Source organism: Brassica napus, chromosome A9 (genome assembly GCF_020379485.1).
Source record: "Brassica napus cultivar Da-Ae chromosome A9, Da-Ae, whole genome shotgun sequence".
Classification (NCBI taxonomy): Eukaryota; Viridiplantae; Streptophyta; class Magnoliopsida; order Brassicales; family Brassicaceae; genus Brassica; species Brassica napus.
Window position 1 is genome coordinate 7,115,292 of NC_063442.1, and position 118,436 is coordinate 7,233,727.

General features: G+C 32.2%; 21 protein-coding genes and 2 long non-coding RNA genes across 30 annotated transcripts; 13 read left to right on the plus strand and 10 right to left on the minus strand.

Annotated features, from left to right (window-relative positions):
- The first annotated feature begins 12,117 nt into the window (after positions 1–12,117).
- Positions 12,118–14,961, plus strand: LOC106447129 (glucan endo-1,3-beta-glucosidase 8-like). Of its 4 annotated transcripts, XM_022692714.2 has the most exons (7): positions 12,233–12,287; positions 12,370–12,459; positions 12,749–12,840; positions 12,959–13,020; positions 13,151–13,486; positions 13,556–14,055; positions 14,273–14,961. In XM_022692714.2, coding segments are annotated over exons 4-7 (1,437 nt in total). In that variant the 5' UTR covers positions 12,233–12,287; positions 12,370–12,459; positions 12,749–12,840; positions 12,959–13,018; the 3' UTR covers positions 14,872–14,961. The 4 variants fall into 4 exon arrangements, with proteins under 4 accessions (XP_013744447.1, XP_013744444.1, XP_022548435.1 ...); XM_013888993.3 differs by lacking the exon at positions 12,370–12,459 and having other exon boundaries at positions 12,118–12,287; XM_013888990.3 differs by lacking the exon at positions 12,370–12,459 and having other exon boundaries at positions 12,120–12,287; positions 12,953–13,020.
- Positions 14,962–15,473: 512 nt separating this feature from the next.
- Positions 15,474–18,776, plus strand: LOC106447128 (WD-40 repeat-containing protein MSI4-like). The gene is made up of 15 exons (XM_013888989.3): positions 15,474–15,862; positions 15,996–16,059; positions 16,172–16,258; positions 16,349–16,411; positions 16,497–16,562; positions 16,702–16,776; positions 16,916–16,991; positions 17,069–17,264; positions 17,356–17,437; positions 17,524–17,597; positions 17,721–17,832; positions 17,918–17,992; positions 18,105–18,172; positions 18,241–18,340; positions 18,437–18,776. The coding sequence occupies exons 1-15, from the start codon at positions 15,582–15,584 to the stop codon at positions 18,536–18,538; spliced, it is 1,521 nt and encodes a 506-aa protein (XP_013744443.1). The 5' UTR covers positions 15,474–15,581; the 3' UTR covers positions 18,539–18,776.
- A 450-nt stretch (positions 18,777–19,226) lies between these two features.
- LOC106447127 (protein HEAT STRESS TOLERANT DWD 1) lies at positions 19,227–21,985 on the plus strand. 2 transcript variants are annotated; one of them, XM_013888986.3, is made up of 12 exons: positions 19,227–19,369; positions 19,468–19,622; positions 19,749–19,827; positions 19,907–20,092; positions 20,205–20,303; positions 20,384–20,552; positions 20,635–20,738; positions 20,827–20,966; positions 21,046–21,118; positions 21,192–21,307; positions 21,404–21,521; positions 21,611–21,985. In XM_013888986.3, the coding sequence occupies exons 1-12, from the start codon at positions 19,325–19,327 to the stop codon at positions 21,740–21,742; spliced, it is 1,416 nt and encodes a 471-aa protein (XP_013744440.1). In that variant the 5' UTR covers positions 19,227–19,324; the 3' UTR covers positions 21,743–21,985. The 2 variants fall into 2 exon arrangements, with proteins under 2 accessions (XP_013744440.1, XP_013744441.1); XM_013888987.3 differs by having other exon boundaries at positions 19,254–19,369; positions 19,471–19,622.
- Positions 21,986–27,290: 5,305 nt separating this feature from the next.
- LOC106447126 lies at positions 27,291–28,301 on the plus strand. Its single transcript, XM_022692712.2, has 2 exons — positions 27,291–27,664; positions 28,185–28,301. Exons 1-2 carry the CDS (start codon positions 27,390–27,392, stop codon positions 28,237–28,239), a joined length of 330 nt encoding a protein of 109 aa, XP_022548433.1. The 5' UTR covers positions 27,291–27,389; the 3' UTR covers positions 28,240–28,301.
- Positions 28,302–28,440: 139 nt separating this feature from the next.
- Positions 28,441–31,792, minus strand: LOC106447125 (tetraspanin-2-like). The gene is made up of 3 exons (XM_013888985.3): positions 31,491–31,792; positions 31,099–31,405; positions 28,441–28,806 (listed from the first exon to the last, which is right to left on the minus strand). Exons 1-3 carry the CDS (start codon positions 31,682–31,684, stop codon positions 28,513–28,515), a joined length of 795 nt encoding a protein of 264 aa, XP_013744439.2. The 5' UTR covers positions 31,685–31,792; the 3' UTR covers positions 28,441–28,512.
- A 2,956-nt stretch (positions 31,793–34,748) lies between these two features.
- LOC106450131 (F-box/kelch-repeat protein At3g04660-like) lies at positions 34,749–36,515 on the minus strand. The gene has a single exon (XM_013891787.3). It carries the CDS (start codon positions 36,097–36,099, stop codon positions 34,909–34,911), a length of 1,191 nt encoding a protein of 396 aa, XP_013747241.2. The 5' UTR covers positions 36,100–36,515; the 3' UTR covers positions 34,749–34,908.
- Positions 36,516–42,907: 6,392 nt separating this feature from the next.
- On the plus strand, positions 42,908–45,453 carry LOC106447124 (transmembrane 9 superfamily member 11). The gene is made up of 2 exons (XM_013888984.3): positions 42,908–43,076; positions 43,224–45,453. Exon 2 carries the CDS (start codon positions 43,235–43,237, stop codon positions 45,206–45,208), a length of 1,974 nt encoding a protein of 657 aa, XP_013744438.1. The 5' UTR covers positions 42,908–43,076; positions 43,224–43,234; the 3' UTR covers positions 45,209–45,453.
- A 428-nt stretch (positions 45,454–45,881) lies between these two features.
- LOC106447123 (histone-lysine N-methyltransferase ASHR2) lies at positions 45,882–47,288 on the plus strand. Its single transcript, XM_013888983.3, has one exon. The coding sequence runs from the start codon at positions 45,943–45,945 to the stop codon at positions 47,086–47,088; it is 1,146 nt and encodes a 381-aa protein (XP_013744437.1). The 5' UTR covers positions 45,882–45,942; the 3' UTR covers positions 47,089–47,288.
- A 6,609-nt stretch (positions 47,289–53,897) lies between these two features.
- LOC106448808 lies at positions 53,898–54,596 on the minus strand. The gene has a single exon (XM_022691974.1). It carries the CDS (start codon positions 54,594–54,596, stop codon positions 53,898–53,900), a length of 699 nt encoding a protein of 232 aa, XP_022547695.1.
- Positions 54,597–55,761: 1,165 nt separating this feature from the next.
- Positions 55,762–57,603, plus strand: LOC106447121 (phospholipase A2-beta-like). The gene is made up of 4 exons (XM_013888982.3): positions 55,762–56,678; positions 56,832–56,868; positions 56,959–57,078; positions 57,192–57,603. Exons 1-4 carry the CDS (start codon positions 56,595–56,597, stop codon positions 57,389–57,391), a joined length of 441 nt encoding a protein of 146 aa, XP_013744436.1. The 5' UTR covers positions 55,762–56,594; the 3' UTR covers positions 57,392–57,603.
- A 1,016-nt stretch (positions 57,604–58,619) lies between these two features.
- On the plus strand, positions 58,620–59,929 carry LOC106447120 (60S ribosomal protein L28-1-like). Its single transcript, XM_013888981.3, has 4 exons — positions 58,620–58,751; positions 58,905–59,060; positions 59,257–59,420; positions 59,679–59,929. The coding sequence occupies exons 2-4, from the start codon at positions 58,913–58,915 to the stop codon at positions 59,796–59,798; spliced, it is 432 nt and encodes a 143-aa protein (XP_013744435.1). The 5' UTR covers positions 58,620–58,751; positions 58,905–58,912; the 3' UTR covers positions 59,799–59,929.
- A 674-nt stretch (positions 59,930–60,603) lies between these two features.
- LOC106447119 (60S ribosomal protein L31-1) lies at positions 60,604–61,444 on the plus strand. The gene is made up of 2 exons (XM_013888980.3): positions 60,604–60,784; positions 61,054–61,444. The coding sequence occupies exons 1-2, from the start codon at positions 60,705–60,707 to the stop codon at positions 61,331–61,333; spliced, it is 360 nt and encodes a 119-aa protein (XP_013744434.1). The 5' UTR covers positions 60,604–60,704; the 3' UTR covers positions 61,334–61,444.
- A 2,175-nt stretch (positions 61,445–63,619) lies between these two features.
- On the plus strand, positions 63,620–64,696 carry LOC106450130 (40S ribosomal protein S30). The gene is made up of 2 exons (XM_013891786.3): positions 63,620–63,877; positions 64,481–64,696. Exons 1-2 carry the CDS (start codon positions 63,736–63,738, stop codon positions 64,525–64,527), a joined length of 189 nt encoding a protein of 62 aa, XP_013747240.1. The 5' UTR covers positions 63,620–63,735; the 3' UTR covers positions 64,528–64,696.
- A 3,021-nt stretch (positions 64,697–67,717) lies between these two features.
- On the minus strand, positions 67,718–68,851 carry LOC106447116 (profilin-1-like). Its single transcript, XM_013888978.2, has 3 exons — positions 68,650–68,851; positions 68,126–68,263; positions 67,718–68,045 (listed from the first exon to the last, which is right to left on the minus strand). Exons 1-3 carry the CDS (start codon positions 68,770–68,772, stop codon positions 67,911–67,913), a joined length of 396 nt encoding a protein of 131 aa, XP_013744432.1. The 5' UTR covers positions 68,773–68,851; the 3' UTR covers positions 67,718–67,910.
- Positions 68,789–69,629, minus strand: LOC106447115 (glucose 1-dehydrogenase). Its single transcript, XM_048739660.1, has 2 exons — positions 69,392–69,629; positions 68,789–69,307 (listed from the first exon to the last, which is right to left on the minus strand). The coding sequence occupies exons 1-2, from the start codon at positions 69,428–69,430 to the stop codon at positions 68,789–68,791; spliced, it is 558 nt and encodes a 185-aa protein (XP_048595617.1). The 5' UTR covers positions 69,431–69,629.
- Positions 69,630–69,827: 198 nt separating this feature from the next.
- Positions 69,828–71,450, minus strand: LOC106447117 (profilin-5). The gene is made up of 3 exons (XM_013888979.3): positions 71,216–71,450; positions 70,620–70,757; positions 69,828–70,157 (listed from the first exon to the last, which is right to left on the minus strand). Exons 1-3 carry the CDS (start codon positions 71,345–71,347, stop codon positions 70,023–70,025), a joined length of 405 nt encoding a protein of 134 aa, XP_013744433.2. The 5' UTR covers positions 71,348–71,450; the 3' UTR covers positions 69,828–70,022.
- Positions 71,451–74,414: 2,964 nt separating this feature from the next.
- Positions 74,415–76,026, minus strand: LOC106447114 (leucine-rich repeat extensin-like protein 4). Its single transcript, XM_013888974.3, has one exon. The coding sequence runs from the start codon at positions 75,658–75,660 to the stop codon at positions 74,515–74,517; it is 1,146 nt and encodes a 381-aa protein (XP_013744428.2). The 5' UTR covers positions 75,661–76,026; the 3' UTR covers positions 74,415–74,514.
- Positions 76,027–78,721: 2,695 nt separating this feature from the next.
- Positions 78,722–83,649, minus strand: LOC106447113 (S-alkyl-thiohydroximate lyase SUR1-like). The gene is made up of 7 exons (XM_013888973.3): positions 83,220–83,649; positions 82,729–83,068; positions 81,009–81,227; positions 80,865–80,924; positions 79,329–79,484; positions 79,129–79,222; positions 78,722–79,033 (listed from the first exon to the last, which is right to left on the minus strand). Exons 1-7 carry the CDS (start codon positions 83,561–83,563, stop codon positions 78,906–78,908), a joined length of 1,341 nt encoding a protein of 446 aa, XP_013744427.1. The 5' UTR covers positions 83,564–83,649; the 3' UTR covers positions 78,722–78,905.
- Positions 83,650–84,969: 1,320 nt separating this feature from the next.
- Positions 84,970–86,012, plus strand: LOC106450129 (AP-4 complex subunit sigma). The gene is made up of 4 exons (XM_013891785.3): positions 84,970–85,204; positions 85,395–85,481; positions 85,563–85,631; positions 85,717–86,012. Exons 1-4 carry the CDS (start codon positions 85,064–85,066, stop codon positions 85,849–85,851), a joined length of 432 nt encoding a protein of 143 aa, XP_013747239.1. The 5' UTR covers positions 84,970–85,063; the 3' UTR covers positions 85,852–86,012.
- Positions 86,013–86,401: 389 nt separating this feature from the next.
- Positions 86,402–89,564, minus strand: LOC106447112 (inositol oxygenase 2-like). Its single transcript, XM_013888972.3, has 11 exons — positions 89,334–89,564; positions 88,819–88,957; positions 88,632–88,716; positions 88,328–88,532; positions 87,820–87,879; positions 87,544–87,596; positions 87,278–87,400; positions 87,109–87,178; positions 86,936–87,014; positions 86,776–86,857; positions 86,402–86,641 (listed from the first exon to the last, which is right to left on the minus strand). Exons 1-11 carry the CDS (start codon positions 89,362–89,364, stop codon positions 86,615–86,617), a joined length of 954 nt encoding a protein of 317 aa, XP_013744426.1. The 5' UTR covers positions 89,365–89,564; the 3' UTR covers positions 86,402–86,614.
- Positions 89,565–92,159: 2,595 nt separating this feature from the next.
- Positions 92,160–95,690, plus strand: LOC106450127. Of its 3 annotated transcripts, XR_007316184.1 has the most exons (11): positions 92,161–93,134; positions 93,550–93,626; positions 93,823–93,928; positions 94,021–94,062; positions 94,150–94,206; positions 94,308–94,456; positions 94,717–94,871; positions 94,976–95,199; positions 95,269–95,407; positions 95,492–95,552; positions 95,632–95,690. It is a non-coding gene; the product is annotated as an uncharacterized LOC106450127 (long non-coding RNA). The 3 variants fall into 3 exon arrangements; XR_007316183.1 differs by having other exon boundaries at positions 92,160–93,134; positions 94,021–94,206; XR_001289376.3 differs by lacking the exon at positions 94,021–94,062 and having other exon boundaries at positions 92,162–93,134.
- An 80-nt stretch (positions 95,691–95,770) lies between these two features.
- Positions 95,771–97,526, plus strand: LOC125577795. The gene is made up of 4 exons (XR_007316185.1): positions 95,771–95,850; positions 95,948–96,094; positions 96,170–96,898; positions 97,191–97,526. It is a non-coding gene; the product is annotated as an uncharacterized LOC125577795 (long non-coding RNA).
- Positions 97,527–111,737: 14,211 nt separating this feature from the next.
- On the minus strand, positions 111,738–113,363 carry LOC106447110 (vacuolar protein sorting-associated protein 32 homolog 1). 2 transcript variants are annotated; one of them, XM_013888971.3, is made up of 7 exons: positions 113,183–113,363; positions 112,970–113,058; positions 112,742–112,841; positions 112,564–112,649; positions 112,380–112,471; positions 112,181–112,295; positions 111,738–112,100 (listed from the first exon to the last, which is right to left on the minus strand). In XM_013888971.3, exons 2-7 carry the CDS (start codon positions 113,039–113,041, stop codon positions 111,927–111,929), a joined length of 639 nt encoding a protein of 212 aa, XP_013744425.1. In that variant the 5' UTR covers positions 113,042–113,058; positions 113,183–113,363; the 3' UTR covers positions 111,738–111,926. The 2 variants fall into 2 exon arrangements, with proteins under 2 accessions (XP_013744425.1, XP_022548432.1); XM_022692711.2 differs by having other exon boundaries at positions 112,970–113,063; positions 113,183–113,292.
- Between the last annotated feature and the right edge of the window lie 5,073 nt (positions 113,364–118,436).

Consider the following 118,436-nt stretch of genomic DNA (forward strand, 5'->3'; position numbering starts at 1 on the left):
TAAAAAGAACCTATTGATCATATATTCTAAAAGAATGTCTATCTATCAACAAAAACTCTTGTTATCCTACTTTCTAAATTACAATCTAAAATCTACAATATTTCTCTACAAAATGATAAGTTTCTTAAAATAGCAGTTTTTAGAAATTTTATTTAAAAAATACAACCTAATGATAAAAAAATTCTAAAAAAATGCTCATCTATCAACAAAAACTCTTGTAATCCTAATTTCTAAATCAAAATACCAAATCTACAATATTTGTCTACAAAGATGATAACTTTCCAAAAATAGCAGTTTTTTAAAAAATTATTTTTAAAGAAAACCTACAGATCAAATATTCTAAAAGAATGTCCATCTATCAATAAAAACTCTTGTTATCTGAATTTCTAAATTACAATTTCAAATCTTCAATATTTCTTTACAAAAATGATAATTTTTCCAAAATAGCAGTTTTTAGAAAATTTATTTAAAAAATACATTCTAATGATAAATTTTTTTTAAAAAATGCTCATATATTAAAAAAACACTTGTAATCCTAATTTCTAAATCAAAATACCAAATCTACAATATTTGTCTACAAAAATGATAACTTTCCATAAATAGCAGTTTTAAAAAAAAATTATTTTTAAAAAGAACCTATTGATCAAATATTCTAAAAGAATGCTCATCTATCAACAAAAACTCTTGTAATCCTAGTTTCTAAATCAAGATAGCAAATCTACAATATTTGTCTACAAAAATGGTAACTTTGCCAAAATAGCAGTTTTTTGAAAACTAATTTTCAAAACGAACCTATTGATCAAATATTCTAAATAAATGTCTATCTATCGACAAAAACTCTTGTTATCCTACTTCTAAATTACAATCTGAAATCTACAATATTTCTCTACAAAAATGATAACTTTCCTAAAATAGCAGTTTTTAGAAAATTTATTTAAAAAATACATTCTAATGATAAAAAAATTCTAAAAAATGCTCATATATTAAAAAAACACTTGTAATCCTAATTTCTAAATCAAAATACCAAATCTACAATATTTTTCTACAAAAATGATAACTTTCCCAAAATAGCAGTTTTTAAAAAAATTATTTTAAAAAACAACCTATTGATCAAATATTCTAAAAGAATGTTCATCTATCAACAAAAACTCTTGTTATCTGAATTTCTAAATTACAATCCCAAATCTTCAATATTTCTCTACAAAAATGATAACTTTCCTAAAATTGCAGTTTTTAGAAAATTTATTTAAAAAATACATTCTAATGATAAAAAATTCTAAAAAATGCTCATCTATTAAAAAAACTCTTGTAATCATAATTTCTAAATCAAAATACCAAATCTACATCATTTGTCAACAAAAATGATAACTTTCCCAAAATAGCAGTTTTTAAAAAAATTATTTTTAAAAAAGAACCTATTGATCAAATATTCTAAAAGAATGCTCATCTATCAACAAAAATTCTTGTAATCCTAGTTTCTAAATAAAGATACCAAATCTACAATATTTGTCTACAAAAATGATAACTTTCCTAAAATAGCAGTTTTTAGAAAACTAATTTTAAAAATGAACCTATTGATCAAATATTCTAAAAGAATGTCTATCTATCAACAAAAACTCTTGTTATCTTACTTTCTAAATTACAATCTCAAATCTACAATATTTTTCTACAAAATGATAAGTTTCCTAAAATAGCAGTTTTTAGAAAATTTATTTAAAAAATACAACCTAATGATAAAAAATTCTAAAAAAATGCTCATCTATCAACAAAAACTCTTGTAATCCTAATTTCTAAATCAAAATACCAAATCTACAATATTTGTCTACAAAGATGATAACTTTCCCAAAATAGCAGTTTTAAAAAAAAATATTTTTAAAGAGAACCTATTGATCAAATAATCTAAAAGAATGTCCATCTATCAATAAAAACTCTTGTTATCTGAATTTCTAAATTACAATCCCAAATCTTCAATATTTCTTTGCAAAAATGAAAATTTTTCCAAAATAGCAGTTTTTAGAAAATTTATTTAAAAAATACATTCTAATGATAAAAAATTCTAAAAAAATGCTCATATATTAAAAAAACACTTGTAATCCTAATTTCTAAATCAAAATACCAAATCTACAATATTTGTCTACAAAAATGATAACTTTCCCAAAATAGCAGTTTTTAAAAAAATTATTTTTAAAAAGAAACTATTGATCAAATATTCTAAAAGAATGCTCATCTATCAATAAAAACTCTTGTAATCCTAGTTTCTAAATCAAGATAGCAAATCTACAATATTTGTCTACAAAAATGGTAACTTTGCCAAAATAGAAGTTTTTTGAAAACTAATTTTCAAAAAGAACCTATTGATCAAATATTCTAAATAAATGTCTATCTATCTACAAAAACTCTTGTTATCCTACTTCTAAATTACAATCTCAAATCTACAATATTTCTCTACAAAAATGATAACTTTCCTAAAATAGCAGTTTTTAAAAAAATTATTTTAAAAAAGAACCTATTCATCAAATATTCTAAAAGAATGTCCATCTATCAACAAAAACTCTTGTTATCTGAATTTCTAAATTACAATCCCAAATCTTCAATATTTCTCTACAAAAATGATAATATTCCTAACATAGCAGTTTTTATAAAATTTATTTAAAAAATACATTCTAATGATAAAAAATTCTAAAAAATGCTCATCTATTAAAAAAACTCTTGTAATCATAATTTCTAAATCAAAATACCAAATCTACATCATTTGTCTACAAAAATGATAACTTTCCCAAAATAGTAGTTTTAAAAAAAATTATTTTTAAAAAGAACCTATTGATCAAATATTCTAAAATAATGCTCATCTATCAACAAAAACTCTTGTAATCATAGTTTCTAAATCAAGATAGCAAATCTACAATATTTGTCTACAAAAATGATAACTTTTCTAAAATAGCAGTTTTTAGAAAACTAATTTTAAAAAAGAACCTATTGATCAAATATTCTAAAAGAATGTCTATCTACCAACAAAAACTCTTGTTATCCTACTTTCTAAATTACAATCTCAAATCTACAATATTTCTCTACAAAATGGTAAGTTTCCTAAAATAGCAGTTTTTAAAAAATTTATTTAAAAAATACAACCTAATGATAAAAAATTCTAAAAAAATGCTCATGTATCAACAAAAACTCTTATAATCCTAATTTCTAAATCAAAATACCAAATCTACAATATTTGTCTACAAAAATGATAACTTTTATAAAATAGCAGTTTTTAAAAAAAATATTTTAAGAAAGAACCTATTGATCAAATATTCTAAAAAAATATCTATCTATCAACAAAAACTCTTGTTATCTGAATTTCTAAATTACAATCCCAAATCTTCAATAGTTCTCTACAAAAATGATAACTTTCCTAAAATAGCAGTTTTTAGAAAATTTATTTTAAAAAAGAACCTATTGATCAAATATTCTAAAAAAATGTCTATCTATCAACAAAAACTCTTGTTATCTGAAATTCTAAATTACAATCCCAAATCTTCAATATTTCTCTACAAAAATGATAACTTTCCTAAAATTGCAGTTTTTAGAAAATTTATTTAAAAAATACATTCTAATGATAAAAAATTTTAAAAAATGCTCATCTATTAAAAAAACTCTTGTAATCCTAATTTCTAAATCAAAATACCAAATCTACAATATTTGTCTACAAAAATGATAATTTTCCCAAAACAGCAGTTTTTAAAAAAAAATATTTTTAAAAAGAACCTATTGATCAAATATTCTAAAAGAATGCTCATCTATCAACAAAAACTCTTGTAATCCTAGATTCTAAATCAAGATAGCAAATCTACATTATTTGTCTACAAAAATGGTAACTTTGCCAAAATAGCAGTTTTATGCTCAACTAATTTTCAAAAAGAACCTATTGATCAAATATTCTAAATAAATGTCTATCTATCGACAAAAACTCTTGTTATCCTACTTCTAAATTACAATCTCAAATCTATAATATTTCTCTACAAAAATGATAACTTTCCTAAAATTGCAGTTTTTAGAAAATTTATTTAAAAAATACATTCTAATGATAAAAAAATTCTAAAAAATGCTCATATATTAAAAAAACACTTGTAATCCTAATTTCTAAATCAAAATACTAAATCTACAATATTTTTCTACAAAAATGATAACTTTCCCAAAATAGCAGTTTTTAAAACAATTATTTAAAAAAAGAACCTATTGATCAAATATTCTAAAAGAATGTCCATCTATCAACAAATACTCTTGTTATCTGAATTTCTAAATTACAATCTCAAATCTTCAATATTTCTCTACAAAAATGATAACTTTCCTAAAATAGCAGTTTTTAGAAAATTTATTTAAAAAATACATTCTAATGATAAAAAATTCTAAAAAATGCTCATCTATTAAAAAAACTCTTGTAATCATAATTTCTAAATCGAAATACCAAATCTACATCATTTGTCTACAAAAATGATAACTTTCCCAAAATAGCAGTTTTTAAAAAAAATTATTTTTAAAAAGAACCTATTGATCAAATATTCTAAAAGAATGTTCATCTATCAACAAAAATTCTTGTAATCCTAGTTTCTAAATCAAGATAGCAAATCTACAATATTTGTCTACAAAAATGATAACTTTCCGAAAATAGCAGTTTTTAGAAAACTAATTTTAAAAAAGAACCTATTGATCAAATATTCTAAAAGAATGTCTATCTACCAACAAAAACTCCAGTTATCCTACTTTCTAAATTACAATCTCAAATCTACAATATTTCTCTACAAAATGATAAGTTTCCTAAAATAGCAGTTTTTAGAAAATTTATTTAAAAAATACAACCTAATGATACAAAATTCTAAAAAAATGCTCATCTATCAACAAAAACTCTTGTAATCCTAATTTCTAAATCAAAATACCAAATCTACAATATTTGTCTACAAAGATGATAACTTTCACAAAATAGCAGTTTTTAAAAAAAATATTTTTAAAGAGAACCTATTGATCAAATATTCTAAAAGAATGTCCATTTATCAATAAAAACTCTTGTTATCTGAATTTCTAAATTACATTGCCAAATCTTCAATATTTCTTTACAAAAATGATAATTTTTCCAAAATAGCAGTTTTTAGAAAATTTATTTAAAAAATACATTCTAATGATAAAAAATTCTAAAAAAATGCTCATATATTAAAAAAATACTTGTAATCCTAATTTCTAAATCAAAATACCAAATCTACAATATTTGTCTACAAAAATGATAACTTTCCCAAAATAGCAGTTTTTAAAAAAATTATTTTTAAAAAGAACATATTGATCAAATATTCTAAAAGAATGCTCATCTATCAACAAAAACTCTTGTAATCCTAGTTTCTAAATCAAGATAGCAAATCTACAATATTTATCTACAAAAATGGTAACTTTGCCAAAATAGAAGTTTTTTGAAAACTAATTTTCAAAAAGAACCTATTGATCAAATATTCTAAATAAATGTCTATCTATCGACAAAAACTCTTGTTATCCTACTTCTAAATTACAATCTCAAATCTACAATATTTCTCTACAAAAATGATAACTTTCCTAAAATAGCAGGTTTTGAAAAAACTATATTTTAAAAAAGAACCTATTGATCAAATATTCTAAAAGAATGTCCATCTATCAACAAATACTCTTGTTATCTGAATTTCTAAATTACAATCCCAAATCTTCAATATTTCTCTACAAAAATGATAACTTTCCTAAAATAGCAGTTTTTAGACAATTTATTTAAAAAATACATTCTAATGATAAAAAATTCTAAAAAAATGCTCATCTATTAAAAAAACTCTTGTAATCATAATTTCTAAATCAAAATACTAAATCTACATCATTTGTCTACAAAAATGATAATTTTCCCAAAACAGCAGTTTTTAAAAAAATTATTTTTAAAAATAACCTATTGATCAAATATTCTAAAAGAATGCTCATCTATCAACAAAAACTCTTGTAATCCTAGATTCTAAATCAAGATAGCAAATCTACAATATTTGTCTACAAAAATGGTAACTTTGCCAAAATAGCAGTTTTTTGAAAACTAATTTTAAAAAAGAACCTATTGATCAAATATTCTAAAAGAATGTCTATCTATCAACAAAAATTCTTGTTATCCTACTTTCTAAATTACAATCTCAAATCTACAATATTTCTCTACAAAAATGATAATTTTCCTAAAATAGCAGTTTTTAGAAAATTTATTTAAAAAATACATTCTAATGATAAAAAATTCTAAAAAATTCTCATATATTAAAAAAACACTTGGAATCCTAATTTCCGAATCAAAATACCAAATCTACAATATTTGTCAACAAAGATGATAACTTTCCCAAAATAGCAGTTTTTTAAAAAATTATTTTAAAAAAGAACCTATTGATCAAATATTCTAAAAGAATGTCCATCAATCTACAAAAAAATCTTGTTATCTGAATTTCTAAATTACAATCTCAAATCTTCAATATTTCTCTACAAAAATGATAACTTTTCTATAATAGCAATTTTTAGAAAATTTATTTAAAAAATACATTCTAATGATAAAAAATTCTAAAAAATGCTCATCTATTAAAAAACTCTTGTAGTCCTAATTTCTAAATCAAAATACCAAATCTACAATATTTGTCTACAAAGATGATAACTTTCCCAAAATAGCAGTTTTTTAAAAAATTATTTTAAAAGAGATTTTATTGATCAAATATTCTAAAAGAATGTCCATCTATCAATAAAAACTCTTGTTATCTGAATTTCTAAATTACAATCCTAAATCTTCAATATTTCTCTACAAAAATGATAATTTTTCCAAAATAGCAGTTTTTAGGAAATTTATTTAAAAAATACATTCTAATGATAAAAAATTCTAAAAAATGCTCATCTATTAAAAAAACTCTTGTAATCCTAATTTCTAAATCAAAATACCAAATCTATAATATTTGTCTACAAAAATGATAACTTTCCCAAAATATCAGTTTTTAAAAAAATTATTTTTAAAAAGAACCTATTGATCAAATATCCTAAAAGAATGATCATCTATCAACAAAAATTCTTGTAATCATAGTTTCTAAATCAAGATACCAAATCTACAATATTTCTCTACAAAAATGATAACTTTCCTAAAATAGCAGTTTTTAGAAAACTAATTTTAAAAAAGAACCTATTGATCAAATATTCTAAAAGAATGTCTATCTATCAACAAAAATTCTTGTTATCCTACTTTCTAAATTACAATCTCAAATCTACAATATTTCTCTACAAAAATGATAACTTTCTTAAAATAACAATTTTTAGAAAATTGATTTAAAAAATACTCATCTATCAACAAAAACTTTTGTAATCCTAGTTTATTAATCAAATATTCTAAAAGAATACTCATCTATCAACAAAAATTTATTAATCAAATATTCTAAAAGAATGCTCATCTATCAACAAAAACTCTTGTAATCCTAGTTTCTAAATCAAGATAGCAAATCTACAATATTTGTCTACAAAAATGGTAACTTTTCCAAAATAGCAGTTTTTGAAAACTAATTTTAATAAAGAACCTATTGATCAAATATTCTAAAAGAATGTCTATCTATCAACAAAAACTCTTGTTATCTACTTTCTAAATTACAATCTCAAATCTACATTATTTCTCTACAAAAAGGATAACTTTCCTAAAATAGCAGTTTTTAGAAAATTTATTTAAAAAATACATTCTAATGATAAAAAATTCTAAAAAATGCTCATATATTAAAAAAAACACTTGTAATCCTAGTTTCTAAATCAAAATACCAAATCTACAATATTTCTCTACAAAAATGATAAGTTTCCTCAAATAGCAGTTTTTAGAAAATTTATTTAAAAAATACAACCTAATGATAAAAAATTCTAAAAAAATGCTTATCTATCAACAAAAACTCTTGGAATACTAATTTCTAAATCAAAATACCAAATCTACAATATTTGTCTACAAAAATGATAACTTTTCCAAAATAGCAGTTTTTTAAAAAATTATTTTAAAAAAGAACCTATTGATCAAATATTCTAAAAAAATGTCTGTCTATCAACAAAAACTCTTGTTATCTGAATTTCTAAATTACAATCCCAAATCTTCAATATTTCTCTACAAAAATGTTAACTTTCCTAAAATTGCAGTTTTTAGAAAATTTATTTAAAAAATACATTCTAATGATAAAAAATTCTAAAAAATGCTCATCTATTAAAAAAACTCTTGTAATCCTAATTTCTAAATCAAAATACCAAATCTACAATATTTGTCTACAAAAATGATAACTTTCCCAAAATAGCAGTTTTTAAAAAAAATATTTTAAAAAAGAACCTATTGATCAAATATTCTAAAAGAAAGTCCATCTATCAACCAAAACTCTTGTTATCTGAATTTATAAATTACAATCTCAAATCTTCAATATTTCTCTACAAAAATGATAACTTTCCAAAGATAGCAATTTTTAGAAACTTTATTTAAAAAATACATTCTAATGATTTAAAATTCTAAAAAATGCTCATCTATTAAAAAAACTCTTGTAATCCTAATTTCTAAATCAAAATACCAAATCTAAAATATATGTCTACAAAAATGATAACTTTCCTAAAATAGCAGTTTTTTGAAAACTAATTTTAAAAAAGAACCTAATGATCAAATATTCTAAAAGAATGTCTATCTTTCAACAAAAACTCTTGTTATCCTACTTTCTAAATTACAATCTCAAATCTACATATTTCTCTACAAAAATGATAACTTTCCTAAAATAACAGTTTTAGAAAATATATTTAAAAAAATACATTATAATGATAAAAAATTCTAAAAAAAAATGCTCATATATTAACAAAAACTCTTGTAATCCTAATTTCTAAATCAAAATACCAAATCTACAATATTTGTCTACAAAAATGATAACTTTCCCAAAATAGCAGTTTTTTTAAAAATTATTTTTAAAAAGAACCTATTGATCAAATATTCTAAAAGAAAGTCCATCTATCAACAAAAACTCTTGTTATCTGAATTTCTAAATTACAATCCCAAATCTTCAATATTTCTCTACAAAAATGATAACTTTCCAAAAATAGCAGTTTTTAGAAACTTTATTTAAAAAATACATTCTAATGATTTAAAATTCTAAAAAATGCTCATCTATTAAAAAAACTCTTGTAATCCTAATTTCTAAATCAAAATACCAAATCTAAAATATTTGTCTACAAAAATGATAACTTTCCCAAAATAGCAGTTTTTTGAAATCTAATTTTAAAAAAGAACCTTTTGATCAAATATTCTAAAAGAATGTCTATCTATCAACAAAAACTCTTGTTATCCTACTTTCTAAATTACAATCTCAAATCTACATATTTCTCTACAAAAATGATAACTTTCCTAAAATAACAGTTTTTAGAAAATTATTTAAAAAAATACATTCTAATGATAAAAATTCTAAAACATGCTCATATATTAAAAAAACACTTGTAATCCTAATTCCTAAATCAAAATACCAAATCTACAATATTTGTCTACAAAAATGATAACTTTCGCAAAATAGCAGTTTTTTAAAAAATTATTTTGAAAAAGAACCTATTGATCAAATATTCTAAAGGAATGTCCATCTATCAACAAAAACTCTTGTTATCTGAATTTCTAAATTACAATCCCAAATCTTCAATATTTCTCTACAAAAATGATAACTTTCCTAAAATAGCAGTTTTTAGAAAATTTATTTAAAAAATACATTCTAATGATAAAAAATTCTAAAATGCTCATCTATTAAAAAAAACTCTTGTAATCCTAATTTCTAAATCAAAATACCAAATCTACAATATTTGTCTACAAAAATGATAACTTTCCCAAAATAACAGTTTTTAAAAAAATTATTTTTTAAAAGAACCTATTGATCAAATATTCTAAAAGAATGCTCATCTATCAACAAAAACTCATGTAATCCTAGTTTCTAAATCAAGATACCAAATCTACAATATTTGTCTACAAAAATGGTAACTTTCCCAAAATAGCAGTTTTAGAAAAATTTATTTTAAAAAAGAACCTATTGATCAAATATTCCAAAGAATGTCTATCTATCAACAAAAACACTTGTTATCCTACTTTCTATATTATAATCTCAAATCTACAATATTTCTCTGCAAAATGATAACTTTCACAAAATAGCAGTTTTTAGAAAATTTATTTAAAAAATACAACCTAATGATAAAAAATTCTAAAAAAATGCTCATCTATCAACAAAAACTCTTGTAATCCTAATTTCTAAATCAAAATACCAAATCTACAATATTTGTCTACAAAAATGATAAATTTCCTAAAATAGCAGTTTTTAGAAAACTAATTTTAAAAAAGAACCTATTGATCAAATATTCTAAAAGAATGTCTATCTATCAATAAAAACTCTTGTTATCATACTTTCTAAATTACAATCTCAAATCTACAATATTTCTCTACATAAATGATAACTTTCCTAAAATAGCAGTTTTTAGAAAATTTATTTAAAAAATACATTCTAATGATAAAAAATTCTAAAAAATGCTCATATATTAAAAAAACACTTGTAATCCTAATTCTAAATCAAAATACCAAATCTACAATATTTGTCTACAAAGATGATAACTTTCCCAAAATAGCAAAAGTTTAAAAAAATATTTTTAAAAAGAACCTATTGATCAAATATTCTAAAAGAATATCCATCTATCAACAAAAATTCTTGTTATCTGAATTTCTAAATTACAATCCCAAATCTTCAATATTTCTCTACAAAAATGATAACTTTCTTAAAATAGCAGTTTTTAGAAAATTTATTTAAAAAATACATTCTAATGATAAAAAATTCTTAAAAATGCTCATCTATTAAAAAAACTCTTGTAATCCTAATTTCTAAATCAAAATACCAAATCTACAATATTTGTCTACAAAAATGATAACTTTCCCAAAATAGCAGTTTTTAAAAAAATTATTTTTAAAAAGAACCTATTGATCAAATATTCTAAAAAAATGCTCATCTATCAACAAAAACTCTTGTAATCCTTGTTTCTAAATCAAGATACCAAATCTACAATATTTGTCTACAAAAATGGTAACTTTCCCAAAATAGCAGTTTTTAGAAAATTTATTTTAAAAAAGAACCTATTGATCAAATATTCTAAAGAAAGTATATCTATCAACAAAAACTCTTGTTATCCTAATTTCTAAATTACAATCCTAAATCTACAATATTTCTCTACAAAATGATAACTTTCACAAAATAGAAGTTTTATGAAAACTTATTTAAAAAATGCAACCTATTGATCAAATATTTTAAAAGAATGTCCATCTATCAACAAAAACTCTTGTAATCCTAATTTCTAAATTACAATCTCAAATCTACAATATTTCTCTACAAAATGATGACTTTCCTAAAATAGTTGTTTTTAGAAAATTTATTCTAAAAATGCATCCCGTTGAAAATATGCACATTAACACTCTACATTGTATTTGTCCACTTTCTCAAACAATACCTGTCTAGCGTGAAAATAATTTATATATTTGTTTGTATTTGTCCACTTTCTCAAACAAATAGTTTAGTAATATGCACATTAACACTCTACATTATTTAAACACTAAAGGTGAACTAAAAACTCAATATCTGTCCAACCTGAAAAGTTTCTATAATTTTCATAAGACAATACCATTTCACTTTTAAAAATAGTAGCATCCACACAAATTGCTACATCACTTGAATATCAAATTAAACAACAATACCCAAAAAAAAATCATATCTAAATAACACAGAAACCAAACAACCTGCGTAGCTTGGACATACACTAATTATACACATATATATATATATATATACTATGCAATTAGAGGAAAAGCATTAATTGCACATTTTTAGACTAGTAGTTAGATTTGATCCATGGAAAAAGACTAGTAGTTAGATATGTAAATCACTCTTAGATATTTGTCAATAAAAATCTGAATTTGTTTTTTTTTTTTCAAAACAGATTCCATTACTAAAGGTGTTCTGGTAGACCCATGACTGAGTCATTTATTGCTTCCAATCATCCGTTATGTTTTGAACGTTTTAAATTTTTTTATTCAATTGTAATAAAATATCAGTTTCACACTCTGTTCAAAAACGCGGCGTCACTTTTAGGTTTATTTCACCGCTCAGCGACAAAAGTCTCTTTGATTTTGAAAAGAAGAGAGCCTCCTCCTCCTCCTCCTCCTCCTCTCCATTCTCTGCTTCTGCCCATCACTATCTCTCTCCATCTCTCTTTATCAGGTTACCAAAGTCGATTTCCGTTTGAAAAGCTTTCAACTTTTTTATTTTGATGTTTTGATTTAATTTGCATTTCCATTTTTAGATTTGTGGGTTTGAAGTTAGGGTTTGGTGTCTTCAAGCCTTGTTGTGTTTATGTCTCTAAAGTTTTGGGCTTTATAGATATTTATCATTGGTAAGCCTTTGATCAACACAGAGGGGTTTGATAACCGCTTTAGTGTTTCATTCTGTTACTTTGTTGGTTTCAGATGTTTATCTGGATTCTTATTTGATAATGTCATTAGTTCTTATGCTAAGAGTTACCAATTATTGAAATGTTGGTTTTGGGTTTAATAGATAAGGATCCACAGCTTGAACAATTATGTATATATTTATGTTTTGTTTTAGAAAGTTGTCTCATGTTCTCTAAATTTCGTGAATTTATAACATATCGCTTTTGTATTTTTATTGGTTGTGTTCACCAGATTGATGTCAGCGTGCTCTATACTCGAATCATAGCGATTTGTGAAGTTGTTAAGCCAAGGGGTCTCTGGGACAGAGCACATATCTCACTCAGGTATATGTACTTTGTTTATTTTGTTTACAATGCACATATCTCATTTCATGAATTTACCTTTTGATGATAGCAAAACGCTGTTTTTGGATGTGTACTGATTAACAATTTACAGTTGCAGCAAGTTAACAAAGTCAGGACACTCCCAGAAAATAGGAAGACACATACATATACAGTCCTGATGTAAGCGTGTTACTGTTTCTATTATTGTTATGATTCATTACAGCCTGGAATACATTGGTTTCATTTCTCCATATTTGGCTGTTTTTTTTCTTTTTTTGAACTATCTCAAGCCCCTTTCCATCATTCTCAGGATGGTGAATCCGTTGGCTCTTCTCGTCGGATTGACAATCCTTTTAGATCCTCTGAGTATAATGGTAGATGGGCTGGGAGTTAACTGGGGGACAATGGCCACACACAAGCTCCCACCAAAGACAGTGGTTCAGATGCTCAAGGACAATAACATCAACAAGGTTAAGCTTTTCGACGCTGACGAGACCACCATGGGTGCGCTCGCCGGCTCGGGTCTCGAAGTGATGGTTGCTATCCCCAATGATCAGCTTAAGGTCATGGGAAGCTATGACCGAGCCAAGGATTGGGTTCGCAAGAACGTCACTCGTTATAACTTCAATGGTGGTGTCAATATCACGTTAGTTTCCCTCTCCCTCTCTTCTTCCTTAGTTTGTTTCTTAGCTAACCTCTTGATGATGTGTTTCAGGTTTGTAGCAGTTGGGAACGAGCCGTTCCTCAAATCATACAACGGAACATTCATAAACCTCACGTTCCCTGCACTTCAAAACATCCAAAACGCTTTAAACGAAGCTGGACTAGGAAACACGGTCAAAGCAACGGTCCCTCTAAACGCAGATGTCTACGACTCACCAGTAAGCGACCCCGTCCCATCTGCTGGGAGATTCCGTCCTGATATCCTCGGTCAAATGACTCAGATCGTTGACTTTCTCGGCAAGAACAACGCACCCATCACAATCAACATCTACCCTTTCTTGAGTCTCTACGGGAACGATGACTTCCCAATCAACTACGCCTTCTTCGACGGTGCTCAACCAATAGATGACCACGGTGTTAGTTACACAAACGTTTTCGACGCCAACTTCGACACTTTGGTGTCGTCTTTGAAAGCTGTTGGCCATGGAGATATGCCGATCATCGTGGGAGAAGTCGGCTGGCCTACAGAGGGCGACAAACACGCAAACAACGGTAACATATATCTCTTATTCCTTTACAGGACCGGTCCTGGGCAAAGCCAAATGAAACATTCCGGCTCCCAAATTATTTCGAAGAAAATTAAATAGTTATAAATCCCTAAATTTGTAAAAAAAAAAGAAAATTTATTAATTTTTTTACTAAATCACCTACAGCCCCAAACATATCACTAGATGCAATGTTTGGTTTTGAAGAATGGTTTTATTTGCAGGCGAAGCTTATAGGTTCTACAACGGGCTATTACCAAGGCTTGGAACAAACAAAGGAACTCCACTGAGACCAACCTACATTGAGGTCTACTTGTTCGGATTACTAGATGAAGACGCTAAAAGCATAGCACCAGGAGCGTTTGAGCGCCACTGGGGACTATTCAGATTCGACGGGCAGCCAAAGTTTCCTCTAGACCTCTCGGGACAAGGACAGAACAAGTTGCTGATTGGCGCGCGGAACGTGACGTATCTACCAAACAAGTGGTGTATGTTTAATCCAAATGCCAAGGACTTGACGAAGCTCGCTCAGAACATAGACTTCGCTTGCACTTTCTCGGATTGTACCGCGCTTGGCTACGGGTCTTCTTGCAATGGTCTTGACGCGAACGGGAACGCTTCGTATGCGTTTAACATGTATTTTCAAGTGAAGAACCAAGATGAGGAGGCTTGCATCTTCCAAGGTTTGGCTACCGTTACTACGCAGAATATATCTCAGGGCCAATGTGATTTCCCTGTTCAGATTGTTGCTTCTTCCTCTTCTTATGTGTCTTGTTCTTTGGTCTGGTTGGTCGCTGGAGTTTTGTTTGTCTTGATGTTTTGAGGTTTAGATTGTTTGAGGTTCTGTGACAGAAAAAAAAGAAAAGATTGTTTGAGGTCCTTATTGATTATATATATTTCCTTATATCGTCCATGATTTTTTTTTTAATTTGAAGAGTAACCATCATTTTTTAGATTTTCAAAAGTTACATGTTCTTTTATTCAGTTTAAATTACTTGTCGAATTGAGTTATAGAATTAGCTTTGGGTTAATAATCATCGTACAAGAAACAAAGAAGAAGAAAAATATTGTTGATATTATCTTATCTAAGAAGTATAGCATATAATTCGGTTAACTTCATAAGACTTGGTTTGTTCAGTTAAGTTGGTTATCTCTGAACCAGAATCACTTGGTTATAATTGGTTAATTATATAGGAAGCTATTGTTAATTCTCAGTTAAGGTTAAACCGATCGTTTCGTATATGCTGAATCGATTGAATTTTCTAATCTTGCCGGTTGGTTCGTAAGTACAGCATTTTTTGAAACCGAAAACAGAGAATAACGGTTCGGTCCGTTCGGTTCACTTCGGTTAGTTGATAATAGTTTCCATCCAATATTTAATAAATGATTATTTTAAGCAAGGAAAAAAAGACAAAACGGTGGCGGTTTTGTTAGTAAAGCAGTGTAGGTAGAGAGGAGAGAGATACGGATACGGTCTTGTCTCTCACCGAATCAAATAAAACGACAAGAAAAGGAAGAGAGAGAGAGAGGAAAATGGAGAGCGACGAAGCATCAGCAGCAGCAGCAGCAGCGTCTCCTCAAGCGAGCGGAGGAACCGTAACACCGGCGCCGAAGAAACGAGGCCGGAAACCTAAGAGCAAAGACGAATCTCAGGAGCAGATAAGCGGTGGGAAGATGAAGGAGAGCGGGAAGAAGACGAAGCAGCAGGAGGAGCAGAGTGTGGACGATAAGTACTCTCAGTGGAAAGGTCTCGTCCCCATTCTCTACGACTGGCTCGCCAACCACAACCTCGTCTGGCCTTCTCTCTCTTGCAGGTCGCTCCTTTCTCTCTCTACTCCTAGGGTTTCAGTTAATTTTGTCTTAGGTTAGATCTCGCGTTGAACGTTCTGATGCACACACATAGTTGTTTTTGTCTGAGGTTGAATTTGGTGTTTGGGGTTTTCACAGATGGGGTCCACAACTCGACCAAGCTACCTACAAGAACCGCCAGCGTCTTTACCTCTCTGAACAAGTAGGCTTTTTTACTTTCTACTGTATGTTTCTCGATCTAGCGTTTCAGACATTTGTGTCTCAAGATCTCAGAATATTTGTATATGTCTCATCATTTTTTTGTGTGTCACTAGACTGATGGCAGTGTACCCAACACTCTAGTCATAGCGAATTGCGAAGTTGTTAAGCCACGGGTTGCTGCGGCAGAGCACATTTCTCAGGTAGCTACTGTTTTTGCCTTTAATCTTGTCGTGTGGCTTTTTTATTATCATGATCCTCGTTACAATGGATTTGCAAATGTGTGTGTTCAGTTCAATGAAGAAGCACGTTCTCCATTTGTGAAGAAGTACAAGACCATCATTCACCCTGGAGAGGTTGTATCTTTACTTGTTTGGTACTTTGAGTAAAGTAAAAAAAACTCTATTTTGATGTGTATTCATGACTAATTCGCATGTGCAGGTTAACAGAATCAGGGAACTCCCACAAAACAGTAAGATTGTTGCTACTCATACTGATAGTCCTGATGTAAGTAGCTGCTTCTTCTCTTTTGTTATGGTCACAGCAACTTTATATATGTCGTTTTTATTTGGCAATCATAGAGCATCCTTTGTTTTGGACTAACTTCTTGTTTCAGTTATCTGAATACTCTATATGTTGATTCCAGGTTCTCATTTGGGATGTTGAAACCCAGCCAAACCGTCATGCTGTGCTTGGTGCTGCAAGTTCCCGTCCGGATTTGGTATGTCCACTTCTGAGAACATTTCTTGCGCTCTATTCTTGTTTGTCTTAACCTCATCATTGGAAGTGATATATCTCTTTGATATCTTCTTAAAAAAATTGCTACTTGTTTGCATCATCTGAACCATTTTTTCTTGCAGATACTAACTGGACACCAAGACAATGCTGAATTTGCTCTTGCAATGTGCCCAACCGAACCCTTTGTCCTCTCTGGAGGTCTGTGTTTCTGTCATTTTTTTAATGTCTGATCATGTGGTTTTACCAGTTTCTCATACAAAGGTTATTCTCTTAAGGCAAGGACAAGATGGTTGTTTTGTGGAGTATCCAGGACCACATCACAACGGTTGGTACAGATTCCAAATCATCTGGATCCATCATCAAACAGACTGGTGAAGGTGGTGATAAGACCGAGAGTCCTTCTGTTGGCCCGAGAGGTGTATATCAAGGCCATGACGATACGGTTGAAGATGTCGCATTCAGCCCGACCAGGTAACTTCTTATAACAGTTTTTTTCATGCGAATTGAGATTATTTCATGACATCTGATGATGCTTCTGGTAAATTTTCACTTTGTGAACTAGTGCACAAGAATTCTGCAGTGTTGGTGACGACTCTTGCCTTATACTGTGGGATGCAAGAACTGGCACTAGCCCTGTCACGAAGGTACTGTATCTTCTTGATCTTAACAAAATTTCAAAGTTTTTAGTTTCTGTTATCTTTATCTTGTTTTTTTTTTTTGTGTTTACCAGGTTGAAAAGGCGCATGATGCTGATCTTCATTGTGTCGATTGGAATCCTCATGACGACAATCTCATCCTGACAGGGTATGGGGAAATAGATATATGCATGTGCCACAGACAGTTGATTAAGGCACCCTTAGCATCTACTTAATAAAACTTTTAGAATATGCATACATGTACTCATTAGATATAGTTTGAATGTTTCAGGTCTGCAGACAACACTGTCCGGTTGTATGATCGTAGGAACCTTACCTCCAATGGAGTTGGTACGCCTATTTACAAATTCGAGGGCCACAAAGCTGCTGTTCTTTGCGTTCAGGTTTCAACAACAGCTCTTATATTTTATTATTCATATTACATGTATGTAATGAACTCACTGATAACAATCTTGTTAATCAATTCAGTGGTCTCCTGATAAGGCATCTGTTTTTGGGAGTTCCGCAGAAGATGGTCTCTTGAACATCTGGGATTATGACAGGGTATGTATACAATTCACTCAGATATGTCTGAAATTAATCTTTTGTTCGTTATCATCACTTAAAGCTATTCATCGTACTCATGTTTGGTTTGGTTTGCTTAACTAACCATCAGGTCAGTAAGAAGTCTGATCGTGCAGCTAAGAACCCTGCAGGGCTCTTCTTCCAGCATGCCGGTCACAGGTTCGTAAAAGACTTGATCCTAATTTACTTGCTTCTAATTAAGTTCTTTTATTTATATACTTTCTCAGGGACAAAGTTGTCGACTTCCACTGGAACGCTGCGGACCCTTGGACTATAGTCAGTGTTTCTGATGACTGTGAGACTACTGGTGGAGGTGGAACATTGCAGGTAAACCATTAAACGCTTTCTTGGTACTTTGACGAGCAATTTTTGTGAGATAAAACTGAAATGTGTCGTGCTTATACTTATATTCTTCATTGGCAGATATGGCGGATGAGTGACTTGATTTACAGACCGGAAGAGGAAGTTCTGACAGAATTGGAGAAGTTCAAGTCGCATGTCATGACATGTGCGTCCAAGCCTTGATTGAGTGCAAAGAAATAAAAAGACCATTTGTCTATCGCCTATATGATGCGGTTTAGTTGTCGGTTTAGCGAGTAATCTTTGGTGTTTATCAAAACGCTGGGTTGTCTTTTGAGATATTAGTAGTTTTTAGGACCTTTCCAAATCTTGGTTCTCGATCCGATTTCGTCAAGACTCTTGAAAGTGCTATTTTGTTCAACTTAGATCTTAACCGAATCAAAATAACTGTGTGTTGGTTTGAGTTTGCATTGAACGTATGCCTAAACGAAATTAATATCCATCTCAAACTGAACCCTGTCACAAGACTAGTGTACTTCGTTTTTTTTAGGTACACTAATTGCCTTTACTATATCGATTATGTTGACTCTAATCAACAAACAGATGTAGAAAATCTCTAATAAAACATGTCAGTTTTGAAAAGATTTAGGAATTTAGATTAATTTTCAATAAACAGAGGGTATCTATGCAAAAGAGGTAAATTTATTTGTGATTAGGTGTAAAATTGCTTAAACCCTAGAGAAAATGACAAACCTTGCCTCATATTTGATTTTATTGACTATCTCTAATCAACTAACAGCTTGAATGTGATCACTTAACGAACTTTTGGGTGATATTTGAAAATTGTAAGAGGTTTAGGAACTTGAGACTATTTTAAATAAAATAAAGGGTATATATGCAAAAGAGGTAAAATATTTGCTTAAACCCTAAAAGAAAATGACGAGCCTTTAGCTGCTGAACTCTAACATCAACAACTTATTCACAAAAGTAGAGAAGAAGAAGAATCACAAGATGGGTCGCAGCATAAACCCTAAGAAGGCAAAGAGGAAGAACAAGGTTAGAATCTTCGAATCCCCAAACTTCAATCTGATTTTGTCTCTCAAATCAAATCAGTAACCTAAAACGCGTGAATTTGAATGTTGAAATTTTGATAGAAGAAGGGAGAAGCGTCTTCCTCCTCGGTGCCATCGATGCCAACAAGGGTTTGGCAGCCAGGTGTGGATAAGCTCGAAGAAGGAGAAGAGCTTCAGTGCGACCCTTCTGCTTATAATTCCCTTCATGGCTTCCATGTTGGTTGGCCCTGTTTGAGGTAAGCTAAAAAGCCTCACACTTTAGGGTTTATTAAAGAGATTGTGTATGCACAGGCCGTTTAAATCATAAAGTTAAAGTCTTTTGAATGGTTAAGTGACTTTGATTGTTCTCTTTTCTTTTTCAGTTTTGACATTTTAGGTGATAAGTTGGGTTTGAACCGAACTGAGTTTCCTCACACCTTGTATATGGTGGCTGGGACTCAGGTGAGTCTTGTACCTTTATATATCTTTGATCGTGATCGTGGTAAGTTGTGAATATAGTTAACTATTCTCTCCCTTTTAGGCGGAGAAAGCACCTTTGAACTCCATTGGATTATTTAAAATTAGCAACGTGTCTGGGAAGAGACGTGATGTAGTTCCCAAGACGGTTAATGGTGATGATGCTATGGAGGATGAGGATGATGAAGATGAGGACAGTGATAGCGATGAGGAAAGTGAAGATGGAGCTTCCACTACTCCGATTATTCAGGTAGTTTTTGATTCTCTCTAACCATTATGTTATTCACTTATTCGTCTCTCAATTCGAGAGAGTCATCATCATCATGGTTAATAATTTTATCTCCAATGTTTTTGATAAACAGGTCCGCAGAGTTGCTCACCATGGATGTGTTAACCGCATTCGTGCAATGCCACAGAATCCTCATATATGTGTCTCTTGGGCAGATTCTGGTCATGTACAGGTAAGATATTAGATAAGACATGAAGATATGTTTATCTGTGTCTCTTTGAAACTGGTTTGTGTATTTGTATTTGTGGGCAGGTGTGGGACATGAGCTCTCATCTTAATGCTTTGGCAGAGTCAGAAACAGAAGGTAAAGATGGAACTTCACCGGCTCTAAACCAAGCACCCTTAGTTAACTTTTCTGGCCACAAAGATGAAGGCTATGCTATAGATTGGAGTCCTGCAACAGCTGGAAGACTTCTTTCCGGTAAAATTTGTCACCAATACACAGACAGTTACATGCTTTCCAACATAGTCAGTGTATTTATTTATTTTTCTACACCGGTTAGGGGACTGCATGAGTATGATTCATCTGTGGGAACCAGCTTCTGGTTCATGGACTGTTGATCCTATTCCGTTAACAGGACACACCGCAAGTGTTGAAGATTTACAAGTAAGACTGTTGCTCTTTGCAGCTAAATTGTTTGTGTTAACGGTTTCTCTCTCCTTTTGGGCGTAATATTCCTTTCCTCTGTTGCCAGTGGAGTCCAGCTGAAGCCAACGTGTTTGCATCCTGTTCTGTGGATGGGACTATTGCACTATGGGATGTCCGAGTTGGGAAGACGCCTGCATTATCTTTCAAAGCACATAACGCAGATGTGAATGTTATCTCATGGAACAGGTTCTCTTTGCCACTTTGATGTGAAACTTAAACTTTTTTTATCATTAGCTAATTCGTTTATTTTTCCTCTTTCATGAAGGCTGGCTAGTTGCATGTTGGCTTCAGGAAGTGACGATGGAGCATTCTCTATCCATGATCTTAGAGTTATCAAGGTAGGTTTTATAATTTCCGTATCAATATCTTAACGAGATTCTGATGTGATAAGCCTTTAAAAACTTGAACTAGGAGGGAGATGCTAAGGTAGCACATTTTGAGTATCATAAGCATCCTATCACGTCGATTGAGTGGAGCGCTCATGAATCCTCAACACTTGCAGTCTCTTCCGGCGACAACCAGCTCACGTAAGCCACATAAGCTTATACAGAAAACACAGATTACCAGCAAAAAAACACTGAGAAACTGTGTAATGATTCTTGGCTTATCTATTGAATCTGCAGGATATGGGATTTATCCTTAGAGAAGGATGAAGAAGAGGAAGCAGAGTTCAAAGCACAGACCAAGGAACATGTTAACACACCTCAAGATTTGCCTCCTCAGCTTCTTTTCGTTCACCAGGTAACATCTTACTTCAACCTCTTTAGTACCGGTTATATTTCATTGATGTCTGTTTGTCTGAAAACTTTTTTTCTATTCCGTAAAACCAGGGACAAAAGGACTTGAAGGAACTCCACTGGCACAACCAGATTCCAGGGATGATCATCTCAACTGCTGAAGATGGGTTCAACATCTTGATGCCTTACAACATTCAGAACACACTTCCTGATCTCGCTGCCTGAAAAGCTTGAGCCTTTTTTCCTGAAAAACTTTTCTAGTCTCTTGAGATTTTTTTTTATTGTCCTCCCTGTTTTCAAGAACTTTACTCTTTCATAACTTGATGTTTCATAACCGTCGGTTGGTTTCATTTTGTGACAAAATGTCAAATTGACAAAATGTCAAAGTATGTTTTTTAAAAGCATTCTCTCACTATGGTGTATTATTATTATTTCACAACTTTCAAGCGTTCATCATTGGTCGATTGATTTCAACTGCTACAAAATGTTGAAGGAGCAAAAGCCAACAATTCCTGAAACATATATACTGTAAAAAAATCTGGATGTTCTAATCACTTTCCGATCATTCCTTATGACATAAAATCTATTAGACTATCAAAAAAGAAAAGTTAAAACAGTGTTTCTTAATACAACAATAAGGACGGTTATTCTATGAGCCAACAGGCTTGCCGTTTAGTTTAGGGAAAGGATATTGTTTGCTTAGAACTACCATTTTGCTTTTGTGTGCCAAATAACCTTTTACAAGGTTTTTGTATATCAAGATCGTCATTATACATTCCACCTGCAATTTATTTTTATCAGAAATACCTATGAGTTTAAAGAATGCATTCTAGTAATCTACAGAGACAAATGGGATGAAAACATAAGACAAATGTGATCCATGTCTATTTCTAGCCATCTAAGTGCTTTGGCAAATTACTTCAAGGTTCAGCTGGTGAGCTCTTGCAGTCTTGCTGGATCACTCAGCTTCTGAATGAGATAAACTATAACATTTGATAAAAAAAAAAAGTTATTAAGCAACTGTAATCTTAGTATGTTCAGTGGAACGATAGAGTGTGTTAAATAAAGACTTCTTACATTTTCTTCATGAGTCTCTCTGATACTATTTCCAAGACAAGATACACAAAGGACCTCAGGGACCTGAACGACATTAAGTTTTTTTTTTTTTGAACGACATTAAGTTGTTCAATGATATTATCCAAACTGATAAACCTCTTTATTCAGTTCACCAAAGAACTAGCAGGCTAATTGCATCTTCATTGGAGGCAATCTGATTACTTGGAAAAGCAAGAAGCAAAAAATGGTATCATGTTCAAGTGCTAAGGCAGAATATAGAGCAATGAGGAAGTTTACTAGTGAGCTTATCTGGATCAGAAACTTGCTAAGAGACTTGGACATAGAGAGTACAACACCAATAACATCAATCACAATGCACTGTGATAATCAGGCGGCCATCTATATTGCTTCAAACTCAGTGTTTCATGAAAAAACAAAGCACATTGAAGTGGACTGTCACAAAGTGAGACAAGCTGTGGAGCAGAAGATTATCTTACCTTGCTACACTAGAAGTGAAGACCAGTTAGCCGATATCTTCACCAAAGGAGCAAACACCAAAGTTCGTGAGTTCATCCATCCAAAGTTAGGACTCATAGACCTGTCTAGATCATGATCCTCTTTGCCATGAAGCATCTACTCTTTTTTCTTAGTGTGTTTTTGTCCCATTGGGTTTTTCACACTAAGGTTTTAATGAGGGATGTGTTCATGGCTTCCAAACTTGACCATACCTTATGTTCAAACTTGAGGGAGAGTATTGAGAAGAAGAAGAAACATGGATTCCATCTGCAGAAACCCATCTACAAAAATTCATCTGCAGAAACCCATCCATAGGAATTCATCCACAGAAACTCATCTGCAGAAATCCATCCACTGGAACTTATCCAACACCACTTTGGAGGCAAAAAAAACCATTTGAATTTTGAATCAAAAGAGCTGTTGGAGACTTGTTACATCAGACTCAATTGTTAGATTCTGTTTCTGTAAAATCTCTCTATATGTACTTAGTTGTAGACACAAGAAAAATTTAAGGGAATAAGATTTTCCTTCTTTACTCTTTCTCTCTCTCTCTTCTTTACTTTCTGATTAAACTCCTCTCTCCTTCTCTTGTTCTTCACTCTGTTCTTCAATTTCTTACAGACAACATTAAACTAGGTCAAATATATGGTTTAATGAATTGAATTAATGAACTTACCTATAGGAAGGGCTTACTTTTGATGATGAAAATCAAAGATCGAGGGACGAAAAGAGCTTTGTTCCTTTAACTTATGATTTGTTCAAAGTTCAAAAAAAAAAGAAAACTTATGGTTTGTTTGTATCTTTAGAACCTCGTACACTTCGATCATAAGATCAAGTGGAGACTTGGGGGTGTTAGAGAGTGTTACATAATAATTGTTAGAATTTAAAGAGTAGTGTTATTGGTTTATACATTTTCATATTCTCACTAAAATCCGGTGTCATTGGTACGAAGATTTTCTAATTATCCCAAGGAATATTTCTTAACAGGGCATTCTCAATATAAATGTATGTGTATGTATATGTAAATATTAATCAATACTATTAAAAGGGAAGGAGTTTAAAAAAATCTACCTATAAAAGTTGTTTGGACCCTTTTATTTAACTCATTATTTTTTGGTTTTACCTTAAATTTATACTAAAAATATGTTACCATATATTTTTCTAACAATAATTTAGTCAATTCTTTTATTTATTTAAATCTCATTCCTAAATCGTAATCATTACTATTACTATATTTATCATTTTAATTTTTAATCGTAAAAGCATTGAAACTAATGTTTTATATTATCACTTTTATCGTATAATATATGATTTAAAGCAAGATAAATTACATCAATACTATTAAAAGAGAAAGGAGTCTAAAAAAATCTACCTATAAAAGTTGTTTGGACCCTTTTATTTAACTCATTATTTTTTGGTCTTACCTTAAATTTATACTAAAAATATGTTACCATATATTTCTCTAACAATAATTTAGTCAATTCTTTTATTTATTTAAATCTCATTCCTAAATCCTAATTATTACTATTACTATATTTATCATTTTAATTTTTAATCGTAAAAGCATTGAAACTAATGTTTTATATTATCACTTTTATCGTATAATATATGATTTAAAGCAAGATAAATTACAAGAAATATATGTGTGCATTCTAACTTCCTCTTTCGTTTATAATAAAGTAATCATACATATATAAAATTTTCCACTAAAATCTCATATCATATACTAAACTTTCAACCGTCTGTAGTTTGATAATATTTTCATATTTAAAAATGATTTTTCTGAATATTCATGTTACCTTCACAAAAATGAAGAAATTCATTGGTTTTATTAAAGTTAACATGACTTCACGATATCAGTATTGATTATTCAAGATTTTGAAAATTATTTGTTTAGATATTATACTTTTATATACTTTTCACTTAAAACGAATAATAAAAAAGGAAAGAGTTTTAAAAAATCTAATATAAAAAAGTTGTTGGAGTTATGTATAACTATTTATTATTTTTCTTATAATACATTAATCATTCTAAACATACAATATTTTAAATATTTTTAACAGATCTTAATATTATTTCTTATGATACCTTTACTCAGAAAAATATTTCATCATCCATGTTTTTGTACAATAACGTTAAAAATCTATATCTAAAGGTTGTTGGACCTGATATGGACGTAATGGGTCCTAATCTGTTCGGGTATTTAAGATCCTAAAAGAATTTAAAATATATGAAAAATCTGAAAAATATCCGAAATACGAAAAGTATTTGAAACTCCAAACAAATACAAAAAAAATTCAAATACCTAAAAATTTAAAATCTTATTCAAAATATGACACGATGAACTGAAAAATACCCAAAATTTTATCCAAATATCTCATTTTTTTTTTTGAAAAATTTACCTGAAATCAAAACTCTAATCGTAAACCAAAAACTTAAAAACAATATCCATAATACCGGAAGCATATTCGGAATATCCAAATATACCTAATAAATACATATTTATGACCGGGTCTAGGGTAGGACCCGGACTCAAACAAAGACCTGCGGAAAAAAAAAACCCAATAGGTTATCTTCTCTGGACCTGAACTAGACCTATAATTTTGGATCGGTTCGGTTTATTTTTTTGATCCGGATATAATTCTCATGTCGAAAAGAAACTTACGTAAAAGTGTACATTTAAAATCTCAAATAAACTAATTTGCAGATTATATAGCTGTTAAAAGTTATGTTTTTCGAAATAATAAAACTTTGTATTATAATATAATCCAACAACTCCGCGCTTTCTAAGCGTGGGTCAAAATCTAGTATATAATTGAAGCTATCTCAAAATCATGATAAACTCACACAGAAGTATATCATACGAGTTATTTTGGTGTGAGGTTCTTATGGTTTTGAGATACAGAACATGATAATTTATAATATTTCATATTTTATTGTACTTGGAGAACTTCTATTAGATATTCCCAACAAGCTTATTGTTCTTCTTAAACATTGAATCATTCATAGATGCAGAAATACATCAGTACAAAGAAAAAAAAAAGTAACTATGAAAAATATATCGATACCAATAGGTACCAATCAAATGGGGAAAAGCCGTACATCTAGAATTTTCTGATACATCGATCTTCGTCGAGGTGAAAAACAGTCGAACTGAGAACCACCAGGGTGTTAGGTTTTACCCTTTCTGATTTTCCCAATCAACCAAAAGACTAGGGATGTTTTGTAAATCTCAATAAAAATGCTCCTGAGCTATTAAGGCTATGAGAACTGAAAACTGCTCAATGAACTCAAACCGCTATAAGCCTATAACCCAAGACTGGTTTCAGAAATCATATGCTAGAGCTAAAGACCTAAGTACTCAAATTATAAGGAAAACGTCTGGAACCAAAACAAAACAAAATAAAAATAACATGAACGACTAGAGATTAGAGAGACTAAAAACAAAACCTGATCAAGATGAAACCAAACCGGACTTGGTCGCTAGTGGTTAACATCTTATAAAGATGAAACCAAACCTGATCAAGAACAAAACCTTGCTCTTAGAGGGCCCAAACAAAGGATAACTCTTTGTTGCTAGTGGTTAACATCTTTTTAATTTGAAACTAACATTTTTATAGAATGTTTAATGATTTTCTCGATAATGTGGCATTTTGATTTAACAAATATTAAAGGATTGTCAACTCCAGAAATTTTAAGCGCTAAATAAACATTTTTAGTGAAATTTTTAATAACTCTTAATAATTTGAAACTTTTAAACTTGTATGTTAATTAGTTCTTTAAATTTTGGAAACCAAAAACTAATATTTTATTGAATATCCATGATATATCGACCCTATAATGAGACTCAGGCAAGTGCCGATGACTCATGCAAAACTGCAATCTCTTCTCTCTCTTTTTCTGTTGATCACTAAATTTACTAAAGTTTGACTTTATATAGAGTAAAATCATGATTCTGTTTTAAAACAGTATAACACATTTGTCACTCCTTTGCTGATTTGTCTTGTAAATGGATTCTCCAATTTAAGTAAAACAAAGAAGAAAAAAACGATACCTTCATATTCCAAGAAGTAACCAAGATTACATCTTCATTTAAAGCATTGACATCGCACAAATGCTTGTACAATAGAAAACTAACGTAACGCCCTTTTTTGTCACGATACTTATAAGGTAACGCCTAATATACACCATAAATCAAGATTTGGTTATAAATTTCGTACGTATATAAAATTAGTTTTGAGGAGAACATAGTCAAATCTATTATAAACAAAACACAAGGAACCGTTAGAGAGAGAAAGGGATGACGAAGTGGAGTGTGGTGATGATGATAGTAGTGTTGGTGATAGCTACCATGGAACGAGAAGCAGAAGGAAGTGTATGTTTATTTAATTGCTTGAAAAAGTGCCGTCACAAGGATCCTTCTGTGAGAAGATATTGTATCTGCGAGTGTGTTTTCTTGTGCACTATCGACTTCAAGAGCCCACAAGGCAATCAACTTGCCGAAAGAAAATCTTTCTACCAAGCTCTGAACCAAACATGCGGCCAAACACCTAATGCTCCATCACCATCACCACAGTAATTATTTATTTGTATTTGCGTTTATGTTTTTTTTGGGGAAAAAAAATATTACTTTTCATGTTCGTTCTAGATAATATTGAATATGAGGGAAATCCACACTCATTTTTACTCTAGATTTTGTTAGAGTACTTTATTTTACTCCACTTTATTTTTCTCTCTCTCGTATTTTACTATTATATCATCTTCGTTTTACCACTTTTTTACTCCATTTTACTTTTAACTTTTAAGTTACCAATCACACTCAATATCTCAATTAGAAGACGCAAGTAGACACTTAACAAAAAAAAATTAATACCTACGCATTTATTTTCTTGTGTTATGTGTAGAGAATTTGTACTCCCTACACACCACTTTTCCCTTATTTGTACTCCATACCCTATATCCCTCCAATTTTCTTCCCCCCAACATTACCATTTTCCCCCCATTCAATGATATCTCACATTTGTTAGTATATTTAGCTAATTTACTCTTATGTGTATAGAGAAGCTGACAAGATTTATGCATGTTGATATTGCAGGATGAAAACAAGCTTTAGTAAAGAGATACTCGCGAGAGAAGATGTTCATGGCTAAATTCTCTAGATTTTGTATAAGTGACAAATAAAAATCAATAAAATCTTCAAGTGTTTACTTTATTAAAGAGTTTTACAGGTTTACACACTCCTATTAACAATGAGATTAACTTGACTGTATAAATTGGTTCAATTATCTTTTATTTCTTCACAAACAATCTAACATAAACATAAAAACCATGCTTTTTGGAACACAAAGTAATAATATCACAAGCTATTTTTGAATACTCCCAAAAAATGTATACACATGCACACTTTAGACCCAACCATGTTTTTATTTGCGGGAGAGATTCTCAGTCTGAGCATTCCTAAATGCACTACATGCAATAACATAGACCCAAATGAGAACAACGACAGTGATGATAAGTATGAGATTTGCTTTACGCCAATCTTGTCTTAGGTTTCCCAAAAGACCAGCTTTGCAGGAGTTGCAATTGTAACAAAGCTGGCTTTGATCGTTGCTCCATAGGTAACAGTCTGCATCTGCAGCCATGTTGGTTGGGTTTAACCACAGTGTCGGGTTGACGAAGTTGTAGCCACACGCGGTTGGTGGTTTGCAACAACCGGACTGTACAACATTTGATAATGTCTAATTACTTTTCACATACAATAAGTCAAAACCTTATCATCTAGGCTTATTTAATTATTAGTGGTTCCACTAGTCTTGTTACGGTGTACTTGAATGCCAACTTGCTAGAAACTAAATGTATAAAATATTCAAATGATTTAAATTTATTTGATGAACAGCATTAGAAATTTTGATTCGTATAAAGATTAGAAAAGTATCTACTTTATTAAAACATGAATATACTTATAGAATAATCCTAAAAATTACACAATATTTACGGCCAAATACCACTAAAAATTAAATTAGTCTCACATTAAAAATAATTATCTTTTCCACATATTCATTGTTTTCCTAAATGTGATTTTCACGATTATAATAAAGGAACTACATCAATTTAGAATCCAAAATATTAAAACAAGCACAAAATTTTTCATTTACGCCTATAATAAAGGAATAAGCATAAGATCTTAGCATGTTATTACATTATTTTTTTACTTTTCCAAGTTACTTCATTAATTTTATTTATCATTATAATTCGATGTTATTTATTTTACGTATTAACCATAATAATTTCACATGTCTAAATGAAATTACTCCATTAGTGACAAAAGATCAAATCGGTTAACAAAATTATTTTAATTTGCTTACTAAATCATTTAAACATGAGCATTCATGTATTCGTTCAGATACATATTAGTTTTTATGGATATCGAGTTTTTGGATTTAAAATTAAACTATGTTTGGGTATTACGAATTTTCGAACAAGGTTCAAGTTGGATTCTTCCGGATCCGTAGGAACCTAAAAATATTTAAATAACCTATATGTTTTAAGAATATCACGAATATACGGGTCAATCTCTCTAGTATGATCTTATTAGTTATTACCCCCATAACGAACTATTAATGTCAGTTGAATAAAACGGGAATCTATTCAAAATAACCAAAATCGAAGATTTTGTTTTTCTGTCAAAAACATGAAAATGAATTTTGGGAGTGGCATTTTAAAAATAATTCCGAATAGAAAATGTTGAAATTTTGTCAAGTTTGAGTTGATATTTGGGATATTTTTACATAACAAGTATTGTGTCAGTTAAGTAGAACGGGAACCTATTCAAAATAACCAAAATCCAAGATTTTGTTTTTAAGACAAAAACATAAAAATGAATTTTGAGAGTGGCAAAAAAAAAAATTGAGAGTGGCATTTTAAAAATAATTCTGAATAGAAAATGTTGAAAATTTTGTCAAGTTTGAGTTGAGATTTTTAAAAAGATTATCTACAGAGAAAATGAGATCATAAAATTATGTGAGTGGGACAATGACAAAGAGCATAAAATAAATAAACAGCCAAAACCTATTTTATCATGTAACATATTGTGGGTGGATGGTGGATCCTTATGATAGTGTGTGTTTTGAAATTGTGAATCTTACTAATCTTTTGCACAGTTGGTCTCCAGCAATTTCCACACTAGTCTCCTAGAATATATATGGTTATATATATAAGACATCTAATAATTTAAATACTGGAGCTTCAAGATAAGTTCTCAATAATTGAGACTTCATATGCCTAGAATTTGAGTAATTTAGTAATTTAACACATAATTTGAGCTAATTGCAATATTTTCTGGATTAGTTTGTCCAAAATTTCAATTATTTTTTATTTTACTTTTAGTTTTCTAAAGGATAAGGAAATACAAAAGGAAAATAATTAAATCGTTAAAGGTACTACAAAATAAAAAGAATACAGAGAATAAGAACATTGCTCTTTTGGACTTCACAAAAGCTAAAGTGAACAGCTAAACTTTTCTGAATAATGGACCCTTTCTTTTTCATTTATAAGGACAAAAACCGTAGGTCTCACATAATCTAGATATTGACAAAATATTATCATTAAAATAATCTTAATTAATAATCTAATCTTTAATTTCTTATTAAGGTGATATAAGCAAATGGTACCATTTAAAGGCAACTAACTTAAGATTTGAACTTTTGACTCATAGATGTAATAACCCCATATAATCTTAACCTAAGATGTTAAGTTTACAAGTTAACTATCAATAATCATGAGTGCGTGAAATTACGGTTTTGATTGACTAGGGGACATAATTACCGCGCTGATGACTTTAACATCACTGTTAACCACAGGTTGCTTACAAAATAAGATAGAATCTATAAAACAAACTACAAGAGTCAAATCAAACGGCATGAAATGTAAAATGTGGAGGCCAAATGTAACAAACTAGAAGTTTCAGGTTCAGAATAAAGAGAATAAAAGATGAAAGAGAGAGAACATGCCTGGAGAGGAGTGATGGAAGAGGAAGAGAAGAACTGATCAGCGGTGATGAACTGTTGGCTGAGCTTAGGACAAACGTTTGTATCAGCCAAACAAGTCCTTATCTTCCCCCAGTTCCTGGAATCCACAACGTTCTCTCTCAGCCAATCCGAGAACCCTTCGAGCCTGTACTCTTTGTAACCTCGACCCGGAACTTGATACGACCCGTCAGGTCGGGTCACCAAGAAAGCAAATATCAGAACCACCAGCAAGAGTCCGATCAGTATCGCCATACAGCACAAGTAAACAGCCAGCAGAGTCTCCTTGTGCCTGAGAATGATCAGAGTGATCATTTGAGCTCAAACGTTAGAATCAAAACTGAAGCAAAAGTGTCTTGTGTTTATGTATTACTTACTGGTAGGCGCCGATGAAGCCGCAAGCAGAGACGACGAGGATGAGAACGCCTAGGACGACGACAGGCCAACGGAGGAGATTGACACACTCGTTGTCAGGCTTCGAGGCAAGCCATATCCCTGACGCCGTTATAGGTATCGAACATAGTAACGCTAGTAAGTTCAGTATCGCCGTTAAGTTATTCGCTAACGCCATTAACTCTCTCTCTTGAAAAATTGAAGAAGTAAAGAAAGTGAGAGGACTGTCTCTGTTTTTCCTACTTATATGATGAGGTCGGTGCCTTGGTCGTTAGTGTGAGCTTTGTTTTATGCTAAAATTTACACAACACGAGGTTCGGTCCGGTACAGTTATCCGGTTAAGTGCTGATCTAAAGGGAATGGATATGTGGTTTTATAATATTGTATCCTTTTTAACAATGTTCACGTTGATTTTTTTTCTTCAGTTAACTTGTTAAAAGGGGAATTTTTATTTCCACTTCATTGCGGTGAACAAGTTAATATGGCCGGACAGTTTTTTCTTTTGGGTTTAGCAGTGGAATCCTGTCACATGGATGTACACGTGGAGAAAGGAGATGCCTTTTGAAAGTTTTGAATTGCGTTTGTGTTTTACGGCGATGCCGTAACCATAGGACATAATTAACCCCGGTTTCTTAATTAGAATTCTTAACTTATGATTTAACTTTTTTTTTTATACTTTTCGGTTAAGATACGGTTCTTACATCTTTTATTTAAGAGACGGTTCTTAGCTTTTTTTAGTTAAAATCTAAAAAAAGTTAAGAACCATTTTTTAACCGAAGTTAAAAACTCCAGTTAAGAGACTGAAGTTAATCATGGTCTTATGCTCTTATAGTTTTTATTTTTTGAATGCCCACTTTATATTATAGTTTATATAGTAGAAAGATTTTTGGCGTTAAACTAAATTGGGCATGTTAATGACAACGACTATTTGACGTTAAGAGCATCTCCAAAGGTATTCTATTTTTCCCTCTATAATTTACACTAAAATAGAGTAACTCTATTATAGAGTTGAATTTGCTCCAATGGTTCACTACTTCACTCTATAATAGAGTTACTCTATAATAGAGTGAAATATAGAGTAATCTTATTTTTTTACTCCAAATATAGAGTGAAAAAACAAAAATACTCTATATTTCACTATATTATAAAGTAACTCTATTATAGAGTAAACCATTGGAGCAAATCTAACTCTATAATAGAGTTATTCTATTTTAGAGTGAAATATAGAGAAAATTATAGTGTAGCATTGGAGATGGTCTAAATAAAACATGTTGGTTTAGAAAAAAGAACTAAAACTGAAGAAAATATCATCTATCTCTTTAAAATAAATATCATCTATCTCTTCATAATGTTGCGTTTTTGTTACCTAACTAAATAATAAAGTTGTTACCTAACTAATATTAAATCCAACAAAACGAGTATGCAATGAACTTAAATCCAATCAAACAAAACTATGAAATGAAAAACTCACGGATACTCACCGATTTAATACAACATCCTTTAAACTTTATTTGGAAAATGATTTTTATCTTAATTTACTAATGTACGTCACCACATTTATTTTCACAAAATGATATATTTGTAAGAATACTACACGATAACAAACTAAATATTAGATGAGTAGTTTCATTTATTCAGATTTACATATTTAAAATATGGTCATAACTCATATATATTTGATGATCTGAATTGTTAAGCTTATTTATGTTTACTCACAGTAAAATACTTTAGTTAATTTGAGTGATTGACAGTTGGTTAATTAAACAGGTTAATTGATAAATTAATAAATGAATCATAAAACCAACTTATAATTTGACATGATAAAAGTTGAAACATTAAAATTTAGTTGGTATCTATATTGTTCAGTCATATAGTGAAACAAATTAATGTTGATAACATGATATCATCACGATAATAGATATTTGTGGATTGTTCAATCAAATATGAAAATATATAGATCACTTAAAGATGGATTAAAAATACAATTTTTGGGTATTTTTTCAAGAACAATAGACCTCAATTTCCCAAGCTTCTACACTTTGTGGAAACAAAGCTAGCATATTTGATGCTCTAGCTGAATTTTTCATAAAACATTTAATTGTATCAAATTTATGAGAGAATTTTCTAAAGGCTTCAGCAAAAACTGAGAAGTACAACACTTAATTGAATCAATTTCTAGAGGATTTACATGAAGCTGATGACGATGTTAATTCAGCGTGAGATGAGAGAGAGATGTCTATGTACCCGTCAAAGGATCAAGTCTAAACGTTTCGATTTTAATCGCCTCGAATAAGCGTCCGGTTCGTTTGTTTCGCTTGCAATTAATTAGCATGTTCGAAAAATTTGAACTATCGTTCTTCAACAAATGTGGAGACATGATGATGTGAAAGAAGGATCGTAAAAGGTGGCTTATCTCCAGCTCATGGTCTTGTTGGGCTTTTTTGATTGAAGGAGAACTTTGGTCTGATCAAAATACGTGACTGTATTCGATCATAAAACAATGATGAAAACGGTGCTGGTTTTCATCTTTTTAGCTAACGAGCTACTTTTGTTGGGAAATTGGGATAATCATCGTAGGAAAAGGCATATGTGGTTTCAGTTCTTTTTTGTTCATGAGCTTTTGTTCGTTGGAAGGTGGAATAAGATCGTTCACGAGAGCAATCTTTTTGAAACACAACTTCCATTACTTCGTAATCATCCGGGTTTCAAATAAGAATGGAGTTTAACCGAACTGAAACAGCAAAATACAATACAACATAATCGAAAGATATAGAAAAACCTCTAAGAAAAAGCCACAGCGAATTAAAGCAAATCTCGAATGCATCAAAGCAAGTTTCATGGGATAATTTTGAAGGTTTCATTGACAATTACTAGTACATATCCTTTATTCAGTATGAATTGAAAAGGGATTATATGATCGATAAATAATAAAGTTGTTACCTAACTAATATTTTCTTGTGATCCCATATCAAGTATTCTGCTGGGATAACTCAATTTTATAAATTAGGTAATAGATGAAAATTTGTGACTCCATGTGTGTATTCAAACAAAAAAATAATGAAATGTATACTCAAACTTGATCAAGTTATAAAACTCAATGAAACAAAAAGGATGATGAAGATTTTGGTATAGCCAAAACAAACTATTTTTCACTCAAAATATAAATTTAAAAAAAAAAACCGAATCTTGTTAGCTCCGCGAAAGAAAAACCAAAACTTTAATCAACTCATACTTTTTTTTTCAAAAAGGGCATAATCAACTCATACTTGCATATATAATCCACAAGCATATATACAACGTCACTGATGAAAAGACTGGATAAATTGGTGGATCAAATGTCACAATTCCAGTAGTAAGAAAAAACAAGAAGGTTCGTGCATCATCGAGGGATCAACATACCTTTCACAGAACCATATAACTCTCAACATGATCGAAAAAGACTTGGATTGCAGCAGAGTCATCTCCAATTCCATCAACCACAACTTGTCTAACCTTTTTTTCCTTGGGATCGTAGCAAAGAAAAAAGAATGGGTTGGGAGATGGGAGCGGTGCGAATATGATCTCGCCAGTAGGAAGTATACCCCTGAACATTAAACGTTGATTTGCCCCACATATATGAGCCACAGAAGGAACCACAGAAGCAGTTTTTGACCATACTTCTTTGTTGACATCATCCTGAACCCATAGGTCAATTGCGCCGGTATTTACCTGGGTCGCTATGGTTATCTTTCCACTGTGATTCACCAGATTACCAAACTCTTGTAGCTCATAATCGTCGGGTAGCTTAGTAACATTAAACTCTTCAGTACTCAGATCAAAGCCCATTAGCGATCGTTTTTGTTTGTAAGAAGCTAAGTAATACAGAACACCGTCCCTGCATATCCCATGGTTTCCAGCATAATGACGATGTGGATACTTACACTCGATCATTCTCCATTTATTTTTAGCTCCAACAGTGATGACTTGATGTTCCTTGGATACAATAGCCTCCCACGCCATAACATCCTCCAAAAAGTAATCACGGGATATAATACCACGAGCTATATTACCACGTTGAGTTATCACCGTCAGGCACAACACTTTGTATACATCATTAACTGGATCATATCCAAAAACAGATAAAATCTCTTTTTTCCTCGTTTTGATTCTAGGTAACGTTACGAACTGGCCCGTACTAGGGTTTCCAATCACCATCTTGATACCTTTTCGACCGCAGATCAAGCCGCGAACAGGTGGAGTAAATAAATACCGTACATCCGGATCCAGTGTGTAACCAACCTTGTCATGATCATTAGAGTTAGACGAAGGGTGCTCCTCCTGAGAGAAGGAGTGGAAGAGCTGCATGTCGCTGCCACGGTGCACTGAGACAAGATGACGACGCGGTTGAGTGGAAGATCGAGTCATGCACAACTCGGTGAAGTCTTTGCCGAGGATGATCGAGGACAAGTGTTTAGAAGCGAAACGGAGCCTGGCTATGGATCTCGGCGGCAGTTTCATGAGAATCTCTAGTTTGAGTTCCATAGGAATCATGATAAACGGATCGTTTACATCGTTCCTTTCGTCTCGTTTCTTAGACCTCTTGACCCTTTTCATGGCTACTTTCAACTAGTCCGCCTCTCACTGTTTCAATCTCTTAACCCAACTATTTTTATTTCTTAAACCTAAATATAGGCGATACCAATTCCTTGACGAAACGTATTAATCTAATTAATAAATACTAGTTAAAAAAAACGTGTAACATTTTATAGATTTTGCAAATAAAACCTCCTATTTTGAAGTTTTTAGAGGAAAATATTCTTTTGTTTATTACGGGTGATTGCCTTTTTTCTAGAAAATGAGTCGTGGATCTTAACTTCTTTTGCATCAATGTCTCTTGCTTCTTAATCAAGTAATAGTTAGGTTAGTTGTTCACAGGAGTTGATATGCACTATTAGCTTCTTCATATTCTCCCACCGGGTTTAAACCAGGAAAATGTCAAGTTTCATGGCCGGCAGAGATATATGCCTTGCATCAAAGCCTGACAACGAGTATGTGAAAAAAAATTGATTTTCTTTTTGAAAATATAAAAATGGATTATAAATGCAACGGATTATAAATTTATAAATAATTTATTCGATTAGTAAAATAATTCTAAAATGGATCATTCTTTTAATTTGCAGAATTTCTCACTACTGAACAAGACTACAAGAGTTTGCAATAAGCGTACATGATATTGATAGGTTAAGACTAGAGAAGGAATTAAGACCAGAATCGTTTCATAACATTTACATACCATCAGGTGCTAACTTGTGATTTGTAACAAATAGCTTGAAGTTATAAATTGGCATCCTTAGATGTGTAAGGGGTACAAAATCTCTTGATTGGAGGTTGCGCCAACAAGAAGCGACCTCTGCATCCTGTAATAATAATAGAACAAAAAATAAAACTCCATTGGTATGTTTGGGTGATCAAAACAAGAAGTTTGAAGCAGAGGTAGAAATATAGGTATACGGTGGTTTATTACACCACTGGGCACTAGCCTAGCAAGAGATGAGGTGGTGTCAAAAGCTTGGATATTCAACAACAGGCTCTCAAGATTAAGTTGAGGTACAATTGGCTGGTAATATTTTTTATGTTTTTTCATGAATTAACCATAGTGTCTGGCGATCCAAGTCAACCGATTATTCTGTGGACCCCAGGAGTGCAATGTTAAATTATCTGGTGTCCGACAGGGATCGAACTGCAGATTCACCGAATTGGGATTATCCCTCAAATTCCACTAGCCCAAGGCCCGTTGGTTAAATCTTTTTGTATGTTAATCGTTACTTTACTGAACTTTGTTTCGATGAAGTATGTCATCTACAAAGACCACCAGAGATGTTAGCAGAAAGAGGTCAACAAAGATGTTATGATCGAGATATTTGGGTCTTTCTCTATTGCACCGAAAAGGGAAGATATGAAACCATGGGCTCCAGCAATATGGTTTAGGGGTTGTATCCCAAAGCATGCCTTTACTATGTTGACAACCAATCTTAACAGGTTACACACTAGAACAAGGCTCACCTTTTGGGGACTATTAATTCCTACATCCTGCTGTCTTTGTGACATAGCACAGACTAGGAAACAAGGGACCATCTGCTCATCCATTGCGTCTTCTCCAAGGATCTCTGGAGGAGCACTGCTCTGCATCTTGACATCCCTGCATTATCATTCGACACGTTGAATGATCTTTTTGGCTTGGCTATTAAACTTTGGAAACAATCTCTGGAGTCCATTGCGCATGTGTGTTGCTCAAGCAATAGTTTATGCAATATGGTGTGAGAGAAACAATAGGTTTTTTGGACAAGAATCAACATCAGTGGACGTCCTTTTTAGCTACTGGCCCTCAGGATTAAGTAAATCCAAAGCGTTTGAAATCTTTTGTTTTTTTTGTATCTCTGTTTTCAATGTTTTTGCCAGAGAGATTCTGTTTTAGGATATTGCTACCATTGTAAATCCTCTTTTCATCAATACATATATGATATTTACAGTTAATCACAAAAAGTAATAAACTGAACTGGTTAATCCGGTCGAACCGGCTTTTTGGTTTAGTAGTGGAATTATGTTACATAGATTGTGTTTTGAGGGCTCTGAAATCAGGTTTGTGTTTTAGAAACCAGTATATTAGCGCGTCGCCGTAACCACTTTATATAGTAGAAAAATTATTTGTGTTGAACTAAATCGGTATGTTATTAACACCGACGACTCTGTGTTGGATAAAACTTGTTGGTTTAGAAAAGAAAGCCTTATAGACAATAATCTCATACTTAATTGATGAACTGGGTTGACAGAGCTCTATTTCAATATTGACTACATGTAATCAAGTGTAATCAAGTAGTGACATTTTCATAGTATTGCAATAACTATTACGTTTATGCGAATTTCAACATGAAGATATACTTACTCCAATAAAACAGAACGAAAATAAAATTATGACACTTAAATCAATGAAACAAAACCAATAAGAAATTAAACTCACGGATTTTATTTAACATTGTAACTATGTCTTTTACCACAACCTTCAAAAACTTTGTTTCAAAAGTAATTTTCAAAATTTGTATATATCATTGCCATGTTCATTTTCACAAAGAGATGATTTATAAATATAACATTAATAATATTATTTATGTAAATACACATATTTGAAATATGTAATAACTTATATATCAACTTCTATGCACAATAATATAATTACAAACACACCGACTTTCTACTCAATAGTATAATATTTTCTATATCAGATATACAATATAGCAAAATTTTGTCTATATATGTATTTTATCAAATTAGTTGTAAAAGTGTCTTTATAAAAATGACAACATTATTAATGTCAAAATTTAGTGGAAACACAAATGTTTGAAATCATAAGTAAATCTATTAATCAGTGAAAACAACTAAGTTTTCATATTGTTGAGCTTAGTGGCGTTTAATCATGGTAAAATATATTAATTGAATGATTAACGATTGGTTCATTAAATATATTAATTAATAAACTAGAGATTTTTTCCGCGCTTCGCGCGGATTGTGTCTTATAAATTTATTTTATTTATAATATTATTTGTCGGTTTTTTTTTACATTAACTTCTTGTTTTTCCAATGTTAGTTTTTCTTAATTTAAATTTATATGTTTATAATTTTTTATTTTTCTTGTTGTAGATGGATAATTATATTTTTTTATTGATGGTTTTTTGTATGTGACATAAACTTTTTGAAATTTTAAAATAATGTTATATATAGTACGATTAACACATTAAAGAAGAGAAACATATTCAGGCACATTTTACACAGGTTTTATATGCATAATTTTAAACATTATATATGTATATATTTTAAGTTTGAAACATGTAAATGCTTTTTAAAGCTAAATACTTGTTCTGAGTTTACATAACTTATCGAAAGTTTTATCTCTTTTTAAATTCAAATCACATAAAAAAATATTAAAAAGTCAGTATAGATGGGTTTTTTGGGCTTTTAAATCAACACTGAAAAATTACATGAATCAGATAACAACAGTTTTATAAACAACTGGACAAAATTTGACCGAGCCAAAGATTTTCACACAATATGTTCTTTCTTCTTCAAATTGCGAAAAGCCTATAGGCACAAAAAAAAAATTTGTTTTCACTTATATAACATTTTTTCTCCTTTGCACATGGAGTTTATTCCACTGTTATAAGCAATGGAGAACTCTATTCATATAAAATTCACATCTATGCATTTTGACAAAGAAGAATTTTAGCCATCTTTAGTTTCAGAATGAACCAACTTCAGTCATATACACTATATTTTCTCTATGATTCAAATCTTACGATTTTAATATATGTGCAGATTTCCATGTGAAAAAACACGTACGCCATCTATCATTCAACCTATTACTTTTTCCAAAGTAAACACTATAATCCTTGTTTGGTTAGCTCCACAAATTAATCTCTTTGGATCAGTTTACTAAAAAATATAGATACTAATGTTAGAAAAGAATATAAACACTATCAACAACAAATATTGGCAAAAGACTATTTGGTTCAAGGAACATATTCTACGTGATACGTTTATATCATGGCTGGCTTTGCGGAGAAGACTGCCAACCAAGGATCGCTTGAGTCGTTGAGGGTTAAATGTCTCAGGAACATGCGTCCTTTGTAATCTGGAAATAGAGACTCACCATCATCTCTTCTTTGAGTGCTCTTTCACTCGCTTGATATGGGAGCCTTTTGCTGCTGAAGTTTGGATTTCTCCTCCGGCTGATCTACACTCTGTTGCAGCCTGGATCAATCAACCTCGCGTCAACGCAGATACGCATGCTTCTCCAGTCATCAAGCTCTGCTTTCAGTCAGCCATCTACCTGCTGTGGAAAGAGCATAATGCTCGTGTGTTCACAGCTGTCTCCTCACCTTCATCAGTCATCCTTGCCTCTCTCGACCGTATGATGCGTGACCGTCTCCTCTCTTACCCGGCAAGTTCTTCTTTCTCCTCTTCTCTACTTCTTTTTATCTTTCTTGTATAAAACTTCCTTAAGACTTTTTTTACCTTGAGTTGTTGTTGGTTGTTTTTGTTTCCTTGCTGTAATAAGTTGTTTAAAAACAACAGTGTAACCCTTCAAATCTTAACATCTTACAAAAAAAAACAACAAATATTGACTTATTTATGTGAATATATATTTTATTTTAAATCATTATAGTGGACGAAGAAAGCACCATAATTTGTATAACAAATTTTCTTAGATTCACGTCATCATACTCACCATTTTACCATTTTAATTACATAATTTTACATGAGCTTCTTCACCCTCCCCGGTTATTTTCTCTTTATTTATAACTACAATATAAAGTTATAAACTATATATATTATAAATTAATAATTTATTTACCCTTGAAGTCTAACGATTAAAAATAGAACATAATTCAATATAGATATATGATTCTATTAATAAATTAGTAGTTACAAATTTGAAATTTTTAGAAATATCAAAAGTTGTATGTTAGTTAATTATCTTCTAAATGACATTTATTTCTAATTCTTTTTGGATGAGAATATTTTGGCTGAGGTGGATAGTCCCAAAAACCTTAAATTTAGTCCCTTTTATATAGCCTGGATCAATCAACCTCGCGTCAACGCAGATACGCATGCTACTCCAGTCATCAAGCTCTACTTTCGGTCAGCCATCTACCTGCTGTGGAAAGAGCGTAATGCTCGTGTGTTCACAGCTGTCTCCTCACCTTCATCAGTCATCCTTGCCTCTCTCGACCGTATGATGCGTGACTGTCTCCTCTCTTACCCGGCAAGTTCTTCTTTCTCCTCTTCTCTACTTCTTTTTATCTTTCTTGTATAAAACTTCCTTAAGGTTTTTTTTACCTTGAGTTGTTGTTGGTTGTTTTTGTTTCCTTGTTGTAATAAGTTGTTTAAAACAACAGTGTAACCTTTCAAAAAATGATAATCTTAACATCTTACAAAAAAAACAATAAATATTGACTTATTTATGTGAATATATATTTTATTTTAAATCATTATAGTGGACGAAGAAAGCACCTTAATTTTTATAACAAATTTTCTTAGATTCACGTCATCATACTCACCATTTTACCATTTTAATTACATAATTTTTTATGAGCTTCTTCACCCTCCCCGGTTATTTTTTCTTTATTTATAACTACAATATAAAGTTATAAACTATATATATTATAAATTAATAATTTATTTACCCTTGAAGTCTAACGATTAAAAATAGAACATAATTCAATATAGATATATGATTATATTAATAAATTAGTAGTTACAAATTTAAAATTTCTAGAAATATCAAAAGTTATATGTTAGTTAATTATCTTCTAAATGACATTTATTTTTAATTCTTTTTGGATGAGAATATTTTGGCTGAGGTGGATAGTCCCAAAAGCCTTGAATTTAGTCCCTTTTATATAGTAGGATTAATGAATGAATCAAAAACCAAACATATAATAACTTTAAAGCTTTACTGAAAGTTGATGAAAGTTAAAATATAAAAAAATTAGTTAATATTTATGTTGTTCGATCATATGAAGAAACAAATGAATGTTGTTTTAATGATTATAGTCATTTTAGGTTGTCCTATCAAATATGAAAAATAGAGATCATTGAAAGATGAAACAAATAACAATTTGTGCACTAATTTTTTAACAAGAACTAGATTTGAAATCATAATCTTCCAAGTAAACAAATATAGCATATTTGAAATTTTATCTGATCTCCAAAAAGTTAGGATAGTAAAAATGCTTTGGATGAATTAATGTCACATATATGTAGCCAAGTCATCAGCCACTCTTTCAATAACCGCTATTTTTGATATATTTTTTATGGTTGCTGACATACTTTCTACTTCGAAAAAAGGAAAAATACATATGGAAAAGCTTGAGACAAGCTTCACCAAATAGTTGGCTTTAATTAGTGACAAAGTGAAAGCTTTAAAATCCAAATTTGAAGAAGAAAGAAAGGATTCAGTTGAAAGGAGAAAAAAATTCTTGTTCATGAAATAAATTGACATCTAATAGGTTTTATAATTATAGATTCATAAAAATCATATATCATATAATTTTCAAATAAAATTATATACACTATACAAAATAAATTATATCAATAATATGTGTTAAAATAGATTATTCATTTCTAAAAGTATAAATATATATATATATATATATTTATTTATTAATGACGTAAATTTATAAAACAGAATAAAAATTTTAAAATAAATAATATCTTCTATAGAATTTGGATATTTATTATACACAATCCATCACATGGGCCAAAAAAAACTCTGTGAAGCTTGTATAAGACCCATTAGTATGTATCTGACGTAACAACAAACGGCATCGTTTCTTTTTCACATTAATACTTAGCTGACGTGTATTGTTTTAATTGGAGAACAGAATAACGTGTTTTAGTCTCTCTCTCTCTATTGCTCGCGTTTCCCTTTCATCAAATTAAGTTCTCCTCTCTTCCCTTCTCGATTTATTAGTTTTTTTTCCGCTACCAAAGAACGAAAAGCTCTTCTTCCTCCCTCCCTACGCGATAATCAACAGGTGAGTGTCGATCTTCTTTCTCTCTTCCCAGAACCCTAATTATCATTCTCGTTTTCTGATTCACCTCTTTAAGATCTTAGATCTGAGGTGCTTGCTTGACTAGATCCAGATCTCTGACGACGTTTTTCCTCATTCACTTGTTCACAGATACGATCTCGATGGATCGATTCAAGATCTGCTTCCTCGCGGCGATTTTCTCGCTGATCCAATTAGGTTTCGCGTTTTACCTCCCGGGCAGTTATCCTCACAAGTACGAGGTCGGCGATTACTTGAACGTCAAGGTGAACTCCCTCACTTCGATCGAAACCGAGATGCCGTTTAGCTACTACAGCTTGCCGTTTTGCCAACCTCCCGAAGGAATCAAGGATAGTGCGGAGAATCTAGGCGAGCTTCTCATGGGAGATCGGATCGAGAATTCTCCGTACAGGTTCAAGATGTTCAAGAACGAGAGTGAGATCTTTCTTTGTCAGACGGAGAAGCTCTCTGGCGACGGTTTCAAGCTTCTCAAGAAGAGGATTGATGAGATGTATCAGGTGAACCCCATGCTTGACAATTTGCCTGCGATTCGTTACACTAAGAAAGATGGGTATGTTTTGAGGTGGACTGGGTACCCTGTTGGGATCAAGGTTCAGGATGTTTACTATGTGTTTAACCATTTGAAGTTTAAGGTTCTTGTTCATAAGTATGAAGAGGCTGCTAATGTGGCGCGTGTCATGGGTACTGGGGATGCAGCTGAGGTGATTCCGACAATGGGGAAGAGTAAGGACTCTGATGTGCCTGGGTACATGGTTGTTGGGTTTGAGGTGGTTCCTTGCAGCTTTGCTCATAACGCTGATTCGACGAAGAAGCTGAAGATGTATGAGAGATACACGACTCCGATTAAATGTGATTCGACTAGTGTTTCAATGTCTGTCAAGGAAGGTCAGTCCATTGTGTTCTCTTATGAAGTTAGCTTCGAGGAGAGTGACATCAAGTGGCCGTCGAGGTGGGATGCGTATTTGAAGATGGAAGGCTCAAAGGTTCATTGGTTCTCGATCTTGAACTCTCTTATGGTGATCACTTTCTTGGCTGGTATTGTTCTTGTGATATTCTTGAGGACTGTTAGGAGGGATTTGACTCGTTACGAGGAGTTGGATAAGGAGGCTCAAGCTCAGATGAATGAGGAGTTGTCTGGGTGGAAGCTTGTTGTGGGTGATGTTTTCCGTGCTCCGTCGAACCCTTCGCTTCTGTGTGTTATGGTTGGTGACGGTGTTCAGATTCTTGGCATGGCTGTTGTGACTATCTTGTTCGCTGCTCTTGGGTTCATGTCGCCGGCTTCTCGTGGAACGCTTATCACCGGTATGCTATTCTTCTACATGATCCTTGGCATTGCAGCTGGTTATGTCGCGGTTCGTCTCTGGAGGACGATTGGATGTGGGGAACACCGTGGATGGATGTCTGTTGCATGGAAAGCCGCTTGCTTTTTCCCGGGTATCGCGTTTCTGATCCTCACCACGCTCAACTTCCTTCTGTGGGGTAGCCATAGTACTGGAGCCATTCCTTTCTCTCTGTTCGTCATCCTCATCCTCCTGTGGTTCTGCATCTCGGTTCCTCTCACTCTCATCGGTGGTTACTTTGGTGCCAGGGCTCCTCACATTGAGTTCCCGGTCCGAACCAACCAGATTCCCAGGGAAATCCCAGCTCAGAAATACCCGTCATGGCTTCTCGTTCTTGGCGCTGGAACACTTCCGTTTGGAACCCTCTTCATCGAGCTGTTCTTCATCATGTCCAGCATCTGGATGGGCCGTGTCTACTACGTCTTTGGATTCCTGTTTGTTGTCATGATCCTTCTCGTTGTGGTGTGTGCTGAGGTCTCTCTAGTGCTAACGTACATGCACTTGTGTGTGGAAGACTATAAATGGTGGTGGAAGTCCTTCTTTGCGTCAGGATCCGTTGCAATCTACATCTTCATATACTCCATCAACTATCTCGTCTTCGACCTTAAAAACTTGAGTGGACCAGTTTCAGCGACTCTTTATCTGGGCTACTCTCTGTTCATGGTCCTGGCTATCATGCTCGCGACAGGTACTGTTGGTTTCCTCTCTTCCTTCTGGTTCGTGCACTACTTGTTCTCTTCGGTGAAACTTGACTGAGGATCGGAACCGGAGGATTACGGTTCAGAATGATCGTTTAAAGTTTTGAAGAAGAGAAGTAATATCGTTTAAGCAAAGTGGTCTCATTGCTCCAAGTGTAAGGGTTCAAATTTTTTTTTCTTTTATGTCGTCTCAAGGATTTGTTCATGTTTCTTGTTTTTCATCTTGTTACATCTTTATGGGAAATGCAACTGAACTTAGAAAATGTTTATTTTTAGTTCTATATTAAAAATGGATTTTGATTTCTTCCCCCTATAGAATGAATACACTCTGCAATGTTGGTGAATGATGATGCCTTGTTATACACAATTTTTTTTTAACTTGTTTACATAATCGATAAGAAGATTAAAAGAAAATCACTCACAAAGATTGGCAACGAAAATGAAATTAACCAATTAAATAATTCATTAGCGAATAAAGTTTTATGAAAACATCAATAATTCACTTTTTTTTAGTATATAGCTTGTATTCCGGTTGTAAAATGCTGCCCTTAGTTTTTGATCAGCATAGAGATCCTTGCTGAATATTGTTGACTAGAAGAGAAATGTAGATGGATGGGCCAACTACATGTTGGTAGATGGGCTAACAATTCGATAAAGTTTGTATAAGGCCCATTATTATATCCCCCGTTACCTGAAACGTAACAAAACGCCACCGTGTTGCTTCTTTCCTATTTCGTTCCATATAAATCGTTTATTATTTGGTAAAACCCTAATCGGCGGCTAGTGGTAAAGATGAACGACGGCGGAGCTAAGTCGGAGACGCTGCTACAAGTCACAGAAATCAACGGAAGAGGAAGGAGTCTAGTAGCGGCACAGCCTCTACGTGGCGGACAAGTTATCCTCAGAGAGTCACCTCTCCTCCTCTACTCTGCTTTCCCATTTCTCTCATCACCACCTCCCCCTTACTGCGACCATTGTTTCCGACTGTTATCTCAATCATCTCAGAGATGTCAATCTTGCTCTCTCGTCTCCTTCTGTAGCCCTAACTGCACCTCCTCTCACACTCCTTGGCTCTGCGAATCCCTCCGTCGTCTTCACCAATCGTCCTCCGCCGCGTTCGCCGATCAATCTCCTGAACGCCAAGTCCAAGCTCGGTTCCTCCTCTCCGCTTACAACCTCGCCGCCGCTTCTCCTTCCGATTTCCAGATCCTGCTCTCTCTCCAAGGCAATGGAGACTCCACTTCCGATTCTGGTTTCCTTCACTCTCTCTTATCCGCCGTGTGTCCTCCTCTTCCGGTCCCGATCTCGCCGGAGCTCACGGCGGCGCTACTGGCGAAGGATAAGGTTAACGGTTTCGGTTTGATGGAGCCGTTCTCTGTTACGAACGAGAAGAGATCGGTGCGAGCGTATGGGATATATCCGAAGACGTCGTTTATGAATCATGATTGTCTTCCTAATGCTTGTAGATTCGATTACGTTGACTCTGGTGGTTCTGATGGTAATACTGATATCATCATTAGGATGATCCATGATGTTCCTCAAGGTAGAGAGGTCTGTTTGAGTTACTTCCCTGTGAATATGAACTACTCGGGTAGACAGGAGAGGTTGCTTGAGGATTATGGTTTTAGATGTGAGTGTGATCGGTGTAAGGTGGAAGCTAGTTGGTCGGAAGATGAGAACGAAGATATGGAAGAGATGGATGGTGAAGATGATGAGGAAGAAGAAGAGATGGAAGAAGGAGAAGGTTGTGGGGATGGTGTGGATGATGATGATTCTAGTTTCCCACATGCTTACTTCTTTGCGAGATATATGTGTGAGAAGGAGAATTGTTTTGGTACTCTTGCTCCGTTACCGCCAAAGGGTCTTGATGCTTCGAGGCTTCTTGAATGTAATGTTTGTGGAAGTGTTAAGGAGGATGAAGTTGGCGGAAACGCTTGAGACAGAAGGAAGGTTAGCAAAATCTTGAACGGGAAGTCTCGAAATCTCTCTTCTCAATGTCGTTTGTTGTTTTGCTACTCTGTTTTGGAAAAGGGAACATTCTAGTAGCTTTAGAGTTCTTCCATGTTTAGGTCTTTCTTTGTTCTTCAGAATCATTTGAAACAGTTTTATTGTGATATTTGAGCATCAGGTGTTTGTGATAGTGATGCGTCATGTTTGCATTATCTTGCTACTCTCAACAATCAACTGCTATGTGGAATGACTTCTCACTTTTGCTTGCTCAGTCTACATGTTTGCGAGGGAAATGGTTTTCTTCATTCACTAGAACAAATGATAACAATAGGTTTCATTCATAAGTTTATCATCGACCTAGATTAGTAAATAACTGGTGTCACATGAGTTAGAACAATAATATGAATCTACCCCGGGCTTTGAAACTTTGAGAACGGAAGGGAGCTTGCATCGAGAATTGCACGTGGAGCAGATTTTTCTACAAACGGAAGTGTTGGGTACTACTTCTTTATTCGACCTTGTTACCGAACCTGCTCGAACCGGCGTGATGTAGGAGAAGTCGCCCACAACGCAGGAAACATGCAGCACAACCCCGCACTCATTGCATGTGTAATACCACTTACTTGGATTCACTTTAGTTTCACAAGCTTCGCACCAATATTCTTTTTTTTTTTTTTTGAATTGAATGTTAAATTTAACTCAAAAAAAGACTGTTCTTACATCAAAGGATGCAACATTTAATTGAAAACTAATTTAAAACTCTATCAATCTAAACTTCCAAATGCTATTTGCTTCTTTCACTCCTCTCTTGTACTAAACCAGTAGACCATCCCATCTCCTAATACTTTGTCACCTCTCCTTTTCAAGATTGTGAATTTGTTGCGCATGTTCTTATCAATCCTTCGGATCAAGAGCTCCACAGGACAAGAGTCCTCACCATGCCTTCTTCTGTTTCTCTCACACCAGATCGTGTGTAAGGATGATTGAAAAATGTATTTGATGGTGAAGGTCTAAACTTTACTCCAACCAGTGTCTCTTGTCAGTAGCCTAAGAAGCCTTCCCCACTCTGCCGTGTACTGAGAACCCATCACCCCTTTCATTAACTTTCTCCAGACTTGCTTAGAATAAGAGCATTCGAAGAACAAGTGTTGTAGTGTTTCCACCGGCTCTTGACAGAAGATACAAGATACATCAGCATTCCCATTCCAGCTTCTCATTTTATCCCCTGTTGAGAGTCTCCCCGCATTGCAACCCATGTGATAAAAGAGTATCTCGGAGTTGAATGCTTGAACCACACTGCTTGGTGCCAATCGCAAGTCAGAGTGTTTTCCCTTATGCTCAACCATGTTTCCTTTGTAGAGAATCTCCTCTTATATTTACCTTTGTTGTTCCTCCATAAAGATACATCTTCCTCTTGAGTCGCATTAGCTCTGAATTTATCCATTTCTTCCTCCACTTTGTTCAAAATAGGAAACCGATGATACCTTCTCCTATGGTTTCTGCTCTCAGCCACTGTTGCATTCTTCGGAATCCTTAGAGCCAAGCTCCCTCCATCTCTTAAGATATCATCCAAACACCCCAGTGGCGTCCATCTTTCATACCAGAATGACGCTTTTTCTCCATTTCTCACTTCAACTCCATATAACCTCTTAGCTATCTCTCTATATTTTAAGATTTTCCTCCACATCCACGAACCCAACTGAGTATTATCCTTCACCAACCAGAGAGAACCCTTCCTTATTAGATAAGATTTCACCCAATTCACCCATAGAGAATTTGATGATAAAATTCTCCAAATTAACTTCAAACAACTCACTAAGTTTGCCTCCTTCAACGGTCTTACTCCCAGACCCCCTTCTTCCTTCAATCTACACACATCAACCCATGCGACTTTGGCTTTCTTCCCATTAAGATCCGGCCCTGACCACAGAAATGCAGAACAGATTTTCTCTATCTCTTTAATACAACTACTAGGCAATCTGAAAGCTGCCATCCAGAAGCTAGTTAAGTTGGTAATTACTGAATTTTATCAGCTGCATACGTCCAGCATAGGAGAGGAATCTTCCCGTCCACGAACTTACTCTTTTCCTTATCTTCTCAATCAACGGAAGGTAGTCTAAGACTGTCATATTCTTAGTGAGTAAGGGGAGGCCTAAGTAACGTACCGGTAACTCTCCAGCAGCAAACTGGAAATGCCGTGTAATCTCCGCTCTGTACCCAATGCTTCCAGCGATAAATAGAGTTGATTTCTCCTTGCTAATTTTTAACCCACTCATCTTGTCAAACGTATCGAAAACCTTCAAGATTCCTTCAATAGACTTCCTTGTCCCATCCGCGAAAATCATCAAATCGTCTGCAAAACAGAGATGAGTAAGGTCCATGTTCTTACAGCGAGGATGATACCCAATTTCTCCTTTAGCTGCAGCTTCATCAATCATCTTGGAGAGAACATTCATACAAACGACAAACAAATATGGTGACAACGAACAACCCTGCCTCAACCCCCTCTTGCTCTGAAAATATCCTGCTAATTCTCCATTAACTTGTACAGAAAACGAAGCCGAGGTTATGCAGAGAGAAATCCATTTAATAAACCTCACAGGTAGACCAAGCGCTTCAAGAGTATTCAGCAGAAAGGTCCATTGCACAGAGTCAAAAGCCTTTGAAATATCCATTTGCATTGCACACCGGGGAGTTATAGAATCCTTATGATAGTCCTTAACTAACTCAGTTGCTAGCAAGACATTCTCCATCAGTAAACGATCTTTAATAAAGGCAGACTGATTCCAAGTAATACATTTAGGTAGAATGCTCTTTAATCTCTTGGCAATAATTTTCGAGATTACCTTATAAAGAACGTTGCAGCATGATATTGGCCTGTAATCTTTCATCATCTTTGCCTCCTCCTTTTTTGGGATTAATGACAGAATTGTTGAATTAAGCCCTTTGGGTAGAAAGCCTTTGATGAAAAAGGACTGAATCGCCACCACCACATCTCTCCCAATGATCTCCCATGCTCCTTTGAAAAACTCAGTTGTAAAGCCATCTGGCCCCGGGGATTTGTTCCTAGCCATCTTAAACAAGACATCTTTGATCTCTTCTCCAGTAACTTCTCTCTCAAGCTTTGCGCAATCAATTTGACTACACTGAAAACCCAAAAGCTCTCTCAGTCTCTCAACAGTTGCCCCTTCATAGTCTTGAGGCTGAAACTCCATAAATCCCTTAAAAAAATTCCCGGCTTCCTCCTTGACATCCTCAGTTGTTTTTGCAATAGTACCATCCTCCCGCTGAACTTCATAAATGGCATTCCTTATCTCTCGAATTTTTGCTGAATTGTGAAAGAAAGTATTATTTCCATCTCCCACATCAAGCCAATGAACTTTTGACTTTTGCTTCAGGTATTCTTCCTCCAATTCAGCTAGCCGATGCCACTTTTCATAAGCTATACTCTCCTCTTGAATTGCAACTACTGCTGTATTTTCCAAGGTTTCTTTCTGCTTTGTACACAGTATCAAGTAAGCTTCCCTTGTTCTCTTTGATAGATCACCCAACTTGTTTTTACTTAGAGCTCGCAGAGGCTGCTTCAAAGCTTTCAAATATTTTGTAAGACGAAACATCGCAGATGTCGAATGATATAACGGCTCCTGATCCTTCCATTGTTCTTCTACCAGAGGCACAAACTCTTCCATGTTCGCAATCGCATTTGTGAATTTAAAAGGCTTTCTTTTCTTCTGTTGATCAATCTCCAGTTGGATTCTGCATCTCAAGTGGTCCGAGCACCCACCAGCTTCAAAAACACAGTATGTTGGAGAACCTTTAAGCCATTCTTCATTCACTAAAACTCTATCAAGCTTCTTACATATCAAACCTTGCTCCCTTTTGTTACACCAAGTAAAGCGGGGACCTTGAAAACTCATATCCAATAGCTTGCAATCGCGAACCATATCTTGAAAGTCCCTCATACCCAAAGGTAGTCTTGGAGAATTTTCAAAACCTGAATGCTCCTCTCCCTCCAAAATTTCATTGTAATCACCCATCAACATCCATCTTTTATTTTTAAACATTGGAGCTTCATGATGACTTCGTAAATCCTCCCACAGATTTTTCCTTTCCTCCATAGTGTTGTGCGCGTAAATAAAAGAACAAAAGAACTCTTCTTTTGCCCCAGGTAGTAGCACTGCACCAGTAACCAGTTGATCACTTTTGAACACTGGAGTGAACCTCACATTTGGCCTCCATACAATCCATAATCTTCCCAACCTATTGTACTCATAGTTAGACATAAAACTCCACCCTTTAAAAACTTCCTCCACAATCTTTTCTGCTTTCTTCTCTTTCACCCTTGTTTCAATAAGACATCCAAATAAAGTAGACTGATCTTTCACCCAATTCTTCACAACCGCATGCTTTGTAGATTTGTTGAAACCTCTCACATTCCAGAAAAACCCAGCCATTTAAAGATGTTTTCGAGAACCCCTTTTCATAGTTACATGATCAGAAGCCTCTGGTATTACTCTGTGATTTGTTTTCGAAACCCGAGGAAGAACTGCTCTGCCCCTCTTCTTCCCACTTAGTTTGTCTTCTAACTTCTCTTCAGCCGTAATCTCCTGAGACACATCATCGAAATCTTCTTCATTTTCCTCCTGATCAAGATCTTCACCATCATCCCTCGAGTCATTTAACACTGCAAACCGTGAGGGAGTTGCAATAATGACTTGACCATATTTCAGATCATTTTTTGGACTCCTTCCCATTTTCTCTGTTGATACATTCTGCCATTCATTTATCTGCCCCTCCTCCATTTCTTTTACCTCCTCCCCTGTTTCTCCTTTCCCTGTTTCACCCTCTTCGTTCTCTACTATTTGCCCTCTTTCCTGCTCTTTAGTTGTTGTATCATTTATTCTCCCACTCGCTCCCTCCACTATCTTCTCCACTGGTGTTTTCAATATCTGCTTCCCTTCTTCCATCCCTTTTTGAGAGCAAAACGTTTCATAGTGCCCCCATTTCCTACATTTCACACATCTTGAAGGAAGCCACGGATAAGTAAATACCACAGTGGTTTCATTCCCCTGGATATTGTATGTTATCTTTTGGGATAGCTCCTTCGATAGATCCGCATTCACAAAGACCTTCGCTACATCAAAGTTTTTGCACGCAATAGTGTCCGGGTGCAAGTGATCCGGAACTCCTGCTGCACTCGTAATGAAGCTAAGCCCCTCCCATGAATACATACTCATCGGTACATTCGTGAGATGAACCCATAGAGGTAACAACTTCGCTTTTTCTGGATCTTCCTCAGGTCTCCACTTCGACACTACCATAGGAACCCCTGCAATATTCCACATCCCCTCTTCACAACCTTTTCCCTCACCATCGCACTCGTAATCCTTATCCTCATTGTTATCGCATCCACCTCATAAACTTCCAACTTCTGAGATTTATCGCCAAACGTCCATATCTTGTTTAGAATCATGTGTACCTTCGCTATATGTGGAGTAGTTTCGAGAAATCTCGCGATCACGAAATCCTCCCATAGTGGATTAGCCTTTTCAATAATCTCTGATGGAACTTCAACGGTGTGCTTTCCTTCTGATACCGAGACATCAACGTCGTATTTTTCAAAACTTGTTTCGCCTGAGCCTTCATTGCCCACGATTGCTTTGCCGGACTGACCAGAGGCGGAGGATCTGCCAGGACCTCCTGAGAATCCATCCCGGCTGCCGTAGGAGACAGCGGAGATCGAAGATCGGGAATCGCTTTCGTAGTCGCCAAAATCGCCTCTTGCCAAAACGGAGCGTTTTGCCAATTGATCAAATTTCCTCGCACCAATATTCACCACATACATATGAGTCACCATAAGACAAGAAGAGAGGATGATCGTCATACCTATGATTCACTACCATTTTTGGCAAAAGAGCACATTTGAAGTCCAAGCTGTAATCACACTCATCACAACTAAGCATTCCTATCTTCATCCCACCGCCATGTGCACTACAGTGTTTATAGGTTTTCTCATAGTAGTATAGAGGATGTGGATGGCTATCATGCTCAAACGGAGCCGCATCGTACATCTAAAACCTTGTGACTAGCAGACTTGTACATGAAACCAGTGAACTTTCTTTCGCAAAGAGCACAACGGCTTGTTTTGGTTCCAGAACTTGTGTGTAGCGTGAAAGGTTGGTTGTGACACACATGTCGTTTCTTTATGGAGATATTAGCACATCTTTCGTGAAGGATGTAATCGCATTGCTCACAACAGTAGAAAGACTCTGATTGTATTTGGGAGACGCAAGCTTCACAAAGTTTATTCTCTTGAAGAATCCTACCATCCTCAATGAGTCGTAAAAAATGTTCATGGCTAAAATGTTTTATTGTGGTATCATCAACCACCTCGAATGGAGAAACTTCCTCTTCTTCCGCACTTCCTTCTAACTCTATCTGGTCCCATACATCTTTTCTTGTTGCACATTTTGAATGAACAACATAACTAAAAGAACATTTAGAAGCAACCGAGCAGGAGTAAGCCCCATGGAACCCATCCACTTTTTCGCGACAAACCCCACATGTCCAATCTCCATGTCCGAGACGACGAGTGTAAGAGATGCAATGATCATGACGGTTGATATTTATGAATTATGATGCGTGGTAGATCGATACAATCTCGATGAATCATGAACTTGCATTGGAAACATAAATAAGGGCTGCCCTCACCTCGCGTCCCACAAGCATTGCAAGTAAAATCAACGAGTCTTTGGAAAAGGTGAAGTTGATGTTCGTGAGTCTTCGTGCTCATAACACTAAGTGGTGATGAGTTTTCCGCACAGCCTCTGCAAATGCTGATTACAAACGTCACAGTGGTGAAGTTCTTGATTAAACTCCATCCCGCAAAGAAGGCACTTCTTGTCTGCGTAACCAGGTGCTTCATCGCCTGTAAGAAACTTGAGTGGGTGTTCAGGGTGAGAAGTGTGATATTCTTCTAGAGAGATCTTGGTACATTTCACATGGAAGAACAACTCGCACTGATGGCACTCGTAATATTGCTTGAATTCAAGAACTTCAGAGCTGCACACTTTGCAGTTTCTTGTACTTTGAGACAACTCAGACCCCACTCCATTAGAGAGTACAAGCTGATGCTCATGCGTGTCGGTGTTTTCGAGAGTAAGGGGTGGTGATGGTCTCCACGCACAACCCAAATCCAACTTGAAATCGCATATGGAACAGAAGTAACCAGTGTCAAACCAAACTTGACACAGACTACAAATGGATGATTGGAATTTTCGGACAAGCTTGAGAGGATGATCAGGATGGGAAGAGTGGTTGATGTCTGGCAAGGACTCGGCACACTCTTTATAAAACAAAGTGTCGCACCCCAACTCATTGCAACGATAGCCTCCATATATGTAACCATGAGACCAGCAACCTTTACATCGACCATGGGAAAATCGAGTGAGAGGTAACAAAGGATGGTTGTGAACTGGTAAATCTACTTTTTCCATGCTGAGTTTTGAACTTTCAAGATCTTCTCTTGGAGACTAGTTTATCAAAAAAAGTCTTCGTAGAACTATTTCCCTAGAATTTTAAGCAAATAATAATAATAATAAACTACTCTTTCCTAGAAAATAGATATGGTGTTTCAACGACCTTTATAGACGACAGCTAAGAATTCATTTTATTCTCACTTTAAAGTTTTGTATGGTGCCAGTCCATATCTTTGTTGTCCTGTCACCAACCGACACTAGCTAAAGAAAATATGTATTACAAAATATTAAGTCATAGGAGTGGACACAGAATAGATATCTGAAATTTTAAAGATATAAAAGGTTTTGACCCGACTTTAAAAGGACATTTATATTTTTTGTTTTACAATTTTTTAAAAATTTTAAGTTTATATTTATTTTTAGTCATATTTGTGTTTTTTGTATAATATTTTTCTTAAACAATTAATAAAAAACTTTAATGATTGTATTAAAATAATTGGACTACATGTTCTTGTTTTAATAGAATAGATGTGATCCGTTTCGCTCTGTACGCATAATCGATCTGTCAAACTGTTATTCCTTTGGTTTGATGTAATAAACACTTATACACTCTGTAATGAACATAGTTTTATCAGATAATATAGTCCACAAACACAATCAGATGTCACTATGAGGACTTGCCAAGCTATTATTTAACAGGAAACGTATCAAATGTCACTGATTCACTAAAAAATCACCCGATATCCTCTTCTATGGCATCCCCATTCTATATATAATAGTCTTTAAGACCGTGAAATAAAATATGTGTCTAGACCAACGTAACAATATGCATATTAGTTCCATCTTCTCGCAGGTTCATTGGTGTTTTAAGAACGAAAATTTCTCATCCTTTGCTTTAAATTGAGACCAGCGTAGAGCCACTGAGCCACCAATATTCCAGCGAGACGCTATTTGATATTGTATGACTTTTCATTGCATACATAATGTATTCATCAAAACATAATACAACATCCTCTAGAACTATGATACATTCGAAGCTTTCTTACATTTCGAAACAAATCAAAACATCAACTTCGTCCTTGGGAAGCTTAATAATGAAAGTGTGGTATGCTTCTGAACTATTCTCATCGATACAACCGAGACTGATGAGTGATGACCAACTCGCATTGATGACTTTTATAAAAATGTTTCCAGCTTTTATGGGGATGGCCACACCCTTTGCAGTCTCTAACTAACTATAAAACAAACTAACTATACGAAGGGTTAAGTACAAACAGAAAGCGAAACTAGATAATAGGAGCAAAACACCCAATTAATAAGAACCGCCGAAGAAGTAAGGATAGGATAGAAGCGCATCGGGGAGAGGTCTTTTTTTATATCTAGTTTTTGTCTCAGTAAAAGGAAATTACGAAAAGGAACTAAGAAAAAAAGATAAAATAAATTCTAATAGCAAAAAGAGATGTACGCTGCATTGGAGGGTTTCCACAAAATACAAATATTATAGAGTTTATAGGATTAGGATTGGGAAGTTTACGTGATTTAAGATTCAGTAGAATTTAATTGAATTTAAAGAATTTTTATGGGAGTTTAAAACAAAAATAAAAATAGATTTCGTAGGGTATCTTTAAAATATTTCAAAATATAATTATTTTAAAAAAATATTGAAGCTAAAAGAGAAAATTTAACAGATATTGCACCCATTAACCCAAAAATTAACAAATTCACCAACTAACAAAAATCACATTTTCTCTCCTCTTTTTCTTCCTATCTCTCTCTATCTTCCCTCTAAAAATCTAATTTTGATTTTTTGTTATTCTAGAAATAACCTCAAAATTTAATATATTTATAACTTTTGTTTTTGTATTTATCTTAGTTGACTCGATATAATATTTTAGTGATATATTTGGCGAGAAAGCAGGAAGAGGATCCAATGATTTCTCAAGGAGACTCATTATTTTCGAAGACTAAGGACGATCAATCAAATCCAGAAGCTTCTATCTACTAGCTGTAGAGACGATGATGATTAGCTCTTCTTCTATGCGTGTCGCGGCTGCTTTCCTCCTTGTCCTCCTCTTCCTCGTCGACGTTGTTTGCAGCGAGGTTTTTAACCTTTTTCCTTCTGCGAACCTGAGAGTTTCCAGAAAAATAGAATCGCATTGTTGTAGAACTAGCTTTTATGAAACTGACTAATTGGAACACTGGTTTGCTGTTTCACTTCATTAATGATTTGTTGCTTGAATCAAATCCTCGCAGGAGTGCACAAGAACATGCATTGCGCAGAATTGTGACAGTACGCTTCAATCTTTTTTTTTTCTTTTAATGCAGTGTGTACTACCTTTTACGTGCGTTATATATTTCTTGATATATTGTTTGTTTTCAGCACTTTCTATTCGGTACGGGAAGTATTGTGGGATTGGACACTCTGGATGTCCTGGTGAGGAACCTTGTGATGATCTTGATGCTTGTTGTATGGTCCATGACAACTGCGTTGAGGTGAATGGTATAATATCATTCAAGAATGCAAATATCTTACTGTTTTTGATCATTTTAAGATATGCAAATCAAAAGGTTCGCTACCATCTTTTGGTGATTTGTTTTTTTCATTTTGGGCAGGTATGACTAACATAAGCTGCCATAAGAAGTTCAAGCAATGCCTAAACAGGCTTAGCAAATCGATAAAGCAATCGAAAAACAAAAAGGTTGGTTTTTCCAAACAATGCCCTTACTCACAAGTCATACCAACTATGAATCAAGGAATGGATATCGGCATCATGTTCAGTCAACTAGGCAATGATCTCAGAACCGAGCTCTGAGTTTTGCTGCGCATTTACTCTTGGCCTAAGAGGAGGCCATCACATTGAGACTTGGTAGTTTTAGAAGATTCTTTGGTAGTGATGATGATTAATTGTATTACTATTGCCATTGCAAATCGCTGCTAGATTAGCTTAATTCAAACACCTTTGGATGATTTATGACACATTTTATTCTTGGAAACTATAAGCAGCTGATGTGACTTGCTAGTATTGATCAGAAAAGTCTTTTCTATTCTTAAGGTCAATAAATGAATTACGATCATGATACATTGATACTGTAATTGTGCCTTCTAACACTGGCTACAATGATTATGTTGTATCCATATTGGTTATCTATTTCTAAGTTGATGTTATTTAAGAAATATTCCTAAATATAAAGATGTTTAGGTAGAACACACACATATTAAAAAAACTACTTTTAGTCTAGAAAATATTATTAAAACTATAAATTAATGGTATTCAACCAATTACAAAATACTCACTCTAGTCCGGAAAGAAAGATTTTTTTAGAGTATCCATGTATATTAAGAAAAAAATTAATTTTTTACAATTGAATTTATTATTTATTATACTATACATTTTTCAATAAATATCAACCAATTCAAATATTTTCAATTAATATTTCTTAAAAGTATTCAATTTTCAATATTAACTACTAAAAGTACCTTAAAATTTTAGAAAATCTATCATTTTGGAACAAAAAATAAATATAGAAAATCCTATTTCCGGGAACAGAAGGAGTAAACTATTAAAATATGATTGGGTACACATTTTACTTTATACCTAGAAAAATAAAAACATCTTATATATTGAAATATCAAAATTCGGTAAAACATCGTACTTTTCGGAACATAGGGAGTATATAATTTGGTTCATCAACTTTTGGTACTATCTACAAGCTCACCCAATCCCAAAGTTCATCAACTTTTGGTGCATTTACGTAATCAGTCTATGATGATTTCGTTGTTTCTTTATTGTATTTTGTGTAATCTTCAATTTTTCCTTGTGTACTATTTTATCTGTTTATCATTGGTTTCAGTGGGTGATAACTGATAACATTTTATGAAAAAAGAATTGTGATGAATTCATTGATGACTCCCGTTGTTCTTCAAAATGAGTCAAAAACAGAAACTGAGATCACACAATCGTTTCGTTTTGATGATGTTTTTCAGCATAGTGGCATTCTCGATATTTAAGTAATGTGTAGGGTTAATATAGACTTTCAATCAGTAACATGAATTAGGGCTTTGTTTTAGAGGTCATATATAAACAGATATCGTCTTTTACAAAGCTCCGGCGCCACCATTAAACCCGAGTCTCGCTCTCACTATATCTCACTCTCTCTCTGCGAAGTTTCACGGTGAGTCTTTAGATCCTCTCTTAACTGTTCTTGAGTTTCTAGCATTAGGGTTCCGATTTGATAGGATCTTGTGACTAGTCGTGCTCTTACATCGATCTGTTGATATATGTATTGTTGTTGCGTAGTGTCATTTCTATTTTGGTTTGGTTATAGGTTTGGAAATGGCGACAGTTCCAGGACAATTGATCTGGGAGATTGTTAAGACCAACAACTGTTTCTTGGTCAAACAGTTCGGACGAGGCAACGCTAAGGTTCAGTTCAGCAAAGAGAAGAACAACCTCTGCAACCTTAACTCCTACAAGCACTCTGGTAACTTTACGACAAGGACCTCTGCTTCTTGATTATTAGATGATTGTGTTGGAACTGGATGTTCTCGTAGTTAGCTTAAATTACTCTCGAATATGTTTGTCTGAATGAGAAATGTTTTGTGTTTTAAAGATTCTTTAATATACGATTCTTGTTTGAAGGGGACTTATGTCTCAATCTATTTTTGGTGTGGATTAAGGTCTTGCAAACAAGAAGACAGTGACCATCCAGCCAGCTGACAAGGAACAAGGTGTTGTCCTCGCCACCACCAAGACCAAGAAGCAGAACAAGCCTAAGGTCTCTGTCAACAAGTCTATCCTCAAGAAGGAATTCCCCAGGATGTCCAAGGCTGTTGCTAACCAGGTATTTGTGTATCTCTCTCTCTACTTTAGATGTTTGTTTCTTTGTCTATTCTGTGCTAGATAGGTTTAATCTTGTGAGTGGATAGTTCATTTAATTTATCTGATGGTAACATCATTAATGCACCATTATTGGGCATCTTAGATTGGTTGTGACACTTAGGTTTTGGAATTGATTTGCGTAATGAATCTGTTTATGATCAACTTCTGTCTCTGTTGTGACATTTAATAGTGACCGGGTTACTGTGTGAAATTGGTTTAGGTGGTTGACAACTACTACAGGCCAGACTTGAAGAAATTCGCTCTTGCCAGACTCAGTGTCATCAGCAAAAGCATCAGGGTTGCCAAGTCCGGTGCCAAGCAAAGAAACCGTCAAGCTTAAGCTCTTTTCCAGAATATGTCCTTTTTTTGGAAGTTAAAAGATTTTGCTGAACATGTTTTATCTTAAGTTGTTTTGTTGAATCATAACACTATTCTCCTTTCCAGGAGTTAGTTTTTATTATGCTTATGTTACTTGTGTGTGTTTTGTTGGATCTATTTTATCAAATCAAGAACTTGATAAAACCTCGAGTGGTCTTGTCCAACGAATATGTCTGTCGATGCAAATGGTAAGTAATGAAAATACTTGTTTGCCAAATACAATTACATCACTTGGTAATTATAAAGTTACCCAGGAAAAGATCTTCGAAATACGAGATGGGGTTTCAAAAGTTGATATAAACATAAATGTTAAATATTACTCTCTCTGTTTTTTAATATAAGTCGTTTTAAAGCTATGCACATAGATTAAGAAAATCATTAATTTCTTATATTTTTGAAACAAAAACATCATTAATTATTTACCTAACCACAATTCAACCAATAGAAAAATAGAAGATATATTATCATTGGTCAGACAATATTAATTATTAATAAATGTTACATAGAAAACCGAAAACGACATATAATTTAGAACAAAAAAGTTTCTCTAAAGCGACTTATATTAGAAAACGGAGGGAGTAGTTTGGATTTCTTAAAACTTGAAACGCATCTAAACTTGAGAAAAAAGTAATAATAATTTTATTTTAGATCCCAGTATCCCCACCAAAAACATCAAGTTTTGGGCCTTCAGTGGCTTTAGTGTTACAGTGAACTTGAGCGTATCCTGAAGCCCATCAGGCTTATATTTGGGCCCAAATAATAAATAACAAAACGGAAGCTTTATATTAGGGTTTCTTACACAGTCTTTAATCTTCTCTCTCTGTGCCGTCTCCAACTCCATTCTGAAGAGAGCAGTGATCGAGGGAAAATGGAGAAAGGAAAGGGAAGAAAGGAGGAGATTGTTACCAGGGAGTACACCATCAATCTCCACAGGCGCCTCCATAGCTGGTAAACCTATGATCATTAGAGTCGTTCACATTGAAATTTGAACTCCTATTGATTAACAATGCCTCTATCCTCGTTACTAGTGTGCATAGGTTATGTCTGATGATGAAAATATAGCATTTCACTATGAGTTCAGTTACATTTTTTACCTTATGAACCATTTGATCACGTTCGAATATTTCAATTGTTAGTTACATCTCCTTTAGATAGTTATAACTTGTGAGAAATCAAACTGATTTTTCCAATTATATTAATATGTACACAAACAACAGCACATTCAAGAAGAAGGCACCCAATGCGATCAAAGAGATAAGGAAGTTTGCATTGAAGGCAATGGGAACAAAGGACGTCAGAGTAGATGTCAAGCTCAACAAGCAGATTTGGAGCAGAGGTATCCGTGGTCCTCCTAGGAGAGTCAGAGTCCGCGTTGCCCGTAAGAGGAACGATGATGAAGATGCCAAAGAAGAGTTTTACTCTCTCGTCACTGTCGCTGAGATTCCGGCTGAAGGTTTGTCTGGTTTGGGCACCAAGGTCATCGATGAAGACGAGTGAAACTCACGTATTGTTGCAGCTTTTTTGGTTGGAATCTTTAGTTGAAAGACATAAACTGAAAGACTTATGCTTGTTTTACCATTTGGGCAAATCTATTTCGTATCTTTGAAAGTTGAGAGCTAAGATTTTTATCTATTTGGTAACTTTCTTTACTTCGCAATCATTTTTGTGAGTCCGTACCATACCGGTTTACAATCTCTGTTACGGTTCGGCCTTGTGAATTTTAGTGTATGAATGGTGATCTGGGAATGAGAATGATGGGTAATAATGTGTTTTTTTATGTTCCTATTAAAAAATCACCATTCATAAGGAATAATAATTAAATGACAAAATTATTCCTTTTTAAATTTGAAAAGAAATTCTTTTTCATTCCTGCTATTTTTTTTCCGGGTCACCGGTTCGATCCTTAATTAGAATTGAGAGACCTATGATTAATAACAACTAGATTTTAACCCGCACGTCCGTGCGGATAATTTTTCATTTTACAAATATATTTGATAATATTATAAATATTATAAATATATAAATTTAATTTTATTATTATATATTGTGTAACTCATAATTTTATTTTTATATTTCGTATTCGGTATTATTAACATATAGTGATTTGTTTCATACATTTTACTTGGTTATTAATTTTTATTACTTACTAATATATTTTCGAGTTAAGTCCAATAAAATAACAATATAAAATAATCAAATAGATAATCTCCTTTAAAATATATTTTTTTTCTTTAATTTATACATTTTGCTATAATACATTTTAAAATTTTATTTATTTATATTATAGAAAACAAATATGTTTACGATAATTTATATATACATGTTGTGTTTAAAAAATATTCTTTAACATATATTATTTTAGTATTTAGCGGGATTTATAAGAAAAAACACTATTTTCTCTAAATAATATAGCTCTATTATTTTAGTAGATTTTATACATAGTAGCATATAACACATTATTTTAGTAAATTTTATTGATATATGATATTTTGGATGTTATGATATTGAGTTTTCTTTTTATTTTTAATTAAGATTTCAAAATATTAGATTGCTTTAATTTTTACAACATATATAGTTTGTTTTTTTCTTGGTGCATTTCAAAAAATTATTCTTTATTATCTATGATTTTATCTTTTGTAAAATTTGAAATATATCATTTTGTGTTTGAATATTTATTTTCAAAATTTTATATTTTGTCAAGAAAACTTTTAAAAATTACACAACTATTTTTCAGTTTGGAAGATTACATGAGTTTTGAATTTGTTTTTGTTACTACGTTACTCTACATTATCTTAGAAAAAATATTTGAATTTTCGTAATATTTTCTATTTTTTCTGAACATATTTCTTTATAATTAAAATAAAAAATATATATGAATTACTAAAATTTAATAGTTTTCTAATAACATATTTTTTAAATAGTATATGAACTAAAGGTTATTATATACTATTATATTTTTATATAAAAATTTTAAACAATATATAGTATATTTTAAACAAAAAGTTAATATTTTGTTGTAGATATAAAGGTTTAACATATTTTAATAAATTTATTTTTGTCTAAAAGTATTATATAGTTTACAAATTTTAACCCACTTTAATGATGAGTGATAATTTATTTAGATGATTTTTTAAATTGTTTTTGTTAATTTACCTATTTAATAGATTTTTTCATATTTAATTCATATAGCACTTTTATTTTTATATAACAGAGAATTTAATTATTTAATTTATAAAGAATAGTATATAATTTTTATTTTCTTGTTTTATAATAAAAGTTTAGTTAACATTGATTTATAACAATATTATATTACTAATTACAAAATTAATTAATATGATATTTTATAAAAATATTTAAAATTTTCAGTAAGATTTTCTTAGATTCTTTTTCTCAACAGATATTGTTATAATAAAAAAAAAATTAAATTTATTGTTGATTTATTATTAATGTAAATAATCAAATATGTCATATTAACTAATTCTTTAAGTAGTTCTACTATGTGACTTGTTAATAGTAGATAAAAATAGGACCCTAAATTAATAGATTAGATACTTGAAAACCAAGGAAAGCTAGACCAGGAAACCCTAGAATCCCCGACACACGCTAATCAATCAGCCAATCCATAAATTGAATTAACCGGTTCGAGAGGTTTATTGCCGGTTTTGGCTGGTGTTCCCGGTCGAACTGGCAAGTCCGGTTCGATTGTAAAAAATCTTGAACCAAAAGCTGATGAACTGGTTTTTGAAGGCCCATTTGAAATCCAGTGCGACCCTTTGAGGCCCTTTAAACGACTATAATATATAAACAACAGTGTGATTCGTAACCCTAAAAAAAAGTAGCGTCGCCGTCGCCTCGAAGAGCAGAGCCAGAGAAGCCAAGAAGATTATCTTTAATCGACCATGGGAAAGGTGCACGGTTCATTGGCACGTGCCGGGAAGGTGAGAGGTCAGACCCCGAAAGTGGCTAAGCAGGACAAGAAGAAGAAGCCTCGTGGCCGTGCTCACAAGCGTTTGCAACACAACCGCCGTTTCGTCACCGCCGGTAAAATACTTATACTCCCAATTTGAATTTGAATTTGTGTTTTATTGATCGTCTTAGCAACCTGTGATTTGTCATTTCTGTTTGAAATCGCAATCTTAGTTGTAGATAATAGTTTCGGATGATGGTCTTGTCTTTGATTTTGAGTTCCATTTTAAAAATCTTCTGCATTTCCTATTCGAAGCAATCAACATTTTGTACTTTTGGTTTGTGTTCATCGTTATAGTGCAAAACTTGGGTTTGATTCTTATTTGCTTTTGTTGTACTCAAGACTGTAGGACTTTTGTGCTTAAACATTACTGTTTTTTTTTTGCTCCTTTTACTTTTTGTTGATCTTTTTAATCGCTTTGACACTTATCCATAATCGTAGTGTGCTTTGATCAACATTAAAATGCTAATTATTTACTTGGAACATTTTTCTATTTTGGTATATGTCACACTACCGTTCGATGCATATAGTAGTTTCTGTAAAATAGACACATGTTCATTCATCGATTCCACTCTACTTTTTTTCTTTCTTTGTAAACATGAGATTGCATCAGAAAGTTTTGTTCCTATAATTGGATTAACGGATTCATATTTGCTTTTATTTGTGTTGTTTTTCAGTTGTTGGCTTTGGCAAGAAGAGAGGACCAAACTCATCAGAGAAGTAGACAAACCAAGAATTTTGTTGTGATTTCCGTTTCAGATTTTTTGATGTTTAGATAACGCGTTTCAGTTCCGGTGTGGTAATGAGTCAATGGATATTGAGCCAATGTTTGTTGTCAGTTTGATCCGTGTTCCTCTTTGGATAATTGTTGTTATTATTTGTTGGCCAAACCACTTCATTAGTATTAATAAACTCAAACTCCATAGGTAAAGAGGCAAATCATACAAAAGGATTTACCAAACAACTGATTAAACAATGTATAATACGGAAATACAATTCAACAAAAGATGCACAACAAGAACTAATATCAAATGACATTCCTTGAGCTTCATTCCGAGTTCCCCTCCAAAGTTTTAAGGGAAAAAGTACTTGACAAGCAGCCAAACATACCGCCCACTGTCTTCACTGAAACTAGTGCAGCTATTATAGCAGAAGAGCTTAATATCCGGGAGGATGATCATAATCACTCAACATAAGATTTAAGATTGAGCCTAACCTTCATAACATGTGACACATAGCAACATATGCCCAAGAAAACAAAATTCACTGGGAATATTAAAGTTGGCTTTAATTTTTATAAAATGGGATCTTGCTTAGTTTTGACTGGCTTTTCTTTGGCGTTAATTTGAGTAGAGATAATTCAAAACATAAAAAGGGACTTGGATGGAGATTATATTTCCTCTCAATGATTTAATAAAGCACGTTATTAAAAAAAAGGAGTTGGATGACCAAAAAAGAAGACAAAGACAACGTGAACATTTAAGTTTGTGAGTGTTTTTCCTCCTCTACATCTCTTCCATGCTTATATTGTACAGTCACATGCATTGCTTTAAAAAAGACATGCATGTCAATTACTTAGGAAACTAGAGTCATGTGCATTTCTTAAAAACATGCACGTCATTTACGTAGGAGACTACTAGAGTCATGTGCCTTGCTTTAAATATGTATGTTATAAATTAGTGTTAAGAAAAATCTTATCAAAAGAACAAAATCAGTGTTAAAAAACATGTCACATACTTAGGCGACTAGAGTCATATGCACTGCTTAATAAGGAATTGCATGCTAATTAGTTAGGTTCTGATTTTGAAATCTTTTTCTGTGGAGTGGGTTTATATTATATAAGGTTCTATTGTGCAATGGCAAAATATCTCCTAATTTTTTTCGTTTGAACAGATACAGAGAAGTAAAAAAGAAGAAATATTGTTTGATGGCGTGGCAAATGTTCATGATAATTGTTCTTGTCAACTCCCAAAACCGAATCGGTATGTAACCCATTTTCTTTTTATATTGATTTATCTAAGGTTTTATGAAATATCTGAAAGCGGAATCTTGTTCTCGTTATAGTTTTTATTTATTTTGTATATTTAGTGGAAAAGTAGGGGAATCAGGCAGAATCGATAAAATATTTGAGACCATGTATCGAAAGGCCCTATTGGACCGTCAGAAGCTTCCCAAAACCTGAACGGATTTGTTACAAACTTAACACCGAGCGAGAAACCAAATATTTGATCGCGGCCACGTTCCTATATGGAAACTATGGCGGTCGTGATAGGTAATACAATCCCCAGCTTCGATCTCTATCTCAGTCCAAATCTGTACAATGGTAGAAGCTAATAGTACCACTAAGGAGGTCATCCACGATACCACATCTCAGTCGTCTTTACAAATATGTCTGGTTAATACAGCAACAGGCGTGCCTTTCATAAACGTCTTAGAGCTACGACTACTAAATCGAGATGCGTACACTACTCCAAGTGGTTCCATCAAGATGTTGTTCCCGTCGTATCATGGAAATCCAGAAAGTGCCATGATTCGGTAAGAACCATTTTCTCCAATCATATCTCTTTTCTGTTTATTATATAAAGTTGTTTTATATCTTTTAAACTAATCATGCGAATGATGATGTAGCTGGGGTCGATACGGTTTTTTACCTTCACATCCTCCCATATATAGCATTATATTATAGAACGATCCCATGTTTTTCTTTATGCGTCGTATATGAACGCTCTAGTCGATGGATCATAGTAATTTGCCCATGAACTTAAGCTTCGGGGTCCTCCGATCCATTCCGCGATCCCATCCAAGTTTCATTCCTGGGAGTAAGACGTCAGTTGGGTAATTGCCCATGATCTTAAGATTCGGGTCCTCCAATGTTATATATTGGAGGGTGGGATCTTGTGGCAGATTTTTGACTACCCCACTGACGTTTTACTAACGGGTATGAAACTTGGGTGTGATCCCGGAATGAAGGACTCCGAATCTTAAATTTATGGGAAAATTACTATGATCCATCGAAGTCGATGCGTTCATATACGACGTAGAAAGAAAAACATTGGATCGTTCTATACAATGTTATATATAGGAGGGTGGTAAGGTAACATACCGTATCGACCCGAGCTACATCATCATTAAACACATGATTAGTTAATAAAAAAAATTAGAACAACTTTATATAATAAAGAGAAAGAGATATGATTGGAGAAAATGGTTCTTACGTAATCATGCCACCTCTTCTGGATTTCTAAGATACGACCGGAACAACTTCTTAAGTGAACCACTTAAAGTACTGTAACTTCACTCCATCTTCATCTTCTTTGTGTTCACACAATCTACTTTAATATGTTCATAATATTTTTTTTTCTTTTGAGTGATAGACAATCTTATTTGACATGTTCAACACCATGACAAAAGCACACCACTTCAGTATTTTTGCATCTTTCTTCTTTTGTAGGCAATTTGTGTTTGGACACCTTATACAAAACTTTAGTGGTTTCTTCAAGTTTCTGAATTATTAAGTGAATAGATTTTTTAAGATTCTGAGCTCTATGAATATCTTCATCAACGGTAAGTTAGGATCTTGAATAGACTTTAGCAACTTAGATTCCATTCCATCTCCTCAGCTTTTAACATCATTATTGCCTCAGTGAATTTGAATTCATCAGTGTTCATGTAAAAGTTCCTTCATCAATTAATACACACTATACTCTAGCCATTAGTTAATTATGGTTAGTTTTCTTAATTATTTGTTTTGGTATGGTTAAGTACCCTAATTTCTCATCTTTTAGTGATATGGCATAAAGAGAAAAAAAACACATTCTACTTTTTCGTACAGGAAGGTGTTTTGGCAAACCAATACTTTTTTCAGCAAACCGCAGATCCATTTTAGAAAAAATAAAATTTTGAAGAAATAAAAATCGAGAAAGCCAATAACATATGACCAACAAAAGATATTATCAAATGCCATTACAAGAGACACACAAATCCAAACCCGGAAGACCAACAACAAAGATATTTGGTTCTAAAGTATCATCAAATCGATTGCGTTATTACAATCAATCACAATGAAAAAGGGAATGGCATTCCTTTAGTTAAAAAAGAAACATAAATTTAGAGATCAGACTCGATGAGGTAATCACCGAGCCTCTCCACAACCAAATTGCATTGACCTCCAGTCATGGGCTCCTCGTAGATACCAATGACCAAGGCTTGAGTCGTCTTCTTGATAGTAACGCCTCCAGGTCCCTACAGATTGTAAAATGAATCCTGATCACATTCTCTAAGAACATAGATAAGAATCATAGACATATATATATATATGTTACCTTCTTCCCTCGGATGACAGCTCCTGGTTCACCTTGAATAACCATGTACTTAGCTCCACCTAGAAATAAACCGGTTGGGGCAAGAAACCCAGGCTCCTCAAAATCCTTAGTGATTCCATTGATTTCTTCAGTCTTCAACTGAAAAACACATATCAAGAACACAAGACGATACACTCATTAGATTGAAGTCACTTTAGATCATTGATGCACAAATCAATAGAACCATTCCTCAGCTTTTTATTTTCATGCGCATGAGTTCACAAACACACATGGATCTTGTATGGAAGCTACGGTTAACTACTGATACCGATGAAACCTCATAATCGGACTTAAGATCTAGGTTCAACTCGATTGATTCAGAAACACAGATCGCAATTTTTTCATCGGATTCCGGAGCGGAGATGGTGAGATCGATAATCAGATCCGAGATTACTCAGATCCGATCAGGGAGTATCGCAAAAACAGACGATCGATTTCGACACTTGAACGAAGGAAGAGAGAAGAAGGAGAGAAAGAGAAGAAACCTGAGGGAAGTTGGCGCTCTGAGCCCAGACACTGCCGTCTTGACCGAGAATAGCGGCGGCGGTGAGGTGGTTGCCTTCGACATCGCACATAAGGTGGTCATCAACATACGATTGCCACGACATTTCTTCTTCTTCTTCTCTAAGACTCTGAGTTAAGACTTGAGAGACTTGTCAGATTTTTGATTGTAGACAAGGAAGATATGTTAATCACCGAGCCACCTTGTTTAGCGTCACGCATTAAAATACAGACGTATTTGGAGACCAACCAGGGCCCGGTTAAGTTGGTCCTGAACACTTTGTCCCACTCGTCCTCCGACAAATCCAAACTCGACTTGACATTGCCTCTGATTCCAGCATTGTTGATCAGCACATCGATCTTTCCAAATACTTCCCAAGCTTCCTTAACCGCTTTTCGAATGGTGGCTGCATCCGATGCCACGTCGAACTCGAGAGCTGTGGCTTGGGTTCCGGTTGAGCCGAATCTGTTGATGTCAGAGCAGAGAGAGTTGAGGCGGTCGACACGACGTGCTGCTGCGATAATCTTACAACCAGCTTTGCCCAAATCAAGACAGATCTCTTTTCCTATACCAGAGGAAGCTCCTGTCACAAGAACCACTTTGTCTTTGAGGTCACGCCATGGCTCCAGCTTCTTCAACACCTGCTTCAGATGGACCATAAATCACACGATCAAAAAGATTACACAAGCCACATATTAAAAGACAAAATCAATGTACGTACACACCTTAGTAAAGATGTATCTCACAGTTTGAGGATTGCTCATATTGCTTGTGTGTGTGTGTTTTTAGTTGAGACGGTGAAACACATAACACACCTTAGTAAAGCCTTCTCCGTTACCAAAACGACAATTTAACGTGGCAATGTAACTCTGTATCTAGGGAGACTTACTTGTCTTATAGTTAGCTGTTTTATCTGTTTGTTTGGCATGGTTTGGATCCGTGGGGGCCACCAAACAAATTAGGTTTTATAATTTTTCAATGTATATCTTCATCTTTTTCCTTATTAACAACTAATATTTTCGATGTTTTCCAAGCAAAAATAAGCCTTTTATTATTCATATAATATTTTTCCAGTCTGAATTTTATAAGTAGCAAAAGAAAATACATATTAGTCAGAACCACATGAGTATATATGCGCAATTTACATGTTAAGATAAAGTTAAACCAAAACAAACAAATTTAATTAGGAAACCATGAAAAAGAGTAAGGTTTCACATTTGTTTAAACTTTGTTAAAGTAGAAACGGCAAAAATTAAATTAGGAAAACATAAAAACTCATGCACCCAGCCAAAAAATAAAAGTGAAAACAATGTTTTAAAGGATTGGAACAACAGCAATATATCATTCAAGAAGGTTTCAGAGATCCTGTTCGACCAAGTAATCACCCAACCTCTCGACGACCATGTTACATTGTCCTGGAGTCACTGGTTCTTCATACAGACCAAACACCATTGATTGTCCTGTCTTCTTGATTGTGATTCCTCCAGCCCCCTGCACAAGTTTTTAATAAGAATCCCACAAATATCAATTGTTAATAACGGCTTTGAGTTTGAAAACTAGATTCTTAACATCAGATATCAAGTGATTACATAACCATCTTTGCAAGAGTTGATTCTCCTAATAGGCATGAATTCAAATGTTTTTTATGCGTTTATGTTTGATGGAACTTTTTTTGCATTTTTACAATATATAATAAGTTTCAAGCTTCATCATTTAAAAAAAAAAAGTAAAAGCGCCAAACTCAAAGGGAAACGGAAAATTTTCTTAAATATTTGAAGTTGTGAGCTTGTATATAAAAAGTAGAACATTGCACATCAAACTCATGAGAAAAAAATGTTTTTTAAAAGGAATTTTAAAGCTTTTTGGAAAGAAATATATTTAAAGCTTTTCATAATTTCAGAATATGCTAAAACAAACACTGAACCGTTAATCTAAAAAATCTCATTATCATACCTTTTTGCCACGGATGACTGCACCAGGCTCGCCTTGGATAACCATATACTTAAGTCCTGCGAGGAATAAGCCTGTGGGAGCGAGGTGACCAGGCTCATCGAAATCTTTCATGATATCTGTCATCTCTTGAGGCTTGAACTGTTTGAAGAGAATGAATCATTATATATTCTTTTGGAACTAAACGTTTAACCATATCCAAAATCAGAAACTCAGTTGCATTTATACATAACCAGTCAGAAAAAATGTAGAAATCACAAAGGTGATCTATTTATGTATAAAATAGTGGAAAAAACTTAGGAAACAAGTATCTAACTCCAATAAAATATTTGCGTTCCAGTTGGAAAGAAATTAGAATAAAATCAAACCAAAACATGATCCTCATATCAATCTTTTAACATATGCAATATAGAGCATTGAAACACCGAATACAAAATATTTTTTTAATATACTAAGAAAATTACGCAGAGCCTACAAAAGTTTTAACGGTTATATGGCCAGGTTTAACAAAATACGAGTATGAATCTTTTTTTTTTTACGAGTATGAATCTTCAAGAACGCAGTCATGGATGATCAAGGAGGAGAGAAAGAGATATTGCCTGAGGAAAATTAGCGCTCTGAGCCCAAACGCTACCGTCATGGCCGATGATAGCGGCAGAGGTGAGGTGGTGACCTTGGCCGTCACCGACATCGCACATCAAATGCTCATCAACGTAAGTTTGCCACGACATTATCTCGATCTCTTTCTTGTTCTTCCTTTTTCTCTACCCGGTTCGTTTTTTTAAGGTCTTTACGTATGTACGTGCAATGCAATTCAACTCTGAGAGGACGAAGTCCTCTCTCGATAAATAGGGACCTAACAAGAATGTCGCAAGATGAATCTGAACCGTTAGACTCAAAAGACATATTCTCAGCCCCTAATAAAATTTCAATTAATTCTGCTCACGTCTCGCCTTTGTTCTAGGTTAATCATTAACTCCATTCACGCCAAGTGTCCTTGCCAATTTCCTCCTATTTATAACGAACAAGAAGGATTTAAGGAAACGATTAGGACCATGATTTTGTAATAGTGCCCTCTTGAACAACCTCTTTTGAGTATTAATTTGACATAGAGAATGTTTTACTTTTGAGTTAGTCTTTTATATTTGTATATACTTCAAGTTCTTGATATTTCAACAGTTAGCTAAATCTCAAAACAAGACCTACCATTTGTTAAGTGTCTCAATACCAACCAAAACAAACACAAATTTGCCAATAGGTTTAAACAATAGAAACGGTAATGTTACGTCCTTCCTTCTAATAAACCATTAGCTAGTGGAATGGTTACTGCACTAAAAGAAAGTTGTAGTCACATGAGGAATAACTAAATGACATCTTTTGGAAGATTGTAAATTGTTTTATCACAACTAGGATTTTATTAAATATTTGGATCACTTGTTTAGAGTTTTCCTGTGTCATTAAGGAATGGGAGAGAGATATTAAGCAATGGAGAAAAAGGAAACAAAGAGAAGGATAGTGTTAGTCCCAGTTCCAGCGCAAGGGCATGTAACTCCTATGATGCAACTTGGAGAAGCTCTTAACTTAGTTTTTCAATTACAGTTGTTCAAGTACAATACAATAGAGTAAACTCTCCGCAACACTTTTCTGGTTTTCAATTTGCCACCTTACCAAAAAGCTCGTCAGTGAACTTTTCTGTGTCATGGCTGAAACAAGAACTTGAAACAGGCAGAAACCGAGGTCAGTCATATACATAAGCGTGGGAACCGTAGGTCCGTAGCTAAGATGGAAACCAAGGAAGTTTTGGAGATGGCTTGGGGATTGTGTACTAGCAACCAACCTTTTTTATGGGTCATTCGACCAGGCTCATCCTTGGATCAGACGGGCTAGAGGCATTGCGAAATGAAATTAGTACGATAGTCTTAGAAAGATGATACATTGTGAATGGAACTCAACACTAGAGAGTATTGTGGAAGGAGTTCCACTGATTTGTAGGCCTTTTTCAAAGCGAGCAGAAGATAAACGCGGCATACTTAGTAAATGTTTGGGAAATAGGGATCCAGATGGAAGGTGAAGTGGAAAGAGGAAAGGTCGAGATGAAGAAGGTGCATGGATGAAACCATGTGAAAGCACTTGAGAGCACTTATATGAGAGCACTTGCTTTGAAAGAAAAGCTCAAAGCCTCTCAGAGAAGTGGAGACTCCTCATACCATGCATTGGATGATGCTGAACTCCATGCATTTGTAAAGACCATTATCATATTGAGTTATATGTATCACACTTGATCTTGCAAATTTACAGAGTTCACCGTTTTAAAAATAAAAAAAAATCAGTTGAAATAGGCTTAGCATCTAGATGTTTTAAGATTCAAATGTAATTTAGTAAAATATATGGATGCAGCCTGCACCAGTTACTTCTATACCATCTATTGTTGATTTTATTTTCTATAGTTCAAATTCGTTTGCTTTGATAACAGTAAATTTTAGAAATAATGTATGGATTAATAAATATGTAAAAATTGAAGTCCACAATGTGTGATTCACAAAACTGTGAACTAGTTTTTTTTTCTTTTTCAAAGGATAATTAATTAAATAAGTATCTATGATAATTATAATTATATATATATATATATTTAATGAATACATATATATAATTAATTAAATATATATATTAATTCAACAGAAAACAGCTTTTTTTGTATCAGGTGTGACTCTGTTTTTTTGTTTTCTTAGAAGTACATAGGGATGTTAAGAAGATCATGGTTGTTGACAAAAAAAAAAGAAGAAGATCTTGGTTTCAATTAACTCTTTATCGAGAAGCAAACGAAGCTTCTAGCCTCCTTTCGTATCTAACTTCTCCAACTTTTGAACATAAATAAGTCGATTCTAAACGTGTCTATCAATGTATTGGACAAGGTTGGTAGGTTGACTTGGAGGCTCGCCATGCTTACTCATGTTCCTTTCCAATAAAATAAAGTGGATTGCAGCTTAAAATATACTCCCTCCGTATTTACATTTAATACAAATGTAAGATGTTATAGTTTTTTTTTATCTTGTATTAAAATATAAGTTGTTTTAAGATATAATTAATGCATTTATAAAACTAAAACATAATTAAAAAATAAAATTATGAGTGGTGAAACTTTATTGATAAAAGAAAAAAATAACAATTAAAATAATATATTTATTGTTTTTTAATATGTGTAGAGAACTTTAAACATCAGGAAAGGGAGTATAACTTAATAGAAAAAGCCGCAAGTTTTCTAGTGGGGAATCGAGGACAAGCACTTCCTTGATCCTGCCCCAATGCGTTGTGTACTGTAAGCTGAGTAGTTTAATTTTGAGCAAGTCTACTCCATTCCATACCTCCTCCGTGTACGAGCACTCGAAAAAGAGGTGGTAGTGGTTCTTTATCGGGTCTGTGCAGAATGCCCGTAATATAAGACATTACTTCCATTGTTCACCGACCAAAATGATTATCTTTTGATTATATTGTATCACTTGAACAAGTTTGGTAATTAGCAAGTTGATGAGTTTCAACTATGCTTTTGTTATTTGACCTTCCATTTCTGTCTTTTTAAAAATTTATTTTGATTTGTTGCTTTTTGCATGCTTGTGTAAATTGACTATTTCATATCTTTTTATAGCTCTTTGGCATTGCTTATTGTAAAAATTTTTGATTAAATTTGTTATTCTCTTTGATTAAGTTTGTTAGAAGAAGAAAACAAGATAGATAATCAGAAACAAGCTTCTAGTAATCAATCCACCATACTAAATACTAAATCAGTTTATTGGAGTATAATTAACTGATAAAACCATTTTTGGCATTTTCTATCATAATAAAGTCAACAAAGCATTACAAATCTTGCATCAAAGATACTCAAAAAGAACTTTATATATTTTCATGGAGATGGAGTCACCTTCAATCCCAAGATCGCAGCGCACGTTAACGGCTGCGCCGGAATCCTAAGGCAACTCAAAGCGCCGCCTGCAATCACCGAACAATCGGGCCGCGGCCGCTGATAACCTACGCCGGGAATACAGTTCCCGGTGAAATCAAACCCAGCGCTGACTCTCGAGCACTCAGAGCTAAACCCGGAGAAGAAGTTGAAAGCAACGGTGAGATTTATCAGATTCCTCAAAGAACAAACCAAATCAGGAAGATCCCCGGAGAATTTATTATGCGCGAAGTTCAAAACTTCGATCTCCGACAAGCAAGAGATCGTGTCGGGGACGTGACCCATCAAAGAATTGAAACTAACATCAAACACTTCAATTTCGCTAAACACCCCGACCGATTCCGGTATACAACCGGTTAACTGGTTATTCAATAAAAGAACCTCCTTCAATCTCGAACCGGATATACCGAAACTCGTCGGTATTTCGCCGGATAATTTGTTATTCGCCAGATTAATCACAGATGCGGATGAGTATCCGAGATTCCGGGGGATTTCTCCGGTGAATTGGTTGTTGTTGAGGAGAATCGCGTCTAGCTGTTTGTTGAATAGATTCTCAGGAACCGAACCGGTGAAACTGTTGAACCGGAGATCGAGGTAGATGAGGTTAGGGATGTAGATTGTGGCTTGAGGGAAAGAGCCTGAGAATCTGTTGTTGCTGAGATCGAGTTCTTGAAGAGACTCCAAGGCTCTGAAAGAATCTGGGATTGGGCCTGAGAATCTGTTGCTGTTGAGGTGGAGGATGGTTAAGTCTGAGAGAAGAGAGAGGTCTTTGACGATGTTGCCTTTGAGATTTGCTTTGTTTAGATCGATGGCGGTTACAGAAGAACCAGAACAGAAGATTCCTTTGTAAGAGCAGACATCTTCACCAACCCATGTCTTAAGAACACTAGATGGATCTTCTGTAATCGCGGTTTTCCAGGATTGAAGAGCACTGTAAGCTGCATTTGTCTGTTGCTTTCCGCCGCCGCCGATCCAAGCTCCACCGTCGCCGATTCCGACTCTAATGCCGTAGTCTCCAAGGCATGTACCAAGAAACAGAAACAGAGTCAGTAGCTTGAAGTTGTTGCCTTTCTTCTTCTTCCTCACCATTTCTTTCTTGTCCCCTCTTTGAAACTCGACAGACAAGAAGAAGCTTGATTAATAGTTGGTTGCTGTCTTTGTGTTTCTTGGAGAAATGTTGAAGCTTGGAAAGAGAATGAAGTTTTGAAATGATTTTGTTGAGGTTTCTTACAGTGAGTAAGTAGTGTGGTTGAAGCATTGATTAATGATGAGTGAGTACGGCTTATGTGGGGGCAGAGGTTTAATGGAGTTTTGCATCTGAGTGTTATTACAGTTTTATTTTCAACTTTTCGTCCAAGGCCTCGTGCTCTAATTCATCTCCTCAAACACATTGTCTGGAAAATTTTCAATTGAAAAAGCATGACTTTAATGAACACTAAATATGGAAGAGTGGAAAAACTTTTCTTTTATGTTTCTGTTTTGTTTCATATTTTTATTTTCAAAATTTCAAGCTTTGATTTTAGTTATAGAATTGATTATTTTATTTGATGGTAGAAGCATTTTTACTTTTTTGTTCATCTATTTGAACATGTAATATATTTTTAATAAATGAATGTGTTGACAATATGACTCTAAAATTCATATAATATGATCTCAAACAAAATAATTATGTTTTTTGGTATAAAACCGAATAAACCGAAAACCGACGGTATATAAACCGAACCGAACCGAAGTAAATATGGATTTAGAATGGTAGTTATATTTTACTAACCGAAATACCGAAAACCGAAAAAAACCGAACCGAAACCGAACCAATATCCGGATTGAACACCCCTATCTGGAATAGTCAAATGATATTACCGAACACGTGGCTTCGGATGGAAAATAGGGATAGGCATTGTGAATCTAGTGGATGGAGTAACGGTCTGGCCCGACTCGCTTCAAACGCGTCGATTGCGGTTGTAGATGCGGGAGTTTGTAGAAGTGGATGATTGCAATTTCAGACGTTATTAAATGTTTCGTATACCTGGCATAATGTTTGAAAATTGTTGCGTTTGCGGGTTAGTATTGAATGGTTTATTCACATATACAAAAATTAATTAATAAAAATTATATTTAAAAAATCATAGTATTAAAATTATTTAATTTTATATTTATATTAGTATTTATATCATCTCAATTTTAAAAACGTAACTAAAAATATTTATTTTCATATTTATATTATTTTTTTCAAAAAATTAAAAAAAATTACCTTTCCAGAATCGTCCGCAACCGCAAACGCTAGATTGGGCCAACTTTTGATTTTGAGAAGTTTGGAACAGTGTAAAACGGTTTGTGGCGTTTTATGTTATTGTTGCAATACACCAACAACTGCTACCAACCGCAAAGATGTGTTTGTGGGTGGTAGTTAGAAACCATTCATAACCTAAGTGAAACAAAAATCAATCTATAGATTCTATGGTTTAAAATATATGTTTGAACATGAATAATAGATGGTTTAAAATACTGTATGACTTTATAATAATTTATATCATTGTTAATATATTGATAACTATAAGTTGTTATTTTTAGAATTCTTAATTTATTAATATAATAAATATATACTGTAATACTCAAAACATAAAATAAATTTAAATACAACACTGATTTAAAAAAAAAATACAGAAAAAGATTTAATATCTAATTTCAACATTTATTTAAAATAAAAATAATAATAGTAGAAACTAATATAATAAATTTAATACAAAGCATAAAATTTATATAATATATTTGGTTTCTATAACATAATTAAAGTTCTATAGTATATTAAAACATAAAATCTTGTTAAAAGAATAAAACATAAAATTAAAAAGCATTAGCCACCTAAAACAGTCTGAATACTGTTCCTAACAAATAAGAAAATATTATTATTTTGGTAACCGTATGTACATTTTTGTTATGTTTTCGTAAATGGTGACTTAAGTATAGATGATCCACATGGACAAATATACCATTTTTATTTCATCTTCCCATCAAAGCCGACGTACTTGTGACAAAAAGATCATATCATTGTGGTTTGTAATAACGTTGAAGTAACATATTTTGAGTTAAAAATAATGCCATGTATTTTAAGAGCATCAATGCCAGAATTACTAATCCCTATAAGTTTTCAAAATAAAGATACAAGTTTATTAATATTTTATTAGTAGGTTTCTTGAAACTTTGAAAATTTCAAAAATAATAATATAGATATTGGTGAAAATTTCTCTTAAAAATTATTATTATTATTAATGTTATAAGGTTGTGATTTCTTAGAGCAGTTCCATCGGTAAGCTCTTAAATGAATTCTTACCGTTTAAGAAAAAAGAAAAAATAACTAATATTGGCGAGAGAGTATATAAAAGTTTTTACTGTGGAGTTTTTAAGGATCGGTTATTAACTTCAAGTGACACATGTTACTGTATTACTGTTTTTGGTCTTACACAACATAATTAAATTATTATAATATTTTTTTGTTTTAAAAACTCTTACACGTTACAACTGATAATTTCTCTTAGGTTCATATTGGTTATATAATATTCTTGGAAATCTGTTTATTTTTACTGAACTTATTCAGAATAAATTAAAATGTAAGTTTTTTTAATTCAGCTATTGGACAAATCAAGTTTTAATTTTTTAAAACCAAAGATAACTTAAATTTTGATATTATAATTTAAATTCGGTTAAAATTGAATAAATTTTGTTTGTTCCATTTCTTGGTTTGGATGAAAAAAAACTAAATGAACAAAAATCAATTCAATTTTAGTATTCTATACTCAATCAAATTAAAAATAAGCCAAACTAAATATATTGATTTGTTTTGATTTAAAAACTATGGATCAAATTTTGATCATGCCAGTATTAAGCACAATAATAAAGTTTCTACCTAAATTTTTGGTATATTATGGGTAGTTCTGTAGTTTTTATTTAAGAAAATAATTGAGAATAATTTTTTGTACACTACTAAGTAATTTGATTGTTAATTTAATAAAAAAATATAATTTATATTTAGATGAACTGGCTTATTTTTCTAAAGATTACAAAAATCATCTTAATGATGACACGTGGCTACCAAAAAAATGTTATAATGTTTCTCAAATAATATATAAGAGATTTATAAGTAGAAAGTGTCTATCCAATATAAAATGACTCATTTTGTAACTGAAAAATGAAAATATGTTTTTACACATATTATTGTAGAAATCAAAATGGAAAAGCATGCATGAAACATCACAAATACATCAGACGCCTTTTTGGGGCGTGTAGTGTCTTATACTCCAATATTAATTTCACTCAGTTTCAAAGCTTGAAATGGCTCAGTTTATGTATGTCTTCTTGGCATGACGTGTACAGAAACCCTTGAGTCTTTCAAGTGCATCCTCGAGCATATGGGCATCCACTCCGATGGTTATCCTCATCCAGTTCTTCAACCCCAAAGCCTCTCCTGCAAAAAAAAAAAAAACATCCCCCACAAATGAATCCATCTCAGTATAAGAACCAATATCAATATCAATGTTTCTTGATTTCATTTTGCTTTACCTGGCAGAAACACGAGGTTTTCTTCTCTAGCCAGCTTCACGCAGAAATCAGTGTCATCTTTGATATCCTCCAACAACGAGAGTTCCAGTTTTGTCTACAGTAAGTGAAAATGGATACATCAAGTCTAATATGAGAAAGTGTTCCTATCAGCACTCTAATAGACTACAGCTTTAGACTTGTCTGGTTATAGAAGTTTTTACCAATAGATAAGTGCAAGACTCGGGTTTCTTGGGACAGATGACGCAGGGGATGTCCTTGAGCCAATGACACACCAAGTCAACATTATGTTTGAGTATCTTGTTCTTTTTTGCAAAGAAACTTTTATCCGTTTTCTCCAGGATCTCAGGAAGTGCAGCCTGACATCATGAATCCGAGGAACTAGTTAACTAAACAACCAAACCAACTCTATAATCATATACTAATTCTTTTTTTTTTGCTAAATTGTAAATTTCATTACTAAGAATGATGATTTGGTTACAAGAAACTTGCAGCCATAGCTTGCTTTGACAGCTAATTTGATTCTTAAGGACCGCAAAAAGTTTAAAAAAATCCCTAAGAATCTAAGAATTAAGTCCAAACTTCCAAACAATGGAAAGCATGAAGTTAATAGATTAAACTAGCACAAGAAAAACAACAATTTAAACTCCCTAAACCAATGCACTTCTTGCTTATAGGATTGACCAGCAAGCAAGAGAATAGCTTTTAGAGCTTTGCAGCCGAACACTCACCGAAGTGGCTCCAGCAGGCTTCAACGGCGGTGGCTGGCAAACACCCCGGCGCACCACTGGAGGAGGACGTCGACCGATCAAACCTTAGCTATCTCGACAGAGTACACAGAAGCAATCCCGAGTCAATACCGCAGAAAATGAAGCCCAAGTTACGGTCAAGCGTAGGCGGTCTAAACTGGCTCCCTCCGGCCACGCGACACATAAGAACGGCAGAGACATCGATGTTACATCAGAGAGGCTGTCGGAGCAAAGGAAACACGGGAATGAAGCACGGAAGGAGTATAGAAGCTCCTTGAAAACAGACGACTCAACTGGTAGATGAAGGCTCCGGCTAGATGCAGGTGAATCCTTGACTTCGGGTTGTCCTCAAAACCCTACTAAACAAAGATCGGGAACAAGAAGAGGAGCCAAACGATTACCGCAAGACCGTCATGGTTGTTGATTCTTGGACTAAGAGACAGAGGTCCTCAGTGGTACACCTCGCTACCACAGTTCACTCAGACTGAGAGGAGGAGCTCTACGAAACCTTGGAGCAAGTCGATAGAGGAAGCTGACTGGAGCAAGACAGGAACGGGGACAGCAGCGACGCGTCCGTTGCTCCGGCGTGTCTCGGATCTCAGATCTGACCCAGATCGAGCGCAATCAGCGTCTACCGGAAGACCCAAGGCTCCCTATGCTAACCCGGACTTGACTAGCCTCGCTGGAGTTCCAGAGGAACCAGAGACGCCTCTGATACCCGATTATCCGGAGGAAGAGATTCTACAGATCCAGAAGACCGAGCAAGGAGGATAGACGAAGAGGGTAGCAGCAGAGGGAAGAGGTGGAGATGGACTTCGCGGGATGAATGTGGCCCTCTCACACCGCCTAACGGCGCCGGAGAGGCTGGATGAAGTCGACGATTCGAGAACGAGGGTGATTAGGGTTGAGAGAAAACTTTTGGGGGCGCGTTGGGTCACGCGCCAATCACATATATCAAACTTCCTCTTCATCATATACTAATTCGCAAACCTGAATTATAGTGGAAGGGTCAGGAGTTATTTCAAGATTCTGTCTGATGGACTGAGCCACCTGTCATAAACACATATCAAGATTACTTGTTAGAGAGCAGCTAAGGGAGGATTCGATGAAGAATTAGCAAGCAGCAAAACAGACATTGGTGGACTCGAAAACTCCCTCGGGATCATTCAAGGCGATCCAGCCAATCTTCCATCCAGGAACAACCCATCCTTTAGATATGCCTCCCAGGGTCAACACAGGGACAATCGATGCAAACTTGGCCATTGGTACGAAAGTATTGTCTCCGAATATAGTCTGGTTGTACACTTCGTCTGTGATCACCATTATTCCCAGCTTCCGAGCCGTCTCTGCGACCTAAAAGTGTCAATAAATATTTACAATAATAATTTAGTATCAAGTTTACATTCTTTGAAACCAATGTAGGCATGGAGAAAGACCAATGTCACCGGCTCAACTAATCAAAATGGTTGATAAGAATGTTCGCAACAGGCTCTCATCCGTCCGTGACAAGGCGCACATGGGAGGGTTAGCCACTTGGTTTGCCACTCAATAGCTACTTGAAGCTTAACTTTTGATTTTAAGAAAAATTTCAATTCCAAAGTAAAACAGAGCTTAAAACAGATTTTTTGCTTGAATTAATTTAACATTCTTTCAAAAAATTTATTTTACATTCTTTAAAAACATATACATTTTTCATAGTATAAAACTTATTCAAATCTTAATTAACCAATATAAAATTCATCTAGTAGTTAAAATAATTTTCATAAATTAAGATTTTAATCTACTTTTGTTACATTTAATATCTATTTCTTGTACTATTATTTGCGAAGTAATTTTTCGCATCCGAGCTCTCACTTAGTTAGAGAGGTTAAAGTCGATACCCTTAAAAAAATTTATATATAATTTATTTTGTAATTAAAAACGAATTTATATTTATAATATCAGATTTATATGTTACATTAGATAATTGATTATAAATTAATATAATAAAATTGTCAAACATAAAAAATTATATATTAAAAATAAGATAATTGTTATATATACTGTGTTGTTATCCACATATAACACTTTTATTATAAAAGTTAAAAGATCAAGAGATAAATAATTAATAATTAAATATTAATCAAGCAAAAATATATGTATAAAAATATTTTCTAAATTATTTCTATTATGTGAGTTTTTTTAACAATATAGTGAACATATATACTTTGATCGAAAGCTTTGTCATATATATATAGTTGTATGTTTGATTTAATTTTTTTGCGAACATAAACAATAACTTACATTCTTATTTTTGAATTAATAATACATCAAATAATAAGTATTTATAAGAAGTTTCAGGGGAAAATTTCATGTTTACCATTTTCAAGGTACCACTTTTCATCTTTATCACCACTAAAAATACATTTTCAAAAATACATTCTTTATTAAGTGGTAAAAGACTCTTATACCCTTATTCTTTATATATATAATAAATCATTATTTAAATAGATAAATAATAAAATAATAAAAAAAATATGTTTTCGAATAATACTTTTTCAATTCGAACTTTTTTATAAAAAAAATTTTGAATTTTTTTTTGATTTTTTTGAATTATTTATTTTGAAAATGTCAAAAATTATGTTTGAAACTATTTTTTTAAATTTTTTTAAATTTTTTAAGAATTTATTTATATATTTATTAGAATCTTAAATTTCACATTTCAAAACCTTAACCCACTCCTCAATTTTAAACCCTAAGTCTAGATGAGTTAACCATAAGGATATAAGTAAAAGTGAAGATAAAAATGATTAATGTATATATAAAAACTGGTACTATAAATGTGATATCTATGAGAATTTCCCAAGTTTCGGACCTTTTGGAGATGGTGGTGAGAGTAGACGTTTCCACATGGGTTGTTTGGGTTAATTACAACAATGGCCACAGTGTTGTCGTCTGCAATGGCTTCGATGCCTTGGAGATCAATCTCCCATTCTTTGTCGGGAAGAAGATCGAACTTGCGAACCTCGAGACCACTGTAAGTAGCACGAGCGTCGTAGTGAGGGAAAACGGGACGTGGGAGCAAGATGTTTGCGTTTGGTCGAGCCAACGATTCGAATACGATCTCTACCCCTTGGTTGCATCCAGCGGTCAGTAAGATGTCGTCCGCCGTTAACTTGTTTGGAAGATCTCCATTCAGATATTCGGCCACGGCTCTATTCATAACAACCAAATGTGGATGAATCAATACTTTTTAAAAAAGTTATCGGATCTATTTATAAAAATACTAAAATATAGGATCTTCAAAGTCAATTTCAAGATTATACTTGACTGTGTTGATGGGAATAGTGATTGTATTTATTTTACCTTCTGGCCGGGAGAATCCCAGCTCCAGGAGCATAAGAGTTGCCTTTGCCTGAGCGGAGGACGTTGACGACGGCGTCTTCAGCCTCGATACAGGTGCGGAAGCAAGGGTAAACGGAAGGATCTCCATGGCCGAGTGGCAAAACTGTCTTTTTGACGTCCCTGCTGCAGTTGTCGAACAGCATGTAGATAACGCCTCTCAGCGTTAAGGTCGAGGCTTTCGCGGCCTTAACGGTTCCACCGAAACGCCAAACGGTACCGAGGCCATTCTGAGTTTGCGTTTTAGCCACTTTCTCAGTTTTAAACGCGGGAACCACAAGGTTGGCATGTGGTTCTTCGTTGCTCATCTTCTTTTATTATCTATTTTGTGTTTCTTTTTATTTTCGTTGGTCTGAATTCTTCCTCTATACAAAGGCCAAAAACAAAAAATAAATAGCCACATGATTAAAACATGATTTAATTCAAAAATACTAATTTTACAAAATATCATTTATTAATAAATATATATCTATAATATTATTTGAGAATTCAGTTTTCTATGTATTTATTTCACGTTAACTATTAGAATTATTAATTACAATGATGTCTTAAATGAATTATAAAAAATACTCCCTCCGTTTTTTATATAAGTCGTTTTAGAGAATTTTTTATGTTCCAAATTACATGACGTTTTCAGTTTTTTATGTAAAATTTATTAACACTTAATGTTATATGATCAATGATAATATACTTTTTATTTTGTTATTGGTTGATTTGTGGTTAGGTAAATAATTAATGATGCTTTTTGTTTAGAAAATATAAAAAATTAATGATTTCTTAATCTATGTGATAATTCTAAAACGACTTATATTAAAAAACGGAGAGAGTATAATTAATGCCATTATTAACATTTTTCTGATAATCTTCTTTTGATTTTTTAGTTCAGTATACTTTTTATATTGGTTTTCAAATCACATATATAAAAAGGTAACTTGACAAAAGAAAAGCATAATATTTTAAAATAAATATTTTTTTCCTATTGAAACATAATCTCAAAGAACAAAATAGATACTAAAAAAAAATACTAAAACTAATTTTTTTTCTCAACGAATACTTTTAATAAACAAATTTTTTTAATATAAACATAATAAACTAATAGCTTTAGTCAACTAAGACTATTATACATAGTTACATAATTAAGATAATATAAATTGAGATATTTTAATAACTAAAATATAATATTATGTCGTGATTAAAAAAAATTTCTATCAACCAACGGTTAAATTCTATAATAAAATTAACAGCACCAATTCTAAAACAAAACTAACCGAGGTATATTATGCCCTTTTACAAAAAAAAAAAAAAAAAAAAACTAACCGAGGTATATTAGCTACATGTCTTAGTTCATTGTTTCATTTTCTTGGTAATTGGTTCATATCTAAAAAAAATATAATATATTAGTAATTACAAAAATAAAATAAAAAACATAAACTCATTTATATTAAAAAAATTGATAAAAAAAAGTTTGACAAGTGAAAGACATGTTAAAATTAGTCTATTTGGATTTGTTAAAAATAAACTAAAACGAATTGATGCACATCAAATAACGAAATTATACTGTATTTAGAATATTCGATTATTATATGGTTGTAATTGTATAAAAATATAAAAATTATAAATTCGACATATTTTGACTATAGAATATTAAAAATATAAAAATCAATTTTATTGTTACTACTTTACTCTGCTAGTTTAATTTTTCCTACCTAAAAAACAATAAAATTTATTATTAACAAAAAGTGCTGACTTGTGTATCCCCAGAAGAAGTAGAAATCGAAAGATCTGAAAAACGCACGCAGAAAGGGAAGATGGGAATAAGGTTCATATTAATGGTGAATAAGCAAGGCCAGACTCGTCTCGCTCAGTACTACGAATGGCTCACTCTCGAGCAACGTCGAGCTCTCGAAGGCGAGATCGTTCGTAAATGCCTCGCTCGCAACGACCAGCAGGTTAACCGCCCCCTCCTCTTTCTCTTCCAATTTCGATCAGATGGATCGTTTATTTGATTCTAATCGCGTCTCCATAAGTCAATTGATACTAATTCGATAAATCACCAATTAGAATCAAATTAATTACTGAGAGCACATATCTTCTAGATCATCCTAACATATGTTGTTGCATTGGTTATGTAATAAACAGTGTTCATTTGTGGAGCATCGTAACTACAAGATCGTCTACAGACGTTACGCATCTCTGTTTTTCATGGTTGGTGTTGATGATGATGAAGTAAGTTATACCTAATCAAATGCAAATGAGTTTGTTTGTTTGTTTGCTTGCTGAGATTTCTAATCACGAGTCTTGTCGTAGAACGAGCTGGCCATTCTAGAGTTCATACATCTTTTGGTTGAGACAATGGACAAGCATTTTGGAAATGTGGTAAGTTTAGTAGTGAATTAACTTTGTCTGGTTTTTTGTCTCCTCTTTTGTGATCATGTTGTATTTGGAAATTTCATGCAAACAGTGTGAGCTTGACATAATGTTCCATCTGGAGAAAGCTCATTTCATGCTCGAGGAAATGGTCATGAATGGTTGCATTGTCGAGACTAGCAAGGCCAACATACTTTCACCTATACAACTCATGGACAAAGCCCATTGAAAAGGGTTTGCTTCCATTTCATTACACTCTTGTATTTGTACTTCACTCTTTTGTCCGATTCGAATTGAGAAAAATAATAAACTGTTTTTGTTTCTTTCATGCTTTCAATGGTACTTGTGTAGTGCAAAATGGATATAAAAGAATGAGTCAGTTCTCACTTATGTTCCCCTTTCTTTTTCTTATGATAAATAATTTATTTTAAACAAACACAGTCTTCTAGTCCTCTCGAACTTTCTAAATTGTATATATGTTAAACCAAAAGCATAACAAAGTTTTTACATAAGAACTTTCACAAGACAACAATATAATGTCGTTAGTGGTTCAAACTTTAGACATATGAAACCAAATTTCAATGATTGTGTTGTCCTGCAGTGATATTGTGAAGTGACAGAGGGATAACCCTTAGCTTTCAGTGGAAACTTTAAACAATATCTCTTACCAATTCACATGGTCCAAAGATTTGTGAATGAAACCGCCTATTATTAAAAGATGTTTGAATGTGGAGGAGTATATTAGTATCTTATTGTAGTCTCCAACTGTATTTTTGTGGTTGATGGCGAAATATCATTTGATTTTTATTTTTTGATAAAATGCTATTGCATACAACATGATTCTTAAAATGATCGACAGGAAAAACAAGAATGAACATCATAAACTTTTTATTAGATAAGATTAATCTTTCGAATTATACAACAGAAACTCATCCATCTTCGATCTCATCCTCCAAGTAAAATATAATAAATGCTCTCCCAGTTTTTATCGTTCACCATTTTAGTTTTGCCGGAAAATACTGCAAATACAAAAAACATATATATAGACATTATATTCAAAGTAAAAATGAAAAGAACAAGTAAATTCCATAATATATATATATATATATCTTTACACTACTACACATTCTATTGATATATATTGTGTTTTTACCTTGTTGATAAGTGAAATGTAGTAAGGCTTCACTTGTTCGACGTCTACCTGAACCTTGCTCTTACTGTATAGGTCATACTTACTGCAGTTTTATTTTAATAGTTAGAATAACAGACTATAGATTCGTGATATAACATCAAAAATATTTAAATATTCCTACTTGAATACATGGAGCCACTTGAGATCTTCCTTGTCTTCTTCACTCATCAAGTGTGTGTAGGTCCCCGCCTTGTGCAATGCTGCGTGATTATTTGAATGTTAGAAAAAAGCAGCTGATATCTATACTTGATTTACTGAGTGGAGACCATATAAGATTGACATTTAAATACGTACGATAAAAGGAATGGTATCGAATAATGAAGAGACCAGCGTGAGGAAGAGTTGTGCCATTCTCCTTAGCCACCTATTTTAAATTATCAAATCAATCAAATTGTAAGTTTTGGTAATTTTTAATCAGGTTCACTCATAGCAAATAAGAAGAATATAAAAATAATGTAGTTACCAAATACATGTAGTCGTCGTGACCCCATGACATAAGAACATTGTCCAATCCACATCCTTCACTGTAAACTCCATTTTTGGTGTTGTATTTTGGGTTGCTATTATCAGGATTTTCTTTGAAATACTGCAATATAATAGTGGAAATATGTCAAATAAGACTGTAACTTATTCTTCGTGTACGTTAGAATTTAGAAACAAACTTTTCGAACTTTTCTTTCACAAAATCCGAAATAAACTACAAATAGACAATGTAATTTTATTCTGTACCTTGTGGTGGATATTGGCCGAGTCAAAGGCGCATCCAACTGGAAATGTATCGCCTGTAATCCAGTGGAAGTTTTAAAATTATGTACAATTTTGTTGCTATTTTACAGAATGATTGAAAATATAATTCTAGACTACTTATAGCCCAATAAAATGGCAGAATAGGATCAAGTTAATCTTATATCCAACTCATCATTCAAGTAATGACATTAACATTCTTATTAAAAAAAAATAGCCCAATAAAAGTTTGTAAGATGATAATTCATGTTTAAGACATACCAACGACAGCCCACTGGGGAAGACCACCGAATTCTGGCAAAAGCAGAACCTTTCCAAGATCTGTATAAAAACAGCAGTAATTCAAAATCCAATACTTGACCCGAGATTATAAAAGTTATCTTGTGCATGTAATCTAAGCCAGAGTATTAAAAAATAAGTTATTTTTTATGTAAAGGTTTAGATGTTTATGCTCAATATGAATACAACCAAAACAAATTAGACTTACAGCTTATATTATAACACGTTTTATTCCACAAAGAAGGCAACAGACAAACAAACAAAAATCGTCGAAATTGTTGACCTTTTTCATATTCAACATTTATTACGTGGGTAAGGTGAATGTTTATCTAATTCATATTACTAGTATCATTGGCAAGTTGCAGTTCAAATCATCAATTTTGTGAATAACTATTATATTATACATGTAATGGTAGATTTTCAAACATGTGTATATAAATAATTATGATAAATTATATATCATTATGATAAAGCAGAACAAGACATGTACCATGGATTAGAGCAGTGAGATGGAGCCAGTCTTCGTTAGGATAATCCCTCCTAATGGCTTCAGCGGATTGGAGAAGGTGTTGAATTTGTGGCTCGTCCAGATCGGGATCACTGTCATCGACCACGTTGTTCAATAGTTCACAACATTCCCATATACTCATATCCATTTTGTTCAGTTTTCCATACTCTTTTCTCATTTCTTTCACCTGTCCAATATTTCCAAAAAAAATAAGTTTAGCTAATACTAAATACTTAAATATAAAATCCTTGTCAGATTGTAAAAAATAAGATTTGTTTTGGCTTACAAAGTCATAGGTCTGGTGAATGTGTTGCATCCTGTAGAATTCCTCTACACCTTTCTGTCTCTCGCTTGCACCATTCTCATAATCCCTAGATAGAGAAAAAAAGAGTGTAACTGATTAAGACAGATGCAACGTTCATGTCCATTTATATCACACTATCTCAGAAAAGAAATTAAGATAACAAACAAACCTAAAAGAGTGGCCCAAGAAATTGATATCAGGAGCATCAAATCCATCAGCTTCTTTAGATTTTGGAACCACTAAACCTCCATCCCACAACAGTTCATCATCCCTCTCATCTTTCATTTTCTTTTCCTCGATTCTTGAATCTATAATAGTCACCACAACATTAAAAATTAAAAATATGTCTTCTATTTTTGTGTGTAACTGATCTTAATCTACCCTGCAACAATTTGATTATATGTCTATTATGTCTAGAACTCTCAAAAGATATCCAATATTGTGAAAAAAAACTTATTAAACAACTAATTTATGATCTTGGCAAAAATCTGAGAGCAATAGTGTTATTATCACTATTATTTTGGCATGAACGATAACTAAATATACAGAACGGTGAAAACACGAGTTTTTTGTATGTTTATGTATCTTAACATCATTGTTCAAAACTAATCTAGCCATATGACATAGATAATGATTGTTTTTTAACCAATCTCTACTATTTCAGAAAAAAAAATGAAGCGTTACCGGAGGTGAAATGTTCAACAAGAACAGTCATGATGCTAGGAATCTGATACGCAATTAAAGAAAAAAAAATAACGAGGTATTGTGTAAATTGTGATGAAGATGTAAGAGAATGAAGAAGGTATTTATATTGATCCAATCAAAAAGTCCTTCCTGCAGATTTGGAGACAGTTCAAGTCCTTAGATCACAAACTTAACTTCATTGTGTCCTCAAACTGAAATTATGTTCAAAAGAGATGTCACGCTTCTCCGAATCTTTGTTTCACCTCAATCACGCGCTCATATCAGCACGTGTTCCTCATGTAACCATTTAAAGCAAAGTTCGTGTTCGACACGCTCGGAAGTGTGAGTTTCTTCTCTTGAACTATCTTATTTAGTATTTTGTTAAATTTATCTCTTGACGCGGATTCTTTTATTCATCATTTACTATTTCCGTTATTACTTGAAAATATATATTTTCTGAATGATATCGGTCATTAATTTCAAAAAAATACGGGCTTGTACATAGTTATATTAAACTTTTTTTTTGACAAAAGTTATATTAAACTTTTACTTAGTTAAAGATAAAACTAGATAAAGTGGATTGATTTGTTCTCGTTTAATTTATTTTATACTAGAGATTTTTTTCGCGCTTCGCGCGGATTGTATCTTATAAATTTATTTTATTTGTAATATTATTTGTCGGTTTTTTCTTTTACATTAACTTCTTGTTTTTTCAATGTTATTTTTTCTTAATTTAAATTTATATGTTTATAATTTTTCATTTTTCTTGTTAAAAATAGAGAATTATATTTTTTATTGATGGTTTTTTGTATGTGACATAAACTTTTTGAAATTTTAAAATAATGTTATATATAGTACGATTAACACATTAAAGAAGAGAAACATATTCAGGCACATTTTACATATGTTTTATATGCATAATTTTAAACATTATATATGTATATATTATAAGTTTGAAACATGTAAATGCTTTCTAAAGCTAAATACTTGTTCTGAGTTTACATAACTTATCGAAAGTTTTATCTCTTTTTAAATTCAAATCACAGAAAAAAAATAACGAAAAGTCAGTATAGATGAGTTTTTTGGGCTTTTAAATCAACACTGAAAAATTACATAAATCAGATAACAACAGTTTTATAAACAACTGGATAAAATTTGACCGAACCAAAGATTTTCACACAATATGTTCTTTCTTCTTCAAATTGCAAAGAGCCTATAGGCACAAGAAAAAAAATCATAACTTTTGTTTTCACTTATATAACATTTTTTCTCCTTTACACACGGAGTTTATTACACTGTTATAAGCAATGGAAACTCTATTCATATAAGATTCACATCTATGCATTTTGACAAAGAAGAATTTTAGCCATCTTTAGTTTCAGAATGGACCAACTTCAGTCATATACACTATATTTTCTTTATGATTCAAATCTTACGATTTTAATATATGTGCAGATTTCCATGTGAAAAAGCACGCACGCCATCTATCATTCAACCTATTACTTTTTCCAAAGTAATTGTTTGGTTAGCTCCACAAATTAATCTCTTTGGATCAGTTTACTAAAAAATATAGATACTAATGTCAGAAAAGAATATAAACACTATCAACAACAAATATTGGCACAAGACTATTTGGTTCAAGGAACATATTCTACATAATGCATTTATATCATGGCTGGCTTTGCGGAGAAGACTGCCAACCAAGGATCGCTTGAGGCGTTGGAGGTTAAATGTCTCAGGAACGTGCGTCCTTTGTAATCTGGAAATAGAGACTCACTATCATCTCTTCTTTGAGTGATCTTTCTCTCGCTTGATATGAGAGCCTTTTGCTGCTGAAGTTTGGATTTCTCCTCCGGCTGATCTACACTCTATTGCAGCCTGGATCAATCAACCTCGCGTCAACGCAGATACGCATGCTACTCCAGTCATCAAGCTCTACTTTCAGTCAACCATCTACCTGTTGTGGAAAGAGCGTAATGCTCGTGTGTTCACAGCTGTCTCCTCACCTTCATCAGTCATCCTTGTCTCTCTCGACCGTATGATGCGTGACCGTCTCCTCTCTTACCCGGCAAGTTCTTCTTTCTCCTCTTCTTTACTTCTTTTTATCTTTCTTGTATAAGACTTCCTTAAGACTTTTTTTACCTTGAGTTGTTGTTGGTTGTTTTTGTTTCCTTGCTGTAATAAGTTGTTTAAAAACAACAGTATAACCTTTCAAAAAATGATAATCTTAACATCTTACCAAAAAAAACAACAAATATTGACTTATTTATGTGAATATGTATTTTATTTTAAATCATTATAGTGGACGAAGAAAGCACCATAATTTGTACAACAAATTTTCTTAGATTCACGTCATCATACTCACCATTTTACCATTTTAATTATATAATTTTACATGAGCTTCTTCACCCTCCCCGGTTATTTTCTCTTAATTTATAACTACAATAAAAAGTTATAAACTATATATATTATAAATTAATAATTTATTTACCCTTGAAGTCTAACGATTAAAAATAGAACATAATTCAATAGATATATGATTCTATTAATAAATTAGTAGTTACAAATTTGAAATTTCTAGAAATATCAAAAGTTGTATGTTAGTTAATTATCTTTTAAATGACATTTATTTCTAATTCTTTTTGGATGAGAATATTTTGGCTGAGGTGGATAGTCTCAAAAACCTTGAATTTAGTTCCTTTTATATAGTAGGATTAACCTTGTATAGAATGGTTAACATATGGGGGTGATGAACTTTTTTTAACGTATGGTGGTGATGAACTAACACACGGTGATGAACTAACACACTTCATTCTACCATACAAGATAATCTTAAAAATGAAGAAATGTTAAAGGAAAGAGAACATTACAATAATAAAAATATCTAAGCAAAATCGACAAAATTTAAGAGTCCTGAATTGGGAAATAATGAAATAAATTAGTCCTTAGAAGCAAAATAAAATAAAAATAAAAATCGAGAGTCAAGAACAGCTGTGTTATTCTGTTTTGTGATATTTTAGGAATATTAAAGATATTAACAAGTTGGGAGGAGAAAAACAAGTCAGAATGACGTGTATGATTATCTCCATTTGCTGTGTTTTGACCAACCTTTGAGTCAGCATCTACTCAGATTTCATATCCTTTTTTGTATTTTTCTATGATTACTCTTTCTATTTTAAACCTGATTTTGTTTTTATATTATTCGATAAAAATGATCTAGACTTGAACTTAAAGCATCTATATACTATATTAAAAGGGATATATGAGCTCCTCTAAGCTATGCCACGTTTTTTAATAAATTTAACCAATCAGAGAACATTGTTTTGCCATGTCATACAATTTTTTTACGACTAGATTTCAAGCAGGCCATTTCTATGGGCTGATAAAATTCTTCACTGGCCCACCTAAAACACACATTTCCAAAGGTGAATTTTTGTATCCCTTTCCAACCGTGCTCTTCCTAAACCTTGATAATGGTGATGATCGATCCTAATTTTGTCGCTTGCGCTCCTGCAAACCACCGTTTCTTCTCTGAATTAATCACGAGCGTGGCTCGATCATTTACTTATGTTCTTGATCCATTCTTAATTATTCGTTTCACCTCCTACCGTACCTTTTCCTAATTCAGTTCAACCCATAAATCCTAAATAGCCTAATTCATAAAGTCTCGCTTCACTCCTCCATCTTCGTCTTCTTCATTGTTTCCTTATGTTTTCTATACATTTTGAAAAACCCAATTCATAGCCGCCCATTTCAGAGAGCCTCTTTGTCCTCTTCTTCGTCTATACGTAAATTCATCAGGTAAATGTTATTTTTTATTTTGTTTATCAATTTGGAAAATATGTTTATTGTGAGAGAAAATTCGAAAATTCTGTCGTGGATCATTTGGATTCGATGACCAGTCGAAGATTTTTTTTTCAGCAATCGTAATGTTAGTGTGTTGATTATTATAGGAACATGTTGGTATCTTTCTCTTTTTGCATCTCAAGAATCGAAGAAGACAAATATTTATATATATGTAACTGGCCATAACTCTGGTCTGTAGATTTGGACCAATGTGTTTGATTTTTTAATAGTGTTGGTTATGCGAATTGATTCAACCATCGGTGCTTTTAAAAAAAGAAAGAAATCTGATCCTTTTTCTTGATTACCCGATGATTAATAGTTTCATATTTTAAAAGCATAATTATTTTGTCTCTTCTGCTCATGCGATCAGCTAGATATATTGAAAAATGGCGGATGGTGAAGATATTCAGCCCTTCGTTTGCGATAACGGGACCGGAATGGTCTAAGGTAACAAAAACAATATTTAAAAGTTTTACCATATGTCATTAAGTTGAAAGTGAAGGAGGTGAAGGATGAGTAAGAAGTAATTGTTATGTAAGACACTAAGACATCCTTTCATATTACGATAGCGCTCAAGTTAAAATTTGGTCTTTCTAAATTTGTTTGTCTTATTCCATGGTTTTAATTGTTTACTCATCCTCAGCTTGCACCATTTGACCCAACCAATAAGAAGAAGAAAAAAGTTGTCATTTTGGAACCTATCGAGGATTCTACTGAGTCACATGCGGAGAAATCTGATTCATTGCCTGGTATGTTGATGCGTATATGTGCCATGAATTTCTTTTTGCTTCTCTCAATGGTATATATATATGTTATTTTGTCTTATTTATTTCCCCTGCAGCTAACTGGGGCTTTGAGAATTCACTTTCTACAGTGAAGAAAAGTAGAAGCCAGTGCCTGCAGCTAAATGCTTTTTAAACTGATGTGTTGATGATTGTGTGCCTCACATTGTTTTTGTTTCTATGGATAGGTTGAATCACAGCTCATTGAATGAAAAACAGTATCACTGGTGCTGAAGATTTGGAAGGTACTTTATAATTCACTTCTTTGCTAATTAAATGTGTTTTGCAGCATGCCTTTAAGTAACTAACTCCGTATTTTTCTATGGTCTTACTTGATTGTCTCCAGTGGGATCAGTGGGCTTATGCTACTGTCTATATACTACAGATTCCAACGACATCATATCTTCACAGCCAAAAAGGGGAAGATGAACATGGTGACTTGAAGCCCGCCTTTATCACTGATGGTGGAAACTAAATTCTAGAAGGTGCTCGCAGGTAAACAATAAATCCATTGTATTACGTCTTCTTTGTTTTTTTTTTTGTTATTCTCCCTTTCTCTATATGGCATCTTACCGGATGTTTCCCAATGAAATTTGGTCGTTCATTACGAAACTTCTTTATTTGATTACGTGGATTCCAGTTTTATTCACTTGAAACTCTGATACATGATATGATCAAACAAAAAAAATTTTAGCGACATTTGTATATACATAGAGAAGATGGTCATTAGTCTTACTAGATAAATATATACGTAGGAGTGATTTACAGAATCAAGATGCTACTGTGAATTCTGCTGACCCAAAAGAGGCAAGAGTATTAAAGAGATTCACTTCGTCCGATTCAATCCCATCGACATATATTGATGGTAATGGAGACTGGCACCGAGTAAGCAAAGGGAGCTCCAGAGCAGGTACCTAAGAACTAATTTTGTTTTACCTTTCTTCAAAATTTATAATTTTTTCTTCTCTTCAATGACTTAAACCTTTAAAAACTTTTTCTTTTGATGATTTTCAGATTCTCGATCTTTGCAACACAAGGAAGAAAGACCACTGCAATTGATAAGTGTACTCTGCGTGGACTGAGGGTCCTTAGCTGTTGCAAGACGGACTGTACCAGAGAAAACAAAAAAAAAATCTCTGGTGGTTCATGGGAATTCGTTGGTGGATTGCCTTTGTTTGATCCTCCGCATACACCATTAGAAGAGCTTCAGACCTCGGTGTCAACATCAATGATCACTGGTTAATATCTATCTACATACTTTTATCTTTAACTTTAATGTTCCTTATGTTGTATTGGTTTTATTATAGGTTATCAACTTGCTATTGCCAAGCTCGGTATGGGATCAAACATGTATCCATAGCACCAGCTTCTCTACTTGGATAAGAAATCCATCCGTGGGAGTTTAGGCAACAACCAAGTGACGTTTTTCTAATCTCTTGATTCAAAGTAAGTTTTAAGTAGTTCTACAAATTCTCGAAAGCAAATCCCTCAGAGAAAGTTATCCTAATCTTTTAAAATTGTACACTGTAGACTCTGATCCATGACATTCAGCAAGAATACAGAGAAGTTGTAGAGAGGCGTGTGTTTACAGGTTTTGAATAGGGAATCTGTCTAACGTCTCAACTATTCCCAGTAATGATGACTGATATATACATTTTTGATATTTTTAGGTGTTGTGTTACTTCTTGACAATGGTAGTTACTCTCAACTAGCAGATGAAAAGGCAAGGACTTAAACCTCTGCCTTCCTCAGTTTAAATCTATTAATTCTGTATTAGTATTTAGCCCATGATGACCCTTTCATGTGTGTAGACGGTGGATAGATTGATTGAAACTGGAGACAGTGAGCATATTTTTCAGAAAGTAATCATGGAGCAAGTAAGAGGGCAGGTTGGTATTTAGGTTTCGACAATAGCATGACCACCTGTGCAACAAAACAATTATTACGTGTGCTTGAAGTTAGGTTTTTCTGCTTCCGTGCGTGCAGGTAATAAATATTGGATACTGGCTGAGATTCAGGAGCGGCATGGCGCTTTCAGAGGCTTAGAGAACAAACTCCTCTACATTGTAGCTTAAAATGCTGAATCTGAAAGTGTCAAACAAGATGCTGAATTAGAAAATGCATTTGAAATCGGTATGAGGTTCTTCCCATTCCATTTTTTTCTCCGGGGCACAACATCTGTATTAAATCTTTCTAATGTGTGTTCAGTCCAGGTGCTTGCTAAGATTCAGAAGAGGTGAAAGAGTCTCAAAGCGAGTCGAAAGCTAACTATGTCTACATATGTGTTCTTAGAAAACCTTGAACCGTTTGCATGGAATGATATTGTTTAATGAACATTAGTATCGAAAGATTTTATTTGCGCATCTATGTATTAGACGTTCCCAGGAACTAACATTTCATATCGAGCCAATCGCTTGCCAAAGGTTTTGCTACCAACTTTACAGAATTAGCCATTCTTTTTTTTTTTTTTGACAGACAGAATTAGCCATTCAAATAGGACATAAATAAGTGATGATTTTTGTTTCTGAAAGGAATGGTCTATGAGCATCATGAAAAGTCCATGCTACGTTTAGGACAAACAATTACGTTGTTGAATACAAGTTTGATCTGCAAAACTTCAATTAATTATTTGTTTACCTGGTAACAGCCCACGTAGAGCATCACTGCAACCACATCAACTACTACTGTGGCGCTGAAACGATGTAGTCTGACCCCAACCGGAATAGTGAGCCAACCTTTTCGACCTTAAAATTTACAAGTGAAGAAATTGGGACCATTGAGTTCTCTATGTCATTGAGCTCAATATATAGCAAGCTTGATGTAAATGTACTGTACTTTTCTTGCAGTAGATGTAGAGGTGACTCACTTATATCGACTAGAGAGAAGACAAGGGTAGCCACATTAGAGGACATACCATCTCACTAGCACCCCTAAAAGGTAAAGGTGTCCTTCCATATCTTTAGATTTCTGGCTCCAAACCCCTTCAACTACGTGACTACCACTCTTTATATTCACCAATAAAGTCTCTTACAATACTACCAAGAAAAAAAGCTTGCTTTACCATTTTCTTTTCGGACTCAATCACTACGGTTCTCACATAATTGTAACTATCATTCTATAGTAACACTTTTTCAAACACTAATAAAGGCTTCAGACAAAAAATGCATGAATATCATTATTACCAGAAGTTACTACTTTTTTTTAACATAGAAGTAACTACTTCTACCAGGTCAAGAAATCTGAAATCCATCAATAGACCAAAGAGAACAAGAGATGAGTGGGAAACAAAGAGTAGAGAAGCCTGAAGTTGCAGATGGTGGAGAAAAGAATGATGAAAAGGAAATATTCAAGTGGACTTACTCATAAGTAGAAAGTAGAAATACGTCCCCTTTTGTGATCTTCGTCTGACTCTAGAGGTCAAAGGTCCTATCGAAGTAGCGGAAACTGACAAGGATAATGTGAAATCTGAGTTGAGGTTGGTCTCATCTTCTACATGTCTCTGTGTTTATGATGTTCTCATGTATCTTACGCCATTCTTACATATATGTAATACGTTTTTTTAATTGATTTTTTTATTAAATAATATTCTTATTCTCCACTCTTTAAAAAATATAATAGTCTTTGACCAAAAATATAATAAACAGTTTAAAATTTAAATTCAATTTATTAAAATTCATCTGTTTTTATATTCTTTTGTAAGATTACTAAAAACATTAATAAAATTGAGTATATTGTTTTACTAGGAAAATATATTTTCTTGCTACATTAATTCGACGGTATGATGTTATTAGTTGAGTTTACTGCTAACATACAATTACTATGACCACTAATTTATCGTTTTAGCCAAACAGAAAAATCATATTTCTGAGTTAGTAGTGAAATTTTGTTTTTTGAGTTTGCAGTGCAATTTTTATTATATTCTGTTTGAAACTAAAAAACTAATATATATTACATAATGCATTTTGTAATACTGCTTTTATGAAGAGAAAAAACTGTATTACATAATATATCAATCCTATTTTTCGAAAATGGTCAACCAATGTAATTAATTTTCTAAACAGTAGATTAACATTTTTAAGTTACTGAACAGTTTAAATAATATAATTTATTTTTCGCATAGTTGACATACTGTTTTACTATAAAATTATATCCATTGCACGTAAAATATATTTTAAATTATATATTTTATTTAAAAAGTCAATTTCAATTATTTAACCAAATAAAACATAAATGTAGCAAATTAAAATATATAATCCGCGCGTAGCGCGGAAAAAGACTCTAGTACCACTAAAACTCCCAATTTAGGTAGTTTGTAGTAGTTAAAACGTAATCATATGGTTGAGATTGGTGATAATATTTTTATTCTTATATAATATATAAAATAGAATTGATTTTGGAATCTTTAACATATTACAAATGTTAAAACTTAGTTTTAAAAAACTATATTACAAATGTTCCCAAAAATATGTAAAATTAAGTGTTATTTAGTTTAGATGCTGGTTCAAAATGATGCTAAAATATGAATATATAGGATTCAGCACATTTTAAAAGAGTAAACTGTAACATATTACGATTTTTTAACTGACATACGAACCAATTTCCTTAGAACACACACACACCAAAAACAGTGTTTTTCTTATGTAAAATTGTAATTACATCGATTTTTTATTGGGTAAACGCCATTAATTCGCTTTTTATTTTATTTTTCACAATGTCAAAAATAAAAGAGAAATTATGTCAATTTAATAGATTTTCTAACGTGCTATATAATGTATAAGAAACTGCGGCGGGGATACTCTACCATCCATTGCACTTTGTCTTCATGTGCAAGTGCAACCCGTGATGTAATCGTTTGATTTTATACCAAAACTCAAAAAACTAATTTCTAATCCAAAATAGTGTATTACCTTACTTTTGAATATAGCCTAATGTAATTTATCTTTAAATCATTTTCTCAATCATCTAATATTTAGTATATAGAAATTTTGATAATGAAACTTTGATTACTGTAGTATATGAAGTTAGGCAGCATATATATATAATAATTAATCATGGGTTAGCATGTATGTATATATATATATATATAATAATCATGAGTTTTCAGTCAAAAATAGTCATGAGTTTTGTCCCTTTGCTAAAATAGTAAGACTTTTAAAAGAATATTTACTAAAAAAAGTTCATATTTTAATTTTGAATGCAATTATATATCTTATATTTGATCAAATGCAAAGTAACTTAAATGGCTATTGAAGCTAACTCCTTATAATCAAACAAAAAACATAAATATAAGTTTATGATTATAACCTAAAGAAATTTGTATGAAACAATGAAGTTTTCAAAACAATCTTCTCTAATAAATCCATTTCTGAATTTGATCTTGTAAATAATTCATAAAATTGTAAAAAGTATCTTGATGAAAAATAGAATGAACTCGTGTAAATATACATAGGTTTTAATCATGTAGATAAAAATTTAATAAATGCAAATAGTTATAAAATAGATGAAAATATAGATTTTAAATCATATTTTTCTGTTTAGTAGATTTTATATAGAAGTCTACCAAACCAAAAATTATTTACTTAGTCGTAATTTTTTTCTTTAATTTGAATATAAAAAAATTAACCAATAAAACTTTAAGCAAACCAGATTTTACATAGAACTCATGGTGTGGAAGACTCATGCGAATTTTTTGATATTTTGTTTTTTGATATTAATTTTTTTTTTCACATTTCTCCCTCTCTTAGACTGTATATAAAACTCTAGTTTTATATCTTCAAAACTCTATGAAATCTATAAACTCTTTGAATTTGAAGACATCAAACTTTAGATCAAATTTTTATCTTTTCTTTTATCGTTTTTACAATTTTATTTTATTTTGTTGATTTTTCACTCCATGATTTTTATCGTCCATCTAATAGGTAGATCTATATATTTTAGATGTGCATTTTTGTGTTTGTTATGTTAGATTCAAATAAAACTATCATCCACCTTAATGCAATTGTTTTTTTAATTATAATTTTAGTTAAAATTCTAGTTTCAAAGTTTTTCTCTGTTTTGAAACAATTTTAATGTTTTAAATATGCATGTTTCTCATAATTGAAACAATGTATCAGATTTTATTAGGAGATTTCACCCATAATTTACTAAATGGACTACCAAAATTAGTAAGATTTCACTTTTCACTAATATTTTTATGTTTTTATGTGTTCAATCATAATAAAGCTATAGATTCAATTCAGTGTGATTATCTTATCGTTTTATCTAAAACTCGAATCTTTCATGATTTGAACTTTTCTTTTAAAAGATAAAATATGTATCTTTAGATTTTTTTTATTTTTTTATCTGTTGTGTGTCCATGTAAACATATATATTCAAACTCAATGTGGACATACGTGTTTTATATATGACAATTCTCTCAAATAGTCATTTTTTAAGTTTTGTCGCTAAAATAGCACTAAAATAACCAAAAATAGCCTTTTTAGTTTGAAATTTTTAACTTTTAATTTTTAATTTAAAAAAAAAAATCTTAAAAGTTAAAATCCTATCTTCAAAACTCCACCTCTTAATTTTAAATCTTGATTAGTTAACTCTATGGTATATAAATGTATTTTTATCCTTTAATAAAATTTAGTTTGGTCATTTTCCTCCTTGAATGTTATTTTGTGAAAATAAACTCAAAAAGCTATAGTAGGAAATTTTTATTTTATATATTAGTTATAATAATTTTAGTTTCGAATTATATTTTCAGATTTGAAGCTATTTTGATATTTTTGGATATAAAGATTTGTTTTTCAGATTTCCAAAAATTACATATCTAAATGTGATGCGATAGATTTTATCAGTAGACTTCATCAGCACACTTCACCAGCAAATTTCAGTAACATTTTTCATTATTATTTGATTTTAATTTTTTTGGAAGCAATATTAATATGACTTTTATGTTTTTATTATTATAATATGTAACTTTGTAAACTACTATTAAACATAAATTTTATATGCTTTTATATCACGATCACCAAAAAATAAAATAAATTAAGATCTCTAAATTGTATTAAGCTTTAAATAATGTTAATATGCAAACTATAGAAAAAGTTATAACTATAACATACAAAATTATATCACAATATTAAACATAATAAGTTTCAAAATAAAACTTATATATTTAATATAACAAAATTTTAAGTTCATAAGTTTAACATAACATTTTATTTTCGCTAAACAAGTTCAACATAGCAAAATAATACATAAACAACATAAACAGGTCATATTCAAATTTCTTTATGAAAACAGACTTCACGTGAAGTCTTCATGAGTCTATTCTCATTAGCTACATTTATAATGAAACAAAAGTATTACTAAGAATTAAGAATTTTTTAACTGAAATTAAAGAGTAAATATAAACGAATTTTATGTGTACGAAATGGAAAAAAAAGATGTAAAAGTTGAATTAAAATGCATATAGAATTTAATTTTGGTTGTTTATGTTGGTTAGTGATACTGATGATAATAGTAGTTTTTGTTAAGCGGAAATGATGAGAATTTTTGGAGGATATCAATGTTTTTTTATTTTTGACAATGAAAAGCTATTTTATTATTCAAACTTGATGTGGTCTGGGTAACCAAACCGAAATAAAACAACCAACAAAATGAAGCTCTCTATGGAATGATCTTGCCGTCCTAGCTAAAGAATCAGAAATCCGATTTTGCTCTTGTGAGATATCAGTGTATTTCAAAAATGGTATTTATAAATAATTAATATATTAGAAAGAAATGTCAAAAAGTAAAAAAAAAGTATTCTATTTGACCAAAAGTTTTAACTTTAATTTGAAAAGTTATTTTTCTCTTATTAATCTAGGGGTATTTTGAGCCTATAAAAATGGTCGAGACTAATTTCTAAAGAGAAGTGCAGTCTACAGAATAAACTTTTTTTTGGATATGCAAATGAACCTTAAAACATGGATCTATATCCGTGAGGCGTCCGAAAACATGACAGATAATTTCCTCTAGCAGGGTCCATTTTTTAATAAGTTTAATTTTATTTACTATGTTTAATATAATTTTTGTGTTATGTATGGTTCAATCTGAATGCATACTTACAAAAGAATTAAAACATTGTGATGAGAAATATTATTATTGGACCGAACAAAAACAAGAAGAGACTTATTAAAATATTGTGATAATATTTGGGTGACGCTAAAAAAATGCAAAAAGTAGCTTGACCTTTTGAATGTTCAATCAGCTCGTGCCCTTATTTCGTACGCAGAGGACACACACCGACACTGCTTACGACGTCTCGACCAACTGCGTTACATTTGAGTTTAATACTAGTGTACGCGTTTTGTTATGTAGAACCCTTGTTCGAAAACTCGCTAGGCGCTATATGTACGGCACATCCGGACCTAGCGATTTATTGAAAAAGGGGAAAAAATTTAAAAAGTACGCGGAGAATTTTTTTTTATATTTTTATATGTATAATACTTTCTTTCTACGTATAATACAACTTTAATGTATAATACATGTTTATGTATAAAGCATTTTATAGATTTGTAATAAATTAAAATATATAATTGTATTTGTCATTCACAAAATATAGTTTTTCATATATTCTAAAGAATTGTTTACTTTAAATGTTCCTCAAACTACTGGGATTTGTTTTTAAACTTTTATATATTTATAACAGGGTATATATATAGCGTGCGTTGTAACTTAGGAACAATAAAGTTTGCTGGGTTAAATGGTAGAAGCTTGTTTTTCAGCTGTGGGAACACGAATTCGAGAGTCTCGTGTGTTTTATAATTTTTTAATATTTTTGAATGAAGGATAAACATTTAATTTCACACTTGTCTTCTTCATCCCTTCTACTACGGGATTAACCCTAGCCTCCATTACAGCTTTATTACACTTTTCACTTGTTTTTATTATTTTTTGTTGATTTTCATTCGATCTTGGTAAAACTTGTGGATTTTGTTGGATAAAAAGATTTGAGCATACATGCTTTACAATTTTCAGTTTATGAATAACTCAGATTTCAGATTTACTCGCCAATTTCTTCGCAAAGCCGGGAAAAATTGGGTCAACGCGGAATGGCACCGATCAGCACCAATACGCCACGGTGGGTCTCCGAGTACCGTATTCTCAGACGAGTAATCGCCTCCTCGGACGCGTTTTTGAACAAGGTGTAGAACTAATATTTTTGCTTACCCTAGATACTCACACTCTCTCGTGCATGGTACATTTGTACTATCAATTAACAAGAAAAACTAAATATATTTTTTTAACAACAAATTTAACACAATAAACCCGTTTTTGGTAAACACACACAAGGATAGATATCCATTTTTAATGATTTTATACTGCTAATAAATAACCACATTGTGGTGGTCTAGCGGTTTCCACTCGAAAAAAAGTTATCATGTTGGTCCAGACTAGAGATCAATTCTCCTCTAATGCAAAATTAATTAGCTCTACAAGTAGCCACACGGATATGAACTTATTATTTACGGCCATTTGAATACTGGGAGAGGGTCTATCTGTGGATTGTATCTCCCATCCGGAGATTAAGTCTGTGTCTTTAATATACCTCAGTTTAACTCTTTTAACCAAGTAGTCTTGACTTAGTGGTAAAAGGATTCCGACTGGAGCTTCTGTCATGAGTTTGATTCTCCTTGACCACTCCTATACGTTTTAAATGGCAAGAAAACCTTGGATTCCCATAGACTTTGTAGTGATTAGTCTTTGGGCTTAGAAAACCTTTGACATCACACTACGGTTATAAAAAAGAATACTCCTAATAAATGTCTCATACCAACTTTTGATTCCAATATTTTCAGCTATCTATTTGAATCATCCATTGATTCGTTCATCCGGATGAGAACTCTCTAATGAATAACCGAATAATTTTTTGACTTTCAGAGTCGGAAATATAAAAGCCTTCAGGCTATTTAAGTCTTCATTATCAAGTCAGATATCGTTAAGAATTCAAAGAGGATGCTAGCCTGAAAAGCTTTAACGTTGTTGAATTCAGAATTACCATAAACTTTCTACTTAAAACGAATTAGTAATAGGTAGATTAGTTCTAGTTAACCAATTAGAAGTGTTCAATTCGGATTTTGGTTTTACTGCGTTTGGTTTATAAATATTAACTATTATATTAAATTATATTTACTTTAGTTTGGTTCGATTTATATATTATTAGTTTTTGATTTATTTGGTTTTATAGCAAAAAACTAAAACTATATTTATCTTTTATAACATTTTCTGAATTTTAGTTTATCAAAATATAAAGACATTTTCAATACTCTAAAATAGTTTATGTTTATTAAGTTTTAAATAGAATAGTTTATGTTTATTTTTCATTAAAAAGGAGCTGGTAAAATATAAAATTAATAAGTATAATAATTTTACAAACTATATAAAAAAATTTATTAATATAATAATATTATTAAATAGCTAATTTTAAACACACATATTAGTTACTGAAATTCGAATTTGATGAAAATGAAAAAAAAATAACTTCTAACTTAAAATAAAATAATAAATGTTAAAAATCAACATTATAAATATGAAAATTATATCAATAAAATAAATTATGTATATATTATTAATTATATATATGTACATATAACTATATACTAATGATTTGGTTTATTTTGTTTCATTGGTTTATATACCGAGCTATATCTATAAATTGTGGTTTTTTTAAAATAGCATCTATTTGGCCTATACAATATTATCAAATCCAAACCACTTTCTCTATTTTTGTTTGATTTTATTAATTCTGTTTTACTAAATTCCTTATCAACTACCGGTATGTGATTTTCATTTATTCATTAACATTCTCTTTCATGTATAGTGTGGGAAAGTGCAGGAATAACATTCAATGATCTAATATCGGGTGGTCTTGTACTATATTAAGGGGGTTATTGAAACAAGAATTTCTATGGAATTTGATGATTTTAATAGTTGAGAGGATTTTACAAGTTAACTAGATTAAACAAATTTTATCAAATACTTTTACATAGATTTTCATTACTTGTGTATAGAATTCTATTGATTGTTATTAACTTTTAAAGTAAGAAATTAATGGTGGTAGAAAAAAAATTATTTCAATTACAATTCTTAAACAACTTTTAAAAAAAAATTTGTCACGAAAAAGATATCAAGAAATAAAATGACCAAAAAATTTAATTTCTACTTCTTACTTTATAGATATATAAATAATAAATAATAAAAAAATATTTTTTATATAATTTCGAAATATATGTTTTAAATTTGAATTTTTGTAAAAAAAAGTTGAATTATTATTTTTGAAATGTTTTTTTTTAATTCGAAAGTGCTTTTTAAAACTATTTTTACAATTTTTATTTTAAATTTTTGATATTTTTTTCTATTTTTTAAGTTGTGAATTGTATTATGTTAAAGTTGTGATTTGTATATTATTTCATTCTTCAATTTGAGTTTTTGTATTTGAGTGTATTTTATTACATTGATTTCAAAAATCTTATAGGTGTAGATGATATTCTCAAAGTTGAGCACTATGAGTAAAAACAAATAAAATTTACATCCCAATAACAATAGATTTTAATAGAATCAATAACAATAGATTTTAATAGAATCTTAAAATCAATGAAAACTAAACTTATCCAATAACAAAGGATTTTGAGTGGAATTTAAAACTCATCACCCCAATAACAATGGATTCTATTTAGATTTTAAAAATTCACAAACCAATAACAATGAAATCTCAAAATTTAATAATTCCTCTAAAATTCTTTGTCCAATAACCCCTCCTAAATTGGGTCTATGGGTTTTCAGTTTTAAATTAATTAACAATAAAAAATTGATTTTAATCCTTTATATTTTAATTATTTATTTCTCTAACTATGATGTGAATTTTTTTTTTAACAAAAGTTACATTTGGAATTAATTAATGATAATCAACCACTAATCCCCTATATATTATTTGAGAAGAATTGCAAATTTTTTTTGTAGCCACGTGTCATCACTAGAATGATTCTTAGAAACCTTAGAAAAATAGGTTGGTTCATCTAAATATATAATAAGCTTTTTATTAAACCACAATAAATACATAATTAATGTGCTTCATTATTTTCTTAAATAATATTACGGAATTGTCTAATGTGGCTAAAGTATATATCACAATTAATGATTTTGAATAATAAAGATTTGATAAAAATAAGTGTGTATTATAATTATATTTTTTTAATTTTAAGCTATTAAAATAAATTAAACAATCATAGTAACCATATAATAAAAATTAAAAAAATTATTTATATATTATATTTTAAATTTTTAAAAACGAGTATAAATTACTAAAACTGTTAAAAGTTTCACATTCAAATTTTGTGATCTATGATTTAAAACTTTTGTTATGACATGATACAAATAATTAAAAAATAATATAAGTTGAAAGTCTCATTTAATAAGTATCAAAAATAAAAGATATATAAATATATGTATCATTTTAAATTAAACTATATGCCATATAAAAAATACATAAATATCTTAATTTTTAAATTTACTTTGAACATTTTTTTGATAAAAAATTTGAAAAATATATTGACAACTTAATTTTTTAAAATATTATAAATTACTTAAACCATTAATCCTACAGTGAAAATTTTGTTATCACTAATTTAGACTTTTTGCTATAACAGATACAAATGATTAAAAAAAATATGAGCAAAAAGCATCATCTAATAAATATTAATATTAAAATATACCATATATATGTTTTTATCATTTAAATTTAATTATATATCATATCAAATAGAAAAAATATTTTTTCGATTTATAAAATTTATTTATATGTTCGCACCATTTTAATTATATAAGTAGTAGATAATGACTTTTTAATTATTTAATATATATTTATTATTTCATAATATGTTATAAACATATAATATATAAAATAATTTATATAATGTTCATTCCGCCCAAAGCGCCGGATCTTAACCTAGTCATTGTTATTTTACTAGTTGATGTTGCTTTTGCTTGCCTTAACGACAGTCGGGAGGCCAGCAGCGATTCTCCGGCCGAGTGTTTTCGTTAGATGTTCAGCAGATAGATCATGTTATTGTAAGACATATTGCTTGGATGTTATTGACGACATGTGACGTTTCTGTCACCACCCAAATTAGCCGTCGCTCCACGAATTTTGTTATAGCAGTTTATTTGAGAGATGAGATGATAGCTGGTTGTTTGTCATTTCGCGTATTCTGGTTTTTGAGTATGTTGAATATTTTGGAGGCATACTTAATTTTATAAACTCGTGGGGGTTGCCGGTTGCGGCAACTTACGTTGTATTGATATTAGAGTTCTGTATAGTTTTGTGAGTCAGATTGGATAGTGGTGATCGTTTTAGAGTGTGTACGAGTTAAACAGATTCAGACCATCCGCATTGAGAGGCTGAGAGCTATGTTCACTCATTGGGATGTACATGTCATACTCTGAAGATATAAGTTCATTGGAGACTTTTCAGAAATGAAATTTATCTGCGGTTCTTTTCTCAGCAAATCCCTCCTTCTACACCAAGACAAAGCACTTCGCTCTTGACTATCACTATGTCAGGAAACGAGTAGCAGCTCCGAATCATCAACAAATTACGAAATCGCTTCCATATGAAGCTCTCTCATCTCTTTCAGGCAAACTTGGTGTCGATTTATCTGGTCTAAGCCGATCAGCAGCTACACCAAACATGCCCATCACGACTGCCATCTCTCAGCCAAAGCCCACCTGGAAGCCCAAAATCCAGCTTGCAACTAAAGAGCTCCAACGGTCATCTTCAACCTATGAACAAGACAAAAACAAAGTCAGTACAGAGGTAATTTCCCTAAAGCAAAAACAAACTACAGCTGGACAAGCACAGCCTGTCACAACTCACAACCGGTTCATGTACTGAAAACCTTAAGAGAGTAATATCAAGGAGTAAAGACTCACCTTTCTTCACTTTTACACTACTTTCACTTTTTTACTGATAAAGCAAAAGCCAATGACTCATCTGCAATTGTCTCTTGAAGGTTTAGTACTGTATCTACGTTCTTTATCATGAGCAACTGATGGTTACTCAAATCTTCTTGTGCTTCTTCTGATTCATCTTCACTTTTTTCCATAGACTGACCTTCTGATCTTCTCTCTAAGCAGATCTTTGTAGACTTAATCCTCTCTAAAACATTGCACTATTCCTGTTAATCGCACACTTCTTGTCTTCTAGCAACTACATTTTATACCCTTTTACACAATAGGGATACCTGATAAAAACACCTTTCATGCTCTCGGTTTGAGCTATCTTTGATAAATGTGACGATAAACCACTGAGCCAAATCTTCTGAGATGAGATTATCCATGTTCTTTTCCCAGCCATATTGGTACGTTTCCATCATTTGCCAATAAAGGTTTCATGTTAATGAGTTAAATTGAGTAAGTAGTTGAAACATAACCATTCATAGTGTTTTATTGACTGAATCAGGCACGTAGTTAGTTAGTTATATACTTGTATTAAACAAAGTCAAAAATGGCACAGGGAAGGCAACAAGTCGTAACCAAGAATACAAGAAGTTAGCACAAGAAAGCGTAAACAAAGAGTGAAAAGAAAATGTAAGGAAACACTCGGAGAATATCTATACTATACTAAAAGGGGGATATAAGTCATGGAGAGGGTGTCCACATAGGATAGAAAAATCAACCAATTAGAGAACCCGAAATTGCCATGTCATCTCATTTTTTTTCGTAAAAAATAAAAAAACAATGCGAATGTGAGAATCGAACCCGGGTTAGTATGATATATATATAGGACAGTTACCACTAAGCCATTGAAACTTTCTTGGACACATATACAAGAACCACTAAGTATATAATCACAAACTCTTATGTACATTTACAGTAATATGAATTCAACTTTCAAGACTCCGATACTTTGTTTTGTAAAAAAAAATAAGTAAGTGACTAAGTTAATATATTCTTAGAAAGTGTGAGAACGTTGACAAATATGAAAAAGCATAGATTTTTGTTTTCGTGACAAAGTTAAGAATTTTGTAAAAGTAAGTTTAACATATACATTTTTGTGACAAATATGAAAAAACATAGATTTTTGTAAAATTTTGACAAAAGAACTCATAACATACTTCTATAATGTCTTAATAAAATATTATTTAAGGGTGTAATAATTAAATATATTAATACATAGATTTTTGTAAAATTTTGACAAAAGAACTCATAACATACTTCTATAATGTCTTAATAAAATATTATTTAAGGGTGTAATAATTAAATATATTAATTCAATAAATTTTGTAATTTATAGACAAAACAATAACACAACAAATTTTGAAACATTTGTTTAACCTATCGATTTTTTTTTATGAGAATCCAACTAAACAAGATAAAAAAATAATTAGATTTACAAATATTTAATTACCATTTTATTCAATTTTGATTAATTTCAAATTATCATAATGTATCTTTTTGAAGTTACAAATATGAAAAAGCATATATTTTTGTACAATTTGACAAAACAACTCAAAACATATTTTTCTAATGTCTTAATAAAATATTATTTAAGGATGCAATAATTAAATATATTAATTCAATAAATTTTATAATTTATAGACAAAACAATACCACAACAAATTTTGAAACATTTGTTTAACCAATCGATTTTGTTTTCATGAGAATCCAACTAAACAATTAGATTTACAAATATTTAATTACCATTTTATTCAATTTTGATTCATTTTAAATTGTAATAATGTATCTTTTTGAAGTTACAAAAAAATAATCTTCTTTCTTTATTACACTAGCATTATATATAGATTCTATATACACAAAATAAATATAATATAACAACATAAATTTACTTTCCCCGATTCATATGAAAACTTTTTAAGTTATCCACCAAAGCAAATTAATTAAATCAATGAAATTGTTAAAATACAGCAAATTAATATATAATTTTAAAAAAATAAGTAAGTGACCAAGCTAATATATTCTTAGAAAGTGTGAGAACGTTGACAAATATGAAAAAGCATAGATTTTTGTTTTCGTGACAAAGTTAAGAATTTTGTAAAAGTAAGTTTAACATATAAATTTTCGTGACAAATATGAAAAAACATAGATTTTTGTAAAATTTTGACAAAAGAACTCATAACATAATTCTCTAATGTCTTAATAAAATATTATTTAAGGGTGTAATAATTAAATATATTAATTCAATAAATTTTGTAATTTATAGACAAAACAATAACACAACAAATTTTGAAACGTTTGTTTAACCTATCGATTTTTTTTATGAGAATCCAACTAAACAAGATAAAAAAATAATTAGATTTACAAATATTTAATTACCATTTTATTCAATTTTGATTAATTTCAAATTATCATAATGTATATTTTTGAAGTTACAAATATGAAAAAGCATATATTTTTGTACAATTTGACAAAACAACTCAAAACATATTTTTCTAATGTCTTAATAAAATATTATTTAAGGATGCAATAATTAAATATATTAATTCAATAAATTTTATAATTTATAGACAAAACAATACCACAACAAATTTTGAAACATTTGTTTAACCAATCGATTTTTTTTTCATGAGAATCCAACTAAACAATTAGATTTACAAATATTTAATTACCATTTTATTCAATTTTGATTCATTTTAAATTGTAATAATGTATCTTTTTGAAGTTACAAAAAAATAATGTTCTTTCTTTATTACACTAGCATTATATATAGATTCTATATACACAAAATAAATATAATATAACAACATAAATTTACTTTCCCCGATTCATATGAAAACTTTTTAAGTTATCCACCAAAGCAAATTAATTAAATCAATGAAATTGTTAAAATACAGCAAATTAATATATAATTTTATTTTAAATTAAATTATTTAAAAAGTGTATTTTCGTTAAAACAAAATAATAAATAAGTAAAACTGATTTGATGGTAATTTTTATGATATATATATATATCAATTCTGTGAAAGAAATATAAGCTTAATATGGAAAAAAATCTTAAATACAAAAACCTCTAAAAATTAACAAAAAAACTAATAAATTAAACTATGATATCACTTAAAAGCTTCTTAGACCATATTAATAAAATATTTAAGCGATAATTAGACAAATTTGATTTTTTTTCCAGCAAAAAGTTTATTATTAATTAGCATCAGTTATTTCAAGATGTTTAAGAAATGGTGGACAAAAAAATAGGATGGACATTAATGATATATGAACTATGAATAGTACTTTGTGAAGCAGACTTAGATAACATATATGCACATACATTTTCAGTCCTTTTTGATGCCTAAATTCAATTTCTTCAGAGTAATTATTCCACAAATAGATTTTATGAGATATTGTTTTGATATGTAGATTTGTTTTTTCAATGTTAAGAAGATTGATAACTGTAAAAATGTCTCATTCGTATATGATATGTCTATAACCGAGTCCCCAACATGAGACAAGTTTGTTTAAAAAGTAAATAATTTTATTTTTCTTATATTATATAATAAATATATATTATTTACTGATAATAAAAATATAGTTATTCATCTATCACAAATATCTATGCAAATATGTGAATCAAGTACAACAATCAAACAACATAATGATTTCCACAAAGAAAATTTAAAAAATATATTTATGTTATGTAGTCATATTTTATATTTTTAAATAATATAATACAATATTATACATTATTTTTTAGAATTGAGAAATACATATAATATCTTATCCGCGCGTAGCGCGGTTAAATAAATAAAAGCTTATAAGTCAAATTGTATATAAAATAATCTATCCGATCAATTTGACTCGGATACTTTGTATAATAATGTACATAACAATCTTTCATTTCTGTTTCTTTTTTTTTTAAATAATGCACACTCAAACCCTTACGATGCAGTAAACAGAAGCCGTTGTTTGTTTTTATAAGGTAACCTTAGAGTGCCATCTCAGCCTGTAGTGCAGCGAGTTCATCTTCATGAGCGGACTGTTGCTTCTGAGGTAGAGGACGAGCAGTTTGCTTTCCTTCAGGAACGGGTCTTGCTGGCTGAAGAAGTTGGTCCTCTAGCTCTAAGCCTTCAAGTTCTTCAAGCTCTGCTTCCAATTCATCCTGTTGCAATCAAAAGACAATGTTGAGAAAAGCTGACAAGGAAATTGTTTGTTTTCTAAAGAGTAAAAAGGAAAGTTTACCTCATCGAAATCAGCAGCAGAGCCAAATGGAGCGGACAATGCGTCCTGGATCTGTTTCATGTTATCGGTTTGCTCATTGATCTCATCCATCGTCTTGTCAACATCGTCAATGTTTCTGCCAAAACACACATCTCGCACACACTTAGTCGCTGCTTAAGTAAATTAAAAAAAAGGGTTAGGGTATATATAAAACACATACGTAGCTTTCTGCATAGCTTTCATAGTAGCAGCACCAGTCCTCAAAGCATCTACAGTCTCAGTTGTTGCTTTGGCACCTTCCAACATAATCATCTGTAGTTTACAACAGGAGAGATAGACAGATATTAAGTCATCATCACTTTCATCAAAAGTTAATAAAAAAAAAAAGGAAAAGGGTTACTTACTTGATCATGAATACGGAGCTGGAAGTTGCCAAGCTGTTCAACTTGTTGCTCGTACAACCTCTTCCTTTTCAAACATTGTATCGCCGCTGCACCAATAACAAGACATTAAGTTCTCTTGTGTCTCCTCTACTAAACAACAGAGAATACTAATCTGAAAAGAAAGATTTAAGAGCGTTACCGCGTTTGTTCTTGGCCTTGGAGAATTCCTTGGCTCTCTCAACCTCTCCAGCAGCTTTCTTGAGAAGAACACCCTCCTTCTTCTCCAGCATCTCAAGTGTCTGAGGAACAACAATTGAGCCATGTAACCAAAAGATAAGCATTGAAAGAAGAAAATAAACCACCATTATCTCAAGTTCCAATAACAATAGTATTGGAGCCATTGAATAGTTATCTCAATCTCTTATACCTCATTAAGCTTGTCCAATGTGTGGAGAGTATTGGTCTCCACCTTGGGTTTACCGAATAGCCGATTAAACATTCTTCTTCCTTTGAAACCTACACTTAAAATTAAAACCCTAAAACATGAATCGGCGAATCGAGCTTACGCAAAACATGTCTACGCTATACGCTAAGAAGGAGGTTTTATCAATCTCTAAATTCGATTCACAGAGATACGAACCTTTGATTGATGCCCGGAGGTTGCTTGCTTGCTTGATTGAGGAAGAGAGATTATATCGAGAGCGATGAGGATGATGAAGAATGAGAAACGGCGTTGAAGTTTTTTTTTTTTTGTGTGGCAATTTATATAATGATCGTTTTATACTTTGCAAGGTAGTATAATGATTGATTGATATTTTCTCCTTTTGATATCTTCTCCTTATACCCCCTTTTTTATATTAATCTAATCTCCGAGATTTCTTTGAAACTATACCTTTTTTACGAAAGTATTTGTTTTTTAAATTGTTTTCTTTTTTTTGTAAACTTTGATAATTACAAGTTACTATTGTTTCGTAACGACATAAGAAACAGTTTTTTTTTTTGTTTTACTGTGTAACTTTTCTTAATAAAATATATTAGAATCTACACATTTTTCTCTATTGGGAATTTATGCTTTTGAGTCTCAATGAATGGGCCCTGTAATCTTTCAAGAAAACAGATGGGCCTCTGATTTTTCTTTTAAATTTGTTCTCTCCATAGTTTCATAGCTACAAACCTTAATGACAGCAATGACCACGCAACATTGAAAATATTTCAGTGTTTACGTTCTACATGTGCTCTTTTTTGGATAACTTTTGGATAACCGTTGGGATCCAGCGACCGAGGTCAACTGACTAGTCCCACGAAACTTACGGCACTCCATGTTTTTTCGCCAAGATAGCCGGCGAAGATCGAACCAAGATTTTGTCGTAATGAGTTTATTTTCCTTTAAGTGCCACTGGACTACCACCCAATGGCGAATCTAACATTTTTAGTTGGGGACACAATATTAAAAACAACAAAAACAAAACTTAATCGGGGGCACTTTTGTTGCTTATTCATTAAACTAAGATCTTTTTATTCAAATGAACATAGAACACTTAAAAGAAAACAAAAAACAGTAGGGGGCACGTGACCCGTTACCATAGGCATCCGTCCGCCCCTGCTACCACCGCTGGTTACATGTTTAATATTATGTTGCATATATTATGTTGCATATATTATGTGGCATCGGTACTGACCCTAAGGGAAGAGAGGGAAGCATCGGCTTCCGACATTTTTAAAATAAATAAAATATCGCTAATTATTTTTACAGAGATTTCATTAGTTCAATTAGCAAAACAGGTTTATTATGTAAGTTTCCATTCATAGGTTTGATCACAAACAACTATACTATTTTTTGTAATAATAATTTCGTCTCATATCTATAATATTAAATCAGGATCCTATTGTCATAATTACCTTAGCATACCCTTTCCTTTACTAACATTGCATGTTTCATTAAGGGCAATCAAGTAATATTAATAACACATCTATATTGGGTCATTATTTTTGGATCCAGCCCACATCAAATCTCTCTTAGGCCATTTGGGCCTATTAAAAAATCAGATTCCATTCGCACTTTTTTTTTTCTTTTGGGCCATTGAGTCCAAGTTCAAATATTTTTTTTTCAACTATTCTTAAATTATTATTATTTTTCTTCTTTTCTTAATATAATTTAAGCATTCATAAAAATAATTGAATTTTTTTATTGAAAAGTATAAATCTTTATTAAAAGTATATAATTTTTTTAATTAAAATATTAACCACATAATAAAATTAATTTATCAGAGTTATACCAACTTAATTCATTAAAAAAATAAAGTTTAATTTTTTAAACATAAATAGTCATTTAAATTGAAATACGATAAATTTTATCTTTAAGTCTTTTATAAAATAAAGCACAAATATATGAAAATGTGACATTTACTAAATATTTGTCAATTGAAAAAAAAAACAAAAAAAAACCCGCGTTTTGAAAGCGCGGGTCAAAATCTAGTTTATTTTAAAGCTGTTGATCCAAATTTTTTTTACAAGCTTCAAGGCCGGGCATGTATAACATATGTCAAGTGTTTGGTGTAAAAATATATATATATATATATATATATATATATATACTTTGTCAAACACATTATTTTTTGTATTATTGTGTCTTCATTACGAATTTTCTATCGAACGATAAGTATAAAAATAAAGGTACAAATATGTGGACTTCACCTTTCTCAAAAATTATATATTGTATGTCCAAATTGCATGAGAATGATCATATACACACTACTGCAAGAAAATATCATTAGTCCGACTCGAAAAATAAACATGATAACGATATATACAACAGAAAAAGAACAAAAAAAATCCTACAACAAGTCCGTCAACATTTCATCGGGAAACACCATTTTTGATGAATTCTCGACGAAAGTGCTTCGTTTGGACTATCTCCTTGGAAAAAATCCGTCAAAAATTACTTGATGATCTCGATGAATTTCCAACAAATTTCTATAGACATATATTCGATGAAATTCTAACGAAACTTATCATGAAAACACAATCAACAATTCCTCAGGGTAACTTTCTGACAAAAATGATTGCATCGGGAAAATATCTAGACGAAAATAGTGTCATCTTCCGACGAACAAAATTTTGTTGGGAATTACTGAAGAAATATATTTTGTTGGAAATATTATGACAAACTGTATCTTGTCGAAAACAATTACTGATACATTTATTGGAAAAATGTGAAATAGTTTTATATTTTAATAATATAATTAAAAGTAATATATAATTTAATTAACATTTTAATAATTAAACATCTAAACTGAAAAAACCATAATTAAAAGTGAAAAACATGTAACTTTTTTAGAAAATAAATAACATTTAAAAGCTTTAAAATCTAAGAAACTAAAATTCATGGAGAAACAATTGCTTCATCTTATCCATCATGAGTTGGTTTCTGCCACTTAAGCATGAGTTTCCGCCATTTTAGTAAAGATTGCAGCAATTTTAGTCTCCAGAATTTCAATCCTCTCATCTTTATTCCTTGACTGCTCCATAATCTTAATTATTAAAGTTAGTCAATTAAATATGACGTTAAAAATGTAATAATATTTTAAAAAAATTTAAAAAATATTTATTTCCATTTTTATAATTATACGGTAATTGCTAAAAAATCAAAAAAATTACTATTTAAAAAAAAAATATATTCTAATTGTAACATTGTTAGCTTCTTTTATACATCTACAAAATATTGTTTAGTTGTACTTTCTGATAATTATACAAATTTTATACAAGTTGATTTAATATATTTAATCCAAAAAAAAATAGATAAAATATCTATCTAAGATTACAATTTTAAATATATAGATATATATTCTTATAAATAATTTAAAATGAGCAAAAAAAATTATTCTATCTTAATTTATGTTTAATTAAATTAAAATATATATTTGAATTTGGTAATAAAATAACAAAATCTTAAATAATAATAAAATTTTATTTTAAAATATAAGATAAATTTTTAAAAAATATTATTGAAAATCGTGTGGGAAAATAGCTAGTTAAATATTCTTTTCCATGATTTCTAAATAGGTTCAAATCATTAGTACATAATCCAATGTAGATTTTTTTTCTCTCCTATGCAAATTTTGGTTTTTTGATTGAAAATGATTTCATGCTTCTTCATCTCAAGGATGTGTAATCTCACCATATGTAGAGTGCTTTGCATACCATTTCATTGGTTCTGTTGTGCATTCTGAAAAATATAGCCTCTTTAACCTTTTCGTCAACAATAAATACCACGTCCGTTTATATGGAACTTGAACTCTTACACTTATATTTTGATAAAGAGGTTTCTGACAAAAATTACATTTTTTGGTTCTCATCTTCTCTCCAGTAAATCATAATTTTCCATTACCATATAATCAACATCCATGCTAGGTTCTTCTAACCTGTCCACATTATGAGGTTTGCTAATACTGCTATAATAAGTTTCTCCATAATATATCTATTTATATATAAATGCTTACAAGAAGAGTAAGGACATTTTAACTTATGGATTTGTATATATTGGTTGTCATTGGGCCACCATCATGAATTCACTAATATCATTTGCATATTATTCTATAAGTAAATTTATTGTCAGATCCATAGCAGGTTTATCCATCAAGAACTAAAATAGTTAGGAGGAGCCATGTTTTTTGTGCTTATTGTAAATATGAGGAAATTGTATTTATAGATGAAAGTTGCTAACAATTTCGACGAATTTGGTACAAAAATGACAATTTTGACACAAAATTTATCGCAATTTTTAAAATTTTGAAATGGCTATAAAATAGTCATATTATTCGTCCAAGATTCGCCAATTTTTTTTGACATATTCCCAAATAAATGAATATTTTCTTTGAGAAATTAACAAATATATTTTTCTCTTAAATAAGTTGAAACTTTGTATTTACTGACAAACTGTTTCTTCGTTAGATCGTCAGTATTTATCGGTGGATATTGTTTAGTCGATAATTTAATTTCCTCAGTATTTTGTTTAGGAATTGCAGTTCCTCGGGATTTCTATTAAAAATGCCATGTTTTCTTGATGTGAGACTATGACCATATATGCATTATGCATAAATATAAAACAATTGGATACTTTATACATTAACATTTGTCAAAATAAAATTTTATACATTTACAAACATGTTTATAAACTAAGATACTAGATACTTAAGCGCATATCCAAGCTGATAGAACGATTATGTTTAAGTAAATGCTATGAGAAATGAGAGCATGAAAATACTTGTTAGATTTTAGTTTTGGACTGGGCTTTCTTATCATACTGAAAATCTCTCAGACAACATTAATTATAATGCGACGAATATCATACAAATATGAAATGGAAATGAGAGAAAAACAAATTTCTATTTTTCAAAAAAGAATTTTTAATAGAAACAGGGAATCAATGTCATACTAAAGAAGATGGCAGAAAAGTCATCTTTCTCCACCACAGTTGTTTAGAGAAAACTAGTTCTGGACCACTTATATTATTAGTTTGATTTCAAAGCAACATATATAATAATATGACTCACCAAAAATATTAATTAATAAATAATAGTGTTAATACTCAAATTCTTTGAGCCGTGAATGTTCATTCCGTTCACGTCTTGAATTCAGTTCTCACGCGATTTGAGAGATTGCCAACGTGTTGTTTTCACTAAGATTAGATGTAGAAATTGTATACCTTTTTGCAGTAAACAACTCCAACACTTCACTTTCAAGCAAAGATAATTTTTATTGGTTTAAGTTCGGTTTAACTAACTAACTATTTATTTTAACTAACTGATTATCTAAAAAATATTTTTTCAATATTATTTTGATGGAATGTCTTCTCCTTCGGTCCTACCACTACACTAGGGTTTGTACAAGGATTT

What these genes read in the sequence shown, in the direction of transcription:
- LOC106447129 (XM_013888993.3), top strand. An exon ending in AATGGTGGTGTCAATATCAC is followed by an intron (nt 13,487 to 13,555) that starts GTTAGTTTCCCT and finishes GATGTGTTTCAG; the next exon opens with GTTTGTAGCAGTTGGGAACG. An exon ending in CGACAAACACGCAAACAACG is followed by an intron (nt 14,056 to 14,272) that starts GTAACATATATC and finishes TTTTATTTGCAG; the next exon opens with GCGAAGCTTATAGGTTCTAC.
- LOC106447128 (XM_013888989.3), top strand. Translation starts at nt 15,582, where the DNA reads ATGGAGAGCGACGAAGCATCAGCAGCAGCAGCAGCAGCGTCTCCTCAA. An exon ending in GTCGCATTCAGCCCGACCAG is followed by an intron (nt 17,265 to 17,355) that starts GTAACTTCTTAT and finishes TTTGTGAACTAG; the next exon opens with TGCACAAGAATTCTGCAGTG. An exon ending in GTGGAGGTGGAACATTGCAG is followed by an intron (nt 18,341 to 18,436) that starts GTAAACCATTAA and finishes CTTCATTGGCAG; the next exon opens with ATATGGCGGATGAGTGACTT.
- LOC106447127 (XM_013888986.3), top strand. Translation starts at nt 19,325, where the DNA reads ATGGGTCGCAGCATAAACCCTAAGAAGGCAAAGAGGAAGAACAAG. An exon ending in CAGATTCTGGTCATGTACAG is followed by an intron (nt 20,304 to 20,383) that starts GTAAGATATTAG and finishes ATTTGTGGGCAG; the next exon opens with GTGTGGGACATGAGCTCTCA. An exon ending in AGCTTCTTTTCGTTCACCAG is followed by an intron (nt 21,522 to 21,610) that starts GTAACATCTTAC and finishes CCGTAAAACCAG; the next exon opens with GGACAAAAGGACTTGAAGGA.
- LOC106447126 (XM_022692712.2), top strand. Translation starts at nt 27,390, where the DNA reads ATGACGAAGTGGAGTGTGGTGATGATGATAGTAGTGTTGGTGATAGCT. An exon ending in GCTCCATCACCATCACCACA is followed by an intron (nt 27,665 to 28,184) that starts GTAATTATTTAT and finishes TTGATATTGCAG; the next exon opens with GATGAAAACAAGCTTTAGTA.
- LOC106447125 (XM_013888985.3), bottom strand. Translation starts at nt 31,684, where the DNA reads ATGGCGTTAGCGAATAACTTAACGGCGATACTGAACTTACTAGCGTTA. An exon ending in GGCTTCATCGGCGCCTACCA is followed by an intron (nt 31,406 to 31,490) that starts GTAAGTAATACA and finishes GATCATTCTCAG; the next exon opens with GCACAAGGAGACTCTGCTGG. An exon ending in CTTCCATCACTCCTCTCCAG is followed by an intron (nt 28,807 to 31,098) that starts GCATGTTCTCTC and finishes AATGTTGTACAG; the next exon opens with TCCGGTTGTTGCAAACCACC.
- LOC106450131 (XM_013891787.3), bottom strand. Translation starts at nt 36,099, where the DNA reads ATGAAAAGGGTCAAGAGGTCTAAGAAACGAGACGAAAGGAACGATGTA.
- LOC106447124 (XM_013888984.3), top strand. Translation starts at nt 43,235, where the DNA reads ATGGATCGATTCAAGATCTGCTTCCTCGCGGCGATTTTCTCGCTGATC.
- LOC106447123 (XM_013888983.3), top strand. Translation starts at nt 45,943, where the DNA reads ATGAACGACGGCGGAGCTAAGTCGGAGACGCTGCTACAAGTCACAGAA.
- LOC106448808 (XM_022691974.1), bottom strand. Translation starts at nt 54,596, where the DNA reads ATGGAAAAAGTAGATTTACCAGTTCACAACCATCCTTTGTTACCTCTC.
- LOC106447121 (XM_013888982.3), top strand. Translation starts at nt 56,595, where the DNA reads ATGATGATTAGCTCTTCTTCTATGCGTGTCGCGGCTGCTTTCCTCCTT. An exon ending in TCGACGTTGTTTGCAGCGAG is followed by an intron (nt 56,679 to 56,831) that starts GTTTTTAACCTT and finishes AAATCCTCGCAG; the next exon opens with GAGTGCACAAGAACATGCAT. An exon ending in CATTGCGCAGAATTGTGACA is followed by an intron (nt 56,869 to 56,958) that starts GTACGCTTCAAT and finishes GTTTGTTTTCAG; the next exon opens with CACTTTCTATTCGGTACGGG.
- LOC106447120 (XM_013888981.3), top strand. Translation starts at nt 58,913, where the DNA reads ATGGCGACAGTTCCAGGACAATTGATCTGGGAGATTGTTAAGACCAAC. An exon ending in TAACTCCTACAAGCACTCTG is followed by an intron (nt 59,061 to 59,256) that starts GTAACTTTACGA and finishes GTGTGGATTAAG; the next exon opens with GTCTTGCAAACAAGAAGACA. An exon ending in CCAAGGCTGTTGCTAACCAG is followed by an intron (nt 59,421 to 59,678) that starts GTATTTGTGTAT and finishes AAATTGGTTTAG; the next exon opens with GTGGTTGACAACTACTACAG.
- LOC106447119 (XM_013888980.3), top strand. Translation starts at nt 60,705, where the DNA reads ATGGAGAAAGGAAAGGGAAGAAAGGAGGAGATTGTTACCAGGGAGTAC. An exon ending in CACAGGCGCCTCCATAGCTG is followed by an intron (nt 60,785 to 61,053) that starts GTAAACCTATGA and finishes CACAAACAACAG; the next exon opens with CACATTCAAGAAGAAGGCAC.
- LOC106450130 (XM_013891786.3), top strand. Translation starts at nt 63,736, where the DNA reads ATGGGAAAGGTGCACGGTTCATTGGCACGTGCCGGGAAGGTGAGAGGT. An exon ending in CCGCCGTTTCGTCACCGCCG is followed by an intron (nt 63,878 to 64,480) that starts GTAAAATACTTA and finishes GTTGTTTTTCAG; the next exon opens with TTGTTGGCTTTGGCAAGAAG.
- LOC106447116 (XM_013888978.2), bottom strand. Translation starts at nt 68,772, where the DNA reads ATGTCGTGGCAATCGTATGTTGATGACCACCTTATGTGCGATGTCGAA. An exon ending in AGAGCGCCAACTTCCCTCAG is followed by an intron (nt 68,264 to 68,649) that starts GTTTCTTCTCTT and finishes TGTGTTTTTCAG; the next exon opens with TTGAAGACTGAAGAAATCAA. An exon ending in CTGTCATCCGAGGGAAGAAG is followed by an intron (nt 68,046 to 68,125) that starts GTAACATATATA and finishes TACAATCTGTAG; the next exon opens with GGACCTGGAGGCGTTACTAT.
- LOC106447115 (XM_048739660.1), bottom strand. Translation starts at nt 69,430, where the DNA reads ATGAGCAATCCTCAAACTGTGAGATACATCTTTACTAAG. An exon ending in TGAGATACATCTTTACTAAG is followed by an intron (nt 69,308 to 69,391) that starts GTGTGTACGTAC and finishes CATCTGAAGCAG; the next exon opens with GTGTTGAAGAAGCTGGAGCC.
- LOC106447117 (XM_013888979.3), bottom strand. Translation starts at nt 71,347, where the DNA reads ATGTCGTGGCAAACTTACGTTGATGAGCATTTGATGTGCGATGTCGGT. An exon ending in AGAGCGCTAATTTTCCTCAG is followed by an intron (nt 70,758 to 71,215) that starts GCAATATCTCTT and finishes CTCTTCAAACAG; the next exon opens with TTCAAGCCTCAAGAGATGAC. An exon ending in CAGTCATCCGTGGCAAAAAG is followed by an intron (nt 70,158 to 70,619) that starts GTATGATAATGA and finishes AAACTTGTGCAG; the next exon opens with GGGGCTGGAGGAATCACAAT.
- LOC106447114 (XM_013888974.3), bottom strand. Translation starts at nt 75,660, where the DNA reads ATGGTGAGGAAGAAGAAGAAAGGCAACAACTTCAAGCTACTGACTCTG.
- LOC106447113 (XM_013888973.3), bottom strand. Translation starts at nt 83,563, where the DNA reads ATGAGCAACGAAGAACCACATGCCAACCTTGTGGTTCCCGCGTTTAAA. An exon ending in CTCACCACCATCTCCAAAAG is followed by an intron (nt 81,228 to 82,728) that starts GTCCGAAACTTG and finishes TGACACTTTTAG; the next exon opens with GTCGCAGAGACGGCTCGGAA. An exon ending in AGTCTTGCACTTATCTATTG is followed by an intron (nt 79,223 to 79,328) that starts GTAAAAACTTCT and finishes CACTTACTGTAG; the next exon opens with ACAAAACTGGAACTCTCGTT.
- LOC106450129 (XM_013891785.3), top strand. Translation starts at nt 85,064, where the DNA reads ATGGGAATAAGGTTCATATTAATGGTGAATAAGCAAGGCCAGACTCGT. An exon ending in TCGCTCGCAACGACCAGCAG is followed by an intron (nt 85,205 to 85,394) that starts GTTAACCGCCCC and finishes TGTAATAAACAG; the next exon opens with TGTTCATTTGTGGAGCATCG. An exon ending in ACAAGCATTTTGGAAATGTG is followed by an intron (nt 85,632 to 85,716) that starts GTAAGTTTAGTA and finishes TCATGCAAACAG; the next exon opens with TGTGAGCTTGACATAATGTT.
- LOC106447112 (XM_013888972.3), bottom strand. Translation starts at nt 89,364, where the DNA reads ATGACTGTTCTTGTTGAACATTTCACCTCCG. An exon ending in TGTTGAACATTTCACCTCCG is followed by an intron (nt 88,958 to 89,333) that starts GTAACGCTTCAT and finishes TGACTATTATAG; the next exon opens with ATTCAAGAATCGAGGAAAAG. An exon ending in ACATTTCACTTATCAACAAG is followed by an intron (nt 86,642 to 86,775) that starts GTAAAAACACAA and finishes TTGTATTTGCAG; the next exon opens with TATTTTCCGGCAAAACTAAA.
- LOC106447110 (XM_013888971.3), bottom strand. Translation starts at nt 113,041, where the DNA reads ATGTTTAATCGGCTATTCGGTAAACCCAAGGTGGAGACCAATACTCTC. An exon ending in CAAGGCCAAGAACAAACGCG is followed by an intron (nt 112,650 to 112,741) that starts GTAACGCTCTTA and finishes TTATTGGTGCAG; the next exon opens with CGGCGATACAATGTTTGAAA. An exon ending in AGCTCCGTATTCATGATCAA is followed by an intron (nt 112,472 to 112,563) that starts GTAAGTAACCCT and finishes TGTAAACTACAG; the next exon opens with ATGATTATGTTGGAAGGTGC.